The sequence below is a fragment of the Miscanthus floridulus genome, chromosome 18 (genome assembly GCF_019320115.1).
Source record: "Miscanthus floridulus cultivar M001 chromosome 18, ASM1932011v1, whole genome shotgun sequence".
NCBI lineage: Eukaryota > Viridiplantae > Streptophyta > Magnoliopsida > Poales > Poaceae > Miscanthus > Miscanthus floridulus.
In genome coordinates this window covers 127,423,189-127,563,970 of record NC_089597.1, presented here as the reverse complement: position 1 = coordinate 127,563,970, position 140,782 = coordinate 127,423,189, and the positions used below count along the sequence as shown (strand labels likewise).

Below are 140,782 nucleotides of genomic sequence, written 5' to 3'. Positions count from 1 at the left end.
CAGGCCAAAACCTTACCTACAACATGGTGGGATAAACCCTGAGTACTCGAATGTACTCAGCTAGACTTACCCGTCATAACCAGAAATAAAATTGACTCCAAGGAGTATGCAAGGCTTTATAAGTGGAGGTAGCTTGACAACATTTTGCATAAAAAGCGATTAACTCAAATATACAATTATAATTCTGTTATCAAGTTAATTAGAACTATCCATCTCTAGATTAGCAACTATCCTGTGCCAAACATGTGGTATATCTTTTTGGAGCATACAATAGTAACCATAGCAGGTATAGTAATTCCATGTTTATTCGAACCATCACATTCCATAATCCAATTACTACGATGTTGGGACTAGCCAAGTTTCTCACTATCCGGGAGAGACGGCGATTCGAATCGATTTCAACCAGCTGGAAATTTATTCCTAACACAAACCCAGGCAGACCAGATCAACGGTCACCTTAGGTCACCTTTGGTACAACTCAGGTACACATTTCGTGGGTCCGTACTGCGCCGCACAATCTGGAACACCAGATGCCAGGATGCTCAGGCCAAGCCTGCCCTTGGGCTCAGTCTGATCATTCCCCGGAAGGAGCGCACAACGGAACGGTTCCCGGCCTGAGTTGAATTACTCGGCTTCGCGGTCGGAACGAGTTATCCAGCCAGCTAAGTGAGAGGCATGCGTTCAATCTTGTCAGAAGCGCCAACAATGGTACGGTCCTTAATCGACACAGACGGGGATAAATCCACACCCAAGACCTCCATGTCTTGTTGCTTCTCTATCGACTTCCCGTCCGGTCTCGATTTACTTTTACTTCATGGTTCTGTTCCACGATAGCAGATATAGCCAACCGTACTCCGGTATCCACCTACATCTCGCAGGTGACAGGACATCACCCGACTTCTACCGGTCTAAGCAGGGCTAAGCATATATTCGATCCTGGACCTATACCGGTTAAAGGGTTAATATCTGGACAAGGAATTTACATGCATCAAGTGGTTTCATTCAACTCTTATAACCTAATGCATCAATCATAAGTACGTAAGTAAACATTTGTAAATTACTGGGAGACTTATAATGCTCCGGGGCTTGCCTAGGATCCGACACAAGTCAGTTCAGTTAGCTTGCACCGACTTGGTGACATCTCCACTCTAGGCATGCACTCCAGGGCCCTTCCATCCTCGGGATGGATCCACCAACACCATCTTCGGGTTTGGCTCCAACATCTCGTCCTTCACATGGTGCATCTAGCGTACCTAGATGAGATGCAAGATGCAAGTGCATGAATATGAAGAATAGTACCATGAGACGCATCACAAATAGCAAGCAAGACAAGCATCGTTTACACTAAACACACTTAAGTACTTTGCGATGCTTAACTTAACATCACACAATCTATCATGCTAAGATAACAAAGAATAGTATACATGGCACATAAGTCTGACAAGATCTCAGGTGTATCTAACTTAATTACCAAGGACGTGAACCACACCTAGCAACATGCAAAGCAAGTCAAGGTGAAGCAACAACTATAACCGGAATATGCCAATTTCTGAACTTGCAAACAGCAGCTACAAGATTTAGCTATAACTGGAGTTACACAAATCCAAATGACTTGCAAGAAGACATTCTGGAAAGCTTATGAAATTATCTACATTTCATCTATAACCATCATATCATGATTCACAAGTTAAGTAGGTCGAAATTATACATTTACCGAAACTAGTCTAAACAAGACAGAGAGCAATCAATTGTATAACCCAACTTTAAACAACTGTAACTCTTAAACTACTTGGCCAAATGACACCAAATTTTAATAGATGCTAGATACATGAATTATCTACAACTTTTGTATAAACAAGTTTCACAACAAAGCACATTATCATGAAGAAATTTGCTAAGTTCCCAGATCTGTCCATAAACCACATCGGCAAGAAAATAATTATTAACTTATGTTGCAAACACATAATTGGGCAAAACCAACTTTACCAACATTTCACACATGACTAAAGAACCCCAGAAAACCTAGTGTCCATGACCAAATAAATTCTTTTAATACATTTCTTAATTTATTTTAGATAACAAGGTGACTTAATGAACATATACCAAAAGTATACAATAAATTCTACAAAAATTACAGTGGCTCACATATCCTCTCAATAGTCTACTGAACAAATTTCACTCCATTTGAATATGTATAGCAACCTCTATGAAAAAGACAAGCTGCTAAAGCAAGAAATCATGTGAGAGCAAGATAAACTAATAACTCATTCATGCAGCAACCAATGACCATGAAATTTTTACCACACATCAAACATCACATGAGTAGCATGCCACAAAAATTTCACTTCATTTGGAGCCCTAGATCTACAGTTATGAAAAAGACAAATACCACTAGCATTATAAACCTAGCTGCATAAATATATTTTTACAGCTAAAACTTTAAAGTAAAACATGTAATATTATAGATCTAGTGCATAGAGAATTTCACAAGGATTCCAAAAAGTCCTCATTTACTATTTTACGAATTTCCTATGAATTACTATGAATTTCCAAAGATTCAGCAAATTTACTGCAAATGGGTCCTTATCGGCACTATTCAACTGAGTCACTGACTTCGCAGTTAGAACCTTCCCTTTCATCTAATTGCTGTACACAGTCCCTCGCGCGAATCAGAGCAGGGGAGGCCGTCGGAGCTCGCGGCTCCGGCCGTTGGGGCCATGCCGTCGGCGGCTGAGGGGCGGGGGAGCACCAGGGGGCCCTCACGCACCTGATGGTTGTCTCGGATGACCGGGAGGCGGCCCGAGGTGGCCCGGCCACGCACGCATGCTGTAGCCACGATGGCTGCGCCGGTGGCGACGAGCTGTAGCGACGAGCCCACCGGAGTTGGCCACGACGGTGCGGTGAGACATCGGTGGAGCTTCGACATCCTAATGCGCACACAGAGAAAGCACAAGGAAGAAGAGAGACGACCCGAGGCGGCACGGCCACGCCGAGCACATGCTAGGCAGCGGCAATGGCGGCCATGGCTGCAGCCTCGGCTCTGGGGGCCTCACCTTCATTCGAACAGCGTCGCAGCTAGTTCTAGGACATGGCTAGGGCCGTGGTGGTGCTGTTGGTGCGGTGGATTAGAGCGAGGAGCGGCAGCAGCGATGCGGCGGCGCTCGGCGTGGTGCTCCCAGCGGTCGCCTGCGCTTGAACTGGGAATGGGGTGGACAAGGAAGGCTGAGCGAGGAACTGAGGGAGATGGAGGGCGAGACGGCGCTGGCTCGGCCTTATGCAGCTGGGTGCGGTGGCGTGCACGCGAGCGAGCGCGAGGCCACGCGGCGCTTGGCTCCTGCCGGTGGTCGGCCAGTGATGCTGCTGCGTATCAATTCAAATTTCTGAAAAGCTAATACTACCTCAAATGTACAACTGAACATCGTTTTTCTCCCCTTCATAACTAATAAACGGAGTGACGAAAAACCAAACCAATTGCACGGTGTCGTAGAGCTACATGAGGACGACAACTTTGCTTAAATAAGTTTGGCCAAGTTTGACACGGTTTGCAAACTAAAAATCACCAAAGGCAGGTACATGGAAACGGAATCGAGAATTCAGTCATTCCAGACTTAGCCGATTTTCGAACCCTGAAAACAGCACTGGATTCGATCTTGCGAGCGACATTTGACTAGGCTAGGCACTAATTTAGCTCTTGATCCTTAAACAAAATTTGTTCTACATAATATGAACTCCAACTTCTATTTAGGGCCCACCACCATGCAAGCACTCCAAACAGTTGGTCAACGTAGGTCAAAATCCTATCATGAAAAAGACAATTTTAGCTATTCCCACACTTAGAAACATTTTCTGGACATTTGCTCAATATGAACCTTTCACGACTTTTGTTGTAGAGTTCAATTAGAGTCTTTTGAGCAAGGTTGCAAGGTTTGGCTAATGACTTATATTTCCATTCACTTAATAGTGCAATTCCAACACTTAGTAAAGCCATTCCAACAAGGATATAACTTATTATTTCATGTGATTTCTTGATTCCAAACTTTATGAAACTTTTCCATGGATCAATATAGATGGATATTGATGCGAGACACATGAAACAAGTACATCCAGCATTTCCCAAGCATACTCTTTAGAAAGGGCAGCATGTAAGCAATGGTGCATGGTCCAAGTTTAAGTGGTGGCTCATTTTCATAGGTTTGACCTAACATCTCCATCACCACTTAACATGCCATGGTTAAGTGTAAACCCATTGCTTAACTAGTGACAACACCTGGGGTGTTACAGCCCTCCCCCCTTAAAAGAATCGTGTCCCGAGATTCAGTGCGTAAGACTTTTAAGGGAAGAGAAACTTGTCATCCAGTTTCCAACATCAGTGATAGCATTAGGCTACTTAACTTCAAAGTATCAGAGAGGCTAATTTGGTCATGACACTTTCTGATACTTGCTCTTCGTCGTAAGCTGTTGTCTGAAGAATTTTCTTCGTTGGCGTCCATAAAGCATTGTTACATTGGGAGGAATCCAAGATAGCATGGTCCTGCGTACTTCATCCTCGATGTACGAAGAGTGATACAAGCGTAGACCAAATACTTGTAACATCTACTTCCCTAGTGGATATAGCACAGACCATATGGACTTTGCACTAGATCATAATCTCCTGAAGGATACTCGTTGCAATGGTTCCATGTGTGCAGTTCTCTTTTTCTGATAACCACACCGTATTATCTGAGTCCGTTGAGTGAGCGGTGAATGTGATAGCTGACTCTGTTGGCCCAATGTTCTCGATGATCATTCCTTAGGGAGACTTTGGATCCAAGTTGCAACAGTGATCTAGATTGAATCTGATGCAACCTCTTGGGTAAAAATACCTGGAAGGTACCCAAAAAAAACAAGTCCGTCTTATAAATCCTTGCTGAAGAAGGATGACAGCGAGGTCTGGAAGGCAACAAAGGTTGTAGTTATTCACTATCCGGAGAAATAGTACACTACTAAGCAGGTTGAGCACAATTTGACTTTATGGTGCAGTGGCGCAGTAAGTTGATTTGACTAACACTATAGCAAAACTAGCTTCGTTGAACTACATTGGACATTGAAGCCTCCTTTTCCAATCCGACGAGAATGACATAAGTTGCTCACTAGATGATCGACGTCATTACAGGGACCGTCAAGTAGAGTCACTTGTCTACCGTCTCTTGCAGTCTGTTAATGTTCCTGTTAGTAACCTGTTCTTCAAAGGTTAACCGTTGGACGACTCCAAAAGGGAGTTCCATTGCATCTAGTTCAACATATAGATCTCTTGGCATGATAAGGAGAGATAACCAAGGAAGAGCTCACATGAAAATAACACATCGGTGCAGTTTTGCAATGGATCATGACTAGAAACCTCGATACCAGCGCGTGCCGAACAGCACAACCTTGTGGCTGCAGTCCACAGGATGCCCTCGGTTTCGTCGCGGCACCGTAGCTCGCTAATCGTGTCACCATTACTAAACATACAACCCACAAGCATTCTCACGTAGCACAAATTTGGTTGCATAGGTGCAAGCATTATGCGAAGGAGGGATAGCAAACAAAGGTAGTCACAAGGTTAGAAGTCAACAAGTAGGGGATCCGAAGATCAAAACACAGCGCAAGAGAGCATAGCCTAATTGCCGAAGACAACTGAGCAGGGGATTCTTGCAAAATTTCCATATACGCCTTGTGTCCACCAAAGTGATTACCATATAGTGACGAACATGAGATTTGGTCTTGTCGAGTAGCAACATGAGATCAAGACTGGTAACATCCAGAGACTTGAAAGAATTGGAAACAAAACAAACGAGATTCGGGGGACAGAGACAATGCACTGCCTAGAGATTCAGTTGATAAAGTAATGATAGGATCTGCGAGGAAAAGGTTCCAAGCCAGGGTAGGTAGCGATTAGCATTGCACCAGATCATCTGTAGGAGAAGGAGCAATGAGGCTCGACGATGATTTAGAGCAAGATCCTTCCACACAGGAGTGAGACAACCACGACACATGCAAGCGTTTAAGGGAACTAAACTTGGGCCTAAGGTCAAGCAAAGGCATGGACAAAGGTCTTCGTAGCGCAACGTTCAAGGGCTAACAACCTCGTGTACAGGCTTAGGCTCCTAAGAGAGAACTTAATTGGAGACGACAACCATGAGATTACCAAAACTTGGACGTTGTTCCAGGATAGCGCTCTTCAACACTCATATGCTTTCCGAGGACAAAAGGAGTGACAACTACGGCACTACCTAAATAACGAGCATCCGCACCTACATTCTGGTCTTAAGCAAGCATTTCGAAATACTCAATCTAATTAGCTTAAGCGACTATTACTAAGCACAGAGCTCACCCTAACAAGTAGTCACCTACAACACCACCGCTACACATATCATGCAAAACATGGTGGTAAAGTATTGTTATCTTTTATTTCCTTTTTACAGAGTAGGTGGACATCTCTACAAAACAAGTTTTACCTACATTAAGCAATTTAGTTTTCAAAGAGGTGAACTTTTTGCTAACTATTAATTTGTCATCTATTTCCTTTGGAAGCAAACATACAAGGCAAAGCTAATCACCCACTATCTTCAAGCACAGCTATTCAAGCGGCATGGAACAAGGCACTTTGTCTAGCTTCACACAAGGAAGATAGTAGCATCACATTGATCACAAGTTACTTAGTATTATGACAAGGTGAGGGAAGCATATTTATGCACAAGCACAATCATGATGCATGCTCGTCCTATTCGTCCTCACAAAATTGCCAGCCTGAGGCGGCAATCACGTTCTATGTCGGTGGCATAACACGTACTCTCTCGATATATAGCTAGTCGTTAGCTACATTCAATCTACGCATTCGTGGTTAGCATACCTGCAGGCAAACTCATTACAGCCCATCCCCACAAGAGATAAATAAGCACACAATGAAAGCGGTAAACTAAGATACTCTCCATATACACATCCCCAGATGTATATACTTTGATATCCATAGCTACCCGATAAATATACCCACAATTAAGTACCTTCATATATACATGTGTGTAACATGTAAATATTCCAGTAACCATAGCTAACTCTCCCCTAGACCGATAGTTGGACGGTCATGCTCTCACAACTCACACTTACCTGGGCGTAGAGGCAATTGATCCATACATTACCATTCAAGTGAATGGCATCCATACAATAGCACGCCGTATGGACGACGAAAGAAAAAATGCAATAAAGTACATCCCCCAAAGTTAGTACTTAGATGGCCACCTAATAGTCCTTAACTGGGCATAAAGGAGGATGTCGCTAGCATAGTTTTGCAATTAAGTTTTGACAAATTTGCCTATCGCTAAAGTTTTAGTCAAAATAGGCTTTTTAAAACCAAAACTTTGTTTTTAAAACGACGTACATGACAGTATTATGCTTAATCTCGCTCTGATACTAGCTGTGACAGAACCGGCCAATTTATATAAGATCAAGTACGGCTGTCCCCGCTAACACGTTGACACGCGCATACTTTCACTTATATAAACCCGGTAGTCCGCCGAGTGTCACGCAGGACCTCGGTAAATCAACATCACAACCAAGATCGCGTGATTAAGCAAATACACATCACATACATAGAGTTGCAGCGGAAATAATATTACAATGAGTTCACAATTAATAGTACAAGTTTGGGGTTTCAAAATCGATTGGTGAAAACAAGATAGCTTTCAAATGATTACATTAATATAAGTTCCAAATACATTGCTAGCATAAGTGACATTCTCAGACAAAAGCATGTAGATGAGAAGTGAATATAGAGTCACCGAGCCCACCGGTGGTTAGCCATCATCTTCAGCAGGCCAAAACCTTACCTGCAACATGGTGGGATAAACCCTGAGTACTCGAATGTACTCAGCTAGACTTACCCGTCATAACCAGAAATAAAATTGACTCCAAGGAGTATGCAAGGCTTTATAAGTGGAGGTAGCTTGACAACATTTTGCATAAAAAGCGATTAACTCAAATATACAATTATAATTCTGTTATCAAGTTAATTAGAACTATCCATCTCTAGATTAGCAACTATCCTGTGCCAAACATGTGGTATATCTTTTTGGAGCATACAATAGTAACCATAGCAGGTATAGTAATTCCATGTTTATTCGAACCATCACATTCCATAATCCAATTACTACGATGTTGGGACTAGCCAAGTTTCTCACTATCCGGGAGAGACGGCGATTCGAATCGATTTCAACCAGCTGGGAATTTATTCCTAACACAAACCCAGGCAGACCAGATCAACGGTCACCTTAGGTCACCTTTGGTACAACTCAGGTACACATTTCGCGGGTCCGTACTGCGCCGCACAATCTGGAACACCAGATGCCAGGATGCTCAGGCCAAGCCTGCCCTTGGGCTCAGTCTGATCGTTCCCCGGAAGAAGCGCACAACGGAACGGTTCCCGGCCTGAGTTGAATTACTCGGCTTCGCGGTCGGAACGAGTTATCCAGCCAGCTAAGTGAGAGGCATGCGTTCAATCTTGTCAGAAGCGCCAACAACGGTACGGTCCTTAATCGACACAGACGGGGATAAATCCACACCCAAGACCTCCATGTCTTGTTGCTTCTCTATCGACTTCCCGTCCGGTCTCGATTTACTTTTACTTCATGGTTCTGTTCCACGATAGCAGATATAGCCAACCGTGCTCCGGTATCCACCTACATCTCGCAGGTGACAGGACATCACCCGACTTCTACCGGTCTAAGCAGGGCTAAGCATATATTCGATCCTGGACCTATACCGGTTAAAGGGTTAATATCTGGACAAGGAATTTACATGCATCAAGTGGTTTCATTCAACTCTTATAACCTAATGCATCAATCATAAGTACGTAAGTAAACATTTGTAAATTACTGGGAGACTTATAATTCTCCGGGGCTTGCCTGGGATCCGACACAAGTCAGTTCAGTTAGCTTGCACCGACTTGGTGACATCTCCACTCTAGGCATGCACTCCAGGGCCCTTCCATCCTCGGGATGGATCCACCAACACCATCTTCGGGTTTGGCTCCAACATCTCGTCCTTCACATGGTGCATCTAGCGTACCTAGATGAGATGCAAGATGCAAGTGCATGAATATGAAGAATAGTACCATGAGACGCATCACAAATAGCAAGCAAGACAAGCATCGTTTACACTAAACACACTTAAGTACTTTGCGATGCTTAACTTAACATCACACAATCTATCATGCTAAGATAACAAAGAATAGTATACATGGCACATAAGTCTGACAAGATCTCAGGTGTATCTAACTTAATTACCAAGGACGTGAACCACACCTAGCAACATGCAAAGCAAGTCAAGGTGAAGCAACAACTATAACCGGAATATGCCAATTTCTGAACTTGCAAACAGCAGCTACAAGATTTAGCTATAACTGGAGTTACACAAATCCAAATGACTTGCAAGAAGACATTCTGGAAAGCTTATGAAATTATCTACATTTCATCTATAACCATCATATCATGATTCACAAGTTAAGTAGGTCGAAATTATACATTTACCGAAACTAGTCTAAACAAGACAGAGAGCAATCAATTGTATAACCCAACTTTAAACAACTGTAACTCTTAAACTACTTGGCCAAATGACACCAAATTTTAATAGAAGCTAGATACATGAATTATCTACAACTTTTGTATAAACAAGTTTCACAACAAAGCACATTATCATGAAGAAATTTGCTAAGTTCCCAGATCTGTCCATAAACCACATCGGCAAGAAAATAATTATTAACTTATGTTGCAAACACATAATTGGGCAAAACCAACTTTACCAACATTTCACACATGACTAAAGAACCCCAGAAAACCTAGTGTCCATGACCAAATAAATTCTTTTAATACATTTCTTAATTTATTTTAGATAACAAGGTGACTTAATGAACATATACCAAAAGTATACAATAAATTCTACAAAAATTACAGTGGCTCACATATCCTCTCAATAGTCTACTGAACAAATTTCACTCCATTTGAATATGTATAGCAACCTCTATGAAAAAGACAAGCTGCTAAAGCAAGAAATCATGTGAGAGCAAGATAAACTAATAACTCATTCATGCAGCAACCAATGACCATGAAATTTTTACCACACATCAAACATCACATGAGTAGCATGCCACAAAAATTTCACTTCATTTGGAGCCCTAGATCTACAGTTATGAAAAAGACAAATACCACTAGCATTATAAACCTAGCTGCATAAATATATTTTTACAGCTAAAACTTTAAAGTAAAACATGTAATATTATAGATCTAGTGCATAGAGAATTTCACAAGGATTCCAAAAAGTCCTCATTTACTATTTTACGAATTTCCTATGAATTACTATGAATTTCCAAAGATTCAGCAAATTTACTGCAAATGGGTCCTTATTGGCACTATTCAACTGAGTCACTGACTTCGCAGTTAGAACCTTCCCTTTCATCTAATTGCTGTACGCAGTCCCTCGCGCGAATCAGAGCAGGGGAGGCCGTCGGAGCTCGCGGCTCCGGCCGTTGGGGCCATGCCGTCGGCGGCTGAGGGGCGGGGGAGCACCAGGGGGCCCTCACGCACCTGATGGTTGTCTCGGATGACCGGGAGGCGGCCCGAGGTGGCCCGGCCACGCACGCATGCTGTAGCCACGATGGCTGCGCCAGTGGCGACGAGCTGTAGCGACGAGCCCACCGGAGTTGGCCACGACGGTGCGGTGAGACATCGGTGGAGCTTCGACATCCTAATGCGCACACAGAGAAAGCACAAGGAAGAAGAGAGACGACCCGAGGCGGCACGGCCACGCCGAGCACATGCTAGGCAGCGGCAATGGCGGCCATGGCCGCAGCCTCGGCTTTGGGGGCCTCACCTTCATTCGAACAGCGTCGCAGCTAGTTCTAGGACGTGGCTAGGGCCGTGGTGGTGCTGTTGGTGCGGTGGATTAGAGCGAGGAGCGGCAGCAGCGATGCGGCGGCGCTCGGCGTGGTGCTCCCAGCGGTCGCCTGCGCTTGAACTGGGAATGGGGTGGACAAGGAAGGCTGAGCGAGGAACTGAGGGAGATGGAGGGCGAGACGGCGCTGGCTCGGCCTTATGCAGCTGGGTGCGGTGGCGTGCACGCGAGCGAGCGCGAGGCCACGCGGCGCTTGGCTCCTGCCGGTGGTCGGCCAGTGATGCTGCTGCGTATCAATTCAAATTTCTGAAAAGCTAATACTACCTCAAATGTACAACTGAACATCGTTTTTCTCCCCTTCATAACTAATAAACGGAGTGACGAAAAACCAAACCAATTGCACGGTGTCGTAGAGCTACATGAGGACGACAACTTTGCTTAAATAAGTTTGGCCAAGTTTGACACGGTTTGCAAACTAAAAATCACCAAAGGCAGGTACATGGAAATGGAATCGAGAATTCAGTCATTCCAGACTTAGCCGATTTTCGAACCCTGAAAACAGCACTGGATTCGATCTTGCGAGCGACATTTGACTAGGCTAGGCACTAATTTAGCTCTTGATCCTTAAACAAAATTTGTTCTACATAATATGAACTCCAACTTCTATTTAGGGCCCACCACCATGCAAGCACTCCAAACAGTTGGTCAACGTAGGTCAAAATCCTATCATGAAAAAGACAATTTTAGCTATTCCCACACTTAGAAACATTTTCTGGACATTTGCTCAACATGAACCTTTCACGACTTTTGTTGTAGAGTTCAATTAGAGTCTTTTGAGCAAGGTTGCAAGGTTTGGCTAATGACTTATATTTCCATTCACTTAATAGTGCAATTCCAACACTTAGTAAAGCCATTCCAACAAGGATATAACTTATTATTTCATGTGATTTCTTGATTCCAAACTTTATGAAACTTTTCCATGGATCAATATAGATGGATATTGATGCGAGACACATGAAACAAGTACATCCAGCATTTCCCAAGCATACTCTTTAGAAAGGGCAGCATGTAAGCAATGGTGCATGGTCCAAGTTTAAGTGGTGGCTCATTTTCATAGGTTTGACCTAACATCTCCATCACCACTTAACATGCCATGGTTAAGTGTAAACCCATTGCTTAACTAGTGACAACACCTGGGGTGTTACATCAGCAACTCCGTGGACGAGGACGCACGCTTGGCCGCTGACTAGCTGCTGGCCTGAGGCTAAGACATCGGAGTGGTGGATGATGAAGGCTCTTCTCGCAGGAACAGCCTGACGGCGTGGTACTGTGAAGTATGATCTCCCCTTTTCATAGAGTCCTGGGGGCTCTTTATATAGGCAACAGCTAGGGTAATGCCGGCCCGTTGGGCTGCATGCACGCGCCGCCTTTGTTGGTTGCCACCGAGCGAGATATTTGGAGATTTATATTCCATATACCAAATAAACGTCTCCTTTCTTGGCTGAACAGTGGGCCAGCACTTTATATGGATTAGCTTCTCACATGCAGTCACTGAGGCATGGGCCCAGCTGACTATAGAGCCTACTACGTACGTATATTCGGTCCAGAGAGGCTTGCGGCTGATAAACGTGCATGTACGCTAGCTGGCGATCAATACACGGATCTGCCGGTTGTATATCCCTGAACGTTCTAGAATATTCTGGACCTCGCACCGAGCAGCGCCGCGTCGCATCGGCCCGGCTGGTGTACAATTATGCGGAAAATACATGATATAGACCGGCGTATATACGAGCTCTACGGCCGATTCCGGACGTATATATATAAGCGCACATGCGTATCATGACTGCACCTGTTTAGCTCTCTCCCATTGCCTGTCGCGAGCATACCTACACTACATGCATGGACATGTAGCACGCAGAAGCTCACACGGTGGTTATTAGCCTCCCTGCCTGAATGCACGTGACACAAGCATATATATGTATATGTATGTATTTTCCCTTTTTTTTATATGCTCGGTGGTACACACAAATAAAAGTGCACATATGGATTTTACCTTGACAAAAATCCATTGAACAAATGCCCCCCACCAAGTCGAGTTTGGACGGGCATGTAGCAAGTCCGGACTCGGCTTGGTGAAGAACTGGATGGAGATATGTCCGGGCGCAACAGATTTGCCGCCGTATCTACCAGGGACTCATGAATCTTAGAGTCCGGATCACAAAAGCATATCCCCAGGGCTACTATATATATCAACGTGCTGCAGCACCCCTTTCCATAATCCACGATCTTATTTTCTCGTCGCCCTCTGCCCGGCGCCGTCCAAGGAAATTAGCTTCCATCTCAGTACGAAGGCAAAGGCAAGCGATCACCAGCTACCCACATCCCTGAAGGTGATACCTGCATTGTCTAACTTGCTTTCTTTTCTTTGTTAGCTTCTTTCTCTGAATTCACGACAAGTTGCTGGTCTTTTATACAGATGGGCCGCAATGACGACGATAGCCCGACTTAGACCACGTACGTAGGCCTTCGTTTGTGTTTGTTATGCTCGCCGACGGTATAGTATATACCTAATTTCGCCGTTGTTGACGCTATTGCGGGTAGCGTCGACCCACTGGAGGTAATCTCGTCGTTACCGCCGCCAGTGTTGCAGCAGATGTGTCATGGCCGTCTCACGCGCACACAAGTACATCGGCATCATGCGGCGACATTGAGTTTATTATTATCTCTGTCTTTCTCAACGGTGCTAAGACAAACCATCGAATTGGGAAGGTAGCGCTTAACTTCAGCTCGTATGCTGCCCAATCGATGATGCCTGATCAATCGTACGTGCATACAAGACACGTGCGCATGTGTGTCTTTTCATTCATCAGGTGAGCCAACGTACGTATACTCGCTGCCCTAAACCAGGCTCAAGATTGCCAGTTCAGACACACGAAGGTATAGCTCGTCCTTCCGCGTGGCGACAACTTAGCATCGATCCGCACTATGTTCTCACGCTCGCACGCAGACGTCGCGTACTTCGGTAATTTCCACTGTGAGCGAAAGCAACTTTGCCGCGCTCATGGACGCGCAAGGCTTGCCCATCAACTATATGTACATCGCTCGGGCTCAACCACCGACAATCGTCGCGTTACTTGATAAAGCACGGCACCTGTATCGTGGTCCATGAAGTTGTTCATGTGTGGACACACATCGCAACACATAGGGCGTTAACTTTCTTCCCCTTGACGATGCCATGGTTAGGCTATCAAGCCAAGCAGGCAGCAGCTTACCACGGTTCACGACTTTAGCGATGCTGGATTATTTGCGTGTGCGTATAAGTTTACACACTTCTCGCACAAGACATGCATCTACATACTGCAATCAACTGGTCAACACAAAAGTGCACAACTGAACACGGCATCTTGCCAAATTTTTTTATCACTTCAGAACAGTACACATGATACATCCGAGTACATGTTGTGAGACTCTTTGAAGAGAGTCTCATGGAACTCAGCTTATAGTAATTAATAGATAAGCATACAAGAGGTGGCACGAGCGTAGTCGTGCGCGTGCGCCCTAGCTCCCGTGTGATTTTCACCACAGCTTGGCCGATTGGCAAGTCTTGTTCCACGGCGCCCCCGGCTCTAGCGTGATTTTCACCGTCGCTTGGCCGATCGGCAAGTCTTGTTCCGCGGCGATATGCCCTGGAGCCGTTGTTGTTGGCCATTGGCATGCGCATACAACAATGGCCAAGTCGCTCACATGAGGCCGCCCATGTCTTGGCTGCTTGACATTGCCAACGTCTCTGAGAAACATTGTGTCTGTGCTCGGCATGTCAACCGCACTACTTATAAAAGGGTACCCCATCGTGGGTGCTCCTTTTTTTTATTTATTTTTTTTTATTTATTTTTTTTATTTTTACACAGGTGAAGTAGCAAATGGGAAGTAACAAGACAAACAAAATAGAACCAAGAGGCAGCAAGAAAGCAAAGCCGAGAAAAAAAAACGAGAAAAAGCAAAGAATAATAAAGAAAATAAAATAAATAATAAATAAATAAATACCTTGGTGACGTTGTGCTGACTCCAAGGGATGATATAGAGACTTATGTTGGCGCCAGATCATGGCGTTGGCCAACAGTAAGTCGTGGGGTTCCCTTGGAGCCATGTTGAGGAGGCGTTGACCAGTCAGGGAGTTGTGGCGTTTGGTCGGGGCCGTGCCGCGGCGCTGATCGACAAGCTTGTCGCCGCATTTCGTCGGGCCGTGCTGTGGCGTCGTCCGACAAGCGTGTTGTCGCATTTCGTCGGGCCGTGTCATGGCGCCTTTCGACGAGCATGTAGGGCTTCAATGGGGCCATGTTGCGGCATTGGCCAATGATGTGTCCATCAGGTCCTTATGGTGGCGTTAGCCCACCGAACGCCCTTGAATTATCTTCGACTTGAGGTGTAAATGCCGTGTAACTTGGCGAAGACATTTATCAACCTGACAACCACTTTGAAGTTGTATCGTGGTATGAACAAGTCAGGTTGAAGGGTTTCACAGCTTGACACTGGCCGCACTGGCGCATCGCACTGCTCCCGAATTGTGATTTATCAATCCGACCCCCACTTGTAATGGTGTATCGAGGTGTAATCAGCCGGGTTGAAGGGTTTTACCGCTTGATGCTGGCCGCACTGGCGCGTCTTACGGCTCCCTATTGTAGCGAAACGATGGACCTGCAACACTACAAGAGAAACAACTAGCTTGTCTGAAGCTGACTGACATCGCTAGGGTAATGTGAGTATAATATGAAATCATTGAAGCAGGAGGATTGTTCGTGGTGTATTTTTTTTAAATGTTGGCTCTCCCATTGGCATTAGCTATATGAGCAGTTTGAGATAGGATAGCCAGGGGACATAACCATCAGGCACCGTTGCATAACCATAGCAACACGGCTCCCGTGATTTGCCCCGTTGTGTGCTTGAATGTGTGGACCTCTGCTTCGGTGTCTCCACCAGGGTGTTGGGAATTCTTATTCGAGACTCCCTTGCATTGAGTTAAGCCACAGCCTACTCGCACTCTCTAACATGGAGGCGTAGGTACGGCTGCGTTGGTGTTGTGTTTTGTTGGGTAATGGCTAAGAAATTCGCCATCATTTTTGCCGAGGACGGTGAATGACTACCTCCGCCTTCCATTTAGTGTTGAGCTTGATGTTTGAGCTATTCGGCCACTTCTTTGGCGACCATTTTTCTTTGCTCTTTTTTTTCAATCCGAGGAACTTGGAGTGTAGCCATTCACCTTTGTGTAACTAGGTGAATCCTCACTGGCGTTGTGTGTTTTTCTTGTGGTCCCTTGTTGTCACCTTCCGGGGTGGCAAGAGGCTGCACACTTGGCGAAACTTGTGTTGTACCAGGTAGCCCGTTCTTGCTCTTCTCCTATAGTCTTCCCTGGAGGGTGTGTCGCTTCATGTAAGGAAGCATGAGCGGCGTGGTCGCCTCGCTGCTTAGGAGTGGCCCGAACTATCTTCCCACTGCCCCAGTGAAGACGTGTTCAGCGTTCGTCGTGTGTTGCGTGATGTGGCGGCTTGTCACGAGCTCCATGCGCCTGGTTGTTGCGCCCAGGCTCTCTGGTAAAGCCCCGAGGCCATCGAATCCTCCACTGCAGCTATAGCCGGGTAGGGAGAGCCTTTGTGTGTTTTTTTTGTTTGGTCTCCATGGAGAAACGACCATCCGTGCAATAGATAGTGCACGCTGGCCATCTCAAGGAGAGGAGAAAAAAAGAAAAAAAAATGTTTTTTTTGTGTTTTTTTTATGCAAAATATTTTTTTAAGAACCTCCCATTGATCGGCGGCATTGGTCGAGCTCCCTGTTGGTCAACTAGCTGGTAAGCGCCTCCATCGTAGACTTGTTCGATGACGTACGGACCTTCCCACTTGGGCTCGAATTTTCCCTTCGTCTTGTGTGTGATGACAATGGGACGTCGAAGCACGAGCACTAGCTCGCCCTTCCGGAAGACGCGACGCTTGACGAGCTTGTCGTAGGCCCGCGCCATGTTTTGGCGATAAAGCTCCAGCTCTTGTACAGCGTCAAGACGTCTCTCCTCCAGGGTGTCGAGCTCTTGGAAGCGGAGTCGGACCTGTTCATCTTGAGTTAGTCCATCATGAATAACCACCCGTAGTGATGGTAGCTGGATTTCCAAAGGCAAAACTGCCTCACACCCATACACAAGAGAGTACGGGGTAGCTTGTGTTGGGGTACGAACCGTGACGCGGTACGCCCATAATGCTTCAAAGAGACGATCATGCCAGTCCCTTCTATACTTGTGCACCGTCTTCTTTAGTATCTTGCCGAGCGTCTTGTTGAACGCCTCTATCATCCCGTTTGCCTGGGGATAATAGCCAGTGGAGTAGTTCCACTTTATCTTGTACTTGTCCATGAACCTGTGCATTTTGTCCGACCTGAAAGCTTTAGCATTGTCGGATGTAATACGGTGTGGAATTCCAAAGCGGTATATAATGTGCCGCTCCAGAAAGTTGATGGCGTTAGCGCTTTTCACCTCACGCAGTGGTACTGCCTCTGCCCACTTGGAGAAGTAGTCCGTTGCAGCGAGGATGAAACGATGACCTCTAGAAGAAGGAGGGTCAACGGGGCCGATGACGTCTATGCCCCAAGCGTCGAACGGCCACGAAGGGACCGTTGGTCGTAGAGGGACTGGAGGTAGATGCTTGAAGTCACCATGGATTTGGCAACCATGACATGTCTTCGCCACCTTCAAGCAATCTGCCATGATGCCCGGCCAGTAGTACCTAGCCAAGCGGATGCTATGGTACATCTTTGGCCCGCTTTGGTGTCTGCCACAGATTCCGTGATGCACCTCCTTCAAAATCTCATCAGCTTCGTGATGGCTAACGCATCGGAGGAGCATTTCTTGCCCATAGGCACGCCTATAGAGCACGCCTCCCTTGTAGATATAGGAAGGGAGTCGTCGTTGTAGTTGGCGCCTCTTCACAGCATCGTCGGGGAGAGTGCCATGCTTGAAGTAGTCGATGAAGGGTTTGCGCCAATCGTCGTTTTCGACGGCGCATGCGGTGACGGTGTTAACCTCGTGCTCCTCCGGGATGAGCTCCAGCACCGCGGGAAGCAGCCACCTCTCCTCGACGGTAACTTGCGCGGACTTACCCTCAGGAAGGGCGAGTGCCGCTGCAAGTTTGGCCAACGCATTAGCTGGAGCGTTCCTGCTTCGCGGGACATGAAGAATTTCAATATGTTTGAATTCATTCATGAGCTTCCGGGCTGCCTCACAGTACGACATAAGCTCCGGTTTGCGAACCTCATATACCCCATTGACCTGTCGAACAATCAGTTGAGAGTCCCCATGAACCCATAGGGAACATACCTCCATGGAAAGTGCTAGGAGAAGGCCGAAGATGAGCGCTTCATACTCCGCTTCATTGTTGGAGCACTCCTTGAGAAGGGAGAATGAATGGTACATCACTCCTCCTCGGGGGTTCTTGAACACCAATCCAGCTCCCGCTCTTCGTCTTGGGGCACCGTTTAGGGTGTCTTCTACTCGCGAAGCGCCGTCGAAGTAGAGCTCCCATGGAGCTTCGATCTCGGTGGTGAATACCTCTTGATCGGGCAACTCGGCGATGAGCGGAGAGTCATCGGGTACAGGATGTGCCACGAGGAACTCGGCTAGAGCTTGTCCCTTGACGGCTTTTTGAGGCACGAAGGTGATGTCGAACTCTGTCATGAGTAGCACCCATTTTGCTAGTCGCCCGGTGAGCGTGGGCTGACTAAGCAGGTATTTTATTGGGTCCGCTCTTGCCACCAATTGGATCCCATGCGCCAACATGTAATGCCTTAACTTCTTCAAGGCAAAGATCAGTGCCAAGCACAACTTCTCAATGGGAGAGTAGTTGCATTCGGCACCCACCATGGTGCGGCTTAGGTAGTAGCACGCCACTTCTTTGCCTTCATCGTTGTATTGTGCAAGTAAGGCGCCTAGCGAAGAAGGCTGAGCAGCAATATAAAGAATGAGAGGGCGCCCTTTTACAGGAGCTGCCAACACAGGAGGATTAAGGAGGTACCTTTTGATGCTGTCGAAGCAATTTTGGCACTCCTTGTCCCATACGAATGGTACCCCTTTCTTCATTAGCTTGGAGAAGGGTTGTACACGCCCGGACAGGTTGGAGATGAAGCGTCGAATGTAGGCTAGATGTCCTTGGAGCGTCCTCAACTCCTTCAACTTTTGGGGCGGCGGCATCTAGAGGATGGCGGTGATCTTCTTTGGCTCGATCTCGATGCCACGATGTCGGACGACGAAGCCGAGGAAGACGCCTGACCGAACAGCGAATGCGCACTTGAGGGGGTTCATCTTGAGCTGGTGTTGACGTAAACGCTCGAACACCACCCGCAAGTCATCTTGATGGTCTTTGCGGTCTTTTGTCTTCACCACCATGTCATCGACGTAGCACTCGATGGAGTGGTGGATCAAGTCACCGAGTATGTGCGTCATAGCTCGTTGATAGGTGGCACCAGCGTTCTTCAACCCGAAGGGCATCACCGTGTAATGGAAGTTGCCCTTAGGTGTTCTAAATGCGGTGTCGAGTGCATCGACAGGGTCCATTTTGATTTGGTTGTATCCAGACGACCCATCCATGAAGGACAAGGCGTCGAACCCGGTAGTAGCATCGACCACCATTTCCGTGATCGGAAGAGGGAAGTCATCTTTAGGGAAAGCTCGATTCAAGTCGTGGAAGTCAACGCAGACTCGCACTTTCCCATTCTTCTTCTCCACGGGGACGATGGTGGAGAGCCAGCGTGGGTATTGTATCTCCTTGATGAACCCTACCATGATCATGTTGTCCACCTCTGCTATAACCTGGTCTTGGAACTCGGGTCGGAGGCGTCGAGGTGCTTGCTTCACAGGACGAACTTGTGGGTCAATTGCCAGCTTGTGAGTGGCGACACTAGGATCTAATCCTGGCATTTCTTTATAGCTCCATGCGAAGCAATCTTTGTACTCCATTAAGAACCTTCGATAATCTTCTCGCTCCTCCTCCATGAGTGTAGCGCTCACAAAGGTCGGACGCGGATCATCTTCAGTTCCGAGATTGATTTGTACAAGCTCATCGATGGTGGGCTGCCCTCCATCTTCGAGCTGTTGGGGTGCCGATGTGATATCCGGCTCTCCATCTTCTTCCACCGCTTCTACCTCCAGGGGGTGTTGTTGGCGTCGAGGCTGGTAGGAGCAGCCAACTTCATCTCCCATGGTAGTCGACATGGTGAAGCAGTGGGCGATGTTGGCGTTGACCGAATCTTCTCCTTCGTCGGAGGTGTTGGTGTTGTGGTAACCTAACCCGAACTTGGGCTAAGCTTTGTTCTTCCTCTTGATGAGAATGTCTGCCTGGCTCCACCATTGCTCGCATATGGATGGTGGTCGTGGGACCCTGTTGTTTGGACCGAGCGTGATCCTGGCCTTCTCTAGCAGGCGAACCATTCTAGGCTCGGCCTTCATGGTCGTAAGTGCCTCATCTACATCATGATCAGGGTTAGGGGATTCAAGTACAAAATCACAATGTTGTACTTGTGGTACTTTATAGAAGATGGTGCTAGGTGTAGAGGAGTGCCTGGGAATTGTCCATACTTCCAACTCGGTGGTTGTCGATATGTACAATGATGGAGGTTGCATGCATTCAGCACTCTCCGCTACTCCTTCTATTTCAGCGACCCTCTTCTTTATGATTCCTTCCGACGTTAGTGAGGGTTGGCTTGTAGACACTTGAGGTGTTGGCGTTGATGACGCATCTTCAATTCTTATTGGTAGTTTGGTGCCACCTCCGAGGGTCAGAGCACGAGGCTTTGTATCCTCCTTAGTTGACAGAACCTCCTTAACTTGGGAGACAACCGTCAATAAGGGTCTCCGTGTAGGCCTTAATGTTAGGGGTGTCGATGTGGACACTCCTACTTTCAACGATAGAGGAGTGGCCGTGGATGTCGAGGGAATGCTACCCGCCCCCTGCCTTGTCCTTCTAGACCTTGGGGACATCCTCCTCTTGGAGGGGGAGCATGGCATGATGAGAGCCTTCACCTCAGGTGTTGACAAAGCGCCAGGCTTCAGCACGATGTCAGCTGCAGGAGCGACTCGACCAAGCTGATACTTGTACTCCTCCACCGGAAAGTAATACTTGGCGTCTGTGTGGTACGCCTCTTGCATGGTGTACGGGGACATGTTGCTGATGATGCATTGTTGTGTCTTGCTTCCATCAAGGAACTTTAAGCATTGATGCAGCATAGACGGCACCACCCGATACTTGTGAATCCACGGCCTCCCTAGAAGCGCGGAGTACGACGTGTTGGCGTCGATGATGTAGAACCGCACTTTGAAACTGAACGTGGACATCTGGATCTTAATGGTAAGAGCTCCTAAAGTTGCCTTCCCGGAGTTGTCGAAGCCACAGATGATGACGTCCATAGGCTCCAAGTCAGCCACCGTGTAGCCAGCTCGCGTCAAGCTCCGTAGGGGAAGGATGATCACAGCGGACCCCGGGTCGATGAGGATTCGACGAAGGTGCGCGGCTCCTACGTTCCCTTCAACGTAGAGTGGGCGGTTGTGATCGCCGTCTTCTACCACCTCATCTTCTTCATCGAACGTGATCTCGTTTACAAACAACGGGTTGTTGACAAGGCGGTGTTTGGCCATGATGACTTCATAGAGCTCTGGTTCTTGCAGCGCCTTCACTAGGGCTTCTCGGAGCTCAGGCACAAGCATGAGAGCATCATAGACGCTCAGCAACGCGGGGACCCGCTTTAGGTGAGAGACAACATTGTAGTCGATGTCGTCAACTTTGTTCTTTTTCTTTGATGTTTCGGGCACTCCCGCTAACGGGGTACCTTCATTTGTAGGCTTGTTCCCTTTTGGTTGCTTAACTTGGGGCAGCTCTTGTAAAGCCTTCCCACTTCGTAGGTTCATGTTGACTTCCAGCGGGGCATCTCCTTGCTCAGCACCATCATGGAGCATTTCCTGCTCTCTAGTCGTGAGCAGCTCATTGGAGTTTGCGCTACCGTCGTTGCTGCTAGCGGAAGTGGCGTTACATGTTGCCGCATTTGAGGTTGGCGAAGAGCTTGATTCTTCACTTACCTCTTCAGTCAAAATCTGCCCCCAATCCTTGGGCCAGTATTCTGCCAAGGTAGCTAGGACGCGACCCGTACGAGGGAAGGGCGCATTTCCTTGCTCCCTAGGGACAAACCGAGGTTGCAGGCGCCGCCGGCTTGGGTCTAGCCGCCTTGGTGCTGGTGTCGATGTTGATGTTGCATGTGGAGACATGACCGTGCGAGGATGTCGCGGGGGACGCCCATTTGGTTGTCGTCGACGCTGTACTTCGGTCCACGTCTCCCCTTGAGGGACCCTGGTCGGCTCTGTTGATGTAGTTTGGGGCTGCTTGAGCGTCACAGAGGCAAGTTGCTCCTCGACTTGCGCTAGCGGCACCCATGATCCCTGGTCTCTTTCTCCTTCTTGACTCACCAAAGAACGTGCCCCCATCATCACCATGTTAACAGCATGGTAATCAGGATTAACAGCATCGGGATCCAGGTTGATTCTCCCCTCGATGACGGCTTTTTGGAGCCACTCCTTGAAGGCGATGCAATCCTCGATCAAGTGACCGACGTACCTGTGGTATGGGCAGTACAAAGGATTGTTAGCCATGCTTACCTGGTGTGGTCGACGTGGTTCAGGAAGGCGGAGCGCTTGATTGTCCATCAGCTGCTCGAACATAGCTTTCACCAACTCCTGCCTGAAGATGTATTGCTTCTTGAGGAGGTCTGAGAGACGCGTCCTCCTTCCTTCTTGATCGTTCCTTGCGCCTAGGAAAGGTGCCTGGGCTGGAGGGACGTTGGAGAAAACCCTCGCCGTATTCGCCTCTGCTTGAGCCTTCATCTTGCCCCCAGCGTTGTTGGGCTTTGCTGTCGAGCTGAAGCGCTTAGCAGGGTCGAAGACGCTCGCGTTCTTGTAGAGCTCCATGATTTGAGGCGACTTTTCGAACTCGATCTTGGTGGCGGCCACCGCGGAGCTTAGTTCGCTGAACGTCCTAGGCTCACGACGAGAGACTTCGAGCAACCAGTGTTGTAGCATCCCATGAATGCACATTCCGATCGCATCCTCGAGGTGCATGTCTCTAGCCAGACACACGTAGCTATCTCGAAACCGGATAATGTAGTCGTCGATGGCTTCATCGTGTCGTTGCTTAACTTGCGACAGCTCGACGATGGAGATGTCCCTCTTCATAGCAACAAAGTGCTTTTTGAAGGCGCTCTTCATGTCAGTCCAGCTAGTAATTTTTCTTACCGACAGCCGACTGTACCAATGGAATGCCGTGCCGGTTAGAGATCCTGAGAATTGGTGCAATAGCAGCGACGAGTTGTTGGCTGTGTCGCCGCATGCCGCCTCAAAGTAGGCCAGATGCTCTCTCGCATCCCCAGTCCCATCGAATTGACGGAATTTAGGTGGGCGCCATCCCGCAGGGAAGGGGACAAGATCATGCCATGCTTCATATGGCTTCTCCAAGTCACCCTCTAGTGAGTGCGGCGCCTTCTCGTTCGTGATCTGCCTCAACTTCTTGGTCACCATGTCTTCGACTATGTCATGATAGTCTTTTAGCGCTGATGGTTGTGGTCCTGCACTTGCCGACATAGAGGGATTTCGCAATGGAGGGGGACGAGCACTTGCAATGCCTTCTACCTCCTCAAGTTGCGGATCCTCGGGAGGTTGATGGGCACCACCAGGTTGCATGTTTTGTGTTAGGGTCGTCATTAGTTCAACTAGATTGTCAAACTTTGTTGACAATGCCCTGATCACCTCGCCTTGTGCTTGTACTTGATCTTCTAGGCTTCTTGGGGCGCTGTTCTCTCCCGCCATGCGTGCTGACGCTGTGTTAAGGTCGCCGATATACTCCTCCCCTTCCAAAGGGATGGAGCGAGCGAGGTTGTGGTAGAGTGGCAATGTGGAGTGCACCTCCAATGATGCAGAGGAGTCAGAGTCGGAGTCAGAGTTAGAATCACAGGTGTAAGGGCCCGAAAACTCCTTCTCTTCATCGACCATGGCTTGGTTCACCTTTTGCTCTGCGATGGACTTAAGCCGAGTACTAGCCCCAGCCCGATCAATGAGGTGTTGCAATTCCTGTTGGTCTTGTGGAAGCCGAGACGAGATGTCGGCGTATCGTTTTGGAGATATGTCCGACGTCAATATATCATCACCATCGGACAACGCATTCCTTCTCTCGCTAATGGGGAAGCAAGGAGCTGATGTCCCTACTTTTGGATTCACCGGGATCTCTTCGTCAGAAGGATAAGTGAAGTCATGGGTCACCGGCAGAGGGACCCATGTCTCTTCAGACATGTGCTCTGGATGCGCCGTCAATGCAACGCACATGGCTATGTCCTTCTTGGGTGCTTCAGTCGTTGGAGAGGCTTCCTCATCCATCGCAACCGTATCGTCAACTTGAGCTTGTGGAAGAACCTCACCATCTTGCATGGATGGCGCTTTCTCGACCCCGTCCATTGGTGAAGCCGAGGTCGAGGTGGACTCTCCTAGGCTGTCCGAAGAGGCTATGCTTGGTGTAGCTTCTCGCGATCCTTTTCTTTTCAAGATAATTGGAGGGCGCTCTTGAGTAGGAGCGACCCCTTTCCCTACTGCCTCGCCACCTCGCACCTTGCGAGGTTTTGGAGTTAATCTTTTGAGGAGGTACTTGTACCTCTCATTGCTTTCCAGAGTGGGGGAGATACAGAATATGATTCTCCCATCTTCTTGGCGGATGTCCCCATCAGCACGAACACGCACTTGAGTGTTCGTAAGCACCAACTCCTCAAGCTCATGGTAGAGTGTATGGCGGTTCCTTCGTCGCCTCTCACGCTTGCGCTGGTTCTCCGTTGGCACATGTCGAGCCTGTGACGGCCCTCGTGGTGCAGGAGGAACCACCAGCCCAACTGGTCGAGGAGTTGTGCTTGGGACGTTCTCTTCCCACCGCCTTGATCCCGAGGCTCCGTGCCTTGGAGAAGGCGGAGGTGGAGCAAACCTTCCAATGGATGGAAAGGCAGCGCGTCGTTCTTGCGTTTCACGAGGAGGTGCGGCATAGTCAGTACGCCTCGCCCACGTGTTTCGCCATGGAGGAGGAGCCATGTATCCTCGATGCATGGGTGGTGGAGTTCGGCGACGTGGTGCCAAGGTTTGGCGCTCATGTTGGGGACGGTGGCTCGGCGCACGCCTTTCCGGGCCAGTCCTGAATCGAGCCGAGGAAGATCCCGGCGTAGCCTGAAGCCTTCTCCCAAGCTCGGCCACTTGGTCTTGTAATTGACGGATCTCCTCCTGCACATTCCCATCGTGAGGTGTAGGTTGTTCAGTTTGTAGAGGCGTAAACCTGTTGGCGTTACGAGAGGAGGCGCCGTTAGTCGCCGACGCGTGAAGGCAAGACACCCATCCAGTCGGTTGGATCGGGATGCTATTGTCGACGATGGTGGTTGGTCCGGCGATGTAGGGCTGCCTGTTTGCGCGGCGCATCTTCCAATACTCCCGCATGATCATGCGCCTCACAAGCTCCTTGATCTTGGTAGGTTCATATGCCCACCCATCAGGGAACAAGTTGTATGGAGGATCCACCGTGCTGGGGTAGATGAACACCTTGCGACTTAGGTCTCTCACATCTAGAGACCAGTCCTCCTCTGGAACAGCGCTTCGCGCAATGCGAGCATTGACTTGTTGGTGGAGTTGTTGTACCTTGCGGTACTTCCTCCTGCAGTTGCGTAGCGGGTGTGGGCTCGACGCGTGGCGAGCATGCATCATTTGTCGACGCAGGTCACACGAGACAGCCTCCAAGGCTTCGAGCAACTCCACCTCCGCATATTCCATAGGTGGAATGGGTGCGTCTTTGGCTGGAGTCGACGCGGGAGGTTGGAGAGCCGCACTACTCGCACGCCTGTTGTTTGCCTTGATGCATAGTTGTTGTGCAGCATGGACGTCTCCTTTGACCTCCTCGATGGTGGACTCCTTCAGGAGGGCGTGAGCTTCCAGCATGAGGTTGCGACGCTCCTTCTTAGCCTTAGCAAAGGTTCGCTTCTGCGCCTTTTTGGACTCGACCTTTTGGAACAGGGCCGGGTCTTGTGTTTGGTGGAAGTAGGTCTTCTCGCGATGCTCGAAGACCTCTACCGGGGGGTGCGTGCCGAAGGAGACCAAGAACGGAGTCTCAGCGTTGGCGGTGCCGTGGACTCCTCCCGCTCCTTCTTGGATCGCCGTAGGGCGGACCTTCTCGACCTTCATGGGGAATGCCGGCTTGACGTCAGCAGCTTCCAGTCGTGCTCCCATCGGTCCAGAGATTGGCACTAGGAATTGCCCGATCTGAATCATGGCAGACTCCTTAGTGGTTGCAGCGTCGGATGGTCCTCCTGCAAGAAGGGGACCATTCATTAGGACAGCTCCACCTTGGGTACCGTCATGCAGCATGTTGTGCTTGTTGGAGGAGAGGCGAAGACGAATCCGACGACACACTGCAGCAGAGATGGGAGGAGAACCAGGGTCCCACTGGGCGTGCCAATTTGTTTGGACACCAGAAAACCCGCCTACAGCGGCTTCTCGTGTGGGAAGTGTGCGGGCGTGCCAGTGTACAATAGTACACAAAAATAAAAGACAGGAACATAGTATCTTATTAATCATCACGAGTAACAAGTACAAATTCCTAAGAAAAGAATGCGCATCATGGCCTGCTGATGGCTATCTAACTTGGGTGATGTGGTCTCCATGGTTCCTGGGGCCTCGGAAGGCTCCCAGTTAATTACCCCTGTGAGCTGAATCACAGAGTACCTCCGATTCTGCTGCTGTGGTCGTCGTCTTCAATCTTTGCTTCACTTCTCCATGCAGAGTGTTGGTGTAGATGTGGGTGACGTAGGCGTAAGGGCCTCGTCGGTCCATGAGCCAGTACAACATGGCTGGAACATCAGCCATGCCTGCCCGTGTAGTCCGCCTTGTCAGTGTCGAACGGCACGTGGTGTCATCTTGATCGCACTTGCATGGTTGGTGTAGATCGGATCGGATCGGACTTCCTCGGCCGCGCCGTCGTGGTACGTTGTAGAACTTGTTCACTTGGAGTCGTTGATGTAGTGGAAGGAGACTTGCATCGCAGCGCCGCACTCCTTGAGGCCGGCGTGACGTCCTGGCTTGAGCACATCTGGAGCCTGTACGGTAGATGCATCCATGCATGGTTCTGTACACGCATACATGCACATAGGCTTGCCTTGCTTGCATCTTGGCATTGTTTGTACGTGGGTGCAGGACTTGAATCTTCAAGTTCATGTCGTGGTGGCCTGAGTCCTTGTCTCGGCGGCCTCCAAACGGGCATGTCTGACGGCGACAAGCTGAGGCCAGCCGTCGATGCTCCGTCTTCCCATGACGCGAGAGACCTCACAGTCCGGCGCCGTCTTGATCATTTGGCTGCCATGTCGTCCTCCTGCTGGCCTGGATCATGGCATAGGGCCAACGTGCACATGGACATGCAAGATTGAAAGAAATAATACTAGATTAATCCTCACCCATGGAGAAGGACGTGCACGCCATCTCTTCCTGCTTGTGATCTTTGGCTTCAGCAACTCCCTGGACAAGGACGCATGCTTGGCCGCCGACTAGCTGCTGGCCTGAGGCTAAGACGTCGGAGTGGTGGATGATGAAGGCTCTTCTCGCAGGAACAGCCTGATGGCGTGGTACTGTGAAGTATGATCTCCCCTTTTCATAGAGTCCTGGGGGCTCTTTATATAGGCAACAGCTAGGGTAATGCCGGCCCGTTGGGCTGCATGCACGCGCCGCCTTTGTTGGTTGCCACCGAGCGAGATATTTGGAGATTTATATTCCATATACCAAATAAACGTCTCCTTTCTTGGCTGAACAGTGGGCCAGCACTTTATATGGATTAGCTTCTCACATGCAGTCACTGAGGCATGGGCCCAGCTGACTATAGAGCCTACTACGTACGTATATTCGGTCCAGAGAGGCTTGCGGCTGATAAACGTGCATGTACGCTAGCTGGCGATCAATACACGGATCTGCCGGTTGTATATCCCCGAACGTTCTAGAATATTCTGGACCTCGCACCGAGCAGCGCCGCGTCGCATCGGCCCGGTTGGTGTACAATTATGCGGAAAATACATGATATAGACCGGCGTATATACGAGCTCTACGGCCGATTCCGGACGTATATATACAAGCGCACATGCGTATCATGACTGCACCTGTTTAGCTCTCTCCCATTGCCTGTCGCGAGCATACCTACACTACATGCATGGACCTGTAGCACGCAGAAGCTCACACGGTGGTTATTAGCCTCCCTGCCTGAATGCACGTGACACAAGCATATATATGTATATGTATGTATTTTTCCTTTTTTTATATGCTCGGTGGTACACACAAATAAAAGTGCACATATGGATTTTACCTTGACAAAAATCCATCGAACAGACAATACATGGACTCTAATTTCCCTTATGCAGAATCCTTGCTGATGAAGCTTCCTTGTTTGCTATGTGTCCTTGTTTCTTTCATCCTGATATGCTCCTGGACGTCATGTCTCTTTCATATTTATTAAATAATATTTCCTGGCCAGCTCATAAATATCCCTTAATTAGGAAACTTTCTTGCTTTTGACATCATCAGCCGATCTCTTCCTTTCTAGGATAAGCTTAAAAAATTTTGGTGTAACCAGCTGCGATCGCACCACGGTAATTGTCGCCTCCGGAGAGCTCACAGCCATCAAGAAGGAGGTCACCAAAGAAGCACCCGACCCCAAGCGGTTGGCTGGGTCTTTCGAGCCAGTGGAGGGCGCCAAGGAGGTCCTCATAGACCCCAACAACCCCAAGGGCAAAGTGGTGCACATTGGCACCACGCTTTCCTCCAAATAGGAAAGCGCGCTCGTCGGCTGCCTCCACGCCAACAAAGACATCTTTGTGTGGAAACCATCGGACATGCCAAGCATTTCGAGGGAAGTCACCGAGCATGCCTTGAAGATTTGCCCAGGCTCCAAGCTGGTGAAGCAATGCCTGCATCGCTTCGACGAGGGGAAACGTAGGACCATCGGCGAGGAGATCGTGAAGCTTTTGGTGGCCGAGTTCATCAAGGAAACGTGTATCAACATAGAATTTTCACCTCTGTGCCGAGGACACACGCAGCAAGCCAGAAGGGTCCGCTCAATGGAGCAGATCCGCCTGGCTTTAACGCAAGGGTGGTCGATCCTGCGCAATCCTCCCAAGACGTGCCAGTCAATTTGACCCTGCAATTGACAAGGAGAGAAAGCTTATCAGTAATTAAGGGTGGAACATGCCGATGTTGCCAAATAGTCCCAAAATGTGCGGCTCTTAGAGCCAATATGAGAGGAAATCGACTAAATAGCTGATTCTAGTATATTCACAAGAATGAATCGATTAAAGCTCATGGGGTTGTATAAGAAGGATCAGTTATCATTTAGGATAAATATTATTTAAGCAAATATTAATCAATGGCAATAAGATATCAATGATGATTGGTTTATACTGAGCCAATGATTACAAGTAATCGAACTCCTTTTATTTAAAGAAACAATTCGACACCTCTTAACCATTTAATAAAGATAAATCTAATGAACATGTTAGATCTCATCTATCGCCATGACCAGTGGGGCATGAGGCAGAATCATGCAGGCCGTAGAAACAACAATACACTTGACGACCCTAACTCATTACTAATATCAGTGGGACATGAGGCAGAATCATGCAGGCCGTAGAAACAACAATACACTTGACGACCCTAACTCATTACTAATATCAGTGGGGCATGAGGCAGAATCATACATGCCATAATACAATAACAAGATCATGGGGCTAACGCATCTTTCAACTTATCTCTACTTCAATGATCTCATGATGTGAATTGTTCATGAAAGCATTCGATATCGGCTAAACAGTCGATTCAGGCATAGCGCATAGTTAAGGTCATGCCTTCTTAGGAATGGGTCTACTAACTAACGATCCCCACTCCACGGTGCCAATAGTGGGGTGAGAGACAGAATCCCACAGGCTGTGATGACAGGCCATGGAACGGTTTTCATTAACTAATAGATCTACTCAATATCGGACATGCCTTAACCGCACGCTATGCATGATTAAGATTGACACAAAATAGCTGATAAAAAACATAACTCGTCGCTTAAGATGTAGATTAGATCAGTTTTAGATTAGCAAACGATGAGTTAAACAAGATATAAGGCCGATCCAGATCAATCTCAATCGAGCAGAGTAATATTATTGTAATCAGATAAACAATGAAAGCAATAAGCAATATCGGTAACTTAATGAATCTACCAAAGACTGACATACTAAGGTAGAGCCGATAACTTGACCTTGATCTAATGCAAGCAGTGGGGTGTGAGGCAGAATCACACAGGCCATACTTGAATTAGACAAGAATCTATAACTAGCCTATACCAGAGTCGTAGCGGGGTCGACCGGATCGATACAGCTATACGAACAGAAGTATAAACCATGATGGTACTTATAGACAAGCAGTGGAGGTCGATTGGATTAATGCAGCCATACTCGCTGAAGAACTCACTGAGATCTACTCTACTACTACTCCTAAGGGGTGGCCGGAGCCGAAAAAAGTAATTGACTTTGTATTTGATTGATTGATTGATTTTACAATAGCTGGGGTTTGGTATTTATACCCAGAGTCTAAACATAAATCCTACTCAAGCACGATTTGTTACAACCTTTGGCATAAAAAATAAAAATATTCCTAATTTAAGATAACTTGGTCTCTAATCTTTTCCTTTTTGAGAGTCCATCACATTCTGTCCCGGCGCTGATCATAGCCTTTGTCCTTATCTGTTGGCGCCATCTGAAGAAAGCCGATTCTAGCGCTGCATCTGAATCAGCTGGTTCCGATCCGCACGCAATCGATTCCTTGCTGACATGATTTTAGGAGTTCTCGAGCTCTTGAGATCCTCCTTCCAAATTCTAGTGTAAACACATGCCCCCAATTTCGGGATAAAAGTAATTTTATTCCAAAATTATCCTATCTTCACCCTTAATTGGTCTATAGTCACCGGTAGAGAACCTTGATCTAGGGTCCACCATTTGTCGCTGCTTACATCCATTCATGAGACCATGCCTGAAAACCTTTGCAAGAGCACCACTATTTCACGAGCATTTGGATTCACCTTCCCGGACCGGCTATGAAACACTCGTCTGACCCTGGCGAGAGCAACTCGACACTTCAACCATGTTTTTCTTCCATCTATCTTTTCGAGTGCTCCCAACCCCGCTAGACCCTCCATGGCCTATCTCTTTGCGATAAATATCTTGAGCGGTTAGAAGAATTATTGTGCATAGGGTGATTGTGTCACCCATTCTAGCACCTCATCGAGCAAGAGGATCAGCTGTTGCGGCTAGAAGAAGTCGTGTGATGCACCTGCATCTTCTCACCATGCTCGTAGAGCTGTTCCAGTGTTTGCAAGGGCTAGAATGTGTGGACACTTTTCCCTTGTTCGTTCAATCAAATACCTATCGGGAGAACCATAAGCTTCTTTCCAGCAGCTTCCCTAGTCACCCAGAAACCTATGGGTATCTGCTAGTCAGGCGGCCTTTCCTCTTCTTATCACAATTTTACCAATGAGCCGATGTGACTTGGTTCATGATGACTTTCGACCTTGTGGGGATTCGAACTCCCTTCAATCCAAAGAGGCCTTGGTGTGTTGATCGCTGGTAAATATAAATCTTTTGTATCTATCCCATGGCATTCTGCAACTTGGGAGAGCAATGAGTTTGAATTTGTTATCTCTTCATTTTTTGTTACCTGAATCATCGAAGCGTCGACCCCTTTTCGTATCTGATTTCAAATTCATACCGCTGGCGAGATCCACCCCCACGGGCTATATATGTAAGGCCACGGCTAGGGATCGAAAAATGACTCACTTCAATTGATCGACATGGCTAGAATCTTGCTGAATGTCTCTCCCTTGTAGAATCGGCTCTAGCCATGGTTCGACGTCGATCATTTCTCGAAGCCGATGATATATAATAGCCAAAGTGTTCCCCGGCCCGTAGTCTGTAATATGTGATACTAGCAAACAATTCCTCTGTCTTGGACAATTTCTTCTTTTGTTCCATACTCCATGCTACGTGTATTACTTTGTTCATGTTTGCTTTGCTCTTATGGGCGACACACGTTGTACCAGCTTTTACCCTTCTGGGTTTATTTTTTGCACCGGAAACGATACCCTCATGGTACCGGCTATTAGAGCTGTCAATCGAGCAAATTGGTTGACCAATATTAATCCAAATGTTAGGGTAATATTCCTTCAAATATTCCCCATTTGATCGCTCTATTGAATCCTTCTTCAGTGTTCCTAAAATATAAATATTACCCAGCGCACAACGCTTGATCCGATAAGGTCCTTCTCAATTAGTCAACTATTTTTGCCAGATTTGCTGTCCTTTGACCTGATTGACAATTTTGCTCTCCAAACCAAACCTCTCTCAGAGAATTGCTCATTCCTGACCTCTCAATCATAACATTGCAATCCTTGGTTTGTCGGCTTCAATGCTTTACATAAGCACGTAGCTGAAGGCATCATGAATCTTCCAAGCTATTTATCACAGAATTCTTGTAAACTTCGGCATAACGCACCTCAATCTGGTTTGAACTTCCCAAGGAGAGACTGTACTATGGCTATGCGCGGGATTATAAGGTGACTCTATCAGCCCTTTTGCCCTTGGTTATCAAGGGTAATTCATTCCTAGCCTTCTCGAAAGTTGTCCTTTGTTCCAGATGAAGAACCAATTTTGAAATAGCCGATTCCAGACCCTTGGCTTTAATTCTATCTAGGTCTGAAAACATGGTCTTTATTAAGGGAGCCCTTCGATCTTCCATCCTAAGTCATCTGGCGCCGCATTCTCTTCGACATTGGTGAAGTGACGTTTCGCCTTCTATTAATTGAGGTTGCCTTTTGCGCGCCCCGAGGCGTCCACCACTTTGCTTCATGTCTTCAAATACCAGTCGAGGGCTTCGGCCTTAAACACTTCTCTATTCGCAATTGTTCCTTCGCTCTATTCCATTCGCCAAAACCCTGCAGCAGTTCTCTTCCTCTCTTCTATAGATCCAATCATTTCTCATGGCTGACAAAGGTAATTGAGGTAAGCACGCAGCAGAGGAGATCCCTATGGGAGATATGCTGATGAACCATCATCTCCGGCGCATGAGGTGAGATTGGCAGTCTCTATTTGTGATGATGATTTGTTCTGACTCACCTATAGGTTCATTGTGAATGACAACCTTCATCCTTTCCCTAGGACCAACAAACCCACTGATGCTGCATCTTCCGCACTGGCTTCATCGTTGGGTTCTTCCAACTCATATGACGATGATGATGCTTGGTGTTTCTTCCTAGAATGGAGGGCGGCCGGGGACCGCTATTCTGAGGTGATTCGGAATAATGGCCAACTGGAGATTCGTCTAGGAGTCCTCCAAGTGGCCCTTAATGCGGTTGAGGAGGAGGCCAGTGCCGTTTGAGCATGGCTAGTTGAGTCTGACACCGCGGTAGTAGGTAAGATGAGCTCCATGAATGTTTCCTCTCTGGTTTCTATTGCCTTTGCCTTGATATTCTTCTACAATTGTCAGCTCAAATGGTGCAACTAGAATCTCTCCAATCAGCGGCAAACGTGGCTGCGAACATTGTCAATGCGTGGGGTTCCCCCATTGATGCTCATCTCCAAGATATCCCAGCCCACATCTAGGAGATTGTAGTTTACGGCATTCGTCATGGCGCATTGGTGGCGCTAACTGCGGCATAGGTCCAAACCGGGCATGATCTCCACGCCATGGCGGTTGGCTTCCCGATTGGTGATGGCCCTGAGGGACATGAAGATTTGATAGAAGATTTCACTGCAACGGCGGAGGCCATCATGGACATCACATCCGCTCAGAATGTGGTGAACAAAGTCTTTGACTAGATTGTACTTAGGGGAACCAATGAACAAAGACTTCTTTTTCATGAATGTGCCTTAGTGCAATGCCCTACTATTTTTATCTTTTGTTTTTGCTCTATAGGCGATACATATCGTACTGGCTTTCATCATCTTTCAAGATTCTCGTATTTTGAACTAGAGGCGATACCTTTCTGGTACCGGCTATTAGAACCGAGAACGAATTGGCTATCCAATGTTGACCGGGTGTTAGGATAATGTACCACAGAACTTTTATGTCAAAAGTCGAACGATTAATGAACCCAGGTCGAGCATCCTATTAAGCAAACCAGAACTTCTTAAGAAATCTGTTAATTCTGAATCGCACTCACACTTCGACTCAGCATTCACATACATCGGCCTAAATCCATCTCCAAGACTCAACGCTTGTTTTTCCTTTAATCCAACGGCCGACGTGAAGTCATGATTTTTCTACTAAAACAAGCTTTCAGAGCCGATCGCTTGCATCGGCTGTTGCTTTCATTGCTGATCTTAATGAAGCCTCCTTCCCATGACTTGCTAGAAAAACATTCAAAGTCTCCTAGTTCCTAGAAGACTGGATCGGCTATTGTGATGCTCATTCTCTTCAGCGTGAACGAGTATGACATCATCTCCATGCCATTGAATCAAACACTGATGCATGGTCGATGGTATACAGCAATTCGCATGAATCCAATCACGACCGAGGAGCAAACTATAAGACCCTTTCCCATCGATGATGAAGAATGTAGTGAGCAGAGTCTTGCTTTCGATTGTTAGTTCGACGTTTATTGCCCCCCGAGTCTTAGACGTATTACCTCTAAAATCCTTAAGCATCATGTCAGTCTCCATCAGATCTTCTGGTCCTTTACCAAGTTTACGAAAAGTAGTGTAAGGCATAAGATTGATAGAAGCACCTCCGTCCACTAACATTTTGTCCATCGGCTTCCCATCAACAAAACCTTTCATGTATAAAGCTTTCAAGTGCTGATGTTTGACTGGCTTATCAAATATCGCTTGGTGTGTAACCGTCAACTTGGCAACCATCTCTTCATACTCTGATTCATCGAAGTCTGAGTAAACTTCCTGATCCACCGGAGCTCTGAATTCTGATGGCAACAGAAAAGCTATTTGGATATTAGTTGATGGTTGTTTCTTATCAGCTATTTGCTTGGTATGCCATACTTGAGTTTTACTAGATGCCTGAGTCTATTCCAACTCCTTATTCCTTAGACGTTGCACTCTTCTCTTCTGGCTTCTTGTTAAATTTCTGGGGCACCATTGGCCTTCCTACCAAACATGTTCCCTCTGGTTGTTCCCTTCTTCATGATCAGCCCAGTCTTAGTCAACAACTCTCTTTCCCAACCGATCATGAATACTTTTATTTTTTTAAGCATTGATCCATGTTATTATGATGATATGCATTCTGGGCATGGATAGACCGGCGGTTGATTTGAGATTGCCTAAACTCCCAATATTGATTACTATATTCCGGACAATCATGTCTGGTAGGCAATTTCAAACCTTTGTTCTAGCAGTATCTGAAGAAAGGACAATTCCATTGCAATTTAGCTTGCTTCCTTTCATACATTTCTTCTTCCAGTTGACGCTGGTATTCTTGATCCTCTAACCATTGCTGATGATCTTTTTCCTTCTGTCGCTGCCACTTATTCAATAGGATCCGAGATGTGACTCGTGGCCTCGTCGCTCTATCCTTTGATGTTCCCTCCTGCTCGTATCGGCTCTTTTGCTGATCACGACGTTAACCTTTGTACTCATCAGTCGATATTTGCATCTTGGGATCGACTGTTCCATCTTTTCTTCATTTGGTCGATGTTAGGACCTTAGCTTTTTCCTTTGAATATCCCAACATCAACCATATTTTGATCTACTAGGAAAGGATTATCATCAACTTTCATCTTCCAAGGCGTATCAAACTTGAGTCTCCCTTGCTGAATAGCCCTCTGTATATGCTGCCAAAAAATTCTACACTCATTAGTAAAATGAGAAGTAGTATTATGGAACTTGCAGAACTTCTTATCTTCAACTATTCAGGGGGCAACATAACATGATTGTCCGACAATTTGATCTGGTCTTTCTCAAGTAAAAAGTCAAAGAGCTTGTCCGATTTCATAACATCAAAGTCATAGCTCTCCTCGACTCCTCTTCCCTAAGGATTTGGCACCATTACTGTCTTCTTGCTCCAATTCTATTCAGTCGCAGCAACCTCCTCTTCTTCATCTTCATAGCCGTCATCTGCTGAGTATGGATCATAAACTTCGGCTACGGTGGTATTCTTCTAGAATCGAGTGTCTCTGCGCATACTCTAGAATTGGCTGTTGAGCACTGCTACTCGTTGAGCCAATTGACCCAAGTTGTCAAATTCTTGTCCTAGCAGCTTTTCCTTCCACATTGGTAGCATTCCTTGGACAGCTAAAGCAGCTAGCTGATCATCGGCCAAACTTAATGAGAAGCACAAATTCCTAGTCTCTCGGAATCTCTGAAGAAACTCAGTGCCAATTCATTAGTCCTCTATCTCATGGTCATTAGATCAGTGATCTTCTTTTCTCCAGTCCTAGTGTAAAAATATGTATGAAATTTCTTCTCTAGGTCAGCCCAATTGGCAATGGAGTTGACTGGTAGTGACGAGAACCAAGTGAAGGCTGGCCCCGACAGGGATAAGGAGAAAAAACAAACCCGATGGGCATCCTCAACTGATGCTTCACCCAATTGTGTAAGATACCGACTGACATGTTCTATTATGCTTGTACTATTTTGACCAGTGAACTTGGCGAACTCTGGGAGCCTGTAATTTGTAGGAAGAGCGACTAAATCATACCATTCTGGATATGGACATTTGTATGAAAAGGCCAGCCCTTTTAGCTTCAGACCAAACTAATTCTTCATTATCTCGGTCACCTTTACCAGCAACTCATCAGCTTGTGGATTTGGATTTCTCGGTACTTGCTGACCCATCTGTGGATTGATATCTCGTGTGCCTTGATATCCTAGATTTAGCATCATGTGGAGCATGTTATAATCCATGCCATAGTGATAGCCTTGTGGAATCTCAATCTGTTGGGTCCTTTGCTGGCTTGCTGCTTGAAGTCTCTGATTATAGACATAAGGATCTATATTTCTACAGATCTTTTGAACTGATGGTGCTATTTTTTAAGCCGACAACGGTATGTGGCCTGATGTGCCAAAATTGATCATCTGGTTCTGACTTTGCCCCGTCGGCTGTTGTACATGCTATATTGATGGTCTAGGGTTGTACTGTACCTGATTCGTAGCAGTACCTGGAGTTTGTTCATATGAACCTTGAAGTGTCTGGACATCACCATTACTAGCTGGCACTACTTCTTGATGGCTGGTACTGACTTGATTAGTCCCTTGAGTCGACGGATCTAGAATGTTGTAATAAGTTGATCCAACCTGACCAACTGGAATCCCATGAATCGCCTCTTTCATGGCGTTGTGAAATGCGTCAACGAAAGCTTCATTGCGGCTTGATATGGCATCACGAATAGATTTGTCTATGGCTTCTGTAAAGAAACGCCTATCTTCAGCTTCAACTGTATCTGTTTATCCATGTAGTAGAACTCTTGGTAGTGGAAATTTCTGAATAATTGTGTTGTCATGTGTTTTGGTGTAGGACAACAAACACTAATTCTGAAATTCTTCTGTAGCCTTGACAATGGTATCCTCATCCTCATCAGGTAGGTCTTCATAGTGTACCATAAGGATGTTGTTGTTGTTGTGAGCCGCCATGACGATTGTGGAGTCCCACCAGGCGTGCTAGAAACATGTGTCGACACAGAATTTTCACCTCCATGCCGAGGACACACGCAGCAAGCCAGAAGGGTCCACTCAATGGAGCAGATCCGCCTGGCTTTAGCGCAAGGGTGGTCGATCCTGCGCAATCCTCCCGAGGCATGCCAGTCAATTTGACCCTACAATTGACAAGGAGAGAAAGCTTATCAGTAATTAAGGGCGGAATATGCCGGTGTTGCCAGACAATCCCGAATGTGCGGCTCTTAGAGCCGATATGAGAGAAAATCGACTAAATAGCCGATTCTAGTATATTCACAAGAATGAATCGATTAAAGCTCATGGGGTTGTATAAGAAGGATCGGTTATCATTCAAGATAAATATTATTTAAGCAAATATTAATTAATAGCAATAAGATATCAATGATGATTGGTTTATACTGAGCCAGTGATTACAAGTAACCGAACTTCTTTTATTTAAAGAAACAATTCGATACCTCTTAACCATTTAATAAAGATAAATCTAATGAACATGTTAGATCTCATCTATCACCATGACCAGTGGGGCATGAGGCAGAATCATGTAGGCCATAGAAACAACAATACACTTGATGACCCTAACTCATTACTAATATCAGTGGGACATGAGGCAGAATCATGCAGGCCATAATACAATAACAAGATCATGGGGCTAACACATCTTTCAACTTATCTCTACTTCAATGATCTCATGATGTGAACTATTCGTGAAAGCATTCGATATCGGCTAAACAGTCAATTCAGGCATAGCGCACAGTTAAGGTCATGCCTTCTTAGGAACAGGTCTACTAACTAATGATCCCCACTCCACGGTGCCAACAGTGGGGTGAGAGGCAGAATCCCATAGGCCATGATGATGGGCCATGGAATGGTTTTCATTAACTATTAGATCTACTCAAGATCGGACATGCCTTAACCGCACGCTATGCACGATTAAGATTAACGCGAAAAAGCCGATAAAAAACATAACTCGTCGCTTAAGATATAGATTAGATCAGTTTTAGATTAGCAAATGATGAGTTAAACAAGATATAAGGCCAATCCAGATCAATCTCAATTGGGTAGAGTAATATTGCTGTAATCAGATAAACAATGAAAGCAATAAGCAATATCGGTAACTTAATGAATCTACCAAAGACTGCCATACTAAGGTAGAGCCGATAACTTGACCTTGATCTATTGCAAGCAGTGGGGTGTGAGGCAGAATCACACAGACCATACTTGAATTAGACAAGAATCGATAACTAGCCTATACCAGAGTCATAGTGGGGGTCGACTAGATCGATGCAGCCATACGAACAGAGGTATAAATCATGACGGTACTTACAGACAAGCAGTGGAGGTCGACCGGATCGATGCAGCCGTACTTGCTGAAGAACTCGCCAAGATCTACTCTACTCCTACTCCTAAGGGGTGGCCAGAGCTAAAAAAAGTAATTGACTTTGTATTTGATTGATTGATTGATTTTACAATAGACGGGGTTTGATATTTATACCCGGAGTCTAAACATGAATCCTACTCAAGCATGATTTGTTACAACCTTTGGCATAAAAAATAAAAATATTCCTAATTTAAGATAACTTGGACTCTAATCTTTCCCTTTTTGAGAGTCCATCACATTTCGTCCTGGCACTGATCGTAGCCTTTGTCCTTATCCGCTAGCGTCATCTAAAGAAAGCTGATTCTAGCGCTGCATTCGAATCAGCTGGTTCCGATCCGCACGCAATCAATTCCTTGCTGACATGATTTTGGGAGTTCTTGGGCTCTTGAGATCCTCCTTTCAAATTCTGGTGTAAACACACTCCGAGTGGTTAGCCAATCCCATTCTTGTACGAAAGAAGAGTGGGAAATAGAGCATATGTGTTGACTACACGGGTCTCAACAAAGTGTGCCCAAAGGATCCGTTTCCTTTGCCATGCATAGACCAAATAGTCGACTCTACCTCAGGGTGTGAAACCCTTTGCTTCATTGAGGCGTACTCTGGGTACCATAAAATCGTGATGAAAGAGTTCGACCAGCTCGTGACATCTTTCATCACCCCCTTTGGATCATTCTGCTATGTCACGATGTTGTTTGGTCTAAAGAACATTAGGGCTATGTACTAGCGTTGTATGCTCAAGTGTTTCAGAGACCTCATCGGGTGGACCATTGAGGCCTACGTAGATGACATCGTGGTCAAGTCCAAACGGGCTGACCAGCTCATAGCCGACCTTGAGCAGACCTTCATGAAACTCCAAGAAAATGGCATTAAGCTCAACCCCGAGAAGTGCGCTTTTGGGGTCCCGAGGGACATGCTGCTTGGTTTCATAGTCTTCGAGCGTGGCATCGAGGTCAACCCGAAGAAGATCTCAGACATCACAAGGATGGGCCCGATTCAGAACATAAAGGGGGTACAGCGAGTTATAGGGTGTCTTGCTATGCTCAGCTGCTTCATCTTGCGCCTTGATGAACGAGGTCTCCCCCTTTATCAACTTCTAAAGAAGGCTGACCACTTTGAATGGACATTCGAGGACCAAGAGGCACTTGACATGGTTAAGCAGCTTCTGACGAAGGCCTTGATCCTAGTTCCTCTGACCGATGGAGAACCCCTTCTGCTCAACATTGTGGCCACCACGCAAGTGGTCAGCGCCGCCCTGGTAGTGGAGCAAGAAGAAGAGGGACACACCCTCAAAGTGCAACACCCCATGTACTTCATTAGCAAGGTCCTATCCAATTCTAAGACCCGCTACCCCAAATCTAGAAGCTCCTGTATGCCATCCTCATCACTAAGAGGAAGCTACATCACTACTTCGAGTCACATCTAGCAACGGTTGTGACGTCCTTCCCCTCGGTGAGGTCATCCAAAACCAGGATGCCATAGGAAGAATCATGAAGTGGGCACTTGAGCTAATGGGTTAGGGCATTACATATGCCTCCTAGATGGCCATCAAGTCCTAGGTGTTGGCTAATTTCATTGTAGAGTGGACCGAGGTCTAAATGCCACTAGCGGTCATTGACCAAGAGTACTAGACGATGTACTTCAATGGATCACTGATGAAGAAAGGCATCGGTGTGAGGCTAGTCTTTGTTTTGCCCCTTGGGGTACGCATGAGGTACATGGTCCGCATCCAATTCCCCTCCTCCAACAATGTGGCCAAATATGAGGCGCTCATCAATGGCCTGCGCATCACCATTGAGTTGGGCATCCGATGTCTCGATGTCTAGGGCGACTCTCAGCTAGTCATCGACCAAGTCATGAAGGAGTTGAGCTGCCATAATGCCAAGATGGCTACATATTGCCGAGAAGTCTACCAGCTAGAGGACAAGTTTGCTGGCCTCGAGCTCAACCACATTCTGAGACATCTCAACGAGGTGGCCAACACGTTGGCAAAAGCAGCATCTGGGTGAGAGCCGGTGCCAACAGGCATCTTCACCAGCGATCAGCATAAGCCCTTGGTTCACTACGAGGAGCCAGAACAAACCAGTGATGGGACGTCCACCCCAGGCATGGGGGCTGACCAACCGTCGGCTCCATCCGACCCTAAAGTCATGGAGCTCGAAGAAGACCTAGTGATAGAGCCTGACCCTCTGGTCGACTAGAGAATGCTCTACCTCAACTACCTACTCCATGAGGCACTGCCCATGGATAGGATAGAGGCTCAATGGCTCGTGTGTCATGCCAAGTCCTTTGTCCTTGTTGAGGGTGAACTCTACAAGCAAAGCCATGCTAGGATCCTATAGCGCTGCATCGCCATCGAACAGGGGAAGCATTTGCTAAGCGATATCCATTGTGGGGTCTATGGTCACCATGCCATGCCTAGAACCCTGGCCAGAAACACATTCTGACAAGGCTTCTACTGGCCAACTGTAGTAGCCGACACCGAGCAGATTGTGCGCACCTATGAAGGGTGTCAGTACTATGCTCGGTGGACTCACCTACCGGCCCAAGCGCTACAGACAATCCCCATCACATGGCCATTTGCGGTCTAGGGGCTCGATCTAGGCAAACCTCTCAAAAGGGCACCCGGAGGTTACACACACTTGCTTGTCACCGTAGACAAGTTTACAAAGTGGATAGAGGTTTGATCGATCTCCGCGATCAAGTTCGAGTAAGTCGTGTTGTTTTTCCTCAACATTGTCCATCGCTTTGGAGTCCCAAACTCCATCATAGGCAATGACACGCAATTCACTGCAAAGAAGTTCCTCCAATATTATGATAAATATCACATCCGGGTCGATTAGGCTGCCGTGGCACACCCCCGCATGAATGGGCAGGTCGAACACATGAACGGCATGGTCCTACAGGGCCTCAAGCCTAGGATCTTGAACCGATTGAACAAGTTTAGCGGACGATGGGTCACCGAGCTTCCCACGGTGCTCTAGAGCTTGAGGACGACCCCAGCTGAGCTACCAGCTACACACCATTCTTCATGGTCTATGGTTCCGAGGCTATCCTCCCGACCAACCTCGACTATAGAGCGCCAAGGGTCAGGGCGTACGATGAACATGGAGCCAAGGCATCCCTTGAGGACTCCATGGACTAGCTGGATGAAGCATGCGACGTTGCCCTCCTCCGCTCAGCCAAGTACTAGCAAGCATTGCGCCGGTACCACAGCCGTCGAGTGTGGGGTCGGGCCTTCAACATCAAAGACCTGGTCCTCTACCTTGTCTAGAGCAGCAAGGACCGCCACAAGCTCTCTCCACCATGGGAGGGACCGTATGTCATCGCAGAAGTGCTCCAGCCAGGTGCCTACAACCTCAAGACCATCAACGGCGAGGTCTTCACCAATGCCTAAAACATCGAGCAGCTACGTCGCTTTTACCCTTAATAAACGCATACATTCTCTTATTAGTTTCATTATTGAACTCCCTGATCTTTTGTGACACCTAACCCTAGCAATGGCAAGGGGTCGAGCCTCACTCGGGGGCTAATAAGAGCGTACCTATTTGGTAGATACTCTCTAGGCCCGACCTTCTCTCATGTTAAGACCCAGAAGCGAAGTTTGTGGAAACAAATGCTGAGTAAAATTGGTCGGACTATGAGAAACTTATGCCTCGATGGCTATGGCATCTTTGCTCACCAGCGTGATCAGAGTTTTTTTCCACACCCTAGGCTTTTTGGCCTTAGCCACGAAAAGGGTCGGTACGCGTTTAAGAGTATGTCCGCCTAGCAAACACTTCTCCATGCCAGACCCCCTATCACGTTAAGACCTAGGAACTAGGGTTGCGGGAACAAACTCTAAGTATAACTAGTCGGATTGTGAGAGACCTATGCCTCGACGGCTACGGCGCCTTTTGCTCACCAGCGTAATCAAAATTTGCTCACCCGCCCCTCGAGCTTTACGACCTTAACGGTGGAAAGGGTTGGAATGCACTAACCTTTTTATACAAAAAAGGGGAGACGGACTAAAAAGCTATTTTGTTATAACAAAATTTAAGAGCTTGTTCATTTATTATAAGTTCTTTGCTTGGCTTATCTGCCTAACTAAATTCTTGCGTGAGATGTTCTCATCCTCTATCTCCGTAGGTAAGTCTTGTCTCAGCGGGTAACACAAGTCGATCGGATGGATTGGCCACTGCCGAGAAACGGGTAGGGAGCAGCAGGATGCCCCATGTGGGTTATGCTGACCCCATCACTAATGATGGACCCGGATCCCGCTCAATCATATCCAGTAAGAGCTCCCCGATCCCATCACTATTACCATCAAGGTAAATCCTATGCCCAGGTTGATCGAACGGCTCAAAGACACTGCCGAGAGACAAGCCACCCTTACTTTACATGCATTAATTTTGCTACCGAGCCTTCGACCCTAGTAACAGTAGGGGGTCAGGCATCGCTCGAGGGCTAGCAAGAGTGTCTATTCGAAAGACATTCTCTATGCCTGACCCCTCCTCATGTTAAAAAAACTAGAGGCATGGTGTGCGGAGACAACACTGAGTAAAGCTGGTTGGACTACGAGACACATAAGCCCCAATAGCTATGGCGTCTTTGCTCACCAGCATGATTAGAGTGTTTGTCCCCGCACCTCGAGTTTTAGCCTCCACCTTCTCAAGAAGGGTTTGGAGGGGCTCACCAACAGAATCTCCATCGAGGAGAGACTAGCAAGCCACCTAGGTCAGTCAGACGGCTTAGGCCGCTGCCTAGACACTGGTATGAAAAAGTAGGATGCCATGAAGGTTACGTCGGCTCTATCATGAACGTCAGACCCAGACCCCACACGGACATATCCGGTAAGAGCTCCCCAAACCTGTCACTCGAGCCATCGAGGTAACTTTACCGATTCCCACCTTTTCTTTTCCATTACATGAGCGTTCATTCATCCATTCCCATGCATGCAATCAGACATTCATTCATTTATATATTCATCCCATACATCCAAGCATTGCATATGCAATTGCTGCATCACAACACTTTGTGTCACGTCACGAAGCGGTAGTCATCTCATTCGATATGAGCGGCGACCGACCGAGGTTTGAAGGCTGGCCCACGAAGGGCTCGAGGCCGCCTCATGTCAAACAGAGCTAGGGGAGAAAAACTTAGATGAGCCCTAGCGGCCTTGCTCGACCTCGCTCAGAAGCGGACAGGGACATCTAGACCTTTCTCGTTTGATCCTAACCTTGAGCCATGCCCACAGAATCTCCATCGAGGAGAGGCCAACGGGCCACCCAAGCCCATCGAATGGCTCAGGCATCTACTGGAAGGTGGGTTAAGGAGTAGTAGAATGTTACATGAGGGCTCTGCCGACCCCGTCAGCACATGATGGACCTAGATTCCACTCAAACATGGCCATTAGCGAGGTCATCGAGCGCGACACCCGGGCCATCAAGGCAAGTGTCGTTAGCTCAGTCCCTCTAGTTGTGGAAACCAAGGACAGGGTGACGCATGAAACATGCTCGACCCCTACCAAGCCCCATGTGGCTTAGGGCTCAAGCCGCCTGACCCTAAATCAGGAATCAAACTGACTAGGGTTCAAAGGCCGGCCCATGAAGGTCCTGAGGCTGCCTCACGTTGAACAGAGCCAGGGGAGAAAATGTAGATGAGCCCCAGCAGCCTTCACCCGACCCGCTTAGAAGCGGACAATGTCATCTCAACCTTCTCGTTTGATCCTAACCTCGAGCCGAGCCCACAGAATCCCCATTGAGGGGAGGCCATCGGGCCACCTGAGTCACCTTCCGGAATGACTTAGGCATCTGTTGGAAGACGAGTTAAGAAGTGGAATGCCACATGAGGCCTTTGTCGACCCCGTCACAAACGATGGACCCGGATTCCACTCGAACATGCCCATTAGCGAGCTCACCAAGCGCATCGCTCGAGCCATCGAGGAAAGTGATGTTAGCTCAACCCCTCCAGTTGCGGAAACCACGGACGGAGCAACGATCACAAAGACGAGCAAACCCTCGACTAGACCCCTGCTACGCGTGGGGGCTCAAGGTAAGTTGGACTCGTAAGGAGACCAAATGCGTGGTCGCAGAATGATGGCTCAGATCCTAGGGAGGGGGTACGTGCAAAAATAAGAGATGCTTTCTTCTACTAGTTTCGCTATCCTCTCCTCAATCCTTAGTGACACCTGACCCCAACAATGGTAAAGGGTTAGGTCTCACTCAGAGGCTGATAAGGGTATACATACACCCTTTCTAAAACAGTCATTGTGCCCAACCCCTCCCTCACATTAAAAACCTAGTGGCAAGGTTCGCGGAAACAAACGACTGAGCATGGTTGGTTGGACTACGAGAAACCTACGCCCTAGCGCTACGGCACTCTTGCTTACCAGTGTGATCAGAGTTTCCCTCCTACACCTCGGGCCCTATGATCTTAACAAACGAAAGGGTTAGAATACATGACCCCTTTTCACACATAAAAAGGGAGGAAAAACAAATTTGATCAAACGAACAAAATGATAAGTTTGTTCAGATAGTACAGAGAGGTCAGAGCTTGTCCACTCGTTACATGAATAATTTCCCGACCTATCTGGCTAACTAACCCCTCCGGGGGAGAACTATGCTTTCTATTCTTTCTGCTAGGTCCTGCGAAAGGGGAGCCACTGCCATCTCCATCTCCTCTAGCTCATGGGCTTCATAGCTAGGCATGAAGCCATGGCTCATCATCTCCAGGTCGATGTTGTCCTTGTAATGGGAATGAGCAATCATGAAGGATTGGTTGACTCTGGCACAAAGTGCATTCCTCTCAAGCTAGCACACCCATGCTATGATCTCAATGGCATGGGCCGCCAGTGAGCTAGTACCCTCTGACCGCACCACCTCAAGGTCATCGAAGACCACTCCGAGGGTGGCGCTTAGGATACCGAGCTCATCGCTCTCTGCCTAAAGGTTCCTCCTCACCTTGGTGAGGTCCGCGGCCAGCCTAGTAGAGACACTCTCAGCCTCCAGCTTCTGGGTCGTCATGGTTCTGAGCTTGGCTTGGAGGGAGTCGACCTTCTGCTACATGTCATCGCGCTCTTGGCAGGCCTAGTCACGCTCTCGGATGGCCTGGTCACGCTCCTTGCGAGCCATGCCTCACTCCGAGCGGAGCCTCTCCATGGTTTGGAGCAGCTCATCCCATTCCTTGCGCAGCTGGGCGACCATCGCGGCATCTAGACTTGCCCTCTTCTCTAGGGCCATGAGCTTCTCCTCGGCTCCCAGCTTCAACTCCCGTTCCTTCTCAACCTCAGCTAGAAGGTTGAGGATCCGCCAGCGAGTCTTGGTGTCCTTTTGGAGCAGCTCGTCCTGCTCCTTCCTAACCTTGGTAGCCTCCTCGTTGTCCCTCTACGATCTCACTGATAGGGCCTCGAACGCCCTCTTGGCCTTGTCAGCATGACGATGGGCCTTGGCCACCCGCAACCAAAGACTGTCCGCCTCCTCGGTAAGGGGAGTCAGCTCGGCCACCCTCTGCTAGGCAGCAACAAGCTGAGTGGTCACCTCCCTGTGCAGCCATGCCTCCTCGATGAGGCGGTCCCAGGTTTCCTTCTACTCATGAAGGAACCAAGACTTCCCCCGACTGTGAGCGATAAGGGACTAAAAGGAGAGGATGGTCAAAATACAAAAAATATATAAAGAAAGAAAAGGCAGAGAAGTAGGGTCAAGCGAATACTTGGCCGGAGGGAACGACAACGTCACGCAAGCCACCGTGAGCGTGGTCTAGGGCTTCGAGCATGGATGCGATCCCCACATCGAGGCTCTCCCGCTCCATGCTCTCTGCAGCATCATCAAGAGTGAAGAGCATCGACGTTGGGTCCTCTAGACTCGCCCACCAGAGTAGGGGCTTGCCCCACACAAGCGAGCCATTGCTCACCGATGTTAGGGCCAAGGACGGCTCCTAGTTGGCTCCGATCACTGCCGACCCTCCTCGTTGTGACGTCTCTGTTGGGACACTCCCTCCGACACTAGAAGGGGTCAACAAAACGGGTCACACTGGCGCCGCTCCCTCCCAAAATGGGCTCGACGCTAGCCAACGGCTACCGCCTCGCTTGAAGGGCGATGTTCTTCTTTGGCGCTAGTGCTAAAGGATTACGTTGCCTTTCGACGTTGCAAGAGACAAAAATCATAAGTCATGATAAAATCTGACCAAAATAGGGGAAAACAGAGGAGCTGATGACTCACCTTAGTGCCATCAGATAGTAGATACGTTTGGGGGGGGCGAACCCCCTAACCTCTGCTCTACCTCATCGGGGCAAGGCCATTTCGAGCCCACCCCCTGCTCCTAGGCAGAGGGGCTCGCTCCCCTTGGATCTTGGGGCACAATGGTGGAGTCCTCCACTGGCACCTCGGGTATGGCGGCAGAGCCACCCATCCCTGTTGGCTCTTGGGGTAGGCCGATGGTATAGCCCATCTTCGCCGGCTCCCTAGACGTGCCCTCCCCTCCATGGAACAGGGAGGGTGCCGACCCCTACAAGGACAAACCAATACCTGCCAGCACATCCTTGTTCTCATCCCACTCGATGTTGTCGACTACCTCATCGTCGTCTCCATCATCATCATCGTCATCGTTGTCGGTGTCCTCCCCTTGCTACCGCGCCTACAGCTTCCGTTGCTTCTTCTTCCTCTTGTCCTCCTTCACCTTCCTCAGCCGCTCGCCCTCGGCATGATTCACCACCCTCATGGATGAATCCCTTGGCTATGGAGCTAGGTGATCCATGAGGATGAGGTCCCTTGGCTGGTCCTGCCCCTCTCAAAGTTAGTATCAAGAGGATAGGAAATCAATTGAAGAGGAGGCATGAGGAGTGGAAACTTACGAAGACGACGTGGCCTAGTTTTGGCCGCATCAGAGGATGCCCTGGCACCAGGTAAACAAAATTGAGGGGGGCACCTGTGTAACGTCCCGCCTCTCCGAGGCTAGGCCCGCTTACATCTGGCAGCTTCTCTAGGATATAGACTGCCCTCACAGACCAACACAGGTCTTTTCTGCGCACTTTGTCCTCACTCGTGCGCACCCAGGAAGAACTTCCCGGTCGGTCACCCATCACTCCAGGCCAAGCACGCTTAACCTCAGAGTTATTTGCAGATGGGCTTCCGGAAAAGAAGTTGCAACTTATTGGTATGAGTATCCTATTAATCCTGTTAAGCCCTGGGCCGGGATGTTACAACCTACACCATCCCACGAGGACTGCATTGTCTCCTTGATGTGTTGTGCGATCTCAGAGTTGGGGAGCGCCCCCTCAGTGAGCGTCATTCCGTCGAACGATGCCTCGGGCGCCATCGCGTATAATGGCAGCGCGCGCATCATCAACGGCTCCACCCTCCCTACATGGTAGGCCCCAATGATGCCCGACCCCTTTAGGCCGCTCTCCTTTAGGATGTGGAAGGCGGCGATGTAGTCCTGGATCTTCTTCTTGTCCTTCTTCGGGACACCCCACTTCCTCCATGACTCCAGGGCCTCCGGTAGAGGGGCGACGTCGTCGTTCTTGAGGTAGAACCACTGCGAATGCCACCCCTTGTTGGAGGTTGATAGCCGCATCGGTGGATACTCACTGACCCAGTTGTTCCAAAGTTGGATGCCGACGCACCCCATCAGCATGTGCAGTTCCTGCCGACCGCTCTTCTCCCTCTTCTTCTAGAGGGTGATGGCAAAGAAGTACCTCCACAGATCGAAGTAGGGGCTGATCCCTAGGAATCCCTCACACAGGGTGATGAACGCCACCATGTGTTGTATCCCGTTGGTGTTGAGATGCTGCAGCTCGATCCTATAGTAGTGCAGCAACCCCTAGAGAAATTTGTGGGCAGGTGTCATGAACCCACGCTCATGGAAGTGGGCGAACGACACTATGTAGCCATCGAGCGGTGATGGTAGCTCCTTCTCACTGGGTAGCAACCACTCCTCGGCCAAGGTCCGTGCACGGATAAGACCACGACGGACGAGACCTTCCATGCACTGGAAGGTGATGTCGGAGTGGTACCACGGATCCATTAGAGGTGGGGCGGTTGGATGCAGGCTCGATAGCGGTGGGGATGCGGAGATGGGGAACCCTAGGCGATTGGTGGTGGTAGTCATGGCTATGGAGGCAAGGATGCAAGGTATAGAACCTAAGGGCAAACCCTTTGGTTTTATAGGGGCGACAGATACGAGGAAATCAACCATGCACCTAGATCTCCATGCCTACCATGATCTACCACAACGTCTCGCTGTGGGAAGTGCGCATGCAATCTCTGTCCATCCCCTTGGAAAACGCACCAAACATTTCACCTCTTTGGATGGGCCATGACTCGTCATAAGTAAGAGGAATACGGATCAGAAAACACCTCCACGGCCTGCCTGGGCCTAGGAGTTCGAAGGTTGGCCCATCGACGGGTTCGATAACTGCTCCGGGCACCCTTAGGATAAGGGATGGAAAGGGATGGGCCCGCAAGCGGCCAGTACCCAGGTGCATGAGCGCCATGGACATCATGGCCCACAATCAAGTCTTAGCCAGGTACGATCCATGGTTTTTCTTGAAGAAAGGCAGAGAGCCCTCAGGACTAGTCGAACAGACCCAAGAACTATATGGATTGACCATTGAGAATCTAAAGTTGGTCACCAATATGGCCCTAGCCAGATCCTCATGAATAGGATGCTAGGACCCCACTCAAACTAGCCAGCTAACAGCCCTCCAAATCTTAAGGCCATACCCGTGAAGGGTCCAACCTCAACGAGAGGGAATCAACGTCCCTGAGACATGTTGTGGGCGATAAAAGAAGGCCAGGGCCCTCAGAGTCCTCCCGTTCAAAAAAACCTCCGAAGGAGTATTCTACTCCTCCATAGGCTCGGGGGATACTGTCGGGGACCAATACCAGGGTACCTAAAGAGGAGAAGCTAATAACTATCAACGTTAATTCATCCGAGTGGTCAAGGGCGTGATTACCGCTCTTACCAACCCCTAGGTATGCTAGCTCCACCTCACCCGGCCTCTAAGGGCTAGTTCCCCCTCGCCCAACCTCTGAGGGCTAACTTCGCCTCGCCCGACCTTTGAGGGTAGGGCTCTGCCTCGCCCGACTCTCGGGTCCAAGCTCTGCCTCGCTCGACCCTTGGGTTCGCGCTCTGCCTTGCCCGACCTCCGAGGGCCAATTTCGCCTTGCCCGACCACTAAGGGCTGGCTTTGCCTCAGTCGACCTCTAAGGGCAATGCTCTGCCTTGCCCAACCCTTGGGTCCACGCTCCGCCTCGCTCGACCTTTGAGGGCCGGTTCTGCCTCACCCAACCTCCAAGGGCTGGCTTCACCTCGCTCGACCTCTGAGGGCAGGGCTCCACCTCGCCCAACCCTTGGGTCAGTGCTCTGCCTCGCGTGGCCCTTGGGTCCAAGCTCCACCTCGTCTGACCCTCGGGTCTACACTCCACCATGCCCGACCTCCGAGGGCTAGTTCTGCCTCACCCGACCTCTGAGGGTAGGGCTCCGCCTCGCCCGACCCTTGGGTCCGCGCTCTGCCTCGCCCGACCCTCGGGTCCAAGCTTCGCCTCGCCCAACCCTTGGGTCCAAGCTCTGCCTCGCCCGGCCCTTGAGTCCAAGCTCTGTCTCGCTCGAACCTTGGGATTGTGCTCCACCTCGCCTGGCCTCTGGGGAGGAACTCTGCCTCACCCGACCCCAAGGCTGGAGGCTCTGTCTCGCCCAACGAAGACCCATACCACCGCCAACCACTTTAGGTCCAAGCGTATGGGTCTAGGTCAAAGCTCTGACACTAGGGAAGTGACCGACATGCCCTGATATAACCCGTGGCCGTGATGGGCCATACCTAGGGACTAACATCAGGAACGGTGTCGGGCGTACCAGTACTGTTCTAACTAACCCTCGTACGAACACTAACAGACGTGTCAGTTCACCATGACGTTCGCCAGAACGGAGTGGAGCGCCATGACTGGGAGATGACGCCTATACATGGCGCCAATGACGGATAGGGACGCGACGTGGAGCTATCCCTGTTGATGTCTACAGGGTCGGCAGAACCCACATGAAGGAAAAGAAGGACCCATCGATCCTGAAGGACTTCTTCTCCTTCTCATTCCCCTATTTTTCCTTCGTTGTAACCCATGCTTTCCCTTAGCCAATAAAAGGGAAAGCGGGACGTCCCATTAAGGGTACCGAGCCCAATCCAGCATCCGAACACATCCGAGCTCGACTCAAATCCGAACCGATCGGAACTCAACGCAACACACCACCAGAGACTTGGGACCCATCCCTCTCTCGACCATTTGTAACCCCTACTACGAACTTTCAGTGCTAGTAACATGAGCAGCAGCAACGAACTGGACGTAGGGATATTCTGCCTGAACCAGTATAAACCTTGTGTCCTCTTAGCACACCATCCAGGCCAGACGCGCAATATTAGAAATTTACTTATTGGTGGCAACTCAAAACACCGATAATACTTCTCTCGCCATACCCTGTAGTTGCCCCCTTCAAGAGGCGGTATGTGCGAGATAAAAGCCATTGGATTGAGTCATGAAAAATAGTGTCAGAGAAAGTGAGAAAATAAGACATAAAGATTGCATGCCTTAATTTAACGTTGGTCAAAATTAAACATACAACATTCTTATACACTAATTCTACATCACCGTTGGGCAGAAATAGAATTAATGCATGAAAAAACTTATGAATAATCATTTTAATGTTGCTATTATCAACGTTGGTCAAAAAATAACAATATTATAATTTACTGAATAAAATTCAACTGCTCTTCAAATTAAATTCTCCTGTTGGTTCGAATTTAATTAGAAGATAATAAACTTTAACATTGCAGCAGAAATATAGAAAAATTCTTTATCTATTTTTCAGAAGCATTCATCTACTCTCTGAACAAATTATCCCATTAGTTCAAATTTTGACAGAGATTTAAACTAGTAAAAAACATCAAAATTTGCTTCTGAAAATTAAAAAACAAACAAAAAAAGTTACTGTGCAACTTGGGCCGAAACTGCTTGCGTGCTGCGCACTATCGCGGCCCAACAGCGAATCCAGCCCGGCCTGCTCTGCTTTCGCGTGCGTTGTGCCTTCCCAGGCCACAACCTGGGCCTGGGCCGGCAAAGCCGCCCGCCGCGCGCGCCCGCCTGGGCCAAATGCTGGCCCGACAGCTCTTAGCCGTCGATGCAGATTGAACGACCATGCGTTGATTTTGGCAGATCAAAACCACGTGACGCGGCGCCCTCCCCAAACCCTAGGCTCATTCTGTCTCCCTCCCTTTCCTCTCTCAGCATAGCGCGCAACAGCCACCGAGCGAGAGCAGAGAGGTGATGGCACCGTCGCCGGCCCCCTCGCCGACGCACGCGCTCCCCAGCGGGTGAGCGCGTCACCGTCGAGCGGCCTAGCCGAGGTGCCCTTGACCAGCGCTCGCGCAAAGCCCGACGAGTAGTAGTGGCTCGGCCTTCTTCTCGCGCACCGACGAGACGGCAGCGCGGTGCAGCAGCGAGGTAAGCCGTCTCCCAAGCCCTTCCCCTTTCCCCTTCTTCTCTCTGATTGATCTTGCTCTATTCTTCTCGGATCTTGTCCGATTGGGGTTAGGGTTAGGGTTAGGTCGAGTTAGAGTTAGGGTTTGAGTATTGTTCTTCTTCCCCAAGCTTTCTACGCGGGTTAGGGTTAGGGTTCGAGTTCCTTTTCAAAACCGAGACCCTTTGTTCCTCCTTTTCTTCACCTGATTTGGGTTTTGGGTTCGATGAACCCTCTGCTTAGATCCGAATCGGATTCTCACCTCCTTCTAATTGCTGCTACTCGGTTTTCTACCCCGATAAGCTAGATCTACGCCTAGTTAGGCGACTAATACTATTGATAGAAACGTTACAGGATCACTAGCCATAGATCTAGCATACCTACTGATATTTGATGAAGTGTAAACCCTAGAACATAAACTAAAACGAGAAACGAAGAGAAAGAGGGAGAGGGAGAGAGAGGTTGCGGAGGTGCAAACCATCGGCCGCCTTCGTAGAAGATGAGCTAGCCATGAGGTTGCTCGTCGGTGGCACGGTGAAGACGCTGTCGCGGTGGCAGCGGTGCGGAGGCGGCGGTGGCCGGTGGCGGTCTTCCCGCGCTGACAGCACCCCCTCTTAGATCGGTTAGGGTTTAGGGACTGTCGGTGGGGCGTTTGGCGGCTCAAGTGAACCTCGTGTCTTGTGCCCTGGCCCCCACCTCCCTTTTTATGGCGCTGTGCGATGGGGGGCCACCAACCATGGAACGGTTGGGCACCCCCGATAAGGGCGTGGATCCAAGGGCCCATGGTTGGAGATCATCTAACATCATCAGTTACTAATGAATCATGGTCAACATATTATATTATTCTTTGAGGCTAACTAATACTCCCTCCGTTCCTTAATATAAGCCATATAGATTTCTAAAGAAAATTCCAAAATATAGGTACGTATTAGCTCCCACGCCGATGAGTTTGGAAACCTTCCCACCGTATATAGCACATGCCCCAACCAATCCCTTAGATTTAGGAAGCAATCTGATTGGAAGAGAGAAGATGGCCTGATTTTCCTTTTTTTCCTCGGTCTCATATCCTTCCTCAAGTCGTGCGTTAATATTGATGCTAAAAACTATATGGCTTATATTAAGGAACGGAGGGAGTATGAGGCAACTTTTAAATTCTGACCTTGTTTACATCTGTATTTTATTCGTTTCAGTGTTATTGGGGGACTCTTCATCATTGCTGGTCTTTACCTGGTTATTTGGGCTCGCTACAATGAAGCTCAGAGAGTTCTGGGTGCCCGTTAGTTGCAACCTCATCTTGTGGAGGGTCTACCAACCACCAAGGCAGAAGGGAGCTCCTTCAGGGGCTCCATTGATCCTAAGACCCCAGAGAGGCAGATGGATTGCCTCAATTGTTTTTCTTGGACAGCAACAGCAGATTTATTTCATGTCTTTGTTGTATAATACCAATCTTGCCTAGGGTCATCCTCCACATAATTACTACCAATTTCAAGCATTCAAACAAGGTTCCATTATCAGGAAGAATGGCAGGGTACTGAAAAAGTATCACATCCTGAGCATAATCTTGATATTATGGTATCCGGCGGAATTTTTCTTCTCAGCTTTTGCTCCTGATGCAACTGGTAGAGTCTTACCGCCTGTGACCGGAAGGTTCCGGGTTCGAGTCGTAGTTTCCTTGCATTGCACAGGCAAGGGTAAAGCTTGCCACTGACACCCTTCCCCCCGACCCCGCACAGAGCGTAGAGCTCTCCGTACGTTCTTTTTTTTTTGCAGAAGATACCCTTTTGATTTAGGTGCATTGATCCTTCGACTTTAACAGTTTTGTCTTGTACAGGTCCAAGGCTAACTGCAGTTGTTGGATTAACCTCACCAAGGAAAGGTACTTGCCCTGATTGCTTGACCTATTTGTCTGTCTTCTGAATTTGGGAGCATCCACATTGTATGCCATATATCCCTTCTTTATCATCTGTATATTAACACTCAAAACACAAGTACAGTCTGTTGTTATTGCACAGATTTTTTTTCCTAACTTGAGTTTATCTTTTGCGTTGGCAGAACATCATTTATGCCTAAGAAGTGAAGCTGCAATGCACTAGAGCAAGCATACTCGTGGCAGACAAACTTTTCTTCTGTGATGATGGAATCCAGCCTGTTCTCTGTATTCAAGGGAGAGTCAAAATAATACTCCAAAGTTCACGTATCCGTGTATCAGATTTTGGAACAATTGGACAATGCATACTCGTACTGTGCCTTTTTGTTGTATATGCGTTTATCTTCTCTATTTCCGATGCTGTCTGTACTTCCAGCTATGTATAAAAGTTACCGAAGCTGTCTATGCATCCCCTGTGCAATTTTTTATACGGTCGGAATTGAATAGTACAATCCAAGGTATATTCAGATTGTAGGATTAAATATGTATCCCTGATTGTGCTGCGCGAGCGCTACGCCAGGTAATAGAACCTTTCGTAGCTTTGTAAAACAACATTAAACTTTACCTAATCCTTTTGGATCGATGAGGAAGCCACGATCTTTATTTAGCGCGCTTGCATCGCTAGGGAGGGAGGGGGGCAGGGGGTGTGCGGGGCGAACGGCGGCAAGGTCGTCGCAGTGGACAAGACAACAACAATGCAGATTTAGGGTTAGGGTTTTCAACGAGGGGAAGGGATGGGTCCCCATGGCAGGGGGGTGGGGGAGACGGTACAAGGAGGGGTTCAGCGGTGGTGGTGGTAGCCGGCGGGTTGAGGACCTTGGTGGTGGGCGAGGCAAGTGGCCAGCCGGCGGGTCGAGGACCTTGGTGGTGGGTGAGGCAAGTGGCCATGTGGGGGCAAGCCGAAGGTTGGCCATGAGCGTTGATATTCATACCGCCGTGTGCTAGGCTGTGTCTGGATCCAGTGGCTAAAGTTTAGTCGTGTCACATCGGATGTTCGGATGCTAACTAGGGATGTTCGGATGCTAACTAGGAGGACTAAACATAAGCTAATTATAAAACTAATTGCACATGAGTAAACTAATTAGCAAGATGAATTTATTAAGCCTAATTAATCCATAATTAGCAAATGTTTTACTGTAGCACAACCTTGTCAAATCGTGGACTAATTAGACTTAATAGATTCGTCTCGCAAATTAGCCTCAATATGTGTAATTAGTTTTGTAATTAGCCTATGTTTAATACTCCTAATTGATATCCAAAGAATCGATGTGACAGGGCTAAACTTTTGCTAGCAGGAAACAAGTAAAATAACATATTTATTTAGATTAGATTAGTCATCGGTGACTCCTGTGTTGATTTTTAGCGTCAACACGTACCTAGAAAAACGCCCTAGGTTATCCCTTACGTATGACAACATGTTGTGAGGTGTGTGGGACCGTGGGTTGCGGGTTGTGCTAGGGTGAGGTTGTCTAGTTGGGTATGTTTTGTTTGTGCCGCAATTGGTAAGTCATATTTAATCGGCAGAGGCAAAAAAAAAATGTTAGGTTTACTTTATCTGGAGGTAGCCAAAACTAATCTTGTCACAATTGTTTGTATAACATATCGTCACAATTGTTTGTATAACGTTTAGGATCCACATGTAATCATTTTTTCTTCGTTAGAACCAAATCATGTGGGATCTTATTTTGTAGATTAATCATAAGGAATATTATGGCTGAAAGGATCAAATAGAGCGTAAAGACGGGCGTTGAACGGATTACAATTTGATAGGCCTGCACTTTTATACAAGTAATCAATCACGGAAGCACTAAAGTTACCAAGCAAATGAATAAATGTTCAGTTACATTGAGGGGGTAATAGTAAGCTTGAGGCTTGGAAGACCCTAAAATTTGTACATCGCTGAAACGACATATCCAACTTCAAATGACAGTCTGGTGATGCAATATTGTCAGAAGTGCTGCTTATACTCGTGAGCAAACAATTCTCCCAGGAAGACAACAACAAATAATTAGCATAGTCATTAATATGGCGTCACTCCAGCATTTTAAACAAAAGATACTCCCTCCCGCCTTTTATGTCGGTTAGCGGCGGTTAGCTCAAAATATAAAAGGAGGGTGGGAGTACATGGTTAATTGCTTATCCATTACGTTACTCATCTCTCATGAATGCCTTTCAGCACTTTGGAAGTTGGGATCTAGGAAACTAGTACCCATGCAAAAATAGTAAACTTAGTCTAGCAACGAACTCAAGACATATACTTAACCATGTGAAGAGGAACTGAAATCAGTAACGAACTCCAGCATTTGCATATGACTCAAACTAGACAAATGCCTTTCATTTCTAGTCACAATACATAAACCTAACAACTAGGCCCCTAACAATTGTCCAGTCGTAAACAAAGGCAACCCTCCTCGCTCGTCCAGGGCATAAGCAAAGCAGCTGAAGATTTGGGCTAGCCGAGCTTATCCAACAATACGATTTATTTATACCTACTAATGACAAGATAAGATCTGCATCACGAAAATGAAACCCTTAACTCTAAGCTGACAGTATTCAACAACGAACAAAAGAATTCCCAATTCATTAACTTTACTTGCCATTAGATAGATGAAAGTAAACAAGCAATAGATTTCTGCCATTGTTCAAGGAGACCCGATCAACATCAACAGTACTAGCAGCCGTCGCCGGCATCAGAGCAGCGACACATAGTTAAACATGCCAGAGTTGCCGGCGACGAGATTGATATATAGTTGACACATCTATCACATGACACATGTACCAACAGTATAACAACGAAAAGCAGCAGCAGACTAACAGTACACTGCAGGCCGACTGCGGCAGCCGCCACCGGACCGGAGACCGGTAGTTTGATTCATTATAGATCAGGTTGGTGGATCGGATTGAAATCGAAGGGAATTACCCCAAACAGGCAAGCGACCCAGCCAGGCAGCCAACTGTCTCAGGAAGACTGTCATTAATATGGCGTTACTCCAGCATTTTAAACAAAAGATACTCCCTCCCGCCTTTTATGTCGGTTAGCTCAAAATATAAAAGGAGGGAGGGAGTGCATGGTTAATTGGTTATCCGTTACGTTATTCATCTCTCATGAATGCCTTTCAGCACTTTGGATGTTGGGATCTAGGAAACCAGTACCCATGCAAAAATACTAAACATAGTCTAGCGATGAACTCAAGACATATACTTAACCATGTGAGGAGGAACTGAAATCAATAATGAACTCCAGCATTTGCATATGACTCGAACTAAAAAAACTTGACCTGCGGGGGGTTATGATGGCCCCCGGGTTTCCCTTTGAGAAGAAGATCTTCTCACACAGATCGAGAAAACCCCCGAACCCCCGCCCCCATCCTGACGCAGCGGTATCCGTTGCCCTGTGAGAACCGGGCCGGGCCATAACTGTGCTTTGGCACATGGGGACGGGCGAGGGGATTTTTTTAACCTCGGCCTGAAATTCGCTCCCACGGGGAGTCGAACTCAGGACCTGAGGAGTGCCGCTGGGTCACCTAACCGTTTGAGCTAGGCGTCCTTTGGCATATGACTCAAACTAGACAACTGCCTTTCATTTCTAGCCACAAACCGATAACAACTAGGCCTAACAATTGTCCAGTCGTAAACAAAGGTAACTCTCCTCGCTAGTCCAAGGCATAAGCAAAGCAGGTGAAGATTTGGGCTAGCCAAGCACATCCAACAATACGAATTATTTATACCTATGACAAGATAAGATCCGCCTCATGAAAATGAAACCCGTAACCCTCAGCTGACAGTATTAAACAGCGAACAAAAGAATTCCCAATTCATAAACTTTACTTGCCATTAAAAGAAAGTAAACAAGCAACAGATTTCCGCCATTGTTCAAGGAGACCCGATCGACATTAACATTACTAGCAGCCGTCGCTGGCATCACGGAGCAGCAACACATACTTAAACATGCCAGAGTTGCCGGCGACGAGATATAGTTGACACATCTATCACATAACACATGTACCAGCAGTATGACAACGAAAAGCAGCAGCAGACTAACAGTACACCGCAGGCCGACTGCGGCAGCCACCACCGGACCGGAGTCCAGAGGTCGGTAGTTTGATTGTTTATAGATCGGGTCGGTGGATGGGATTGAAATTGAAGGGAATTACCCCGAGCAGGCAGGCAAGCCAGCCAGCAAGCTACTTCTTGAGGCTGCCGCGGACGCCGGGCTTGGGCTTGGAGGTGGTGGCCTCGGTGGCGGCGGCGGGGGCGGAGGAGTGCAGGTTGACGAGCTTCTCCGGCTCGAAGGGAAGCTTGGGGTGGCGCGCCTCATGGTGGATCTGCATAGACTTGATGTCGGGCGCCGGGATGCGGCAGAGTGGGCACGCCAGCTTCGCGTGCCCGCCCTTGTCCTGCCCCAGCCGGTCCGCCTGCCCAGCCTTGCCACCGCCGCGGTTCGTCGTCGCCGCGGCGATCTTCTCGGCGATCTCCTTCGCCGTGTGCTTCTTCGGCTTCGCCTTCCCCGTCATGGCCGACCCCTCCTCCTCCTCCTCCTCCTCACGCTCTCGCCGCTCGCCGCTCGCCGCCCGCCGCCTCCGCCGCCGCCGCGTCGCCTTCCTAACCCTACTTGTGTTTTGTGTTCTTCGCGGTGATGGGTGAGAGAGGGCGAAACCCGGGCCGCCAATTATTAGCCTCCTGCGGGCTGCGGCCGCACACTGCTTCTCCCCGCGGCGGTAGTCGTCTCGCTTCGGACCGTCGGATCTGGAACGCACGGTCCCGATTGTGTGGGCTCGGATTCCACGGAGCTATTTGGATATTGTCCGGTGTACGAGACACAAATTTTTTCGTTTGTGTGCGGGGCCATACCTGCTCGCCACATTTGATCCTTTTGCATGTCCAATGATATTTAGGTCACGTTTGGACATGACAGTTGATACTCCCTCTGTTCTAAATTATAAGTCACTTTGATTTTTTTGGTACATTCATTTTGCTATGCATCTAGATATAATAATATGTCTAGATGCATAGCAAAATGGATGAATCCCAAAAGTCAAAGCGATTTATAATGTGGAACGGAGGGAGTATCATTTTAGGTTAGAATTGGTAAATTTTGTGCCAAATTTTTACACGAAGATCAGTGAGAAACATTTTAGCCTTTTTGAGCTAGAAGAGAGAAACGATATTTTAGGTGTTTATTTATTGTATGTACAAGGTAAAGGAGGACGTTAAGGCGTGACCTTCGTCTATCTCTCACGGGCGCCCTTCCTCGCCCACCCCCACCTCCTTCCCTGCCGCCGGCTGCCTCGCCGTCGACCTCGCCGTCAAGCACCTCCCGCTCCTCGACCCATCCTCCTCGTCGTGCTCGCCCCCGCCGCTGACCACCGCCCCGCGCGTGGGTGCTAGGGTTCGCCAGAGCTTCGACGAACCCTAGCGCACGCGGTAGCCACCTTCTTCCCCTCCCCCTCCGGCCATGGCGCCCCCGCCCCTCCCTGGCCCGGGCGCCACCGGCGCTACCAGGGGCCCCTAAGCCACCCGACCTCCTTCCCCACCGCCTGGACGGCCTGCCTCCCCCCGGTCGGGCCCTTCTATGCCCGCCAGAGTTGGGAAGGAGAGGGGGAGAGACTGGTGAGGCGCGAGCTCGTTGTCTTCTTCGTCTCCGACGAGGTTGCCGGGACCCTAGCTGCCGGCATCGTCTTCTTCGTCTGCGGCGCAGGCGCGAGAGGGGAGGGGAGGGAGGAGCTCGGGGGGAGGAGGCAAGCGCGAGGAGGGCGACGGGTCGGGCGCTCCCCAATCGCGGGACCCGTCACGTAGTAGAGTTTCCGCAAGGTAAAAGAGGCGTTCAGAAAAAATATTTCATTTCGTGTGTGTCGTATGTTTTTTATATACTCTGGGCATTTGGATGAGAGAATCCATTTCAATTTTGGATAAAATCTATGTCAAATGCGAAACAGTCGGAAAGTTTCCATGGGAATCAGACAAAAAATTTCGAAGTTTTGGCGTTTTAGGTGTTTGTTTATTTTACGAGATAGAGGCATTTAGACAAAGTATTTCATTTCGTGTGTCGTATATGCCTCGCACGCTTTCATTCACGTGTGTCATATATCCCTTGCAAGCATGATATCTCCCATGTCTCTGGAACATTTGGATGACAGAATCACTTCCATTTTTAGATAGAATTTATGTCGAACGCAACACAAAACGATTCTATAGGAATCAGGCAAAAACTTCTAGCGTTTTTGAATTATATATAAAAAAAATGGCAATTTAGGTTTTCGGTGTTTGTTTAGTGCGAGGTAAAGAAGCGTTCGGACAAAATACTTTATTTCGTGTGTGGACCACTTCTAACTCGTGCGTGTGATATTTTTCTGCACTCTCATGTTAGTGCGCAATTGGATTGAGAGGATCAATGCTATTAACGGATAAAATCGATAGAATCCATGCCAAACACAACATGAGTGGATATATCTTCATTAGATTCAAACAAAAAGTTTCATCCTTTGGAACCAGAAGAGAGAGTTTTAGGTGTTTGATAGTGCACACGATAAAGAGGTGGTCTGACAAAAAAAAGTCATGTCGTGTGCGGCTATAGCTACCTCGATTGCCTGATTTTTCTTCTCTCATGTAGTCATGTTAAGACATGTTTGCCTGAGAGGACCATTTCTGTTTTTTGATAGAATCGGCATGGCAATTGAAAAACGTTTCCACAAGAAATAGACAAAAAACACTTCAGCTTCGGTTTGGACCAGCTGAGGTATGACCTCTCCCAGAGTATTGTTTTTAAGATATAAGATCTCAACCACGCTAGCCGACAAAACCCCCTAAATCATGACATTGTCGATGAGAGAGTTTATTTACAACACACAATTTTAAGTATGTTAATGTGAGACACGCAGGGAGTCGAGCTCCTGACCAGCTTTTCTAAAAAATACCTCCCGACCAGCCATGACATTGTCGATGAGAGAGTTTATTTACAACACACAATTTTACGTATGTGAGACACGCAAGGAGTTGAACTCCCGATCAGTTGGTTCACACTAGGGTGAGCCAACCACCGATCCACAAGCTTGTTCACAAAACTAGAAAAGAGAAATGACATTTCAGGTGTTTCACTTTATTCTAGTTCTTCAGTTTTGTGAACTAGAAGAGAGAAATGACATTTTAGTTGATTTGCTATATTCCAATTCATTTGATCTGAATTAGCGACCTGATCTTTAGGTTCCACCAAATAATTCTAATTAAAATATAGTTAAAAAATTCAGATAAAAAATAAAAACAAGAATCGGAACCCTAGCAAACACGTCTACGCTTAAAGTCGAAGGTCTGGTCGCTGCAATGTTCAAGGTCTGATATCTTACGAACACCTTTGAAAAACTGTGTGATTAAAAATTGTGTGCTTTTTTAAAATGGCATTCGAGATGGAGTCTGTGGTGCACCCTCACACGTTCGAGGTTTGTTCATAAAATACATACATCATTGTTAACACCAAAGATAGCAAAGTATTGCTCATGTACTATCAACACTCGCAGATGTATGCTCGTTCTTGATTCCATGGAGCCTCCACCAGACGCATTTCAACTAACCTTATTCAATTCAATATTTAATAGAACATTTTACTTCTAAGATGGCGTAGTAAATAAACAAGCACAAGACTATTCTGGCAGATGAAACTGAAAACGATGCAGAAGTGTGAGACCCATTAGTTCAACCTTTTAAAACTTTCCAACAAAGTACACAAGAAAGTCACTGTAGTAAACAGAACACTAATAACAGTTCTAGAACGACAAACGACCACTAGCAACTTCTTATTATGCTTCAAGATGGAACATCAGTTCAGCTCATCACATCGGCAGCTCGCCGCTATCTGCTATGACAACCTTGCTCTTTGGTTGCCCACTCTGCCGGCCTTCAGCTTCGACCTTGTACACAACATCCATTCCAGACAACACCTTGCCAAACACAACATGCTTCCCGTCCAACCTAACACACACAAAATAAAAGCAGGAGGTAATCAGCATAAATCTTCAACAGATTAAGAAAAACCTTCAGTCAAGATTGGAGGAAAATAAGGTCACTGTTACAAAGACCTGTGAATATTACTTACCAGCTTGTTGTCACAGTGGTGATGAAAAACTGAGATCCATTTGTATTTGACCCGGCATTGGCCATGGACAGAAGGCCTGACGCAAGAATTAGTCACCAACAACATGTTATGAGTTTAACAAACCTAGTAGTAAAAAATCCTAACAAGTAACAAACCACTCAAATAAATTATTTCTATGTAACAGATATGATCCCTTTTCAGGGCCACCTAAAAAATTCTAAGGCATAATTGACGACCTGGTCCAGTGTGCTTGATCTTGAAGTTCTCATCAGCAAACTTCAAGCCATAGATAGATTCACCACCCCTCCCATCCCCAAGAGTGAAGTCACCTCCTTGGAGCATGAAGCTGGGAATAATTCTGTGGAATGTACTTCCCTTGTAGTGGAGGGCTTTGCCACTCTTGCCAACTCCTTTCTCTCCTGTATAACAAGAAAGTTGAGAGCCACATGAAACCAAAACCAAACAAGTGACTTGAGCCTATTTAATAAGACATCACTTAGAAAGATATTTCACAGATGTAAAACTATTCACTATTCGGAATGGGACCTCTTCCATTATATGGCAGGCTAAAATAACATTGTACTTATATATGATGAATGCAATAACACTATTGTAATTGATGATGTTCATTTTTACTTTTCCCACAAAATAAGATTAAGAATGTGCACATCTGTTAGTTTTTTTGTTTGGAGAAGCTGCCCATTTTTTATTGGATGTGACCAAACTATACTATGGTGCATGACAAAACAATTTCAATTAAGACTGCCAACTACCACGACTTTAATCATTAGGAAACTATAACAAGGGTAATAATAACATTCTTAACATATAACATACCTGTGCAAAGAGCTCGGAAGTTCTCTGTAGGAAAACAAGAAGGTCCATTAGTTTTCTCTTATCCCATGTGAAAATAGTATCGAATTGTTAATAATAACTTGATAATACCTGCTGTCTTAGGAACAGTTTTCCCAAAAAGCCCCATGACAATCCGACCTATGACAGTTCAGAAGCAAGTAAGCACCGATGAGTCAATCAGTTAGTAAGTGGAGGAACGACATTCATACACAAACACCATGTTGACATTTCTCCTTCATACAAATAACTTATAAGACCAAAGAAAACAAGGCATAGGCATATACCCAATATAAAATCGGATAAACCTAGCAGCAGCAATCACTCCACATGGCATGCTGCATGCAACAGAAACAAATGACTTTATACTGTAAGGCTTTAAGCACTGGTGGTTGAGCAGAGACACCAATCTAATGTGAGTAGAGTGCAACATAAACTAGTGGAATCAAATAGCTAGACATCTGAAGTCGTCCTATTGCTCCACTTTGGTACGACGCAGCGTGCTGATCTGAGTATCTGACATTGCAGAAAGTGAGAGGGTACCGCCACAAACCTGCGGGCTTGCCGTCGATCTCGATGTCGAAGTAGACCTTGTGGGTAACCTCCGTCAGGTCCTTCTTAGCCTAACAAATCAGCAGCCAAACACAACGGTTAGCTGCTTGGATCCCGATCCAACAGATTCAGTCATTCAGAAACTAGCGCAAGCGTCAGTAATAGTCATATCGACGAGCAATCCTGCGCAGTCTCTAATCAGATCGGGAAAAAAACACAGGGAGAGAGGTTGGAGGAGCAAATCATGGGCTTGTGGGCAAGGGACGGACGAGGTTGACGAGCACCTGGGCGAGCGTCAGGGCGGCGGCGGCGAGCGCGAGCCACAGGCACACCGTGGCGGGTCGCCAGGCGGCCCGCGCCGCCGCGCTCCTCCTCCACCCGCTCGGCGCCATCTCCGATCCGCACGCTCCTCCGCCGCCGCCGATGAGGTCGAGAGAATTCTGCTAGATCAGATCGTTTTGCCGCACTTCTGCAGTCTTCCCCTCGTCCACGAGAGAAACCACCAAATAAGGAGAGCAGCAGAGGAAGCCCCTTGCTGGCTGACATGTGGGGCAGGCACGATCCCTGGGTCCTACATGTCAGTGTGACGGCTCTGTTTGCTCCGCCCCGGACGGCAGAGGCAGAGGCAGAGGCAGTGGGCACTCACTTGAGTGGTTATGCTTGTGAAATTTATATACGATTTCTATAAAAATCATGTATTTAAAACGGCTCTCGGTGCATGTACATGTTAACATAATCTATACAAGCAAAGCAAGTGGCCTTTGCTAGTCTTCATCATATAAAATTTTCAGTGAAATTAGATAAGCAAAGTTGTTCTGGTTTTCCTAGATTCATAAGCTTTACTAAAGCTAAGCCAAAACGACTTACAATTTAGAAAATGAGAGAGTAGTATATAAGAACTCCAACCAAACAAATGGAGTGCCACTGTGACAACAACATTTTTTTTTTGCATGTGTTTCGTTAAGAGAGAAGTGAGAGCTGCGATACAATGGCGTCTAGCCTCCGCACCGTAACAACAACATGGGACGGCACACTGAAAAACACAACCATATTTGGTTTCTTAACAAGATGGATGGATCATGAGTTCATCATCAGATCAGAGATCATGATGGGCAGCATCAGGTGAGCTGCCCGCTGTTGACTATGGCGACCTTGGCCTTGGGCACGCCGGTCGCTTGGCCTTCAGCTTCGATCTTGCGGACGACGTCCATCCCTTCCACCACCTTGCCAAACACAACATGTTTCCCGTCCAGCTTCTTCGGCAACCTTCAATTTGCACGCACAAAATGAACCAAGTAGCAGGTAGTAGGCACCATATATCAGCGACAATAAACAATCTCAAAAGTCAAAACGAAATGCATGTAAACTCATCACAGCTGTGCTCAAGAACATTCAAGGGATTGATTTTTTTTTTTTGAGCAAGAGATCTGTAGGGGGTAAGGGATTGATTATTACTTGTTTTCTTCTACAGTGGTGATGAAGAACTGGGAGCCGTTGGAGTCTGGCCCGTAGTTGGCCATGGACAGCATGCCTGCAGACCGATCAGATCCCACACAGTTCAGTTCTTGTTCATCAGAGGTTTCAGGTTTCAGCTCAGCGTTTTGGTAGTCAGTATGTAAGTACCGGCTTCAGTGTGGTTGAGCTTGAAGTTCTCGTCAGGGAAGATCGTGCTGCCATAGATGGATTCAGTCCCCGTCCCGTTGCCGTTTGTGAAATCTCCTCCTTGGATCATGAATCCTGGGATGATCCTGTGGAATGTCGATCCCTTGTACCACAGAGGCTTGCCGGACTTGGCCATTCCTTTCTCCCCTGTGCAAAGTGCTCGGAAATTCTCTGTAAGAAAACGGAAAGGTACACATGGACAGTAGTTAGCGTTCCTACCAACAACTCACAAGAAAAACAGTAACACAACATTTGTTCATCTGTGAACTAGTATTATTAGCAAATTGAGATGATATATATGCATATAGTACCTGCTGTTTTAGGAACAGTGTCCCCAAACAGTCCTAGCACGATCCGGCCTGTGTGCATGTGAAATTAAGTTGTGATTAGGAGCGGCATCGAGCATCAGTAATTCAGTATGACCATGCAACATGCAGGGAGAGGGAGAGCAATATATCATCTCAAGATAATCAAGCCGGCAAATCTCAGCCCCGAAAATTCTGAATTTCTGATAGCATGTTCAGGTGCATGAAATGGTAACCATGCATGCACGGAGAAACCTGCAGGCTTGCCGTCGATCTGGATATCGAAGAAGGTCTTGGCCGTAACCTTCTCCAGGTCCGCCGCTGATCCTCCCTGCGCCTGAACAGCGACAATGGCATGGCATGCATCAGAGGAGCTGCTAGCCGGAGACTTTCAGCGAATGATCAATCGAGCACCTGGGCCAGCGCCAGGGTGGCCGCGGCGAGAGCGAGCCACAGGCACGTCGCCGCCGATCTGCGCGGAGCCATCGCGGCCGGGTCTCCTGGGCGCCTCTGATTCGTTCCTCCTCGTCGCCGGCTAACCTGCGGCTCTCTCTTCTAGCTTCCTGCAGCTAGCGTCGCGTCCTCGATCCTTTCTTTATAAGGAACAGGGATGGCGCTGGCTGACAGGTGGGCCAGGCAGAAATAGCGATGGCCCTCCAAATTATAGACGTCACGTTGGATTCATGCAACTGCCTGTGTGTTGCACTCTGTCGGCTACAAATAGACGCTGCCACGGCTTGCCGGTAATAGAAGCAAGAGCATCAACGACTGCAAAATTCGCTGGCACATAGTAGGCAGCCGCAGTGACAGGGAAATATTTGAATGGTTATACAACGAGTAAAATTCCCCATCGGTCCCTAAACTTAAACTAGTCGTGTTATCCTGGTCCCGAACTTCCAAAGTGATTTGTGTAGATCTCTAAACTCGGCCAACGATGTCATCACAGTCATAAACTTCCAATGTGATCACCGTCGGTCTCTAAACTTGACCAATGGTATCATTCTAGACCCTAAACTTAGTTTTCAGTCTCATTTGGTCGAAACGGGGCCTAATGCACTCTATACGCTGACAGTGCGACCCAACACGTGGGGTCCACCTCTCCTCTGTATTCCTTATCTTTGACAAGTGGACCTCGTGGACCGTGATGACACTGCCTGCTAAGTTTAGGGATCAATGGTGCATTTTAAAACTCTAAACAGTTAAAATATAGATATATTCCACATGCATGTCGGGTCTACATCAAACGTCAACTTACTATATTAGCATATAGAGTGGGTTATTAGGCCCCGTTTGAACCCATATGAGACTCAAAACTAAGTTCAGAAACCAGAATGACACCACCGGTCAAGCTTAGGAACCGGCAGTGATCACCTTGGAAGTTCATGGAGTGGGAAGACAAGTTTAGAGATCCACAGATATCACTTTGTGAAAGTGCAATCAATCTCTAATTGTGGGTTTTGGTGATAATGATCGTGCAATTAGAGGACTAATGAGATTTATCGAGATGACAAGCACGAAATTTACAATCAAGGATATTATACAAAATGGAGGAGCCCCCAATTACAAATAGTGACGACATCAAACTCAAAGGAGGTTTAAATTCTTTTATATTTCGAATTTGAGTATAGGAATGTCGTACTATAAAGGGGACATAATAAACTTGCTAAAGTGTACAATCAAGTGCTCAATCTTATGCACATACTTCCTCCGTTGCTCAGCTAAGACGGCCTAACTTTCACTATTTTCACCATTGTTGTCTTGTCTGGTGCGGCAGTGCGGCACCTAAAAAGAGGCACTGCCGCAGTGCGGCACCTGAAGAGAGGCACTGCCGCAGTGCGGCACTACCGCAGTTGAGCCGCGGCACTGCCGCGACTTAACTGACCGTTGGGGTTAGGGGTATTTATGCCTCTCACACACCCCTTCAACGGCTCTTCTTCCACCTCTGCCCAGCCCCAGTTGCTCAGTTCTTGTTCTCTATCTTCTCCATTGGTGACTTTGAGCTCCCAAGCATTCCTTTGTGATTTTCCCATTAATCCTTGAGAGAAAAGGCTCCAAAACTCGATTAGAAAGCAGATCCATTGATTCCCAAAGCCTAAGAGCAGTTGGTTCGTGTTTTAGCCGATGGATTGTGTTTGTTACTCTTAGAGCTTGCTCGTCGGCTAGAGCGTCGTCCGTGGCGTTTGTCAACTTATGTGGTAGCCCCGGGAGGTTTGTAACAATCTCTTGAAACTAGTAAACTCACCCCCCATCTCAAGAGTTAACTCTTTTGACTTGAGATCGAGGAAGGGTTGCAAAGCCCTAAGCCTTAGTGGCTAATCTCTACAACGTGGACTTAGGTAAGCCTTGGTGACGAACTGAACCACGGGATAAATGCTTGTGCCACCTTGTGCTTGATTTACTTTCATTGCATTTCATATTGTTGTTGAGGTGATTTTTAGGGTTTGAGGTCAATCTACTTGCATACATTTGTGCTACCACTTTGTGCTGTCAATATGTGATCTACTACCCTGTAGAAAGCTCAGTAATTTCTTCGATCTAAGTTTCCATCCATAGATTTTGAACTGTATCACAAAATTGTCTGCAGGTGCGGTAGTGCCGCTGTTATGGCCCGGCAGTGCCGCAGGACGGCAGTGCCACGGGCTCAGAGCAGCAGTGCCGTGGGTTGAATTTGACATTTGGTTAAGTTTTGTTTTAACAGGCCTATTTATCCTCTCTAGGCTAACCAGAGATCCTACACTTTCAAAGTTCGGGGACTGAGATGACACCGTCGGTCAAGTTTAAGTACCGGTGGTGAAATTGAAGAAAATTCATCCGAGTTGAGGTGAAAAATAATTAGTGATGTTCCACCAACATGAGCGGTTGAGTGCCTACGCGCCTGCGCCCTCACTTTTGTTAGCCTCATATTTGATACCATTGTTTTTCCAGTTTATAGACAAATTTATTTAAGGGTAGTCTATTTATACAATTTTCCAATGGTAGCACGTAATAATCTACTACAACCACAAGATTTCATAACCAATAATAAACCACATTTCATGTTTGCATAAACCTCAACCCTATGTCATCCATGACATCTCATTTACAACAGTTTGACGATAAGCTTTCCAATAGATCCACAGGTGATAGTAAAACCATCAAGCAGTGACGGGTGGTGGCACTCTCCCTCTCCCTCTCGTGGAAATTCCTGCAGAATGCATGCAGGATGGCTCTTGGCTACCATGTTGTATATATAGGATGATAAGTTGGTTGTTTCTCTTTTATTTTTTTTGGTTGTTTCTAATAGATCCATAGCTATGGAGAACCCCTCGCCCTCTCCCTCTTGTGGAAATTCCTACAGCACCGGCCTCCCAGCACACACCCCTCAGCAAACCACCGACCTCGGACGGGACCGCACAGGGAGGCGTGGGGGGTGCCGACGGCAACCGTCGACGTCAGAGATGATGTCAGTGGCGCAGGGGCAAGCCAGCGACGGACATCCGCATGGGCACGCCTGCCGACACCAACGACGCCTCTCCTTCGACTGCCACACGCCGCTTCCTCGAGCCAGATCCGCTGGCGGAGACGCTGTGCGTGGGCGCAGGCCCTCCCACTTGGCTTGTCTAGGTCGACCCGATGCTGGACGAGCTTTAGCGACTGGGTGCCTACATGCTATGGCATCCATCCCACAGGAAGTTCAAGCTTCGTTGGTGGACACCAGTTCTCCGGTGATGGCTACTCAGTGCGCGACGGACCCGCCTCAATCGTCGCTTGTGCAGGACACACCTTCATTGATGGGACAACCCATTGTCGTGGGTGTTGTGGCGCCTGGGGAGGATGGTGAGGCCTGGCCACCTAGGTTCGAGACAACCAATCACATGGCGGGTTCTACGCTGACGCAGGATGGCCACTCGGTCGACCAAGCCACACCTGACCCTTCTACGCTGACGAAGGACGGAGCCACGCCCGACCCCAGTGATGCGACGCCCACGCCGCGTGAGGCCGCTCAGCGTCTCGCATGGTTTACCGAGGAGGTGCAGCTCAAGCGAGGGTAGCCCTTAATCGCCACTCCACCGCGGCAAAAGGCAGCAACCAGAAGGCCCCTGCCAATCATGAAATCAGGAGCAGACGGATTGCTGCGCAGCCGCTGGCGCACATACCGACTTCCAAGCGGGGTGAGGTACTCCTCATGCATAGGATGGGCATTGTGCCGCCGGCAGCTCCAGTGGCGTCTGCGTCCAAGGGAGCATACGACGCCATATTCGCAGGGAACTTGACGCCGAGCCACGTGGCAACCCTGGATGAGCTATTCCCAGCGACCAACAGCAGGGCAGGTAGAAGAGCGTTCTTCTTGGATGGCGGAGGAGGATCACGCAACCAGCAGTGGGGCTACCTAGCTCCTTAGGTTGCAACGGTGCTTTTAGTTCGGTTGTTTACTATTTATGTAATATCGAAGTTTGTAATAGTCTGCTAGGTAGGTCCAGTAATAGCTGTAAGACCACCTAGCACACTCATTGTAACATCCCAGGTGTTTGTCACCAGTTAAGCAATGGATTTGAGCTCAAACATGACATGTTAAGTGGTGTTGAAGGTGAAAGATCAAATCTACAAGAGTGAGCTCCCACTTAAACTTGGACAACGCACCTTTGCTTACATGTGGACCCTTGTTAAGATTATGCAAGAGTAGTGTTAAACATGCTTATTTCATGTACATTACATCAACATACATCCATCTTGACCTGTGGAAAAGTTTCATGAAGTTTAGAATTAAAAAGTCACATGAAATGATGAGTTACATTCTTGCTTGAATTGCGCTATGAAGTGAATGTAATTATAGGTCATCAACCAAACCTTACTACCTTGCCCAAATGACTCTAATTGAACTCTACAACAAAAGTCATAAAGGGTTAGTGTTGAGCAGAAGTCAAGAAAATGCCTAAAACGGTCTAAAACTCTAATTTAAGCTTTACCGTGATGCTACTTTGACTTGGTTTGAACTATGGCTTACAGTGCTTACTCCCTCCGTATAAAAAAAATACTTGTAATAAATCTCACCTTGAATCTGAGTCCAAAAATATTCTAAGTCTAAGTTAACTGAAACCTGAATTTTCAGTTTCATGAGCCCTACTTTGTAGCTCTCTGTCTTCCAATATAATCCGAGTTAGACCTAAAACCTTTAAGAAAAGTTGTAGTCCTCATATAGCTCTACAACATTTGTTACTACCGTTTGTGCCAAAACTAAACATATTAGGAGACATGAAAGGATAAAGATGGATGTTCAGTCGCATTTTTAAGGTAGAATTGGAGATTTGAATTTGATGAACAGAACCGACGCGTGCCCCGTGCGTGGCGGCCATGCACGAGCAGCGCCCCTACCTCCATGCCGTGTGCCCCCTGTGTCCGATGCGGATGGGGAGAGCCTCGGCCGAGCTCTCCGCTTCCTCCCTTACTCGCTCCCTCGACCTCTGCTCTCTCCTCTCTCCGCTCCACATCGGGACGCGCGACCGCCATGGCCGCCAATGCCGAGCGTCGTGAGCGCGCGTGAACAGAGAGCCATGAGCCTCCTCTGCCCTTGCCGCTAGCCCCAATGCCTTCCCCTGCCAGCGCTGTCCCTCCCGCGCCACTTCTTCAGCCGGAACCGCCACCGCAGCGCTGCCGTCGTTGGAGCCATGGCCGCCGTGCCACCTGCTCACTTGGCCAGCGGGCCTCGAGCCTCTGTGGGGCAAGACGATGGCACCTGCGGGTGTGCGCGGGTCCCTCGGTGCTTCCCCGGCCTCGCCGCCGCCGGTGAGCCCTCCTCGGTCGCCCCCCAAGCTTCCTCTGCTCCAAAATCCTGCCAAGGACTGCGCCTAGGAATTTGACGAAAGGGAGGGGTCGATCTGCGAAGTTATGACTCATGTAAATAGTGCCAGAAAGGATCCATTTGTTCATGTTTAATTTATGGAAACTGCAGGGTCCTCGATGCAAGATTTACATTCCTTTTCTTTTGATTTTGGTAGATTTGGATGATCAAGTTTGAAAATTCATAGTAATTAGTAGAAATATCATAAAATAGTAAATGAGTACTTTTTGGAATCCTTGTGAAATTGTCTATGCAGTAGATCTATAATATGATATGTTTTAGTTTAAATATTTTACTGTAACAATAGATTTATGCAGTTAGGTTCTTAATACTAGTCATGTCTTGTCTTTTTCATAACTGAAGTTGTGGTGAAATTTTTATGGAGTTTTACTCAGGTGATGTTTGATGTTTGGTAAAAATTTTAGGAGTTTAGGCTTGATAGTTTAAGATCTATAAAAATAACAAATGCTCTGTGTTGCTTTGCTCCTATTCTGAATAGGCCTGCATGTTTGAATTAATTGGCTTAGTTAAGTTATGAATCATGACTTGATGATAATACATGAGTTTTAGTAATTTTCGTAAGCTTTTCAAAAAGCTAAATAGCATGATTTTTTGTTAAGTAGACCTTAAGTTATAGTTGCTTAAATCTCTGTGGCTGTTTCTGCCCAAATCCAGACAGGGTTGCCTTGTTGGTATTGTGGGGCCTTCTTAATAGTATAATTAGCTTTAGGTGTTTATAACAAAGTTGTTTAGAATTTTCTAAGATTTCTAAAAAGTCTATAACCACATTTATTGGACATGTTGAACAACAGTTATAGCTGTTTAAAGTGGCATGTCAGTTTCAGTCCATGTTTTAGATAGAGATGCATTCATTGGATTAATTGACCTTGTTATCTATAGAATCATCTTAAGATAATAATAAGAAAGTTGTAGATAACTCACCTAACTATCTTGTGTTAAATTTTCATGGCATTTGGCCAAATAGTTTGTGAGTTATGACTGTTCTAAGTTGGTCTTCACAAATTGTAGTTCTTTGGAATTTCTGGACCAGATTTGATAAATGTGACTGTTTGACCCTTTTAACTTGGGAATCATGCTGGGATGATTAAATATGAATTGTAGACAATTTCATAATATTTCCATATTGTCTTGTTGCATGTCTTTTAGATTAGTACAACTCCAGTTATAAGCTTATGAAGTGGCATGGCAGAATCTGTCCAAGTCTGGACAGAGGTGCTCAATTGTGCTTGATTGACCTTGTTAATGGCAGAATCACCTTGTGATGTTAATAAACATATTTTATATAATTTAATAAGCTTTCTAGAAAGTTAAGGTTCATGCTTGTTTGATGTCTGTAACTCCAGTTATGCCATTTTCAAACTACTACTACTTTTCTGTCCTAGTTCTGTGCAGATCTGAAATATTGGTATGTTTGACCTAGGTAGATCTGGAATAAGCTGTTGGTGATAATAACAATGTTGTAGAAAATTTCATTAGCTTTCCATAAAGTCTAGGATCACCTTCTTTGGATGTTTGGATCTCCAGTTATGGGTAAAACAAGTGTTATCTGTGCTGCTGTCCAAATTCTATGTTGTGCTTACAAGGTGATTGCTTTAACTGCTCTTGTTTTGGCTAAACATGTTGGTTAGTTCTTGATCAATGCATGGGTGCAATAACTGAACTTAAGTTCACTTGTGTGCCATGCCTAATATGCTTGCTCTTCTCCTATAATAGGTTGTGTGATGTTTAGTTAAATAACTCTAGGTGCCTATGTCTTGCATGATCTTATGTTTGCCTTGAATGCTATTATGTGATGCATCTCATATTACCATTCTTCATATTCATGCACTTGCATCTTGCATCTCATCTAAGTACGCTAGATGAACCATGTGAAGGACATGATGTTGGAGCCGAACCCGAAGATGGTGTATGGTGGACCTTTCCCGAAGATGGAAGGACCCCTGGAGTACATGCCTAAATGGGAGATGATCGCCAAGCGAGTGTCGTCTAACAAACACTAACCTAGTGTTGGATCCCAGGCAAGCCCCGGAGCATTCTAAGCCTCCTACATTTTTGCAAATATCACTTGAGTTATTTATGTTTGATGCATTAGGTTATAAGAGTTGATTGGAACCATTTGATGCATAGAACTACCTTGTCCAGAAATATACCTTGAACCATATGTAGGTCCAGGATTGAATGTATGCTTAGCAATGCTTAGACCGGTAGAAGTCGGGTGATTTCCTGTCACCTGCGAGATATAGGTGGATACCAAAGCACGGTTGGCTATATTTGCTATCGCGGAAATAACCATATGTTAATAATAAATGGAGACCGGACGGGATATCGATAGAGAAGCAATAAGACATGGGGGTCTTGGGTGTGGATCTATCCCCGTCTGTGTCATTTAAGGACCGATTCGTTGTACGTCCTCATGTCATGTTGAACACATGCCTATCACTTAATTGGCCGGATAACTTGTTCCGACCGCGAAGCTGAGTAGCTCAACTCAGGCCGGGAATCGAAAAGTGAAAGTGCGTACTCTGGAGGTAGTAAGAATGTGCGGGGAGCTATTGGCGTAAGTCCAAAGGTGAGATTGACCACCTGGCAGAGTGGACTCCCTGAGAGTGCGGCACTGGGCGGACCCACGAATTTGTTCCTGAGTTGTACCAAAGGTGGCCCGAGGTAAACACTGATCAGGTTGATTGGGTGAGTGTTAGGAATAAATCCCCAGCTGGGTAGGAATCGATTGGAATCGCCGTCTCTCCCGGATAGTGAGAACTTGACTGAGCAGCGGCAACGTAGAGTAACTTAATTGAACTTGATGGTTATAATGATGATGATGATGTTACAATATTATACCGGCTATGGTTACTATTGCCTGTTACTAAATGATATCCCACATGTTTGGCACAGGTTAGTTGCTAGTCTAGAGATGAATAGCGATAATTAACTTGGTTACTGAAGTGTAAAAATGTATAGCTCAACTCTTGGCTTTTATGCAAAATGTTGTCAAGCTAGCTCCACATATAAAGCCTTGCATACTCTTTGGTGTCACTTTATTTCTGGTTTATGACGGGTAAGTCTAGCTGAGTACATTCGAGTACTCAGGGTTTATCCCACCATGTTGCAGGTGAAGTCCTCGGCCTGCTGAAGATGGTGGCTAACCGCCGGTGGGCTCGGTGACTCTATATTTACTTCTCATCTATATGCTTTTATCTAAGGATGTCACTTATGCTAGCAATGTATTTGTAACTTATATTAATGTAATCATTTGAAAGCTATGTTGTTTTCACTAATCGGTTTTGAAACCCAAACTTGTACTATTATTTGTGAACTCATTTGTAATATTATTTTCGCTGCAACTCTGCGTATGTGATGTGTATTTGCTTAATCACGCGATCTTGGTTGTGATGTTGATTTACCGAGGTCCTTCGTGACACTCGGCGGACTACCGGGTTTATATAAGTGAAAGTATGTGTATGTCAACGTGTTAGCGGGGACAGCCGTACTTGATCTTGTATAAATTGGGCGGTTCTGTCACACTCATCAGAAGCGTGTCGTTTGTACGGTCAAACTCTTCTTCTTAATTACAATGGTTTGTACGGTCAAACTCTTCTTCTTAATTACAATGATACGCAAATCTTTTGCGTATTCGAGAAAAAAAAAGAAATTCCTGCAGCATGCATGCAGGATGGCTCTTGGCTACCATGCTGTATAGGATGAATGGATGATAAGTTGGTTGTTTCTCTTTTAGTTTTTTGGTGACGGTTGTGGTGTTGGTTCGTAATCATGTGGATAATGTTTGTTTAGTTTCATGTCAACTCCTTCGCTGTTAGAACATAGTATAAACCAGCAGTTTAACCTGCATCTTCTCTTGAACAAGGGAGTTATCAACGTATAAATTAAATAAAGAAGAGATCACTACGCTTTTGTTTGTTCACCATTCTAATTCCCCAATAATAAGCACATATATGAACTAGACATTGTAGTCATCAACATAAAATGGCTCCAACCAAATCAAACAAGTCCACGGTGGTCACAATTCCACGCTGAAAAACAACTCGTTTGCGGGCAGCTCTTAGTTTCCATCGAAATGGATGGTTACAGCTCATCAGATCCGGGCAGCTCTCCGCTGTCAGCTATGAGGACTTTGGCCTTGGGCACACCACTCGGCTGGCCTTGAGCTTCAATCTTCTTGACCACATCCATTCCACTCACCACCTTGCCGAACACAACATGTACCCCATCCAATTTCTTCGGTAACCTTTGCACGAAGAAGTAAAGCACGATCAGTGACAAGCATTAATTCTCAAGAGAGAGCAAAGAAAATCTTTCTTTTGTAGAAGTTAAAATGGTGCTGCGGCGATTACAAAATAAAGACTAGTGATGATGCTCAAGAACCATTGAAGAAGAAGGGAAGATTACCGGCTTCCTTCTACAGTGGTGATGGCAAACTGGCCTGCGTTTGTATCTTTCCCGTAATTGGCCATGGATACGGTACCTGCAATGCAGTTGATCAGACATGAGCACTGACGACCAGTGTTTCAAGAAGGTTAATTTCACGTTAGCACAGTTAACCACCAGCTTCGGCGTGGTTGAGCTTGAAGTTCTCGTCAGGCCAGACGTCTTTGCCATAGATGGAATCAACGCCCGTTCCGTTGTGGTTTACGAAATCGCCTCCTTGAATCATGAAGCCTGGGATGATCCTGTGGAATGTGGATCCCTTGTACCACAGAGGTTCGCCATAAGCACCAATTCCTTTCTCCCCTGTGTAACATGGAAGTTGAGGGTGCTTTACAATACATGACAGGAATCAGAGAGAGCGGTGTACTGCCAAACTGTTATTATGGAGGGATCTCTCTCTCCAGTAAGAAATTTCGTAAAAGAAATGACTGGAACCTAATGTTTACCATTCCCATTTTGACATCATAAGTAGCCTGCCATTTCTAGACTGGGTAGGAATATGTTTCAGTACTGCATGGTAAGTAAGGGGCTGGGACATGATAGTGGTAGTTAGGAATCATACCTGTGCTAAGTGCTCTGAAGTTCTCTGAAAAGAAAAATACACAAATACAGTTAACATTTGAGACCCAACATTTGTTCACACGAAAAACAATACCACATTTGCTGAACCGAACAGCAATTAAGTTGATGATATACCTGCTGTCTTGGGAACAGTCTTCCCAAAGAGTCCAATGACAATCCGGCCTATGAAAATCCATGATCACTCCAATGTTAGTCAGCTTGGAGCATCAACAGATTCAGGAATCAACACGCACGGCTAATGATACAACTAGGGCTGTCAAATCTCAGCCTCAGAAGGGCCGCCACGTATTTGCATGCACAAACAAACCTTCGGGCTTGCCGTCGATCTGGATGTCGAAGAAGACCTTGCTGGTGATCTTGGTGAGGTCCGCGTCTGCCTCTGCTGCATGTGCCTGTGAACAGCCAATGCATAAACGATGAGCAATGCCAGTGACGGTGGTGGTGGCAACAGCAATAGGATGCACAGCATAGACGAAGGGATCTCAGGACAACAATGCCACTATGCCAGTGATGAGCAGTGGCAAATGGGAGGCATATGCAAACAGATGGAGATGGAGGCGCACCTGGGGCAGCGTTAGGGTGGCCACGCCGAGCGCGAGCCACAGGCACAGCGGGACAGCCCTCACCGCCGTGCTCCTCGTCGCCATTGCAGCTTGCCTCTTGCCCCCGGTTCCTCCTCCTCGTCGGTCACTGGGTGCCGATGAGCCTGAGCTTTTCTTGGTCCAAATTCTGCAGCGTCCACGGTCCTTACAAGGAGGGCTGGCTGGCGAGCCACTGTCAAAACTGAGGGTTTGTGAGAGCTGATCGTCCTGGTCCGCACTGTCAAAACTGAGGGTCTGTGAGAGCTGATCGTCGTGGACCGCACGTTGGGCTCCAGCAACTGCCTGTTAGCTACAAATAGACAATGGCTAAAACGTTTGTTAGTAATCACAGCAAGGAAGAGCAGGTCATGCGGTTAAGATCGGTGGCTGGGGGGGTTTGCCACGAGAAGTGCAACAGGAGCTACAAATCGCTGGTACTGGTACACAGGCAACGGCGGCGGCTACACGCAGCAAACCGAGTGGTTGATCCAGGCACGGTAAATCGCTTGCGAGATCCAAGTAACAATGTTGGAAAGATCATTAAAAAATAACAGCTATGTTTCACTGCCATGTGGCCCCAGGCACCACAATTCCATTTTGTCCTCTCGGTCTCTGCTTGTATTGCGTTTGCAAAGATTCAACAGGTCCACAACTTGTCCACAAAAGCACAGTACAACAGAGGAACTGGAAAATTTGATCTACTAGCTATGTTCCATGTCATTGTACATAAACTACTGATGTGAAACAGGAATCATCAACCAATGCAAAAGTCTGGTTAGCTTCTCTGCGGTCTCCACCAGCGAATATATGGTGTACATTCCCTATCAGTAGCTGGTACTCAAAATACCACCATGCCAGCAGGATGCCTCACAGATAAACGGGCATTTGTTCTCGAGGTCCCACACCGTCTTTAGTCTTTAGATGCACTGGCTGCAGGGCCTTTCTTTCCGCCATACCTCTGCATTGGAATTGCAAGCAGAGTTTAGTAAACGACGTATGATGACCCAATTGCAGATGCAGGTCAACACTTCCAAATTTCAGTAAATTCTAGGGAGAATGTATTGTCAATGGTGATGTAAAATATTTTCGATAAAAATAAAATATTTTCGAAGCTCCTATACAAGTTCCTATATTTCGATACCAATAACTCAGAAACACACTAAGGATGAAATGCAAAGGCTCTAACTCAGTTATGAATTCTGATTGCTTACTAGGAATCATGCTACCAAGCAGCAATGCAGGATCTTGAACTAGTTATTATTGACTAGACGTAGACAGTAGACACAATTCGCAGTAGAAACCACATGGCATAAAACCATTTGTTATTAACTTTTGAGAAACTCTGTCACAAAGCATGATCTGTGTAACTTTCAAGAAGTAAAAGGAAACATAACAGCTCAGAAAAATAGAGGTCTCACCTGCTTTCCAATGCTGAACGGGACATACTTGTACTTGATCATATGGACAATCTGTCGCTTCATTGTCAGGACAAAGAGCACAATCCAATAGCAGAGAAGTATTGGCCAGAAGACAGGAACATCGAATACAGAGAAGAAGGTCATGACAAAAGCAATGCAGAAGGCTTTTGTGATGGCATACCTGAAACAAGAAGCAGTTGGTTAATATACTTTCAGCTGTACACTTAAAAAAAAGGGCGTATCCAGTGCAGAGAGCTCCCGCTCTGTGCGGGGTCTGTGCGGGGTCTGGGGAAGGGTGTCAGTGGCAAGCCTTACCCTCGCCTGTGCAATGCGAGGAGACTGCGACTCGAACCCGGGACCTTCCGGTCACAGGCGATAAGACTCTACCGCTTGCACCAGGCCCGCCCTTCAGCTGTACACTTCCACTGAAGAAAAAAAGACAGAAAACTACAAGCCACTGAAACACCAAAGCTTGATTGAGACATTGAGTAGGCTAGTAACATGATGTTCCTAATATAGTAAAGATAACAAATTGTTCACATGAAACAGCAAATGCCTTTCTAAATTGAGCTTGCCAGATCCCAGGGGAAAGCAGTGCCACAAAGGCATTCATTGGTGATAGATTGTTCAATTCCATCATTCCATGCGAATCATACAGAAAGTAGATGACTGCTGGCCAAAAGAACGAACATCACAATATAACTTCAAAGGGGTGAAAATGTATTGCACTATAAAACTAGAACATCAAAAGGTGAATTAATATTCAATATGAAAGTAAAAACAATTCTAATGAAACTTGCACAAAAGTACATCAGTTCCACAAGGAAATGCAGCCTATATTTCTCAGAAAATGCATTACAATGTACAGCAGTAACTACTAAGAATTCTGGAGTGATAAAAAGAATGTACTATGTTGTTTTCGAAGGAATAAACTGTGCATAGGCATTCACTAGGATATATTTCTCAGTAGCACACACATAACATCAGTTAACGAAAAGCTCTAAGCCTAAAACTATACAAAATACTACCACTAAAGATGAGGGATGCCCGTGACTGTTTTCCAGCAGCTGAACAATTACTGATAAACAAATACATAACAGGAAACAATGATTTCAGATGCGATGCAGATCATGAGACAAACTTAGCTGGTTGGTTAGTGAAGGACGAGCTAATTAAGCACCAACAGTCCAAGCCAAGTATAGTTGGTCACCCGGTCCAACGGAAAACTGACACAAACTCAGCGTATCTTATAATCACTGGTAAAATTGCACCTAAATTGGATAGTATCAAGCACTGCTATGGAATACTATCATATCAGACGGACAGACAATTGATGAGGTGGACCGTACAATCTGTGAGAAACATTGGCTATCTGGTTGGTTGGTGAATGCCTGAATGGCGAAGATTAGCTAGCCAGCATAGCTGGTTCAATCGAAATCTAGCACAAAAGCAGCAAATTGCTACGGTTGCCTTATAGAATTGGATCCCTAGTTAGTACGTAGTTACTAGCAATCAGCTCGGCCAGTGCGGTGCCTTTGGACTAAGCATGGTCCAAAATGAGGTAAGGGCAGAAACGCAGCGGCATACCAGAACTTGAACTCGGGGAGGCGGCGGATGAAGGGCTTAAACTCGTCGGAGCCGCGGGTGGGGAGCCCGGGCCCGGCCTCGAGCGCCTCGAGCTCCGGGTCGACCATGGGGGAGAGGAAGCCGATGAGGAGGTTGAGCAGGTAGATGCCCAGCCCGTAGGTGACGACGTAGAAGCCCCGCACGCAGTAGACCCGCAGGGCGTACACCGCCGCGGCCACGAGCGTGCCCGCCCACCGCCCCGCCGTGTGCGGCGCCGCGCGGTCCAGGTAGTGCTGGAACGCCCGCGCCGCCTCCGCGCGCCACCGCTCCGCCGAGCCGCCGTCGCCGACGGGGGAGGGCTCCATGGCCGCCGCTTTGGGATCCCAAGCTGGGTGGGTTAGGTTTCGTGTCTGGGACTGGGGTACTGGTGGGAATCGCAATCGCGAGCGAGCAGACTGCAGAGCAAGAGGGTTTTCACATGCCAGACAGTTCCGGAGCTCACGTGCTATAAAAGAGTATATCACACAAAGAAAAACTCATATACAACATTTTGTCTATTCCTCAACAACAAACATCTTTTATAGGAGTATTTATAAAGTGTTATAGAATTATTTTTCCCCATTTCACGAAAACCACACTTTTGCTTTTCACAAACAAATAAAAAAAAGAAAACCGCACTAGTCTGATAAAAATGGGTTTGTGAAAAGATATTACAAGATAACGAAATAATATGCTTACTCAAAACATAAAGATCTCTACTAGTGAAAATATGAGTAGCTTACAAAAATTTTACTCAGGCCGTGATCTCTACTTACCTAAAAATTCTCGAAATGCTGCAATTATAGTCCGTTTAATTATCCAATTTCTGCAATTACACTTTCTAAATATTTTTTTATGTTTACATTTTCTAAATATTGACATAGCAGCCACGCTAACTCCTACTTAAACAGCCTCTAGTTCAGCGAGCGGATTTACTAGAGTGTGGGCTACTACTGAAACAGTGCTAGAAATCGAAAGCCATGTTTTCATCTCCATCTTCGTCCAGCTCGCTATCTTCATCCAGCTTCTCGCACTCGAACAGATACGGCACGTTGTCCTCTGCATTCTCCTTGGTGTCATTCATCTCTATGATACGGATCATCTTCTCAGAGATCGACGATTGAACTGCTCCTTCCGAGATGTCCTGTTCCGAGCCTAGCCCAAGAAGCGCAATGCATTCATCTTGGAACTCTTCATCGGTGGACGACAAGATCAGCCCAGCGATTGATTCTGCAAGGTCAGGAACATATTCACGAACCTGAAATGACATAATGAACAGGATGCGTTAGTTGCCATCATAAGAATAGGATCAACAAGAAAAAAATGCACCTAACAATCCCATATAGTGCCCTAAACAGCTACAAACATTGAGCTCAATAGACATGTTTAAGATCATGAGTCATGACCAGTTGAAAACCAACCAGAAATTCATGTGACCTAGCGATAGAGAATACTCCAAGAGTGTAGTTTGAGCCTAGGAAGCTGCAGCTCTATAATAATACAGGGCTCAAGCAGCCCAAAATGCACAGAACTGGAATTCACGCTTGGCAGTTTTGAATGAAAGTGTCTGACAGAATTCACAACAAAGTTAGGAATTAATGGGGTGCAAGTGTCGGCTGAGACATTTGAAAGCTTAAAACCTCTTATTAAAGACTATGATATGCAAAGTTGCAAACGTGGAAAGGTGTAGGAAAACTGCTGAAGTTGTACATCTGAACATGTACTACACCTTATGGTACTCTTTTAATGATAGAACATATGGTGCTTAATATCATGTCATGCTTAGCTTATTTTTCTATCTACTAACTCTAATAAATAGGAGTCCATTTGCAGCGTAGTTGATAGAATAAGACAAATTGTCCTGAGTTAATAAATAGTAGGCATTTTAGCCTTAGCTTCTACCCAAATAGCAACGCAATTTCTTCAGTCCAAAAGAAAAACATACTGAATAAGTTAGTTAATAGTACTGAAAAACTAAAACGTATGTAGAAGGCTCATACCCTCTGGCCATGGCAACTAAGAAAATCTCCTGCATGATCTGCTTTCAAGTGAGATAGAGCAGATTTGAGTGCCTTCCTCACAAGGTATCTGTCTTGTTGAGATCCCTGCCGTTCTTGCATAGCAGTGGCTAGAGAAAGTCAAGGATAGACAGAAAATCCACCTTCTATATATACATTGAGGCTTTCATTGAAACAAAAAAAAGAAGCTTGTGAATGTCCAAAAACAAAAAGAGTATGCAGTGCACAGTGTGGAAACTGGATATCATTCATGGTAAGTGTGAATGGCAATATCAATACGAGCAAATGTCATGTTATCCCACTCAAGAACAGCATTTCCTTCATCACCCATCAAACCTCCTTTTAACTTGAAACCATAGCTTTGCCAATCTGTGCTCATCAACACATCAAAAGAGGACTGCGATATCTGACAAGGTACAAAATCTTCAAAGTACAAAACCTGCAATTGTTGCACCCAACAATGGCATAAACTATCAGCTCAGTAGAATCGTGCTTAACTCCTCTAATATCACTGGACACGAGAAAGAATGTGTCTCATGAGTTCTTATATTGTTAGTAAGCAAGTTATAAGTCAAATGAACAAGTCATTTTCCATTGTCAAAGCATAATAAAATTGTCTTGGCATGGGGAATGTGCCGCCTTCAACCTGAATTTGGTACCCAGCCATGCGCTAGGCCCTAGAAGAACAACTATTCAGGAAATGAAAATGTATAGCTGAAAACTTTGTGGTTCAAACCTGTGTGGATGGGCAATTTACCATACAACAAGTCGAATCAGATGCCGTGTGTGCAATCACTATGACTACTTCAACATGCAGTCCTTTAGATTTTCTTCTGTCTACATGGTTTGCTGCTCCAGTTCCAATCTTTAGAAGATCTCTGAAGTAAGAAGGAAGAAAAAGTAAAACTTACTAATCATGTTATGGCAGCACAACATCCTGTCGTGAGGATGCATAGGACAATAATTAGATGATACACAAGTGTTTATTAGCATGCCAATGGGCGAATATAGCGACAACAGACCACACTACATAAAAGTTTGGACATAAGAGCTTAGCACACACATGCCAGAAAGGCCGAGAGAGAATGGAGTTGGGCGATTAGGATGAATATTTCGGAGCATATATTAGCAATTTCAGTAAAATTATCTTAGCAGCGTAGTAGTATGATAAAAAAAATGTAAGACAGCCATGATGGAAACGTTATTTTACCTATTCAATGAGCACGCACCACACTTGTCGCAAGTGTTTCCATGGAAGAGTGTGTAGTCTTTAAGACCAGAAACTAGCTGGTCAATACTTGATGCCGTAACAGAATGATGCACATCATCAGAATCTTGTGTTAGACAGACATTTCTGGAATCAGCATTGCCTGTTTGCTCAACAAAGAGCTCACATGCTAAATTCTAAGTACAAAATAAACAGCCAAACAGGAACTTAAGTTGTCAGCCTAAGAAAAAAAAGGAGGCAAAACAGAGATTATCAAGTTACATGCGTCCTTGATACTCAACAAGCAAAACTGAAAATATGCCACAACCAATTCAAGTTAAATGTCATACTCACACTAAACGTAATGTGATCGACTGCTGAAAAATGATAATCACTTTTAGACCTGTTATGTTTTTTGTTTCAGTTAATCAGCTCAAGGACATATATACACCTATTAGTCTATTACTAACCTTTTTTTCCAAGACACTTGTTACTAATATATCCATGGCCAATGAACTTCTGATCAACTATCTCCAGCCATCGACAATATCAAACATATGTTGTAGTCTAAATGTATTCATGTTCTTTCATATGTAGGAGGTTTCAACTTCTAGGATCGTGTTGTTTTGCCATTGCAGCATAAACACTGACTACCAAAAAATAATAAGTAAAATCTGAGATCACATTAGAGTAGACAATGACATACCCGTACAAATACCATATCCTACTTACTACCAAAAAATAATGAACCATACCTAAAAGTACAAACGCATAAAGAACTGTAATAAAACTAAGCCTCACAAAGTGAATAGGTATAAGGAAATCTGTGCGTTTGATATTTTTAAGGTCTGGATGGCATTAAATTTACTATTGTTTGATCAACCAATACAAAGGCAAAGTAAGATGAATATGCTAGAAGGCAACTAAACTAACTTAGCCCTTTGAATAAGAAAGAAAAACATAAGATAATACACATCCATAAAACAGCACTGTTAATGCTAATGTATTAGTCTTTTTTTAGCAGAAAAGTATGTGAGTCAAAGATGCAACAACTAAAGACTGAAGGGATTAAGAATAAGAAAAATCTGAGATCACATTAGAGTAGACAATGAGCCATTTAAGCTGCAAAGGAGCATTGAAAATGAAAGAATGCAAAATACTACACTTCCAACTTGAGGAAAGATAACAGTTCAGATATACTTACTGCTGCTCTTATCACTTGTATCTGCATAGGTTAAGAAAGAAAAAAAAAATCAACTCAGACAATATTGGAGCCAACAACACAAAAGGGACATGCTTAACTGTGCGAAATTGACACTTAATTCTACCGTATTTGCCAATAAATGCCACAGATCTCTACCATAAGATCATTAATAGGATTCTAATACTGATATGTTGAGACACATGTTGATATAGTTTTCATTGATTCCCCGTGTCTGGAGACAGCTGCTCATTGATTAAAGGTTAAAAACTAAATTAGTTCATATAAAGCATTGTTCCTGGGTAGATGGAATGAAGGATAAGGATATGTAAGAAGAGTTATTAACTAGGATTTAACATGGGTTTAAAAAAAACTGTTGGATATTGCTTCTGCTGGGTTTCAACTCTAGCCTACCCCAACTTGTTTGGGACTTAAAGGCTTTGTTGTTGTTGTTGTTGTTGTTGTTGTTAAAAAACTGTTGGATGATCTATTTGGAAGAAGGGGGATAGCACTGATGGTGTCAGTTGATCTTGATGGTATCATCACACATTTTTAATCAACTTAAAATTCTCTAGATTCACCATTTATTTTTGTAGTGCCCAATTTAGAAACAATAAGTACCTTTTTTCTAGGTGAAAGGTGATGCAAACAGATTATTTTGCAGTGGAAAACTAACATCTCATAATTTGAAAACAGGCATCAAACTATTTTCCCTCTTTCAGTCAATGTTAACAGATGATTTTGTAATGAACAAACTTTACTTAGCCTCTAGACATGCACTTTCTAGTCTAAGTATTAGCACATCAAAAAGATGAAACAATGTGATACTTCCAGATGTTTGGCAAACAAATCCTGATGGAAGATGACACAAGTCGTAGAAAAGCTGGTTTCAATAGCTAACATTAGAAATTCTGACCATGCTTTTGGCCTTTTTGCTAAGGTTAAGCAGGTAAATAGATATGGCAAAATGAAACCTTTCTGAAGAAGCCAACCAACCATAATATAAGATCATCAACGTCAGCATCATTTGAGAGACATAGGCAGACTTCAGTTCCACTGTGTTGAGAAACATATCCATGATTTAATCAATCAAGGTATTCATTTGGTGAAATCAAACTAACAGACAGGTACCTAAGGCTTTGTTGTTGTTGTAAACTAACAGACAGGTACCTGAATCGTGCATGATTTTTGTATGTGGTAGCCAGCTTGCTGAATCTTGCACTTGATATCTCTTCTTGAAGATTAATTCGATAACGATAAATGGCTTCATCATTGATTCCTACAGAATAGTATATAGGCAAGAAATTATCATTGACTGTATTCATAATATCACAAATGAAATAAAAACAACCTTCTCAGATATATTTTGCCTTTTGCATGCATTGTATTTGCAATTGATAGAGATTATGGTACCAACTTGTACACCCAAGAAAAGCGTGCTAAACTGCTAATAGCTCAGTCATCTAAATAGATATAAGAAGGTAGCAGAAAACTTTGATGTACTCCTCTACTGTATAATTCTTTGTTTTGGGGTTTAGCACTCGCAAATTAAGAGAAACTGTAAAGGAAACTACATCGCAAAGGAAGAAAACAGATTAAGAGAAAAAGGAAGCATGAATAACAAATGAAAGTAGTGAGAAAATCAAGGTAAGAGCGAATTTCAGAGAATAATGATGAGAGTCTGATCATAGAATGCTCCCATCTTTGTAGGATTCGCATTTATGTGTTTGTTACCATTGCTATCAAGTTCCACAGTTTTCACAACCAACCAAGCAATTTAGAATAGCTAAAATTAACAAACTCCTAGTACAGTTCTTCACATCAACTGATATTCATAACACAAACAGAACACTAAACTATATCATGCAGTGAAACAGAGAACATACCAGTAGTTGTGATTAAGAGTGTGCCATCTGCAAGCAGATAGAAACCACATAAGACAGAGGAAGATGAACAAAAAACAAGAACTATTCCATTTCTGTTTCCCAAGTGATTGTCACACCAAAGTTGGTACTCCATCTGAAGACTCACTTAAAACTATGACCGTGAAGGAAAGTGTCAGTGAAGAACATTTGACCACCTTACCATCGGACAATATTTACTTCCAGATGTATTAACGTTATTACAAACAAATGCCAATGACATAATCACTAATCACATCCACGTCTCTTAGGCGGTCTCCATTCTCTAGCATACTGTAACAGAGATGTTGATTGTGGAGAAAACTTAATGGTGACATTACTTATTCATTTAAAAAAATATAAAAAAAAACTAGACCAATCTAAGAGGAACTAGGTGTCTTTATATTAAGAAGAAAACGGGGCGACCAAATTTGCCTCGACAAGGACTTAACCTGGGTGGTTTGGACATACATCCACACCACAAACCCAACTTCCTACTAGTAACTAGAGACTATTCCAAACATCGGAACAACTTTTTAAGGCATCACATTGATCATACATTCATACCCCATTTCTCCACGGGAGTCTCACGCGCCAGGGCGTCTAGCTCCAGGAACTCCTCCAGTTTGCTCCCCACCCCAGTGTCCGAAACTGCAACAGTTCACCAAATATTTAAGCGGTAAACTAATTCTTGAGGGCGCGACGCTCCTCGGGACGTAATAATCGGAATTAAGGATGGAGCGCCGCCGCAGGCTACGTTACCGGAGACGCGCAGCGGCGAGGAGCTGGCGGTGGCGGGTTCGGCAGGACGCTTGAGGGAGACCGTGAGCCGGCACGGCGACTCCGACATCCGGCAGCGCTGCACCGCCCAGTACACCAGCTGAAACAGAGGCGCGGAAAAAATTGTTAGGAGGTGTAATCTGGAATTGGGATCGGAAATGGGAGGGGTTTAGCGGGGCAGAGAGAGGTTTACGGAGTGGAGCAACTTCCGGTGGGGAGAGGAGGTGTACGCCATGGTGAGGTTGAGGGAGAACCCCGGGTGCTTCGGCTGGCGGAGCAGTTTCCGAAGAGAAAGCTGCGGATCGTTAAGCCGGTCGCCGGAATTCCGCCGTCTCGGCGCGCCCCAACCTCGCCGCTCCTTCCGAGGGGAGGGGACGGACAACCAAGATGGGCCGTGAACGTCTGAACGAATTTCGGCCGAGAGTAAAGCCCAATGCATGGAAGGTCGGCCCAGTCCATTTGGCGCTGGCGAGCTCGGCGGCTGGATCTTCTGCTCCAATCCAACCGAGAGGTACGTTTAGCCCAGTGGCCCAAGTCCCCCAATGCAATTTTCCCCTCCCTCTGGAACCCTAGATTCGCTCCAAGTGAACGCGACGGGGTTGCTGGAGCCTGCAGGCGGCGCTCCACGCTGTCGGGCCGTCGCGCATCCTTCTTCCGTGGCGGCGTTCGTTTCTTGGTGAGCCAGGCGGATTGGACTGGCAAAAGGAAGACGAGCTGGTGAACAACAGGTACGTCTGCCTCCAGGAGGCAGGAGCAAATGTAGTCATTAGTCGATGCGATCGGGGAGAATTCTGCTGCTACCTCACATGGATGGTGTGCTACTTTTGTGCGACCATTTTTCTGTACTGTCTCAGGTTTCAGAACTGTTTTCCTTCGATCATAGAAGACACTTGAAAGATTGTGTATGCCACTTTAAGATTTTATACCAGTGTATGTACAATATGAGGATTGTTGTGTTCTTGTTAGGTAATTTACTGGCATAATAAAAGAAAAACGATTGACATAATTGTTTTCAGCTCTATAATGGATCCCAATATTAAGCAGCTTCAAGAGGCTCTGGTTGATATTGAGACTGATGCAGAAAAGGTCCTTCTGGCTAGGCATCAGGTTCATATATGTTAATTTGCTATTGGCTTGCCTTGTTCATACCAGACGACAGTCTCAGTATCACTCTTCTGATTTGTTAATCTCTGTTACTATCAGTTGGTGGAAAATGATAAGATAAGAAATGGTAACAGGGAGGCGCTGACGGCCCTCCGGAAACAAGCTAGGACAACCAAGACTAGCGTGCCATCTCCCTTTGAGGTCATAATGAAAGAGATGGAAGGAAGTTCTGGCAAGCAGCTGATAAAGGAGATATGCCCAACGTGTGGAGATCATGACCCCAAGGAACATACTTGGCTAATGTTTCCTGGATCAGATATTTTTGCCCGTGTTCCATTTCATGTCGCACACACTGTTGTGGAAAAAGGTATGCTCCAGAACCTTGCCCGTAATAATCAGTGCATTTCAAATTATTAGTGATGTTTTTTTCAAAAAAAAAATATTAATGATGTAGAGTCCTTCATTTTTGTAAGATTCCAACAAAAATCTGTTGAAACCTCTGTTTTCCTTTCTCGGCAAAAGGAAGCTTGTGTAGCAATTTCGCCCAACTATTTATATTAAGGCAGTTCCTTGAGATAATACAGATGACGAGCTAACAATTGCTTATTTCATTTTGTGATTGGTGTAGACCAAGAACGCCTGGATTTGGATACCAAGAAACTGCAAAGCTTTGTCAAGGAGAAATCGCTTGTGATTGCCGAGAAAGGCGCCCTAGCAGGCAAATTCGGTGTTGACACTGTGAAATCTTTGGTCAGCCTTACGGACACAACTAAATCGACACGGGAGGGAGGGGAGGTGAAGTACCAGTTGGGTTGAGTCGTCAACTGTTCAGCCGTAGTATATCTTTCTTGGATATCCGGTGTTTGTTCAATTAGGATTGACCTGCCTGTTCGTTTGGCTGTAGCTTGTCGTAAACGATCGTAAATTTCCAGCCGGAACAGTATTTTTCTCTCACGCAAACCAGCCAGCAGTACTTCTTCACGAACCAGCAACGATACGAACCAGCCAACCGTACCTTCAATCCACACCAAACTGAACAAGGCTGTATGTATAGATTTTCTTTGCTTTTGTGTGAAACAAAACTTTGCACGGTTGTTAACACTAGTGGAAATTTGCTCTGAATTGATGTTGGGTTGTGTATTCTTATTTGCCATGAGACTGTGGCGCAGTCTGTGTAGTTCGTGTTGGCGAATCCTTGATGATGGGCTGGGTGTGGGCAAAGGTTCTCGATTCTGTAGCGGTCATTTTTCAAACTGAAATGAAGGTGGGTGGCAAGACTTCAATGTCTATCTGATAAAAAAAAAACACTTGCAATTTGAGTCTCACTCTCAGTGGGTGCAAATTTATCCATTCAGCTACTGAAAATCGTAGAAATGCAGCTGACATGTCTCCGCGGGAGTGTTCGTTTAGGCCGAACATAGTAATTTTACAGGAATCATTGTATGGAAAATTCGCAGGAATTGAAAAAAAAAATCATGTTTCAAAGTAGATATGGAATAGCAGGCCCAGCAGTAATTTTACAGGAGCCGTATAGAATTTTCACAAACAGGAGCCGTATAGAATTTTCACAAGCAAAACACAGGAATTTGAAAACAAAATTACAGAGATGCCATAGCAGGTCCAACTCCCCAAATAGTGCATGGATGCAAGGCCGAATAGACGTGACCGGACGTCATATGGGCCGGGCCGGGCCGGTGAATCTAAAAGTACCGACCAGGTCGACTTACTGGGAGGTATCTTTTGGGAAATTTTATCTCCCTGACATGTGGGGTGGGACATGCAGGGCCCACGTGTCAGCGTTCTGGTCGCAGAATCGCCTCTTCCTGTCCGCCGTCCGCCGGAGCACCGCCGCACCGCCGCACCGGAACCGTCATACGCCTCTGTGCCCTCGCTCGCGGAGGCGTTGCCGCGGGCCGCAGCGCGGTTCCACCTCGGTGGCCGGCGGAGCTGCTGCCTGGCCACAAGAAGCCGTCGCTCTCCCAGCTTTGTACCGGTTCCGATCAGAATATCCGCATCACGGAGAAGCCCCGCCTCGGGAGTCTCTCGTCACCGCGATGAAGGTGGAGCTCGCCGCGCGGACCTCCCATACGAGCAAGGCGGGGGAGGAAACCCCGCCGCCGTCCCCGTCATCCGCTGCTGCGTCACCCCCGGCGGAGGATGCGCCGCTCCTCCCCGATGCGGGCGTGCGGCGCCGGCCGGCGTGCGGGCGGTTCGCGCAGCGCAGCGGCTCCTTCCGCCGCGAAGTCGGCCGGGCCGCCGCCGAGACCTTCCTCCTCACAAGGCTCACTCTGATCCTCCTCCGCTACCTCGGGTACGCATAAACTCCGCTTCTTTGGCTGCTAATTGCGCTCAACTCCGCTTCTCTGGCTGCTAATTGCGCTTTGCTTTGTTGTGCGATGTGCTATTTGCTTGTTTATTGCGACCTCTACAACTTGCACAATTTCACTTGTGCTTTGCTCTCTCCTGGAGTCCTGGTACACCTACGTGCTCGATGATATTTGCAAATTTGTCTGCGCGGAAAGAATGTTGGAAAAATGGACAATTTGTGTGACATGCCATATTTAGCATCAAATCTGATATTTCCTAGATAATTTTGATTGGAAGTGTGTTCAGACGGCCTTTTATGAGAGAGACTACATGCTTTTTTCGGTTAATAACATGTTAAATTTATGCAGGATAGGCTACAGATGGATCCGGCAGTTCCTAGCCCTCTGCTGTTATACCCTCTTGCTGATGCCAGGTTTTATTCAAGGTTGGTGTTGCTCGAGGTTTGTCATTGTTTTATTATCTGTGTATTTGGTTCATTTTTGTTCTTGAAAAAGCGTGGGTGATATAGCTTGTTCAATTGAACTCATACAATGCAACTGACTGTGCTACTATCTTAATGGATTTTGCTCTACTCCAGTTGTATATTATTATTTCTTCTCTAGCCAAGTTCATAGAAGTGTTGTATATGGAGATCAGCCAAGAAACAGGTACTTCATTTGATTCTACTACCATGTAATTAATATTTCTACTTGATAAATCATTTGGTAAGTTTTATTGCAGACTGGACCTGTATATGCCCACTAGTACGACAGGGTTAAAGCCAGTTGTGGCATTTGTGACTGGTGGAGCGTGGATCATAGGGTGAGTGGAAGTATGTACTATCTTGAACCCCCCAACCATTTTTTGATATTCTTGCTATTGCAAAGTTTGATTCTGTCTTGATTCAATGACTCTGCATATCAAATTATATATTTCTCAGGTACAAAGGGTGGGGAGCCCTTTTAGGCAGACGCTTAGCAGAAAGAGGCATCATAGTTGCATGCATTGATTACAGGTACTCTGAATGTATTTCCTATGCAAAGCAGCATAATCATTCAGGCCATAGTCACTGAGGATGTAAATGCTTTGTTTTCAGAAACTTTCCTCAGGGGACTATTGGTGACATGGTAGAAGATGCTTCTCAAGGAATAGCTTTTGTCTGCAAGAATATAGCAAGTTATGGAGGTGATCCTAGCAGGTTTATAACCTACCCTTGTGTACATATTTGGTTACTATCACAAAACTGAAATAGTTCGTTCTTGTTTTTTCCAAAATATTTATCTTCCTCAAAGAAATGTGCAGTGTATAAAAAAAACTGAATGAAAAAGTATAGACCTCTGTCCTGAGATAACATATTTAAAGTACTTCTGTTCTTACATATTCAGGATATATCTTGTTGGACAATCAGCTGGTGCACATATTGCTGCATGTGCTCTCTTAAATCAGGCCATTAGAGAATGTGGTGAAGGAGATACTTCCTCTTGGAGTGTATCACAGCTAAAAGCTTACTTTGGTATTTCTGGCGGGTAAAACATTCATGTCTCTTTGAATAGTATATAGATTACAGAAAAAAAACTATATGGTTTTTTCTATTTGAATTTATGCATAGTATCACTACTTTTTTTCTCTAATATTCGCAGCTCTGCCAATTAGAGTAGGTTTCTGGCTGCAATATATATGTCGTTGCCGAGTGGAGAGATTATTTGACTACTCTAGATTCAGTTGATGAATTTAGCCTTTGCAGTAGTGAGTGGGATGACAACTTATAAGAACCTTCTATACTGTGTTTAGGTATCAATCAAGTTTCGAAAGACAGCATAAATTATGGACCCTTTTACACCCTTTGTCCCTTTTTAAGTGTCGCTATGGTATTCGTGCTGATCAAACTTTCTTAAGTTTGACTAGGTTGGTAGAAAAATTAAGCAACATTTGTATCTCTAAATAAGTTTATTATGAAAATATATTCAACGATCTATCTAATGATACTCATTATGTACCGTAAATATTAATATTTTATTGTGTATATTTGGTCAAAGTTGAGTATGTTTGACTTCTCGGGAAATGAGAACGACAGTTAAAAAGGGATGGAGGGAGTAGCACTGTACTTAAGCATTTATTTGTGGGGGAAATGGATCAATTGGAACGGGCTTGAACTTTTGTGTATGATCTCTACAGGTACAACCTCCTTAATTTGGTTGATCATTTCCATAGACGTGGCCTTTACCGGTCCATCTTTCTCAGGTTCACTGCTAGTATTTGTTCATGTCTTCTATATAAAATTGTGATCCTGTGAGTGTATTGTGACTTTATTTTGATCATATTTTTCCAGTATTATGGAAGGTGAAGAATCACTCCAGAAATTCTCTCCACAAGTGATGATTATGCAATCATCTGCTAGGTCTGCAGTTTCTTTATTGCCTCGTATCATCCTTTTCCATGGGACAAGTGATTATTCAATACCTTCAGTTGAAAGGTGTGTCACAAATTTTATATTTAACATAGGGTGCATGGTAAATCCATATTCTTGCTGTTTTATATGATTCCCGGTACTGTTAGGATATTAAAGAAAATAAAAAAGACAATATCTGTGTGCTCAAGCAGTAGATACAGAGGACAATTTATTGGTTACCTCTTATTTCTTATGTTTGGCCCACTTTAATGTGCTTTTCAGTTTATTGTTTGGAATTACTTTAATATGTAAACCTTCTTCACAAGGTTGTAGAAACACTATACTTATTTGATGACTAATCCAAAAATGCAGCCAAGCGTTCATTGATGCTTTACAACAGCAAGGTGCAAAAGCAGATTTATTTCTGTACGAAGGGAAGACACATACTGATTTGTTCCTTCAGGTAGTCATTGTACCAAAAGTGCTATTTGGGTTTTCTTTATTTTCTGACTCAATAATAATTTTGAACAAAGCTCAGTCTTGTGGAAGACCCTCCTTTTTCTTGTCCCAAGTGATATATCAATTCATCAAACATAAAATTGTTTTTCAGTAATTAATTAATGTTATGCACAGGATCCTCTTCGGGGTGGCAGAGATAAAATGCTCGAAGAGATCGCCGGTGTGATACACAGTGAAGATCCAGACGTGTCTGCCCAGCACCTCGTCGTGCCTGTTGCAAGGCGTCTTGTTCCTGAGTTCATGCTGAAGCTTGCTGGGAAAGTAAGCCCTTTCTGAAGCCGCTAGTTTGATTGCGATAGTAACCAGATGGAACTGTAAGATTATGTACATTAGGGGAATGCAATCTGACGCGAAATGGATCCTGCGATCGGGAATATTCTTTCTTCTGAGAAAAGGGTCATGAAAATTGTGTCGCTCCCTGATTAGCTACTCAGGTCATGAAATGGATCCTGCGATCGTTCACTTGTCTACAGGTTTTAAACACCTTGTGACCCTTGTTTACTCACTCACTGCTTTCAAAAACCGTCGTCCAAAATAATATAGCTTATGACATCTATGCACTAACACCTTTGATTGCAAGTATATAATATCCATGTTATTGCAGGTTTATTAAATTATTCGGTCATCTTTCTATCTACCCAAATGCTTGTTTCCGCACACACGTGCGGACATGCTTCGGTGTGCACACACTAGAAGCAAAAAAAAAAAAAATGCAGACGAACTCACCTGCTATCGCCGCCGCCAGAGAAGAAGGCTGCACCGTTAGGGTTTGGGGTTTTGGAGATTTACCATGCTGTCTAGGCTTAGAAGGAAGCTTTTGGAGAGGACGCCGGACCGGTGGCGGTGGTGGTCGAGACGAAGGCGGAGGGTGGGGCTGCAGGGGCGCCACCCGCCGGGCGGTGGTGGAGGCTAAAGTGGAGGGCAGTTGGGTGGTGCTGGCGACGGGGGCGTCCATTGGAGAAGAAAGGGAGAAGCTTGTGATTAGCGTGGCAGTCGTGGAGGCGGTGGCGTGCATTGATTTCTAAAAAAAATGATCTGACCGTGGTAATACTCTGTTAAAATGTTCAGATTAAACCTACAGATTACAGTACTGCAAGAAAGTGAACCATGGGTAGCATCAGGGAAACATTGGCCGCGGGGTGAATCGAATGGAGTCGGGTACACGATATCACTCCGGATGTTTTTTTTTTTACAAAATATCACTCCGTATGTTTTTGTTGTAGGGAGAGAGAGAGTAGAGAAGCGAAGAGAAGAGGAGAGAGATTTTTGTGGGATTCCAAAAAAAAAAATCTTTTAAACCTCTGTTTTCCTTTGTGTGCAAAAGGAATGTTTACCGATCATTCAAAATGTGTGGGATTCCAAAAAAAAAATTTGAACATATGTTCCTCGAGATAATACAGATGACTAGCCAAAGGTTCCGGAGCTCACGTGGTACGATTAATACGTGTCGAACTGAGTAACGAGAGGGCTATTCGCAGTTCATTTCATAAAAATATGCCTGTGTATAAATGCATCAAGGGGTCATTGTTTCGACTTCCGATAGTTAATCGTTACCTTCGCCTGGAAGTGTATAAGGTGTTACCCAAGGAAGTTCAGAACCCGAAGGTTGGTTATTCAGGACAAACCACGACTGACTAGTATTTGTAATTTTTTAACTAAGAAGACAAATATGGATGTACATGTACGGATTCCTTATGACCTATGACTGGAGAAATTACTCATATTTTTCTTGACAGGCAAAATGTGCACTGTAGTGATATCCCCTCAAAATGGAAAAAGGGGATGATACACTGCTGACACTTCGTACGGCAGAAGCCGTTGTAATAAAACTCAAACATAGGTCCAGACTCCATTGCAAGAAAGCATCCCATGGTCGACAGGCTGACCATACTTCATTGTTCATTCTGTTTCCTCCATGGACTAACTAGTGCTACATCTCAGGAATTCTTCATGAATCCATGCAGGGCTTCTAGAGACGCCACGCCATGCTGGCATGACACGGTGGAAATACAGATGATGAAGGAAGGACCATCAGACGGTGGCATATTCCTCTTCTACCCAAGTAAAGTCGAACTAGCTGTGGGTGTACACAAAATTCAAACTTGCAATGCAGTGTACCATAGAGTGTTTCGTTTTCCCAGGCTGTCCTCTATATCATCGGCGTACAGTGTACCAGGTAGAAACCTTATGCCAAAATTGCTGTTGCCTGGACAGTCCTGCCTAGGAGTGCATCCTGGAGACCTGTTCAGACAATCCATCGACGGCGTCTTCCATTTCCTCAGGGATTTCATCATCCTAACAGAGAAACCAAACATGAGTGGCGGAAGCACTACCTAATCTCTAAAGCTAACAAAGTAAAAGGTACAGCTTGCATGCAACAAATCAATCAAAGATGTCCTTTTGCACATCCTTTCTTGATATTGACAGTGTGCATGCCATTAAAAAAAAAAGACATTGATAGTGCACAAGTTTGCCACCCTGCCTACTTGCCACCAGTTGAATTCAGGCAGTTCAGCATTACCTCTGGGTGTTTATTTGTGACAACGACACACTTGGAAGCACTTATGCTTGCACTCTTCAGGTAGCTCCGAGAGCTTAAGCTTGTGGATTTCACATCATTCATGCCAGCCTCTTCTGACCTTGGAGGGCTCACAGTAGTGCGGGCTACAGAATCTGCACTTATCTCCTGATCATTAATATGTTGCTCAGTATTACCATCCTTCGATACAACCACTCTTTCCCTGTCATACACAAAGACATGCAGGATTTAGCACGACTGAGAAGTGCAGTGGAGAACCTCTTTCTCCTGAATCATGTACCTTGGTAAAGAAGCATGCTTTCTTTGCAGTGGAGAACCTCTTTCTCCTTTGCTATAATGCTCCTCAAGATGTGCAAACTGCCGTTTGAACCGATCAACTCCACTGCAACAAGATAGTAGTATTAACAACCATACCAATCCTATTAGATAAAAGAATAATGCTAGATACATGCTTTATCAAATCCAGCAACTCCTTGCAATAGATATAAAAACAGCATTTCACCCTTATAATGTTATAAAATGGATGATTATTGTTTCCTATAAACAATCCTTGTACTTTTTTTGTGTGTGTGTGTGGGAAAATAGGTTCCTGGCAAAAAGTGAGGAAGTGTAAAGTAGGTAAGATTTGAGTGAACGATCATACTGAAAGACAAGCAACTTGACAAAGAATGAGTAGGATCTAGGATGCAAGTAAAACACAAAGTATATAGTGAACTTTGTTTGATGTTGAACTATTCCTATTGTATGGTAGTACAACCTTAGAAGGAAAAACTAATGTAGTACTGCACCTTGGATAGAGGAAGCTAATCTGTTCTCCACCTTTCATGTACTCCTCCAGCATCTGTGGATGATACTCCAAAATCTGCTTGCATATTATATATAAAAAAAAATTCTCAAGCACGGTGACTATACTTGTTTACACAAACAGGAAAATATATTAAAAGCTATTGCTCCCTACCTCTCGATAGATCAATTCTCTAACATCATCTTTGGCCAGCTTCCTTCTTTCAAATTGAAATTCAAGTTTAGAAATAGGGTGTCTTGATGGCTCACGTTCCACATTAGCAAGGGATGCAAAGTATGGATCAGCTAGAGCCTGAAATAAGATAAAATAATATATTGTATCAAAAATCAAAATATACATATGACATCTTTTTATGGAAACTGTTAAAGCAAATCTAATGAAGGAAAAGAAAGCGTGATCTGATTGAGTTTACCTCTTCTGCAGTCGACCGATCTTTAGGATCAAATGCAAGTAAACGCTCTAGAAGACGAAGAGCCAAAGGATCAGCATTTCGAAATTTATGAGTAAAGGGCACGGGATATTTTTTCCGCATGCAGCTCAAGTATCTCCTGGCCTTCTCATTTCGAATCTGCAAAGATCGTAGACAACATTATGGATGTTTTCTCCGCATGTGAAATCTCTAGAAGGAGCAGACATCACAAAATAAACAAAGAAATGGAGCCTGAAGGAAATATTTCAGTGGCTTGCAATGGACTTTGTTGATAAAATGGTGCTTTAATATTATATTCGCATAGATCCTTTGTTTAGGGTCTGTTTGGATACACATGGCTAGTTACTAGTTGGGGCTAAAAATTAGCTCAAATTAGCTATGGTTGGATAGCTAGTTGGCTAACAACTAGTTGAAGACTTGGCTAAAAAATTAGCCCATCTATTAGCTCTTTTGTTTGGATGCACTAGAGCTAATTTTTAGCAAGCTAGTAATTAGCTCTTGTATCCAAACAAGCCCTTAGTCTTGTTAGACAACACATTAGCTACTATAATGATATAATAGGAGGTTTGGGCAAAAATGAAACAGAAAGAATTGAGATGTAGTACCCGAGATAAGGTCTCAGATGATGGAGTTCCAAGAAGATCTGTTATAAGATCTAATTGGTGTACAACATTCTTCCCAGGAAATAATGGCCTTCCAGTGAGAAGTTCAGCAAATATGCACCCAATGCTCCAAATATCAATTGCAGGAGTGTACTGCATATAAATTAAAACGTGTCAGAATTCGGATAGCTGTAACATAAGGATTTTTGCAACATAATCCTGTCTAAACAAACTTTACACCTCAGTTTTCAGCACAGTTTACTACAAGAATATAAAGAATACATAATTGCAGGAGTATACTACAAGAATATTCACTAAAAGGGAAATATGATGCACTACACAATTGACCACTTCATGCATTAGAAACTTCAAGATGCACATGCATACATAGTGGTCTAACAATATTAATTTCGATTGCATTCAAGAGCTCAAGACATTACTTTGGAGAAAAAGGAACCACATAGTTCAGGTGCCCGGTACCACCTTGTTGCCACATAATCCTTCAAATAGAAAAGCAGAAGCACATTAAAAATAGGAAAGTGGAACATGAATGCTTCCATAAAACGTCAAGACTCTTACTGTCCAAAATATAGCTGAAGGGGCATCATTAAATGATGCACGGGCAAGTCCAAAGTCACATATTTTCAGTTTGCAGTCCGAGTTAGCCAGTATATTCTTGGGCTTTAGGTCGCGATGAAATACATTAGCTGCACCAATATAGACCATAAAGAGCACATTATCATAACAATAACCTGGATAATTTTCCTAAAAAAAACAATAAACTGGATAACCGTGAGCGGATTAGCCCACGACAGTGTGACAAATATAAAAACTGTGTTGGTAGATGGGATAGGTACAGTGTGGTTGGTACTAACTAATATACTTACCAGCATGTATGTACTTGAGAGCACGAAGAAGTTGGTACAGGAAAAACTGGTGATGTTCAGGGGTGAGGTCATCATTCGCCTTGATCACTTGATGGAGATCTGACTCCATAAGCTCAAAAACAACATAGATATCCTGGAACTCCCTCCGAGAAGGAGGGAGCATGATGTGCTTAATCTCAACTATGTCTGGGTGACGAAGCAACCGAAGGAGCTTGATCTCCCGCAGTATGCGTGTGGCATCCGAGACGTGCTCAAACACATCATTGATCTTCTTGATAGCAACCCGCTCACCGGTGCGGGTATCTACGGCTGCAGCAACTACTCCATAGCTTCCTTTGCCAATGACTTCTTGGATCTGGTACTGGCTTGCCTCTCCGTACTCGGTGAAGAACTCCATTTCCACTGAGTTCTGTAAGATCACGATTCAAGTACAGATTGAAGTTAGCCAGAGATATACAGAATATTAGGCATCCAAGTAATGACTGGTTACAAAATACCTGTACTGAAACAACCTATGGTTAACTGAACAGTAGCGTATCGTCGACACTATTCATCAGCAAAGCAAATGACATGGCCGCATAACATGCATCCACAGGTTTATAAAGCTAGGATCTTTTACCTGGGCCATGACCAACCTACTAAAAATTGACCTTTTCACTAAAGACTCGGTCAGGTAAATTCAGTAGGAACGCACGCAAGGGCAAGACCTTTTCTCATTGAGCTAGTCGAGTCCCTTAACAGCAACAGGCAAAGGGAAACTGGAGCTAGAGGTGCAGATCAAGTCTACCTTATTAGAAGCCCGGTGCCCTGGTCGGCTGGTCAGATCATCAAAAACACAAGTGGACAACTTGGAAAAGAGTTCCTCAGGATCAGTATAACGCGGGATGATGCCAGCAATTGCCGAGATATATATAGCTAACTGAAGGTTGACGACGCAAGACGAGAGCACCGTACTACTACTACAGTATAGGAGCATATATATAGGGACCAAACGAATTCACGCAAGTGCTTGAATTGAACATTTCATATAAGTTGAGAAATCGGAATAAAAGCAGCCCCGATCAAAATGATAAGCACGGATCAGATCGAAAATACAAAAGCATTATCCTTACAGCTCCCCAATGCATAATAAGCGGAAGGAAACGAGGCGCTCACTCCTACACGGCAAGAAATTGCACAGCACGGAAGCAACCAAATCCCAAAAAAAAAAAATCCGATCTTGGCAAGAAATTCCCCGTGTCCACGGATCAAGGAGCACGAGGAAGAAGGCAAGAGACGTCTGCCCGCCCTCCACCCAGCCCCACCCACGGAAGCAAGCAAGGCAAGGCAACGGAAGCGGGTCCACTCAGTCGCTCACCTTCCTGTGGCTCTCGACGGGCAGCGGCATCTTGCGCTTGGGCACGCGGATGGCGCGGAGGCTGACGAGATCCGGGTCCTCGATGACCTCGAGATCGGACGAGCCGTCGTCCCCCTCGCCGGCGGCGGACGACTGGTTGGAGCCGGAGGTGGAGCCGTTCCGGCGGTGGAACCAGCGGCGGAAGCCGTGGACGATCGCGCCCCCTCCACCCATGCTCCTAGCCCTGCGCGCCCGACGGCATTGGCTGCCCGCCCGCCCACCCGCTCGCCTAGCTATATACCACCCCCAGTCCACCGGCTCCAAGTAAGCTGCTCCTCTCCTCCTCCCGTGTCCCGTCCCTCCTCTACTCTCTTGCTGCCGTCAGTTACTGTTCCTACTCGCGGACGCTTGCTTCCCTTCCCCGACCGACGTGCTGTTCCCGTCCAAGCCCAAGGAGGGGATCCCCGAGCCGGGAGCCCGAGTCGTCGGCGCCGTGGGGACCGGGGAGTGGATTGACGGATGCAGAACGGAATGGTCGAATGGAGAGCGGAAAACGATGGACGTGATGGGAAGGAACGGGATCTTATTATACCAGTTAGGATTGGATGGACGATTTCTTTTTCTCTCCTTTTCCTGCCCTTTTCTCTATCGTCTCCTGATAATGCGCTGAATGAGCGTTCAGACTGATGGAGGAGGAGGAGCACACGCAGCAAACAGTGGAGTGCAAATCTGGAGCTGGAAAAGGCTGTGCCGAATTGCCATTACCGAATTACTAGCTGCTAGAAAAAGAAAAAAAATCCTAGCAGTGGCAATACACCTGCACCACTCGGCTGCTAGCCCGATGCTGGACCAGATCTTCCGCAGGTACATCCGTACATGTGCTGGGCACGCATTGCTCGCAAGAGGCAAGCTAGCATCGCGTACTCCACACCAGTTGTGCATGTGCTCACGCTGGGTCCTGCACCTGCTGCGGTGCTGCCTACAACCGGCAACCGCGTCGTCATGGGATCTGTCAACTTGCATGGATGAATGACACAGAGTGGAGCACGTGTAGAAAACACTCGCTCTCAACCACTTGCGCAGTCGAGGTCTTTGACCTGAACTGTCAGTTCCTGAAAACTGAATTGCATGAACCATTCCAAAAAAAAAAATTGCGTTGCATGCAAAGGCTCCGTTCGGCTTGCTGAATTTTAGCTGAAACTGACTAAAAACACTGTTCTGACTAAATTATTGTGAAAGAAAAATATTGTTTTGGCTAAAAAAAGAAACCGAACAAAATAGCTTCTGGGTAAGCGGCCAAAAGTAGAGGCAGGAGTAGGTAGGCTAGCGGGCGGTGGATTCAGTCGCCTGCTCTGAAGAAGTGAAGGGTGCCTGTCGTAGAAATGGGCAACGAACGTAGAAACCGTACCGGAGCACCATGACCGCGCGGGGGTCATCTCGGCTTTGGGAGCATGCGTGCGTGACAGCGAGAGACGAAGCTGCTGCTGTGCTAATCACCCGGCCCGGTCAACGGCCACCGTGATTAGCAGCGCATGACTGTGTGCATACTATCTGGTTCCAGATGGGTGATGGATCTGACATGGCAGTCAAAGGCCGGGCGACGGCCGGGATCAAAACGGCGAGTTATTATTAGCACTAATACTGATCAGACAAGGCAGGCAGGCTGGCAGCATGATTAGGCTTGTGCGGCGTCCATGACTGTTTCATGGTTGCACATCAAGCATGTACTCCGTACTCCGTATTCGGTGTAGGGAGAAACACTGTTGCCTCGTTGTGTTGTTCCACTGTAGCGGCTTTGGATCTAGCAAAAATACGGGATATGAGGAGCCGGTGAAACCACTTTGGGCCTTTTGCTTATCTGAAAATGGCTCTGGCTTTGACTCCTCTGAAGGAGTAGCTCATCTGGAGGAGCTGAAACCATTCTAGAAAACGTTTGGCAAAACGGCTCCTTCGTACTAGACGACGTGAACCCACAGCAAGGAGCCACGCGAAGCTCGTTTTTTAGGCTTCTCCTGCGTAGGCAAAAAATAACTCCGGCTCTTGACCGACTTCTCATGCGGAGCCCTTTACAAAACAGACGTTTGGCACAGCTCCGGCAGGAGCTGGAGGTGAAGCCCCTGCAGGAGCCCTGCCAAAGAGGCTCTCTGTAAGGCGTTGTTTGGTATGACTTTTTTTTGCACTTGAAGACTTCGGCTCCTCCTTCTATTCACTGTAGAGCTAATGTATCAAGGAATCGTTTTATTTCCTGAGACGAAAAATGAACTCGGAAGATGAGATGCCGGCGGAGACATGATTTGTAGCTCCACTGGCTTCTTGCTACAGCATCGCTACGACGTTCTATATATATGATGGCAGAGCCAAAGCCACAAGAAGTTGCATCAAACAGTTCCTAAATCTTAGAGCAACTCGAACCAAACTCCTACTCGAGTTCTCATCCCACTTTAGGAGATCAAACACATGAAAAAGCTCTCCATGAGGCATGTTCGCTTGAACTTATCAGCCGGCTTATCAGCTAGAATCTACAGTATTTTTCTCTCATAACAAAACAGCTTTAGCCAACTTATCAGCTAACTTTAATACCAGCCGAACAGGCCCTTGCCCCTATTTCTGCCTCCTGATGGATGAGGCCCTCTCATGAACCCTCAAATGTAGGAGCCCCTCATTCTTCCTCTTGTTCCTCATTTTTCTCTTTCCATAAAGCTGACAAGCGGGACCAATGACCCATAACAATACAATGTGAAAATTTAGAAGATCGATAGGAATGCGGTGAAAAATAGGAGATGAAATATTGATGAACGATTTCTATCTAAAGGAATATGGGGTGTAAAATTTGAGAGCTTGGTTGGAGTTGCTAAAGGCACGAGTGAACAATGGATAAACACAGTATTGTTGTGCTTCGCTATTTGTGATTTCTCTGCACCTTTCATACTCCCTCCGTCCCAAAAAGAAGGATGTTATGAGATACGTGTAAGTCAAACTTTCTCAACTTTGACTAGATTGTAGAAAATGTATGCAACATTTATATCTCCAAATAAGTTTATTATGAAAGTATATTCAACGATCCATCTAAATGATACTAATTATGTATTATAAATATTAATATTCTTTTATATATAATTGGTTAAAGTTAAAAAAAATTGACTTCTCGGAAAACGAAAATGACTTCTATTTTGGGATAGAGGGAGTACAGTGTAAGGTTAAATAGATTAGAACAGTTCTTTAGGGAGAAAAAAAGGCCATATCAGCAAAAAGCGACGTCCCTTCCAATTTTTTTTTTGAGCCGTATGCAAATCAAAATTACTGTCTGAAACGTCAACCTTTCAGAGATACTAGTATATTTTACTGCTATGTAAGGTTTCTTTTAAAAGGATTATGTAAAGGTTATTAGCTGACTCTGTGGGTACGTTCTTTTTCCTGACGGTAGCAAATGTAAATTAAATTTAAATACATTTGTGGAACGACGTGCTAAGTGCTATGCGGTATAGGGCCAGATGAATTGATGCATCAGTGCTTTTGCCTTACGTGACATGTTTCGTGGTTGCACTTTTGCAGTACGTCAAAGGTCAAGTATGGCCTACTACGAAGAGTATGGACTCTACGTGATAGCTAGGTAGCTCCTATAGTTTAACAATAAGGTCATCATCAACATTCACCAACATGTGCATCAAGAATCACGAGGCATGTATGCTTATACTGTTTCTGAATGAATTGAGAAATAATCTAAAAAGAGAGAAAAAAAACAAACATATGTTTCAAAGAGTATAGTATAATAAGAATAACAAACTAATATTAGCTGACCAACGACTCAACTTCGTGAAAAATTGGTAACGTGACTACTGAGACCTTTCATCAAACTCAAACTAAAAAGACTGGTGTCCTCAAATCCAACCACTCCCTCGGGTGACTAAAATAAATCACATCACAGCCAACGAAAATAAAACCACGTATGTGAATTGTTGGGCATAGCTCAACTGATTAGATAGCCGTTTGTAGATCTTAGCTACCTAGGTTTTCGACTCGGCATCGGTACCACGGCGGCGTACTTACATTTTCTTAAATTTATTCTATGATTTAACAAAATAACTATGTTAATGGTAGACGAGGTGTCTATTAGTATCGAGACGCGTGTGGTGATCCCAACCTGCTCGCTTAGTCTCTCAAAGCTGATTACAAGAATAAGGTTTTTGCATGTGCACAATCGAGGTAAGGTAGGCATGCATAGGTGTTTGTGGGCACTTATGTTTGCATTTGTACCGTGTAACTTAGAAATAAGAACGAACCTTATGCAACCCCAAAATCTTATCTAACCAGAGATGGTATGTATAATTTCTTAGTAGGTGCTCACTGAGGCACTGATCCCTGGTACACTTTGCATTTGAATTAAATTAACTTTTAGAATGGTGTTAAATCAGATTATATATCAAGCTTGATTAAATTTATAGAAAAGATCTCTAATATTTATTACATTAAATTAGCACTAATCATTAGAGATATTATAAAATATATTTCTATAATGTATTAATTTAATGTTATGGATGTCGCTATCATTTTACTTTTAAATTCGTTAAATATAAAATAGTTAGACTTAAGACGATTCTACGAATTGATTGATTTATTCTAGAACAGATAGAGTATATGTTTTTAATATATTAATTTAATGTTATGGATACCACTATTATTTTACTTTTAAATTGGTTAAATAAATATAAAATAGTTTGACTTGATTTGTTTATTCTAGAACAGATAGAGTATACATTTTTATAATATATTAATTTAATGCTATGGATGTCGCTATCATTTTACTTTGATATTGGTTAAATATAAAATAGTTTAACTTAAGATGATTCTACGAATTGATTTTTTTATTCTAGAGCAGATAGACGGCATGTTCGCTGGTTGGTTTCTAGGCTGGTTTGGATCGGCTAATGCTGATTTATTGTGAGAGAAAAACACTGTTGGCTGGCTGGTTTGGGCTGACAACAAGCGAACACAGTGGCGGAGCCAGGATTCCAAACTTGGGTATTCCTACTTCCACGTCAATAAAAAAAATCATTTGTTTTTAACTGCAATGAGTGAAAATACTACAAAATATGAGCCAATTTGAGAGGCTGTTTTTTACTGTTTTGGGCTTCAATGAGTGAAAATACTACAAAATATGGCATTATACATATACATATACATATACATATACATATACAAGTATATACACATATATACATAGAAGTGTGCTAAAATAGTTGGGTATTCCTGGAAATACGGGGAATACCCTCTGTATCCGCCCATGAGCGAACAGGCTGAGAGTATTGTCCGGTGGCGAAGGCACTAACGCAATGTGGAGCGTGTGCTGTGCGGCGCGGGCCAGCCGAATGAATCCATGGGTGCTTTTGCGTGGCGTGACATAAATTTTTCTAAAAAGTGCTACAGTAACTATTTTATCGAATTTTGCGATAGTGCAGTGAGCATTAAATGTATACGAAAAAAAACTAATTACACAGTTTGATTGAAAATCGCGAGACGAACGTTTTGAATCTAATTAGTTCATAATTAAATACTAATTGCTAAATAAAAATAAAAGTGCTGTAGTAGCTAAATTTCTGAATTTCACGAACTAAACGAAGCCGTAATGCAGCCCTCATCCATCAGCAGCAGCCGCGTAACGTCCACCGCCGCACTCCCTCTCCTCTCCTTCTCCTGGCGGGCTGAGTGGCGTCATGGTGTGGCGACGCAGGCCCGATCGACCACACCGCCACGCGGCTGGTCACCCGACGAGGCCTGTGGCTGGGGCTAGGTCCACGCGCCGTCCACCGCCCCGTTCCCCGCGTCGTGACGCGCGCCGCCCGACCCACCACCGTGCATGTCTCGAAAAAGAAAGAAAAAAACACCACCACCATGCCGACATCTGGCGGTACTCTGGGCCCCACCTCCTAAGCCCACTCCCCTGGCCTTCCTTTGCTTCCTTCCCACGGCCCACAGCGCGATCCACCGGGTCTTGGCCCATCCCGAGCTCTCCGTTCGCGCCTGTCGACGGATGGCGGGGGCGCCGTGGCGAGAGACGGCGCAGCCCGCGCCGCCGTGGATGCGGACAGGCCTCCCGCGGTGCCTCCGGCCCGGCCGCAGGCAGGCCTCGCGGTCTCAGGGTCGCGTCAGCGGGGCCGCCGCCGTCCGTCTGTCGGTTTGTGCGCTGCCGGCCTGCTCGTTTTTTGTTTGAGTTCCATTCCAACCAGCGAGTGTCTGCGGTGGACAAACCCTTAGTTTGTAATTAAGCGGCGCCGCATATTAGCATAGCGGTTTTTGTGGTACTTTCTACCGTGTGCGTTTCCAGTTTCGTACGCCGGTCGGTAATTAGTCGTGGAATACTTAGTACATATAGCATTGAGATATTTTACTTTCATGGTTTCTTCTTCTTGTTTTGGCGCCCCAGGCTTGCCTGTTACTAGGATTGATGAATGCAGGTTTCGTCCTAGTATGTTATGGTATGATATATGCAATCAGAGAACAGGCTTGGATATTGCATCGGTACACCATAGGGGACCGGCTGCAAAATATTACTGTGGCAAGATTTGCTGAAATGCACGGAATAGAACAGTCTTTTCAGAGTTAGTTTTTATATAATGTCATCGAGGAACTCTTATCCGAATGGAACTGGGAATTGCAGATTGGTTGTGGTGTTTTGGGCGTATATCTTTCTAGGACTAGTAAATATTTCTCTCTCAACGACTGGCATTTTACTTTCTCTCATGGTTTCGTAGAGATGTAAACAGGGCGGTTTGGGAGGAAAAAGAAGATTGAAATTAATATGGTGTGCCATTTTGGACTGCCCACAGATATGGTATGCCATATATTTGTGTCCCAGGGGACTACTGTATTATTATTATTATACTAACTAATGCCACCGTATCCGCCGAGGCTTCATTTAATGTGATTTTATTGTCCTTTGCCTTCATTTTCTGCATGTCCATTTGTCAACAGATGCCCAAGGACATTCCAAAACCAGGTGCTGTGGCAATTACTGCCATCACAGTTTGATACTCAGTGGTTCCTGAAATTGCATCCATATTTACCATGTCAAATTTGATGCTACAAATTGGAAACAAAGAGGAAGAAATAAAATAGTAGAGGTTTGCATGTATCTGTTAGTATGTTTTACCCAGTTTCATACTAGGTTTTTCTTGAAAACTAATACCTCATTACCTCAAAGAGTGTGACGCCCTGAAAGCAACATGGTTACAGGCTTTTGCATAGAAAAATATAGTCTTGACTTTGGGTTCTCATGTATTGCTTAAGTCACCATATCTCTTGTATCTATGTACTAACTTTTGTTGTGCACCAGTCCAAATACAGGTCAACTTACCATTGAAATAAAGCAATTTCACAGATTTTGAAGCTTCGTCTTTTTTTAATTTTATTATTATATAAAGACTGCCTACCCCTGACCCACTACGAAGGTATCACTCTCACACCAGAAAGCTCAAAGTTGCCTTCAAAATCCCTTTGGTGACAGAATGATGGAAAGGCTTTCAGCGCTGGTTCTGGATAGTGACCCAGCATCCTTGTCGACCATCTCTGAGACGCTCGCAAAGTTTAACTTCAAAGGTGCATGTGGATCTTGATTCTTGAAGCATTCCATTTTGGAACCCCTTTTCCTTTTCTGCATTTTTGTTCTAAAAAAATGAAGTGTGTTCTAGAGGGAAAAGGGAAGTCAATAGGCACAGTATTCATTTCCAGAAATCTGAAATCTTTTATAAAACTGAGGAACCTGTATATCGAACTAACTCTTATTATTTTCCCTGAAAAAAGAATTCCTATATATGTTAGCTGTGGTATCATATTTGTAGTCTGTATGATTCCTGAAGGTGATGGGGGAGAAACATGTTGACCTAGATCTTTTTTTGGCAATATTGAAAGGATTCCTTCTCTTGACAAAGAAGTAGAGGAACTCAGATCCTCCGCCCTAAAAATCAATCTACACCTACTATATGTTATTCAAGGGGCTTCTGTAGCATATTATGTTTCAAGGATGTTTGGTGTCTTTTCCTATTTGTGAGTGCTTGCTTGGATTCCAATCTACGGTTATCAGAATATTCCATTTGTTGCATATCATAAATTTAGGTATATGATATGATGCTTTAGGTTCCAATCTCTGAATATTCCATTTTGTTGTGTATCGCAAGTTTGGGTGTACTACGTGACGCTTTAGATTCTGATTTCTGAATATTCCATTCTGTCGTATATAGTAAGTTCGGACGTACAGTAGGATGCATTGGATTCCAATTTCAGAGGATTCCATTTTGTCGTATATCATAAGTTTGGGCGTACAGTATGACGCTTTGGATTACAATTTCTGAGTATTCCATTTTGTCGTATATCATAAGTTTGGGTTTATGGTATGGTGCTTTAGATTCCAATCTCAGAATATTCCATTTTGTCGTGTATCATATGCTTGATTGTATAGTATAACGCTTTAAATTCAATTACTGAATGTATCATTTTGTCACGTATCATATGTTTTGGTGTATGGTATGACGCTTTATATTCCAATTTTGGAATATTTCATTTTGTCGTGTAGCTTAAGATTGGGTGTACGGTAGAGGATTATGTGGACTCAAATGTGGAGGTGTGAATACATTTTTTAGTTGGACTTTTACTAGCTTTACTAATTTGGATAGGCTCCCAACAAAGAACATTAAAAAAACATGCTGGAATAGATCCATCATTTGGAACACTGAGAGGAGCTCCTGTTTGTTTATAGTTGTTTATTGGTTCCTTCTGCCTCGCTGAAATCAATCTACACTGAGAGAAGTTTTGCTTAGGAGTCTAATTAAAAATTATTTGTTGGGCCTATTTGTCAAGTGCAGGGTCCATTAATTGTAGAACAGTGCTAAATACACTGTGGTATGAATTTTCCAAATTTTTAATCTTATTACCTTTATCGTTGCATAGTTTTCCCCTTCCAAACAGCAGAAGCGGCCCTGGATTTCGTTGAAGGCGGGGCTGCTAACGAAGCGGAGCTTGATTTGGTATTGGTGGATGTTAATCTTAACAATATGGCACCAGGCACTTCCGCAAACTCTGATCTGCTCCATTATTACATGCTGAATGAACTTAAAGTCCCTCTTACCGGTAAGAGTTTATATTCAGAGCTCTATTATTTTAAGAATTTCTCACCTATCCCAAACTCACTGTTCCAGGGTTATTCCTCCTTGTTGACAGCAATGTGTTCTTGTGACGATGAAGAGGGACTTTCCAAATGTATGAACCTGGGTGCATGCTTCCATGTGCTGAAGCCTCTGGACAGAAGAAGCTTCAGCATTCTGTGGCACCAAGCACTGGAACACAAGTTTAAAAAGGCAGCACCTCAAGGACCAACTCTTAATAGTACCAGAAATGGAATGGTTTCATCGTCTACTGAAAAGCCCAAGGAAGTGCTTATCCTAGAGAGAAATAATTTATCCGATCCTGAAAGCAATGGATATGAAGAGCCAAAGAAGCGGAATCGGATCACATGGACCATTGAGCTCCATGAAAAGTTCTTGGGGGCTGTCGAAGCTCTTGGGGGGAACGAGTGTAAGTATAGCTCATACGTACACATGGCTTGAAATCTAAATTAGTTATTTGTTATTTTATTAGCTAAAACATGACCATGTCCTGTTTATTTTCTTTGGGTGGCTAACAGATGCTACACCTGACGGGATCCTCCACCTGATGAATATAAAGGGTTTGACTGCGAAGCATATAGGGAGCCATCTCCAGGTGGGTGATTAATTGATCATTAGTTTGACCTTTAATACTGTGACCTAACTTTGTCCCTTGCTTGACAATTTTCTCCTCAAATGTAATATAGAAACATCGATTGCGCCACCGGAATACAAAGCAAGGAGGACAGCGCCAAGAGAATGCCAGCAGAAAACCAATGGGGCATGATGAAGGCACTTCTGAATCCATCACACCCAGAGTTGAGACAGACGAGGAAGTGTACCCCTTAAGGCTGTGGACAGAGGTGAAGAAAAGGTCAGCGGACACAGTGGCTCTGAAGACTAAGGACACAGAGTCTGTGTGTATGTGGGATAAGTATGAAAATAACCTGCATAGAGTGTTCTCTGAGAAAAAGAAACGTTGGCAGTTTGTGAGCGAACATCGGTGGCCTGTGAAGAACAATATTGTTATCACAGATGCAGGGGATCCAAATGAAGCCCCCGAAACTGCTGGTGGTGCTAATACCTTATTTACCTTTTCTACTCCTCCTTTATTAATATATAGAACTGCAGTTTAATCTGCTGGCTTCTCTTTAAAAAGAACTTATTTACCTATTTATCCTCCTTTTCTTACTAATACCTTTCTAATACCTTTCTATCTTTTATTTATTGACTCGTGACGTTTCATTCCTAGCCTGCAATAACTTGCTTGGGACTAAAATTCTTTCTTGTTGTTGAAGGTATTGTGGACCCGGAGTACAATGCATCAATGGATTTTTCGGTTGCTTGGGCGCACCTAGATAGCAATGATCTGGACCTGACAGGCCCTTCTGATGGCCGGGAGGAAGCAGATTCATTTCGGATGAGTCAGCTGGAAAGCCTTGGCCTAGAGGATCTCCGCGACAACGCATGTAATGATGCTCTGAGATCGGTTGGTCTGATTAACATAGATGAACCAGTAACTCAAGGATCGCAAGAGCAGCAAAGCCTTGCCATGGAGGATCTCCAGCATGTAGATGACATTCCATGGGATGATGCTCTGATATCTGTGGGGCTTATCAACTTATTAGATGAACCAATGACTGAAGAAGCCGCCATTGGAGGATCACAAGATCAGCAAAGCCTTGCCCCAGGGGTCCTGCAAGCAGGTAACAATGCATGGGATGATGATCTTAGGTCGGCGGGGATGGTCAACTTATTAGATGAACCAATATCTCAAGAAGCCGCTATTGGCGATGCTCTGATGGATGACCCTGTGAGCCCGATTGCCCAAGACGATGTGTTATGGGCTTGGAGTCCTGCAATGCCAGCGGTTGACTATGGCATGCTCCTCTGAATCAGGCTGAACAAGTGATAGTAACAGATAATATGGATGTTAGAAATAAGAACCCATTGCCAGAAATAAGCAACTCAATTGTGCTCGAGAGCACATAAGACCGTGTAGAAGTTATTAATCGTTATATACTCTACTGTTTGGTTTCATATGATTACTGTGTTATGTTGAACCTGCCCAGGTTGGAGAAAAACTGGTATGTCTGTGCCGTGAGCTCCATGATTCGATGGGCAGTTTGTGTGCTACAGGCTACAGCCATTACCATGGAACATCGCTGGATGCCTTCTCCCTATGTGATCGAGTGCTAGTTACTGCCTTTTCACATCCTGATCGATTTTCTTCCTTTTTTTGAACGCAAAACCCTGATAGATTTTCACATCGCTTGTAACTTTTTTTGTGGTACCATTTGTAACTTATTTTACACCCTAGCCTCGAATTAATGTGGAGAACCTCACCGGATATGATTTCTTCCTTGAAAATCTTTGTGATATGAAGAGATCATTAATTAATCCAAATTATTTGTATGGCGCATGTGCAGATACGCAAGGCATAATTAAAATGGAATAATGAGAGATCGGATATCATATTTTTGCTTGCAACTCTTTGTAGCAGTAATAACACAGTAAACATGCAAGCCTCGTTGAGGCATTGACTTAGTAGTTGGTATAAGTTTGGTAGGTACAAACTACACCGCATGAATGGCACATTAGGCTGTGTTTAGTTCGCGAAGTGAAAATTTTTGGATGTCACATCGGATGTTTCGGGGATGTCGGAAGGGGTTTTCGGATACTAATAAAAAAACTAATTACATAGCTCGCCTGGAAACTACGAGACGAATTTATTAAGCCTGATTAATCCATCATTAGCGCATGTTAGTTACTGTAGCACTTATGGCTAATCATGGACTAATTAGTCTTAAAATATTCGTCTCACGATTTTCAACCAAACTGTGCAATTAGTTTTTTTCGTCTATATTTAATACTCAATGCATGTGCCGCAAGATTCGATGTGATAGTTTGGGGTGAAAATTTTTGGAAACTAAACTAGGCCTTACTCTCCCTGAAATTTCCTATACAGGTGTGTCTCCGCTGCAGGTGACTGCAGTTTTGCATTTTCATCAGGCGACGATGGCAGCTGTTGGATCCTAATCCTACAGCGCAGGAGTCATCTTCAACCTCCTTTCGTCCCTCTTCTTCCTCCGCCCCCTTCTCGTGCGGTGGGGGCGAGGACGAGGAGGAGTGCGGAGGAAGACAACGCGCCCCGCGACGGCGACCTTCTTTCCCTTCCTCCTTCTCCTTCCACGACGAGCTCCGACCATGGACGCCCCTGCCCTGACTTGGCATGGCCGCCTTCGCTAGTGCTAGGACCATAAGCCATCCTCCTGCCGTCCCCACCGCTTGACCGCCCTGCCTCCAGCAAGTGGATGACATTTCATGGGATGATGCTCTGATACCTGTGGGGCTTATCAACTTATTAAATGAACCAATGACTCAAGAAGCCGCTGTTGGAAGATCACAAGATCATCAAAAGCCTTGCCCCCAGTGGTCCTACAAGCAGGTAACAATGCATAGGATGATGGTCTTAGGTCGGCAAGGATGATCAACTTATTAGATGAACCAATAGCTCAAGAAGCTGCTATTGGCGATGCTCTCATGGATGACCCTATGAGCCCGATTGCCCAAGACAATGTGTTATGGAACCCTAACGCCTTCTTTATCTTTATCTTGTCTCTAGCGCGGGCACGGCGCGTGGGAGGAAGAGCGTTGGGAGACGAGTGACCGATGGAAAAGCAAGATTTCATGAGATTGCAAAGGAGCAATTCTTGTGTAAAAGTAAAAACACAAGATATAACAAACTATTTTTCTTTTTAAAGCGAAGATAAAAAAAACTTTTTTAAATTAAAAATTTGTAAACAGAGTTTGGCATATTTTACTATTTTTACTGTCTCCTCGCTTAGTACTAAACGATCATAAATTTTCAATTAGAACCGTATTTTTCTCTAGCAGCCAACCCGCCAGCGCTAATGATCGACGATCGAGAGCCCCAGCCGGCCAGCCGAGCTGTCGGTTCCGACTTCCGAGCCCGCGAGGCCATCGCGAAATTGCGGCGCTAGCGCCGGCGGGGCGGCGGAGGTGAGCGCGGCTGCGTCCTCGCCTCTCCTCCTGCCCCGCTCCGCTCCACGCGCCGCGGTGGGTGCGGAGGTGCGGCGGCAGGTGGGGCTCGCGGCGCCGCTGGTGGCGTGCAGCCTGCTGCAGTACAACCTGCAGGTGGTCTCCGTCATGTTCGCCGGACACCCAGGGGAGCTCTCCCTCTCCGGGGCCTCCGTCGCGGCCTCCTTCGCCAACGTCACCGGCTTCAGCGTCCTGGTAAGTGCGGTAGTAACCTCGCTTCACTAAACCATTTGTGCAACTCGGTATATGCTACTGCCTGTGCATCAAGTCTGAAGAGCATGGGGAAATGTGAATCGGAACATGTACACTGTAGAACCTAGTTATTTAAGGAATTTGTAACCAAAAGTATTACGGATTCTGTAAATACTTTCGCATTACTCCAATTAGTTTTCCACATGCTCCATAATTGTACTTACTAGAAGTAACAAGTAAGGGGCGTATGAGTTTGACTTATTGCGCAGTGGCCAGTGCTATACTGCGTGATGCCTACTGTGCTACCAGTAAATTAATTAATAAGTGGAATTCGTGCTCCTCTTTTCCATGTCAAGCTGGGTATGGGAAGCGCATTGGATACCTTTTGTGGACAATCATACGGAGCAAGACAATATGACATGCTGGGGACACACACGTAAAGGGCTATAATTGTTCTTATGCTTACGGGTGTTCCTCTGGCCTTTGTTTTGGGCTTCGCTGGTCGCTCTCGGTCAAAATCCTGAGATATCATTCGAAGCTGGACTGTATGCTCAGTGGTTGATTCCTGGTCTTTTCGTGTATGGTTTTCTTCAGTGCCTTACCAGATTCCTGCAGACCCAAAATATTGTCCAGATATTGGTAGCTTGCTCTGGACTTACTTTGCTACTTCACGTTATGCTATGCTGGTTGCTGGTTTGAAGTTTTGGCCTTGGCCACAAAGGCGCAGGCGCAGCTCTGGCAACCTCAGTATCTTACTGGTTCAATGTGGCATTGCTAGCTGTGTATGTGAAAGTCTCTGAAGCTGGCTGAAGAAGTTGGCATGGATGGTCAAGGGAGGCACTAAAGTTAAAGGATGCCAAAGTGTATCTAAAGCTAGCAATTCCATCTACCTTTATGACCTGGTAAGCCTGATGTGGGGCACCATGTGAAAAACATGTGTTTCAATAAATCTTCGATGTTAAATTTATGATCTGGCAAAGAAGTAATGTGTACCTTTACCTACTTTCTGCATGGAACTGGTTATTTGACTTGCAAGATAGCTCAGCTTGGAGTATTGGGCATTTGAGATGGTGGTTCTCTTTAGCGGGATTTCTTCCAGATCCAACACTGGAAACTTCAATTTTGTCAGTCAGGTAAGCAAATGAAACTTGAAATACCTCCTCCCTTTCAGTAATCGGAAATTCTATTAAACTGATCAATCTTTTAGATCCGATGTTGTTCAGTAATGATGCTTTCAGTGCTTGATGTAATGTAACTTTGACTCTTGCAGCCTAAACACAATGTGGATGGTCTATACAATTCCAAGTGGCCTCAGCAGCGCAATAAGGTCAGAGGAGCATAAATTCGTAGTGCCCACTCCTTTTTGTTCTGTGGTAAAAGAAACTTGTGGTTAACTAGTTTTGGCCCATGGTTCTTTGTTTATTTGCAGTATTAGAGTGTCCAATGAACTAGGTGCTGGGAATTCACATGCAGCACGCCTATCAGTTTATGTTTCAGGAATCATTTTTTCCTAGCTGAGGGCCTTTTTGTAACTATCATCACAGTATTAGTGCAAGATTTCTGGGGTTATTTGTACAGCAATAAAGAAGAGATAGTAAAGTATGTATCGATTATGATGCCAATTCTTGCTACTTCTGACTTCATGGATGGAATACAATGCACGCTATCAGGTTTGGGATAATTGCATTGTCTAGTATGCAGCATTTGTATCACATCGTACTTCTGCTCCCTGTTGGGAAATTCATATACAGATACTGTAATCAGAATATCATTATTGTAAAGTTGCTTAGCTTTTATTTTGTTTGACCACTTGGCCAGTTGGTCTTGGTGTTGGTTTGCTTGCCTCATTATGATGCCGTCAATTCATGTAGATTAATTGTCTTTGCTATGCCGCCTGAGCAGGTTAATGTAAAAAATGATCACATATCCAACATGCTCAGTGCTCTCATAAGTCATAAGAGAAAAAGAAAAGATCCAATTTGTTTGGTATTGCATGCTACAAGTAAGAGGGTTTCACCAGTAAGCCATACAGTCCAAATTAGGATTATTGTTATTTTGCTTTTTCTAGGTATCATTTATTCCTTTACCAAAGAAGAGCGGCACAAGTGTTATGTACAAGAGTGGTAGTTCCTGAATCAGACTTCTCAGTGATTTTAACGTGACACTCCATAATCATAATATCAGTAATCCTTTGTCTAACTACTCCTGGATGACATATGTTCATTATCTGCATGTTGCTTTTAAGGCGCTGCTCGAGGATGTGGCTGGCAGAAAGTATGCTCGGTTATCAACCTGTTTGCTTACTATGCTATTGGTCTCCCTTCAGCTGTTACTTTTGCATTTATTCTGAAGATTGGTGGTATGGTAGGTTGGACTATGTTTTACTTTTATGTAATTATGACAAGATATATATTGATATGTGTTTCCTTCATGTGCCAGGGCCTTTGGTTGGGAATCATATGTGCTATGGCAGTGCAGATATTTGCTTTGGTCGTGATGATGCTTCGAACCAGCTGGAATGAAGAGGTACACCCTTAACCTCTTATGCAACAATCAACGGAATGCATGCTCTCTCGTTTCTACTGATGGAATTGGATCGTAGTTGTGAGAGGGGACAGCCCTTTTTTTTGTGACTGTGAGAGGGGACAGCCTGGGCAAAGGACTGTACACATGGAGCAGGTTTGCATCAATGGGAAAAGAATGCAGAATTAATTGCTATAGATTGCTGGGATCTCTTCTCTAAGAAATAATATTGCAATTATTTCTTTCTCTAACTTACTTTCAAAAACTAATCCATGGCAATCAGTAGTCATCTGTATATCACCTTGGCATGATAAGGAGGCCTATTTAGAACAAATTTGTTGAATGTATATTGCAATATGTATGTGGCACCTCAGTTTTAACATTTGCTTGAAGCATTGCCCTCACTCCACTAACGATAGGCACAGGCCTACACGTGCATAGCACCTTGCTTCATTTTTCATCATCACTAGTTTAACCTGGAGTTAACTATATTTGTCCAAGAGACATATACTAGTATGATTCACTTTACGATGTTTGGATCCCCTCCTCTAAACTTTAGAGCTCTAATAAGAGCACCTTAGCTCACTTTTGAGCTCTAAAGCTCTAATGTGAGGTGGGCTAAAATTTAGAGCTAACTTTAGACCACTTGTTTAGAACTTTAGCTCTAAAGTTTAGAGCTCTAAAATTTCGAGGGGAAATTCAAACAGGCCCTAGCTACCACTACTACACATGTGCGGTCACCTCTAATCAAAGTGGGTATTATAATACCCTATGAGATTCTTTCCTGTGCCGTGTTGATGTGAAAGCTGAATCTCACTATGTTCCCTAATTGCTATAACTAACCACTCTTTCACATATTTCACTGTTCTATCTATAGGCTGTGGCTGGGGCTGGGCCCACGCGCATCCACCGTCCCGTGTGACGCGCGCCGCTGACCCATCTGGCGGTGCTCTAGGCCCTACCGTCCAGGCCCACGCCCGTGGCCTTTCTTCCTTGATTCCCACGGCCCATGGCCCACGGCGCGATCTTACGCAGTAACGGGTTTCGGCCCATCCCAAGCTCTCTCCGTCCGCCTGTCGACAGGCGGGGACGGTGTGCCAAGAGACGGCGCAGCGCGCGTGCATGCAGCCTGCGCCGCCGCGGATGCGGACGCGGACACGCCTCCGGCGGGGGTGGTGCCTCCGCCCCGTCCGTCCGTCGGTTTGTGCGCCGCGGGCCTGCTCGATTTTTTAGTTCCAATTCTAAGCAGGGAGCGTCTGCAGGTGGATAAACCCCTTAGTTTGTAATTACGCGGCGCCGCAGTATTAGATTAGCGGATTTTGTGGTACTTTCTACCATGTGCGTTTCCAGATCGTACGCCGGTTGGTAATTAGTCGTGGAATACTGAGTACATATAGCAGTGATATATTGTACTTTCATGGGTTCTTCTTCTTTTGGCAATCCAGGCTTGCCATTTGCTAGGATTGATGAATACAGGTTGTTCCTAGTATGATATGGTATATACAATCAGAAAACATGCTTGGAGATTGCATTACACCATAGGGGGACTGGTTCCACAATATTAGCTGTAGCAAGATTTGCTGAAATGCACGAAATAGAACAGAATCTTTCCAGAGTTAGTTTAAGCATATATGTTATCGCGAAACTCTTATCCAAATGGAACTGGGAATTGCAGATTGGTTGTGTTGTTTCGGGCGTATATCTTTATAGAGTAAATATTTCTCTCTCAAGGACTGCCATTTTACTTTCTCTCATGGTTTCATAGAAATGTAAACAGGGCAGTTTTGTGTGTGTGTGTGTGTGTGTGGGGGGGGGGGGGGGGGGGGGGTAAAGTAGATTGCAATTAATATGGTGTGCCATTTTGGACTGCCCACAAATATGGTATGACATATATTCGTGTCCGAGGGGACTGCTATATTATTATGTTATGATACTAACTAAGGGCGGGCCTGGTGCAAGCGGTAGAGTCTTACCGCCTGTGACCGGAAGGTCCAGGTTCGAGTCGCGGTCTCCTCGCATTGCACAGGCGAGGGTAAGGCTTGCCACTGACACCCTTCCCCAGACCCCGCACAGAGCGGGAGCTCTCTGCACTGGGTATGCCCTTTATGATACTAACTAATGGCACCGAATCCGCCAGGGCTTCATTTAATGCGATTTTGTTGTCCTTTGCCCTCATTTTCTGCATGTTCTTTTGTCAACAGATACCCATGGACATTCCAAAACCAGGTGCTGTGGCAATTACTGCCATCATAGTTTGATACTCAGTGGTTCCTGAAATTGCATCCATACTTAGCATGTCAAATTTGACGCTACAAATCCGAAACAAAGAGGAGGAAATAGAACAGTAGAGGTTTGCATGTATCTGTTAGTATGTTTTACCCAGTTTCATACTAGGTTTTTCTTTAAAACTAATTCCTCGTACCTCAAAGAGTGTGACACCCTGAAAGCAACGTGGTTACAAGCTTTTGCATAGAAAAATATAGTCTTGACTTTGGGTTCTCATGTATTGCTTAAGTCACCATATCTCCTGTATCTCTCTACTAACTTTTGTTGTGCACCAGTCCAAATACAGGTCAACTTACCATTGAAATAAAGTGATTTCACACTGTCCCAGTCCAACCCGGGGTAGGGGGTGGGGGCTAGGGCAGAGGTGGGCAGCGGCGCAGGAAGGGGGAGGGCGACGGCGAGGAGAGAGGGAGATAGGGGAAGGAGCTATAGCTCTAAGATTAGAATGATTACATCTCCCCTATATTTATAGTCCCTATAGACTTGTGTTCCAAGCAAGCTATGGGAGAAGTCCTTACAGATTGAACTCTCCCTTCCTAAACAAACCAATCTCCTATCTTACAAACCTAATCTTATTCCTGAATCCAAGATCCTAATTTAATTTCCTGTTTATTCTTAATTCTACCAATTATTCTGGATTCCTTCTGGGTGAAGGAAACCGAGGGGGCTCCGAGATCGCCCCTCCTGGCGCGCGCCCTCCTTGCGACGCGGTGGAACCGGCCGAGGCTGGCCATAGCCCTCCTCTGGGCCTCGCTTGGCCCACTGATCCCGGTGTGCGAGCCCATAATCAGGCGTGTGACACACACATCTTGAAGCCTCGTCTTTTTCTAAATTTTTTATATATAAAGAGTGCCTACCTCTGACCAACTACGAAGGTCTCACACCAGAAAGCAGACTGTACATCCTTAACAAATACTCAAAGTCTGCCTTCAAAATCCCATGGTGGCACAATGATGGAAAGGCTTGGTGACCCAGCGTCCTTGTCGACCATCTCTGAGACGCTTGCAAAGTTTAACTTCAAAGGTGCATGTGGATCTTGAACCATTCCATTTTGGAACCCCTTATCCTTTTCTGCATTTTTTTAGAAAAAAAATGAAGTGTGTTCTAGAAGAAAAAGGAAGTCAATAGGCACAGTATTCATTTCAAGAAATCAGAAATCCTTTATAAAACTGAGGAACCTGTATATCGAACTAACTCTTATTATTTTCCCTGAAAAAAGGAATTCCTATATATGTTGGCTGTGGTATCATATTTGCAGTCTGTATGATTCCTGAAGGTGATGGGGGAGAAGCATGTTGACCTAGATCTATTTTTGGCAATATTTAAAGGATTCGTTCTCTTGACAAAGAAGTAGAGGAACTCAGATCCTCCGCCCTAAAAATCAATCTACACCTACTATATGATATTCAAGGGGCTTCTGTAGCATATTATGTTTCAAGGATGTTTGGTGTCTTTTCCTATTTGTGAGTGCTTGCTTGGATTCCGATCTACGGTTATCAGAATATTCCATTTGTTGCATATCATAAATTTAGGTATATGATATGACACTTTTGGTTCCAATCTCTGAATATTCCATTTTGTCATGTATCGTAAGTTTGGGTGTACTATGTGACGCTTTAGATTATGATTTCTGAATATTCCATTATGTTGTATATAATAAGTTTGGACGTACAATAGGATGCATTGGATTCCAATTTCTGAGGATTCCATTTTGCCGTATATCATAAGTTTGGGCGTACAGTATGACACTTTGATTCCAATTTCTGAGTATTACATTTCATCGTATATCATAAGTTTGGGTTTATGGTATGGTGCTTTAGATTCCAATCTCTGAATATTCCATTTTGCCGTGTATCATATGCTTGATTGTATAGTATGACGCTTTAAATTCAATTTCTGAATGTATCATATGCTTAGGAGTCTAATTAAAATTATGTGTGGGCCTATTTGTCAAGTGCAGTGTCCATTAATTCTAGAACAGTGCTACATACACTGTGGTATGAATTTTCCAAATATTTTAATTTTATTATCTTTATCGGTGCATAGTTTTCCCCTTCCAAACAGCAGGAGCGGCCCTGGATTTCGTTGAACGCAGGGCTGCTAAAGAAGCGGAGCTTGATTTGGTATTCGTTGAGGTTAATCTTAACAATATGGTACCAGGCACTTCGGCAAACTCTGATCTGCTCCATTATTACATACTGAATGAACTTCAAGTCCCTCTTACCGGTAAGAGTTTATATTCGGAGCTCTATTTTTTTAAGAATTTCTCACCTATCCCAAACTCACCGTCCAAGGGTTATTCCTCCTTGTTGACAGCAATGTGTTCTTGTGACGATGAAGAGGCACTTTCCAAATGTATGAACCTGGGTGCATGCTTCCATGTGCTGAAGCCACTGGACAGAAGAAGCTTCAGCATTCTGTGGCACCAAGCACTGGAACACAAGTCTAAAAAGGCAGCACCTCAAGGACCAACTCCTAATAGTACAAAAAATTGAATGGTTTCATCATCTACTGAAAAGCCCAAGGAAGTGCTTATCCTAGAGAGAAACGATTTATCCGATCCTGAAAGCAATGGATATGAAGAACCAAAGAAGCGAAATCGGATCACATGGACCATTGAGCTCCATGAAAAGTTCTTGGAGGCTGTCGAAGCTCTTGGGGGGACGAGTGTAAGTATAGCTCATACCTACACATGGCTTGAAATCTGAATTAGCTATTTGTTATTTTATTGGCTAAAACATGACCATGTGCTGTTTATTTTCTTTGGGTGGCTAACAGATGCTACACCTGAGGGGATCCTCCACCTGATGAATATAAAGGGTTTAACTGCGAAGCGTATAGGCAGCCATCTCCAGGTGGGTGATTAATTGATTATTTGTACCAAAGGCCCCATCCACTAAAGCTTCCTTATAAGCTTGATTTTCTAATATTGGAGCTTTCAAGGGAAGCACTAATTTTGTTACCTTGAACATTCAATACATTGAAGAGAAAGACATTGTTTAGGATAGTTGTGATTAAGCAGCACAAGTTGACAACTTGTTCGCTCGCTTGTATCTTTTCTATTGGCAATAAAAGTCTTCTCCACCCTTCTGTTCGGCGTATTTCTGTCTCACACTTCCGTGGTCTTTAGTATCCATTAGTTCAAAGCATTTTTGTTGGCATGTGTGTGTGTGTGTGTCACACTTCCATGGTCTTTAGTATCCATTAGTTCAAAGCATTTTTGTTGGCATGTGTGTGTGTGTGTGTGTGTGTTTTGCCCTTGTGGGATCTATATGCGTTCTGGTAATTTATTGTGGAATCTGACAAATCGGCACCCGCCCTTCCTGTTTCTAGCTTCATCTGGCTGATAACATGCCTTAAACTTTTTATGTGTGTGTGTGGGTGGGGGATGGTCTTAACCTTATGTTACCCTTCCCTTGGTACCCCAAGGACCTTAAACTATTCACCTCCTTGAATTCCATTCAGCTCTTGACACCTATGGCTGAACTGATCTCATACGGTGTTCTTTAAAAAAGATTTGACCAAGGGGAGGGACGTCCCCCTGATTTTCATCTTAAGAAGTTGGTGCCGTGACTCGAACCCGGGCTGGCTCAACCAACCGCTTCTTTGGCGAGTTGTGCTGACCAGTTGCACCGTGAGAGTGTTGGCCATACGGTGTTCTTTAGCTAAAGTGCCACTTTAAATTGCTGTATTAGTTTGACCTTAAATACTGTGACCTAACTTTGTCCCTTGCTTGACAATTTTCTCCTCAAATGTGATATAGAAACATCGATTGCGCCACCGGAATGCAAAGCAAGGAGGACAGCGCCAAGAGAATGCCAGCAGAAAACCAATTCCTGAGCTGATAATATCAGCGCATGATGAAGCCACTTCTGAATCCATCACACCCAGAGTTGAGACAGACGGGGAAGTGTACCCCTTAAGGTTGTGGACAAAGATGAAGAAAAGGTCAGTGGACACAGCGGCGCTGAAGACTGACATGTACACATGCACATCTGGAAACTACAGAGAGGACACAGAGTCTATGTGTGTGTGGGATACATATGAAAATAACCTGCAGAGAATATTCCTTGAGAAAAAGAAACGTTGGCAGTTCATGAGCGAACATCAGTGGCCTGGGAAGAACAATATTGTTATCACAGATGAAGGGATCCAAATGAAGCCCCTGAAACTCCTGGTGGTGCATCCATAGAAATCTCTGGTTCAAGCAGCTTTACAAGTGATCAAGTGGGAGAGAATAATCTTGCTGAAACTGACAGAGACAATAACACCGTGGGAGCATTGATTTCCTTGAAGGTATCATGAGCATTGGTCTGCATGAATAATTGAAGATTAAGTGTCCTGTTAACTTGTTTGCCGTGCTACTTATTTACCATTTTATCCTCCTTGTGTGCTGGTGAACTAGGTTATGGTGCATCCATAGAAAGCTCTGGTTCAAGCAGCCTGTTAGCAAGTGGTCAAGTAGGAGAGAACAATCATTCTGAAGCTGCCAGAGCCAATGACAATGTGGGGAACATTAATTTGCTTGAAGGTATTATCGATGTTGATTTGCTTGAAGATTAAGTGCTCTGTTAAGTAGTCTGCCTTGCTGATACCGTACCTTTTTGTCGTTTATTTTGTGTGCTGGTGAGATAGCTTACCGTGCATACTTAGGAACCTCTGGTTCAGGCAGCCTGTTAACAAGTGATCAAGTCAGGCAGAACGGTTGTGCTGAAGCTACCAGGGACAATAACAACTTGGGGAGCATTAATTTGCCTTAAGGTATCATGAACATTGATCTGCTTGAAAATTAAGTGTCCTGTTAACTAGTTTGCCTTGCTAATACCTTATTTACCATTTTTACTCCTTTATTAATATAAAGAACTGCAGTTTAATCTGCTGGCTTCTCTTTAAAAAGAACTTATTTACCTATTTATCCTCCTTTTCTGTGTGTTGGTGAAATAGGTTATGATGCATTCGCAGAAATCTCTGGTTCAAGCAGCATGTTAACGAGTAATCAAGTGGGAGAGTGTGAGATAATCTGCTGCACTCTCCAGCCTTTTGTAGCAGCTGCACACTCCACTGTACACTTAAAAATGGGCCTGCTGCATAGCAACTTTAGCAACCTTTTAAGTGTACAGTTCACTCTGTAGCAGTAGCAAGTGTAGCTGTAATTTATTAGAGTTGTGTATATATCAGCTTGTTTAGTAATGGAAAGAGCAGTTCAGTTTGCTGCATATTCAGAGCTGCATAGCTGCTGCTCAGGGTGTGTGTGTGCACTCTGTTCTCACCCTTTCTTCAACCTCCAGCTGTGAGTGTGTGTGTGGGTGCTAGTGAGTTGATTGCGCACACGCCTCCACCACTGTCCCCTGCTGCGGCAGGACAGGGGATGCCTCCAGCGACGCCGGTCGAGCTCGCCTCTCCTCCGAGCAACATCGACGAGTACGTGGACGCCTTCCACGACGGTGAGGAGGTGCGCTTCCGCACCATGGACAACCTCGTCGGCGACTCGGCTGCACCGGGCTTGGCAAGCCAACTACTCGGCGATTAGGAGCTGCTCCTTGTCAGCGCAGAGGAGCCACCCACATTTGCGCAGGCCGAGCAAGATGCCAATTGGAGGCGGGCGATGTTGGAGGAGATGAAGGCCATTGAAGACAATGAGACGTGGGAGCTCATTGATCCACCTCCAAGCTACCGGCTGATTGGGCTGAAGTGGGTCTACAAGGTGAAGCGGGACGAGCGCGGCGCCATCGTCAAGCACAAGGCGCGTCTCGTTGCCCTCGGCTTCATCCAACGTGAGGGCATCGACTTCGAGGAAGTCTTTACGCCGGTGGCGCGCATGGAGTCCGTCCGCCTGTTGCTGGCTCTGCCAGCGGCCAAGGACTGGCGCGTTCACCACCTGGACATGAAATCGGTGTTCCTTAACAGTGAGCTGGTGAAGACGATTTTCGTCAAGCAAGCTCCGGGCTTCGCCGTCAAGGGAGCGGAACACAAGGTGCTGTGGCTGCGCAAGGCGCTTTACAGGCTGCGGCAAGCCCCGTGGGCGTGGAACGCCAAGCTCGACGCCACGCTGCGCCCGCTTGGGTCCGCATGCTGCGCAACAGAGCACGCGCTCTATACGCGGCTACGGGAAAGGAGGAGCTCGTCGTCGGCGTGTATGTGGACGACATGATCATCACTAGAGCGCGCGCGGAGGACATCGACGGCCTTCAAGCGTGAGATGGCGGCTCGGTTCCACATGAGCGACCTCGGCCAACTCTTCTACTACCTCGGCATCGAGGTGAAGCAGGGGAGCGATTCCATCTCCCTAGGCCAGCATGCCTACGCGAAGAAGCTACTAGAGCGTGGCAGCATGGCAGACTGCAAGCTGTGCGCGAATCCAATGGAGGAAAGGCTGAAGCTGTCAAAGAACAGCACCGCGGTGAAGGTGGACGCGACGCGTTACCGGAGCATCGTCGGTGGGCTGCGGTATCTGACTCATACCCGGCCGGACACGTCGGCGGGCTGCGGTATCTGAGTCATACCCGGCCGGACATCACATTTACGGTCAAGTATGTCAGTTGGTTCATGGAGGATCCCCGCGAGGATCATTGGATTGCAGTGAAATGGCTACTGTGCTGCGTCAAGGGGACGGTGGATCAGGGGATGTCTTTCCCAAGACCGGCGGCGAAGGTGGGTTGTGGCTCACAGTCTTCAGCGATGCACTCCCCAAGACCGACGACGGAGGTGGGCTGCGGTTCACAGTCTCTAGCGATGCTGACATGGCGGGCGACATTGATGGGTGGCGGAGCATCTTTGGTGTGCTCGTCTTCCTTGGTTCAGCCCTGATTTCGTGGCAGCCATTGAAGCAGAAGGTGGTGGCGCTGTCTACGTGCGAAGTGGAGTACATCGCGGTAGCCATAGCAGCGTGCCAAGCGGTCTAGCTGCGCCGGCTGCTGTGCGAGCGGACCGGCCAGGAAGCTCGTCTGCCAGCTCTGATGGTGGACAATGAGCCCGCCCTCGCCCTCGCCAAGAACAATGTCCTTCACGACCAGAGCAAGCACATCGACATCAAGTTTCATTTCCTTCGGGATTGCGTTGATGGAGGACAGATCATCCTCGAGTTTGTCAAGACTGACCGATAGCTCGCGGACATCCTCACCAAGCCACTTGGGCGCCTTCGGTTCTCAGAACTGAAGAACAAGATTGGCATGGTGGAGCTCAAGACCAAGGAGTAGAGGCAGCAGGATTAGGGGAAGATTTGTGAGATAATCTGCTGCACTCTCCAGCCTTTTGCAGCAGCTTCACACTCCACTGTACACTTAAAAAGGGGGCCTGCTGCATAGCAACTTTTTAAGTGTACAGTCCACTTTGTGCAGCAGCAACTTTAGCAACCTTTTAAGTGCACAGTTCACTCTGTAGCAGTAGCAGGTGTAGCTGTAATTAATTAGAGTTTTTTTGTGACTTGTAATTGATTAGAGTTGTGTATATATCAGCTTGTTTAGTAATGGAAAGAGTAGTTTAGTTTGCTGCATATTCAGAGCTGCATAGCTGCTGCTCGGGGTGTGTGTGTGCACTCTGTTCTCACCCTTTCTTCAACCTCCGGCCGTGAGTGTGTGTGGGTGCTAGTGAGCTGATTGCTCACCTATGCAGGGAGATCGAGGACCAACAGAGAGAACAATCATACTGAATTTGCCAGAGACAATGACCACATGGAGAACATTAATTTGCTTGAAGGTATCGTGGACATTGATTTGCTTGAAGATTAAGCATCCTGTTAACTAGTTTTCTTTGCTAATACCTTACCTTATTATCTTCTAATTTTGTATGCTGGTGAGACAGTTTATGGTGCATCCTTAGAAAACGGCGGTTCAAGCCGCCTGTTAACAAGTGATCAAGTCAGACAAAACAATCTTACTGAAGCTGCCAGAAACAATGACACCATGGGGAACAATAATTTCCGTGAAGGTACCATGAACACTGATATGCTTGAAGATGTCCTGTTAACTTTCCTTGCTAATACCTTTCTATCTTTTATTTATTGACTCTCTTGAGGTTTCATTCCTAGCCTGCGATAACTTGCTTGGGACTAAAAGTCTTTCTTGTTGTCAAAGGTATCGTGGACCCGGAGTACAATGCATCAATGGATTTTTTTGTTGTTTGGGTGCACCTAGAGAGCAATGATCTGGACCTGACAGGCCCTTCTGATGACTGGGAGGAAGCAGATTCATTTTGGATGAGTCCGCTGGAAAGCCTTGGCCTGGAGGATCTCCCTGACAACACATGTAATGATGATCTGAGATCGGTTGGTCTGATTAACGTAGATGAACCAGTGACTCAAGGATCGCAAGAGCAGCAAAGCCTTGGCATGGAGGATGTAACACCCTTAGTGTTACACCCTAAATCGTTTACTAAAACATGTCATGAGCATCATGTTTATGTGTTAGTGCATGTGATAGAATGTGTAGATAAATTTCTTGTAACTTAAAATGATCAATAAAAATGCTAAATGAAAGTTTATTCAATAGCTCATGTATATCAAGTAGGGTTGAAAACCAATTTTTATTAAACAAAAATACTATAGAACATGTGTGTGATACTTAAATAAAGTTTGAAGTACAAACTTTGTAGATGACAGTGAAATACTTGCTGTTGAAAAATGATATTACTAGCTAATATTTCTACTAGCCTAGAAATTATAAATTGAAATCAAGTTCAGCTCAAAAACTTAGAAAATTTTCAAGTTTGTCAACAACTAGACATTACTATGTTTAGCAAATTATTTTGAGAGATTGGGTTAAAGGGTGATGTAGTGTTATAGCTCGATTTGGTAGTCTCATATGCCATCTTGAGTATGGTGAAGATGGTTTAGCTCCTGAAGCAACCATTTAGTCGTTTTGGGCACTTTAAAATTCGTGAACGACATAGCCTCGGGATGGTTGGCGCCGTGCGTGCGGTCACCGCGCGGCAACCCCGCGTCGCGCACATGGCCGCGTCTCGCGCGGTCACCCTGTGCTGCCACGTTTGGTCGGCCGAGCCGCCTGGGCTTGGCCGAGGCTAGCTGCAGCGAGCCGCTGGCCCCGCGCCCTGCTGCCCTGACTTGCGTTGCCGCCATTGGTGCCACCGTGGCCGTGCTGCGCTGCCGTCGCCTCCCCCTACGACTCTGCACCGCTATTTGCCTTGCCAGTGCCCTTCCGCTGTTGTGTGCTGAAAGCTCTAGTTTGGTTTTGGTGAATTGATGAAACCCTAAGTGCTAACCTAGTTTATAAAGTGATCATGAGATAGGTAGCGCACTCTAAGTGATGAAGCAAATGAAGATCATAGCATGATGATGATAATACCATGATGATGATCAAATACTTGGACTTTGAAAGAAGAAAGAGAAAAACAAAAAGCTCAAGGCAAAGGTATAAACCATAGGAGCTATTTTGTTTTGGTGATCAAGACACTTAGAGAGTGTGATCACATTTAGGATTGATAGCCGTACTATTAAGAGAGGTGAAACTCGTATCGGAATGCGGTTATCAAAGTGCCACTAGATGCCCTAACTCATTGCATATGCATTTAGGATCTAGTGGAGTGCTAACACCTTTAAAAATGTTTGTGAAAATATGCTAACACATGTGCACAAGGTGATACACTTGGTGGTTGGCACATTTGATCAAGGGTGGTGAAGTTTGGGAGCAAGGGTAAGAAACTCCACCGGCAGAGTGTCCGTCCGTAGAGTGCGGACAGTCCGACGATACCACCGGCACCCTAGACAGAAAAGACGGAGGTCACTGTGAGTGACCGGACGCTGGCCACGGTTGGACCGGCGTGTCCGGTCAGGTGTAACAGCGAAGACGCTGGTGTCGGTCAAATGACCGGACGCTGGGTCGCTCTGCGACCGGACGCTGGCAGGGTGCCTCCGGTCAGTGCTGACGTACGCTGACGTGAGGCGCATAGAGGAGACATTGAATGACCGGATGCTGGGTGAGTCCGATCGGGCATGACCGGACGCGTCCGGTCGTGAAAATTCGTGTTTGGAACCTTACTGGAAACAACCGGACGCTGAGGTCTAGCGTCCGGTCACTTTCTAACTGGCGCGTCCGGTCAACTAATGACCGTTGAAATCTGACGAACAATATTTGAAGCAGGGGACACGTGACGTGGATCACATGACCGGACGCTGAGGGCCAGCGTCCAGTCAATTGGACCGGAGCGTCTAGTCACCCCGTGTTGTGCCCAGTGAAGGGGTACAATGGCTCTATTTCGTGGGGGTTCTATTTAAGCCCTATAGCCAGCTCAAGCTCACTCTCTTGGCCATTTGCATTGACATAGCAACCTTATGAGCTTAGCCAAAGCCCTCTCACTCATCTCCATCATTGATTCATCATCTTTGTGAGTTTAGGAGAGAATCCAAGTGCATTACTTGAGTGTTTGCATCTAGAGGCAATTGTTGTTCGGGTTTCGCTACGGGTTTCGCTTGTTACTCTTGATGGTTGCCGCCACCTAGACGGCTTGGAGCAGCGAGGATTGTTGAGCGGAGGGTGGTGATTGTCTTCGGCTCCGATCGTGCTGATTGTGAGGGGTTCTTGACCTTTCCCCGGCGGAGAGCCAAAAGGTACTCTATTGGATTGCTCGTGGCTTGTGTGATCCTCATCTTGTGTTGGTTGTGTGGCACCCTATTGAGGGTTTGGCGTGTGAAGCCAATTAGCGCGTGAACCTCCAAGTGAGTGAATCGCCACAACAAGGACTAGCTTGTCGGCAAGCAAGTGAACCTCGGTAAAAAATCATTGTGTTCATCATTGATTCCGAGGTGATTGGTCTTTATTGTTATTCATCCTTGTGATTGATTGGTTCCTTCATCTACGCGGCGGTATAATCTTCTTGATCACTCTCTTTATATTACCGCAAACTAGTTGTCAAGCTCTTTAGTGTAGCTAGTTGTAAGAGCTTGCATGCTTGGTTGGTGTGGCTCTTTAGTTAGCCTTTGAGAGCACACTAACATAGAGGAGTGTCATAGTTATTGTGTGAATAGACACTATCTAAACTAGAATTATGATAGGTGGCTTGCCTTTTGAGTATGCTAGCGCAATACTTGCTTCGCCTCATAATTGTTTAACATTTTTGTTAAGTGTTGTAGAAATTTTTAATAGGCTATTCATCCACCCTCTAGCCATTAGGACCTTTCAAGTGGTATCAGAGCCGAGGTCACCGTGATTTGAGGCTTAACAACCTTCGGTGTAAAAATGGCTCAAATCAACAACACCAAGAAGCCATCCCAATTTGATGGCTCAAATTATCCTTATTGGAAGGCTAAGATGACAACATATATCAAGCCAATCAATAGGAAGATTGGGAAGATGGTAGAAACAAAAATTGAGATTGAAGATGAAGATGCTCCCACCGTCGTCGAAAAAATACTTCTCCAAAACAATGACATTGCTCTTAGTGCCATCCATGATGCTTTGGATGAGAGAACCTTTGAGCAAATCAAGAACATTGAGAGAGCTCATGAGGCTTGGAAGAAATTAGAGGAATCATTTGAGGGCACTCAAGCCGTGAAGGGTGCAAAGGCATATATTCTCAAAGAGAAGTTTGCAAGCTTCAAGATGAAGGAGGATGAAAGTGTGCCGGACATGTTCCATCGGATGGAGGTGATTGTCGATGATCTCAAAGCACTTAGTGAGAAGATAGAGGACAAGGATTTTTCTAATAAGTTCTTGAGATATTTACCCGCAAGATTTGGCATGTTGGTCACCTTGCTAGTAAGGACCGGGTTGGACACAATGACACCAAACCAAATCTTGAGAGATACTATGACCGATGATGCTTATAGAGATGATGATGAGAAGGAAGAAAAGAGGGAGAAGAAATATGAGAAGTAAGATGACAAGAAGAAGAGCGTGGCATTCAAGGCCACATCATCCAAGGGCAAAGCCAAGCAAGAAACATCAAGTGAAGAAGATGATTCATGGGATGATGATGATGAGAAGAAGATGACTCTCTTTGTCAAGAGATTTAGCAAGTTCATGATGAAAAAGGGCTACCGAGCTAGAAAAAAGAAGTCTTCATCCAAGAACAAAGAAGAGTCAAGAAGGGCTACCGAGCTAGAAGCAAAGATCATCTTGTTGCTCAGTGTCCATACAATAGCGACAATGATGATGATAAGAAGAAGAACAAGAAGAAGGACAGGAAGGAAAAGAAAGAGAAGGACAAGATGACCTTCAAGAAGAAGAATGGTGGCTCATATGTGGTCACTTGGGATAGTGATGCTTCCTCAAGTGATGATGATGATGATAGTGATGATAACAAGACCACCAAGAAGGTTCTTGCAAGCATTGCTATCAATGAGAAGCCTTCTCTCTTCGACTCTTCATCATGCTTCATGGCTAAGGCCACTAAGGTACAAACTTGTGATGATGAAAGTGATAAAGAACATGATGATGATAATGAAAATGAAAATGAAAATGATAGTGATAGTGATGATGATGAACCTACTAAGAATGAATTAATTGACATACTAGAAGATGCTAGAGAACACTTTGACATCAAGAGAAGGGAATGTAAAAGCTTGCGTAAGGATCTAAAAGCCCTTAAGCAAGTCTTTGATGAGCTCAATGCATCTCATGAGAGGCTAGCGGAAGCCAATGAAAAGCTTGGCAAAGCTCACAAAAAGCTTGAAAAGGCCCATTCCTCCTTGCTTGATGAGCAAAATAAAAGGAAGCATGTTGAAACTTGCAATGTAGGTTTAACTTGTGATATAATTGATGAATCACTATCTATGCCTATCATTGTTCCTTCTACTAACCCTTCTTGTAGTACCTCCACTTCCACCTCATCTAGTGGTGATGGTCTCACTTGTGATGCCTCACTAGTGGTTGAGAATGAGAATCTCAAGAAGGAGGTTAACAAGCTCACTCACACTTTGGCTGAGGCCTATGGTGGTGAGGACCGCTTGCTTATGTGCTTGGGTAGCCAAAGAGCTTCTTTCTATAAAGAGGGATTGGGCTATACCCCCAAGAAAGGCAAGGTGACCTTTGCTCCTCACAAAACTAGTTTTGTGAAGAACAATGGTCAGTTTTGCACTAGTTGCAAGCAAGTTGGTCATAAAGAGCAAGAGTGCAAAAACAAGAGTAAAAATGCTAATGTATCCTCCCTTAAGCTTGATTCATGCTATATGCTTACTAAGGGTACAAATGGTGTGAAGGCTAAGTTCATTGGTAAACTATGGATGGGCTCAAAGAAGAAAGTCATTTGGGTACCAAAGAGCTTAGTGACTAACCTTTAAGGACCCAAGCAAGTTTAGGTACCTAAAAAGAATTGATCTTCTTTTGTAGGTCAATTATAAAGTCGGAGGAAGGCATTGGGTTCTTGATAGTGGATGCACTCAACACATGACCGGTGATGCAAGAATGTTCAACTCAATCAACACCAATAGCAATGATGGTTATGATAGTATCACATTCGATGACAATGGCAAAGGCAAGGTTAAGGGGCTTGGTAAGATTGCAATATTCAATGACATGAGCATATCCAATATGTTGCTAGTAGAGAGCTTGAACTTCAATTTGCTATCCGTGGCTCAATTATGTGATCTTGGATTCAAATGCATATTTGGGGTAGATGATGTAGAGATCCTAAGTGTAGATGGCTCTAACTTGATCTTCAAAGGCTTTAGATATGAGAATCTATACTTGGTTGATTTTAATGCTAGTGAAGCTAGATTATCTACATGCTTGTTCACTAAGTCTAGTATGGGTTGGTTATGGCATAGAAGGCTTGGTCATGTTGGAATGAAACAATTGAATAGATTGGTTAAGCATGACTTGGTTAGAGGCTTGAAAGATGTTGTGTTTGAAAATGATAAGCTTTGTAGCTCTTGTTAAGCCGGCAAATAAGTTGGAAACACCCATCCTAAGAAAAGCATGATGAACACTAGTAAATCATTTGAGTTATTGCACATGGATTTGTTTGGACCAACATAATACACTAGCATCGGTGGTAACAAATATGGCTTTGTGATAGTGGATGATTACACTAGATACACATGGGTATTCTTTTTAGTGGACAAAAGTGATGTGTTTGCAACATTCAAATCATTTGTCAAGGGCATTTACAATGAGTTTGAAACAACCATCAAGAGAGTTAGAAGTGACAATGGTAGTGAGTTCAAGAATACTATAATTGATGAGTTGTGTGATGAATTTAGAATTAGACATCAATTCTCGGTCAAGTACACCCCACAATCAAATGGCCTTGTTGAGAGGAAGAATAGAACACTCATTGATATGGCAAGGTCTATGCTTAGTGAGTACAATGTAAGTCAATCTTTTTGGGCCGAAGCTATCAACACGGCATGCTATTGTAGCAACCGCCTCTATTGTCACCCATTGAAAGAGAAGACACCATATGAGCTCTTGAATGGTAGAAAGCCCAACATTGCATATTTTCAGATCTTTGGTTACAAATGCTATATCTTGAAGAAAGGCATTAGATTGGACAAGTTTGATAAGAAATATGATGAAGGATTCCTACTTGGTTACTCCACTACAAGCAAAGCATATAGAGTTTGGAATTTGGATAGTGGTACTCTTGAGGAAGTTCATGATGTTGAATTTGATGAAACCAAGGGTTCACAAGTAGAGAATGAGAACTTAGAAGATGTTAGAGGCATTCAACTTTCAAATGCCATAAAGAACATGGATGTTGGTGAATTGAGGCCTAGGCAAGTGAATGATGATGATGATGATCAAGTGCAAGTGCTTTCTAACTCAAATATGCAAGATGATACAAATCAAGCTAGTACAAGTGGATCTCATGACAATTAACAAGATCAAGTGGCTAATACATCATCTCAACCCAATGATCAAGCAAGTGCAAGCAATCAAGTTCCAATACTCCAATAAACCAATGTTGCAAGGGATCATCCATTGGACACTATCATTGGCGATATTTCAAGAGGTGTGCAAACTAGATCAAGATTGGCATCATTTTGTGAGCATTTCTCATTTATGTCATCCATTGAATCAAAGAAGATAGATGAAGCATTGAAGGATGTTGATTGAGTGAATGCTATGCATGAAGAATTGAATAACTTCACAAGAAATCAAGTATGGGAATTAGTAGAGACCAAAGGGACATAATGTGATTGGAACCAAATAGGTCTTTAGAAACAAGCAAGATCAAGATGGGATAGTAGTAAGGAACAAAGCAAGATTGGTAGCACAAGGCTATACACAAGTTGAAGGTCTTGACTTTGGAGAAACATATGCCCTGGTTGCAAGATTGGAAGCAATTAGGATCTTGCTAGCCTATGCTTGTGCCCACAACATCAAGTTATACCAAATGGATGTGAAAAGTACATTTCTAAATGGGTACATCAATGAGCTTGTGTATGTTGAGCAACCTCCTGGTTTTGAGGATGAAAAGAAACCCAACCATGTGTATAAGTTGAGAAAGGCTTTGTATGGATTAAAACAAGCACCTAGAGCATGGTATGAGAGATTGATGAACTTCCTACTCTCTAAGGGATTCAAGATGGGAAATGTTGACACCACTCTCTTCACCAAGAAGCTTGGAAATGACTTGTTTGTGGTGCAAATCTATGTTGATGACATCATATTTGGATCAACAAATCAAGACTTTTGGGATGAGTTTGGAAAGATGATGGCTAAAGAGTTTGAGATGTCCATGATTAGAGAGTTAAGTTACTTCCTTGTCTTCAAATCAAGCAATTGAAAAATGATACATTTCTGAGTCAAGGCAAGTACATCAAGGACATGATCAAGAAGTTTGGCATGAGTGATAGCAAAGTCATTAGCACACCAATGGAAACAAATGACAACTTAGATAGTGATGCAAGTGGAAACATGGTGGATCAAAAATTGTATCGGTCTATGATTGGAAGTCTACTCTATGTGACCGCATCAAGGCCGGATGTCATGTGTTAGTGTATGCATGTGTGCAAGATTTCAAGCCTCACCAAGAGAAAGTCATTTGAAGGCTACAAAGAGAATATTGAGGTACTTGAAGCATACAACAAATGTTGGTTTGTGGTACTGTAACACCCTAAAATTAGCTACTTTCTAAAAAGAGTAAAATGATTTCTATTAATTGTTTTGTGCTCATAAAAACATAGGTAAAAGAAATTTTTCTTTAAATTAAAATCCAACGTAAGGCTAACAACATGTTTGCGCATACATGCCGTTGCATTGATACTTTTGTGATGAGTGGTTTAAAAAATAAATTCAAATCTCAATCTTTAAAATATTGCTTTCAAGTAGTGGTTTAAAAAGAATTTGAAAATTTGCAAAAACAAAAGTTAGATAAGATGCCTTGTTTTTAAAATCTAAAGGCTTGGAAAAGGTTTAAAGACACGTTAGGACGATGCCTCTCTTTCCGGGAATCTTTCCGACCTTTTTCGGGATTAAATTCATATTTCTTGGAGCTTTATCTTTTTCCTCGATCAATGCAAAAGTCTTTTTCGGGAGCTAAACCACTTTGGTTGTGTTCCTTATTCTTCCATCTATCCCTAGGAATTTTCTAGTATTTTTCAGAGCTCAAAGATATTTTTCGGAGCCTAAATAGTAATTCCTGATTTTCTGTAATTATTTTAATTCCGAAAATCAATATTTACTAAAATACTCGGATTTCCAAAATATCCAAACCCTACACTATATATATGCTGGTGTTCCTCTCGACGCGAGCTTTCTAGAAGTACAGCCCATTTTTCGAGCCGCCACTCGTAGCCCCACAGATCGGACGCCGAAGTTCTCCATAGCTAGGTTTCCGGCGAACCTTCGGCGAGCTTTTTCGGCTACCTCGGACGTCTCCGGTGAAAACCACCACCACCACGAGGTTGCTCTCTTCGACCTCTACGCCGTCATCTCTTTGTTTTCACGAATCCGTGATTCTTTGATTGTTTCCCTAACGGTTCTCTCTCCTTCCCGACGAGGACATCCATGGCCGGCATCTTTCCTTCTCCGTTCCGGCCAGAGCTGGTCCCGTGCGCCGCCACCAGGAGGTCGATGGCACAGCTGCCTGATGCCCCAGCCCTGCGCGTTCACCCCTCCCACCCCCCGCGCTTCGACCCCTGGTCACGCGCGCCCTGCTTGGCAGGGCAAGGCCGCCGACGCACCTTGCACGGTGGTGCGGGTCAGTCCGGCTTTGCGGGCCATGTGGCCTGGCGTCACGCCGCCGCTGGCCGCGACCGGTCGGTCCTCCCTCCTTGCTGGTCGAGGCCCCCTCCTCTCCCTGCATGGTGGAACAAAGCAGCAACAGCAGTTTCCCCATGTTCTGTACGTGAAGATCACAAGGAAGAAGATGACCATATTTACGGTATTGCCACCGGTTCGTTTAATCTGCGTCGTTTCTTCGTTTTAAGTCCGATTCGAGTCGTTCCGGTTGCGTTGGTTTCGTAACGTCGAGCTCTACACAGTAGTACCAATGTTTTTCATGTTACTTGTTTTCCATATATAGTTAATATTAATTTGATTAATCAGTAACTTCAGTATAGTCTTAGATTATAATTAGTTGAATGTTGCATATATGTTAAGTATGAACAGATGCTCTCACATGATTTATGTTTTTAATTTATAGATGTTTAAATGACTAAAAGTATATATATAATCTTTTATAATTATAAAATATGACGTATGCCAACATTAATGCCTTTTTAATTATGACTTGCTTAGATCAATTATGAGACATAATATAATTGTTCTATTAGTTGCTCTCACATGTTCTATATTTCTAAAGTAAAGTTTAAATACTTTATATAATATGAGATATGTTGATTAATAAAATATGATTAATTAGTGACATAAACATGTATGTCTTTAAATTGTAATTTGTCAAGTTTAAATGTGACATATATACTTTGAATATATATACTCTCATTTGTTATTATATTTCAATTTAATTTGCATAAATGATATCAAAATATTTATAATTAAGATATGATTAATTTATCTTAGTTTTCTAAATCTAATAACTCAAGTATAAAATGACTTAACTCAATTTTAGATATTCCCCTGAGATATCTTATACATGTTTTATGATCATTAAAATAGATAAAGCATATAGTTTTCTTTCCAACGTAAATTCTTCGATAGATGTTTCTGTTTTACCGTAGCTCCGATTAGTGTGCCTTTCACGTGTGTGTGATCGTAGCAATGTGTAGATTAGATTTTGAATCTTTTCATTGATTGGTGTATTGTTCTAATCTAGTATGTTTGCTATGCATGCTTGTTCGGGTGCTTGTGTGGTGCTTTTCGGTCTTGTCCAGTCGGTGAGTTTTGCGTTGGTGATCTATAAGAAGTTGGAGATCAAGAAGAAGAAGAAGAAAACGTTGAAGATTAAAGCTTACCAAAGGATCGGTGTTTAAGGCAATTATAGTTTGGGTTTTCTTTCTGTGACCATGATCTTGAAACTTGATTAATGAATATGCTATAAATATAAAAGATGACTTGTTAGCAACAACAGGAGGGTTAAATTCCCTCTCCACAAGGTCTCATTTGTAAGTGATCATCCGAAACTTACAGTACAGCTGTGAGGGCTATATGGCTCTGACTTTAGCTCAGTATGAGGTCTTTTTCTAGCCGGCTTAGAGGATACTGTGAGTTGGGTATAGGACAGCCTCTGTCCTGTTGAGCCTAGCTATGGTAGCGGCCTTTTTTTGGAAGGGGGGTTCCTATATCCGATGACCCTGCGGCCCTTCCCGGTTAGACGGAACCTTTGAAAGGCTTCATAGTGAACCCTGCTGGCCTTCCTTTGTAGAGGGTTAAGAGGCTCGCGACCTCGGGCGAAAGGGCAATTCACGACTCACAGTGAAAGTGTACACCTCTGCGCAGAGTTTAATAAACTGGTATACTAGCCGTGCTCACGGTCACGAGCGGCCAAGGGATTCTTACGCTAAAGATGAGCACTTGTTTAATTATGCTTAACTGAGTTATTTTGAGCTATTTATTATTCAATTATACTTGATCATGTGGCTATGGAATACACTACCTTGTTGCTATATTTGCGGAGTTCGACATGGACTCACTCTTGCAATTTCCCCCACACCTCAGGCCGGATAACGGTTTATCAGAGACTTGAGAAGATAGGCTTGTGATCAACCTGTCAGTTGGATCCAGTGGAGTGAAATCTACACCCGGAGATCAGAGTTGTCTATCCATTGATTGTTTTCTAAGGTTATCTCTTTTGCTAAGTTCGCTATATATTAAGCATTGTGAATTGATACTGCCCCTTCATTTGTAGCTATATGTGAGGTTTGATTTCCAGGGCTCACATATGGTGTGCATTTGGCTTTGTCCTTAAAACCGGGTGTTACAAGTGGTATCAGAGAAATGCTGACTGTAGGACGCAAGCTTAGTAGAAACTGGTCGTTATAAGGTTTACAAGTTACAGCAAAAATCCTTGTTCTATAAATCTTGATATTTTCTTCTCTACTACATTCTTACCCTTGATATTCATCCCCTCCTTGATGCTTCTTTAAAAGCTTTTTGTTCCCATCTACTCCTTGCTTTGATATGCTTTTAGAATCTTGTCTTACCACATTCTCGCGCAATTTGAAGTTAAGCTATAGGAACTTTACCCATAATATGAAGAAGACGATAGTATCGCAAGTGTAAGTCAATGATTGAATTGTGCACCTTAATTGCTTGTTGGCTTGTCATTATGATTATGTTTTATTTTGAATCTTTGTAATGAGTGCAATGATTTTGTGGGATTTTCCACAAATTCATTTAGTTTATAAGCATAAGACAAGGATTAATGAATAGATAGTTGGGTTTTGGTTTTCTCCTGTTTTCCTATCCTATCTTTCTGGAGCAACCTGTCATCTTTGGTTTATATCTCTGTTTTCGGGCAATCAAAAATCATGGTAAACTTTTAGAGAATACTAGACTTCAACATGTTTCTCTGACCTCAAGAATCACCCTGATAGCTATTATGGTTATGAAGTTATGAAAATCATAAGAGGATGTATCTGTGCTGTCAGAAATCTAGAGCAGTCTGTGGTATTCTAGTCATAACGCAATTTTGGTTGGTGCAAAGTTTGTGGAATTTTTCTGGATACAACTAGACCTCTGTATCTTTCATATGCCTCTAGAATCACTATCATAGCTAATATACTTTGGGAGATATAAACATCACAAGCCGAAGTTTCTGTGCAGTCTGTAATCTAGGACAGTTTCTGTTGTGTGCTGTGGTTGACCAACTGAACTGTCGAATCTGGAAAAGTGTTCTAAAATAAAGTTGTAGAAGATTTCATAAGCTTTCCAATGGTATAAAGTACAACTTCATTGGATTTACATAACAGAAGTTATACTAGTTTTACTACGCTGTTGTTTTTATGCTCGCGAGGAACTGCAGGTTCTGGTTTTTGCCAATGCACATGAGTCACTTTGGGATAATAGGACGACATCATGATAACTATCTCATTTATAAGAAGATGCAAGCTATTCTTTGGTGCTCCTGGTTGATGTGTTCTTAAGGGGGGTAGCCAAGGCATAAAGGAATCGCAAGATGGAGGTCTCATACAATCTAGAGCTTCACTTGGAAGTATCGGTTATTCCTACGGTTGAGGAATCACTATCAGACACAAGGATCTTTGTTCAAGATTGTTAACAGGTTGGATCATCTACAAGGAGCTCAAATATTTTGTCAGGATTGGTCTTCGCTTCAAGCTATCATCACTTGGGAGTTCAACCTTCAACTCAGGACAAGTTGGCACTGATGGCATACGAAAATATGATGATTGGACTCCTCTATAGTTGGTTCTTTGACAACTTAAGTGAGTTTAGTTTGGATGGAGTTCTCTTTTTGGTTGTGGGATGTCTCTAATGATAGAATTATACGGACAATCGCTCAAGAGAGATGTGTTGAGCTGGAACCCGCTTAAGTATGCAAGAGGGATTCAGAGTTCCCCGAAATGGTAAGATTCTATCACATGTTCATTAGAGGTATTATAGTGTTGAACACAAGAGTTTCTTTTATAAAGCGGTTGGCAAGGATATGGATGTGCTCTATGTAAGAAAAGCAGTGAATTATGCATCAAGACAACTATGGAGGCTTGAGATGGGCTATTTGACATATGAGATCTGGAGTTATCCATTGTGGAGCATAGTGGTATTATCTACTTAGACATGAAGAGTGATATCTATGTGAATCATAAGAATCTAAGGGACATTTTCAGTAAGTTGGTTTGAGATTGTGACATCAGTGTTGGGTTCAATTAACCAAATGTTTTTGGTTTAGAAGTATGTGTTATCTTTAGAAGAAATAAAAGTCGTTGCCAATGCCGTTAGCAAATTGGAAGAGCTATGCTAAGAAGATTGGACAACACCATGGATTAAGTTTTGTGTTTAAGAGTCACAATTCAACCTGAGCATATATATAGTTAATAGTGTTTTGAAGTTGGAATCTATTTTGGACCAAAAGAGAGTAATACATGAGGATCAATTGGAATATGGATGTATGAAGTAGTCGATTTGATATCTTGGACTAAAAAAAATCTAGCAAGACATGTTGAGAAGTATTGTGTTACATTTTGGAATTAGTGAGGACAAGAGTTTATCACCCAATGGATTCCAAAGTGGTCTTTGTGAGAAGCATATGGAGTGTCAGTGTGAAGAATAAGCTAGCACCCAGCTGCAACAGTTCATTGAGGTTGTTAAAAAGGAAAAGAGAAGAGGCCTAACAATTGGAAGAGTACCAGAAAGTTGGTTTGTGGATACTTGAGAGTTAATTAGAGGGCCTATCAACACCTTGGGATCAGCGAGTATGCTATTTGGAGTAAAAGTTAACAGGTGTGCAAAGTCAAGAGGAATCTTTGTCAAGATGGTGGAACTACTCGAGAAAGTGAAGAAGATCCAATGGCAGTGTGTATTCTAGTGTCTTTGATCACCATCTTCCGAATCTCAAGGACAAGATTCATCTTAAGGGGGGTAGAATTATAACACCCTAAAATTAGCTACTTTCTAAAAAGAGTAAAATGATTTCTGTTAATTGTTTTGCGCTCATAAAAACATAGGTAAAAGAAATTTTTCTTTAAATTAAAATCCAACGTAAGGGTAACAACATGTTTGCGCATACATGCCGTTGCATTGATACTTTTGTGATGAGTGGTTTGAAAAATAAATTCAAATCTCAATCTTTAAAATATTGCTTTCAAGTAGTGGTTTAAAAAGAATTTGAAAATTTGCAAAAACAAAAG

General features: G+C 45.3%; 10 protein-coding genes and 3 pseudogenes across 18 annotated transcripts; 6 read left to right on the top strand and 7 right to left on the bottom strand.

Annotated features, from left to right (window-relative positions):
• Nucleotides 1–58,257: 58,257 nt before the first annotated feature.
• LOC136521345 (protein METHYLENE BLUE SENSITIVITY 1-like) lies at nt 58,258–59,120 on the bottom strand. The gene has a single exon (XM_066515072.1). The coding sequence runs from the start codon at nt 58,982–58,984 to the stop codon at nt 58,655–58,657; it is 330 nt and encodes a 109-aa protein (XP_066371169.1). The 5' UTR covers nt 58,985–59,120; the 3' UTR covers nt 58,258–58,654.
• A 3,031-nt stretch (nt 59,121–62,151) lies between these two features.
• LOC136519777 (peptidyl-prolyl cis-trans isomerase CYP19-4-like) lies at nt 62,152–64,443 on the bottom strand. 2 transcript variants are annotated; one of them, XM_066513145.1, is made up of 7 exons: nt 64,230–64,443; nt 63,962–64,031; nt 63,502–63,549; nt 63,394–63,417; nt 62,793–62,975; nt 62,557–62,632; nt 62,152–62,432 (listed from the first exon to the last, which is right to left on the bottom strand). In XM_066513145.1, the coding sequence occupies exons 1-7, from the start codon at nt 64,350–64,352 to the stop codon at nt 62,294–62,296; spliced, it is 663 nt and encodes a 220-aa protein (XP_066369242.1). In that variant the 5' UTR covers nt 64,353–64,443; the 3' UTR covers nt 62,152–62,293. The 2 variants fall into 2 exon arrangements, with proteins under 2 accessions (XP_066369242.1, XP_066369243.1); XM_066513146.1 differs by having other exon boundaries at nt 64,245–64,443.
• A 460-nt stretch (nt 64,444–64,903) lies between these two features.
• Nucleotides 64,904–66,470, bottom strand: LOC136519778 (uncharacterized). Its single transcript, XM_066513147.1, has 6 exons — nt 66,342–66,470; nt 66,183–66,264; nt 65,934–65,981; nt 65,584–65,793; nt 65,416–65,491; nt 64,904–65,226 (listed from the first exon to the last, which is right to left on the bottom strand). The coding sequence occupies exons 1-6, from the start codon at nt 66,411–66,413 to the stop codon at nt 65,079–65,081; spliced, it is 636 nt and encodes a 211-aa protein (XP_066369244.1). The 5' UTR covers nt 66,414–66,470; the 3' UTR covers nt 64,904–65,078.
• Nucleotides 66,471–75,626: 9,156 nt separating this feature from the next.
• On the bottom strand, nt 75,627–77,917 carry LOC136521965 (peptidyl-prolyl cis-trans isomerase CYP19-4-like). Its single transcript, XM_066515754.1, has 7 exons — nt 77,358–77,917; nt 77,102–77,186; nt 76,909–76,956; nt 76,775–76,798; nt 76,330–76,515; nt 76,174–76,249; nt 75,627–76,012 (listed from the first exon to the last, which is right to left on the bottom strand). Exons 1-7 carry the CDS (start codon nt 77,439–77,441, stop codon nt 75,850–75,852), a joined length of 666 nt encoding a protein of 221 aa, XP_066371851.1. The 5' UTR covers nt 77,442–77,917; the 3' UTR covers nt 75,627–75,849.
• A 48-nt stretch (nt 77,918–77,965) lies between these two features.
• On the bottom strand, nt 77,966–80,848 carry LOC136521966 (protein RER1A-like). The gene is made up of 3 exons (XM_066515755.1): nt 80,381–80,848; nt 78,794–78,974; nt 77,966–78,333 (listed from the first exon to the last, which is right to left on the bottom strand). Exons 1-3 carry the CDS (start codon nt 80,722–80,724, stop codon nt 78,286–78,288), a joined length of 573 nt encoding a protein of 190 aa, XP_066371852.1. The 5' UTR covers nt 80,725–80,848; the 3' UTR covers nt 77,966–78,285.
• A 140-nt stretch (nt 80,849–80,988) lies between these two features.
• Nucleotides 80,989–87,947, bottom strand: LOC136521964 (type 2 DNA topoisomerase 6 subunit B-like). Of its 2 annotated transcripts, none has more exons than XM_066515752.1 (12): nt 87,699–87,947; nt 87,488–87,605; nt 87,293–87,376; nt 86,711–86,737; nt 85,995–86,103; nt 85,799–85,880; nt 84,828–84,848; nt 83,627–83,820; nt 83,153–83,294; nt 82,662–82,855; nt 82,399–82,522; nt 80,989–81,656 (listed from the first exon to the last, which is right to left on the bottom strand). In XM_066515752.1, the coding sequence occupies exons 1-12, from the start codon at nt 87,942–87,944 to the stop codon at nt 81,363–81,365; spliced, it is 1,635 nt and encodes a 544-aa protein (XP_066371849.1). In that variant the 5' UTR covers nt 87,945–87,947; the 3' UTR covers nt 80,989–81,362. The 2 variants fall into 2 exon arrangements, with proteins under 2 accessions (XP_066371849.1, XP_066371850.1); XM_066515753.1 differs by having other exon boundaries at nt 83,174–83,294.
• A 153-nt stretch (nt 87,948–88,100) lies between these two features.
• Nucleotides 88,101–89,735, top strand: LOC136521967 (uncharacterized). Of its 2 annotated transcripts, XM_066515757.1 has the most exons (5): nt 88,107–88,233; nt 88,360–88,435; nt 88,522–88,612; nt 88,709–88,976; nt 89,238–89,735. In XM_066515757.1, exons 3-5 carry the CDS (start codon nt 88,529–88,531, stop codon nt 89,423–89,425), a joined length of 540 nt encoding a protein of 179 aa, XP_066371854.1. In that variant the 5' UTR covers nt 88,107–88,233; nt 88,360–88,435; nt 88,522–88,528; the 3' UTR covers nt 89,426–89,735. The 2 variants fall into 2 exon arrangements, with proteins under 2 accessions (XP_066371853.1, XP_066371854.1); XM_066515756.1 differs by lacking the exon at nt 88,360–88,435 and having other exon boundaries at nt 88,101–88,233.
• A 445-nt stretch (nt 89,736–90,180) lies between these two features.
• Nucleotides 90,181–94,292, top strand: LOC136522610 (probable isoprenylcysteine alpha-carbonyl methylesterase ICMEL1; annotated as a pseudogene).
• Nucleotides 94,293–95,648: 1,356 nt separating this feature from the next.
• LOC136522609 (mitogen-activated protein kinase 12-like) lies at nt 95,649–101,150 on the bottom strand. 2 transcript variants are annotated; one of them, XM_066516417.1, is made up of 11 exons: nt 100,445–101,150; nt 99,088–99,496; nt 98,780–98,907; nt 98,641–98,700; nt 98,204–98,353; nt 97,581–97,736; nt 97,322–97,459; nt 97,152–97,225; nt 96,644–96,745; nt 96,346–96,565; nt 95,649–96,119 (listed from the first exon to the last, which is right to left on the bottom strand). In XM_066516417.1, the coding sequence occupies exons 1-11, from the start codon at nt 100,655–100,657 to the stop codon at nt 96,045–96,047; spliced, it is 1,725 nt and encodes a 574-aa protein (XP_066372514.1). In that variant the 5' UTR covers nt 100,658–101,150; the 3' UTR covers nt 95,649–96,044. The 2 variants fall into 2 exon arrangements, with proteins under 2 accessions (XP_066372514.1, XP_066372515.1); XM_066516418.1 differs by lacking the exon at nt 100,445–101,150 and adding an exon at nt 99,875–100,383.
• A 4,986-nt stretch (nt 101,151–106,136) lies between these two features.
• LOC136522607 (uncharacterized) lies at nt 106,137–111,892 on the top strand. 5 transcript variants are annotated; one of them, XM_066516414.1, is made up of 8 exons: nt 106,137–106,595; nt 107,173–107,252; nt 107,925–108,016; nt 109,364–109,543; nt 109,634–109,987; nt 110,097–110,173; nt 110,265–110,631; nt 110,856–111,890. In XM_066516414.1, exons 3-8 carry the CDS (start codon nt 107,926–107,928, stop codon nt 111,449–111,451), a joined length of 1,665 nt encoding a protein of 554 aa, XP_066372511.1. In that variant the 5' UTR covers nt 106,137–106,595; nt 107,173–107,252; nt 107,925; the 3' UTR covers nt 111,452–111,890. The 5 variants fall into 5 exon arrangements, with proteins under 5 accessions (XP_066372511.1, XP_066372510.1, XP_066372509.1 ...); XM_066516413.1 differs by having other exon boundaries at nt 107,393–108,016; XM_066516412.1 differs by having other exon boundaries at nt 106,137–107,019; nt 107,393–108,016.
• Nucleotides 111,893–113,475: 1,583 nt separating this feature from the next.
• LOC136524636 (protein DETOXIFICATION 16-like) lies at nt 113,476–118,942 on the top strand (annotated as a pseudogene).
• Nucleotides 118,943–120,653: 1,711 nt separating this feature from the next.
• On the top strand, nt 120,654–123,932 carry LOC136524635 (putative two-component response regulator ARR19; annotated as a pseudogene).
• An 887-nt stretch (nt 123,933–124,819) lies between these two features.
• Nucleotides 124,820–125,522, top strand: LOC136524634 (uncharacterized mitochondrial protein AtMg00810-like). The gene is made up of 2 exons (XM_066517923.1): nt 124,820–125,108; nt 125,227–125,522. Exons 1-2 carry the CDS (start codon nt 124,820–124,822, stop codon nt 125,520–125,522), a joined length of 585 nt encoding a protein of 194 aa, XP_066374020.1.
• The last annotated feature ends 15,260 nt before the right edge of the window (nt 125,523–140,782 follow it).

Bases quoted from the DNA above. Each gene is read 5' to 3' on its own strand.
- LOC136521964 (XM_066515752.1), bottom strand. From the start codon at position 87,944: ATGCATTGGGCTTTACTCTCGGCCGAAATTCGTTCAGACGTTCACGGC. The intron at 83,295-83,626 runs GTAAAATAACGT...TTCTTACTTCAG, and splicing joins GGTGCGTGCTCATTGAATAG to AGATCTTCTAAAGATTGGAA. The intron at 82,523-82,661 runs ATATCCAGTTTC...TTCTCTAGCCAC, and splicing joins ATTCACACTTACCATGAATG to TGCTATGCAAGAACGGCAGG.
- LOC136521965 (XM_066515754.1), bottom strand. From the start codon at position 77,441: ATGGCGACGAGGAGCACGGCGGTGAGGGCTGTCCCGCTGTGCCTGTGG. The intron at 76,957-77,101 runs GTTTGTTTGTGC...GGATTTTCATAG, and splicing joins GATCGACGGCAAGCCCGAAG to GCCGGATTGTCATTGGACTC. The intron at 76,013-76,173 runs GTAATCTTCCCT...CTTCGTGCAAAG, and splicing joins ACCACTGTAGAAGGAAGCCG to GTTACCGAAGAAATTGGATG.
- LOC136519778 (XM_066513147.1), bottom strand. From the start codon at position 66,413: ATGGCTCCGCGCAGATCGGCGGCGACGTGCCTGTGGCTCGCTCTCGCC. The intron at 65,982-66,182 runs GTTTCTCCGTGC...ACATGCACACAG, and splicing joins GATCGACGGCAAGCCTGCAG to GCCGGATCGTGCTAGGACTG. The intron at 65,227-65,415 runs GTAATAATCAAT...TGCAAATTGAAG, and splicing joins ACCACTGTAGAAGAAAACAA to GTTGCCGAAGAAGCTGGACG.
- LOC136521966 (XM_066515755.1), bottom strand. From the start codon at position 80,724: ATGGAGCCCTCCCCCGTCGGCGACGGCGGCTCGGCGGAGCGGTGGCGC. The intron at 78,975-80,380 runs GTATGCCGCTGC...TTCTTGTTTCAG, and splicing joins CTCCCCGAGTTCAAGTTCTG to GTATGCCATCACAAAAGCCT. The intron at 78,334-78,793 runs GTGAGACCTCTA...ATTCCAATGCAG, and splicing joins CGTTCAGCATTGGAAAGCAG to AGGTATGGCGGAAAGAAAGG.
- LOC136524634 (XM_066517923.1), top strand. From the start codon at position 124,820: ATGGCGGCTCGGTTCCACATGAGCGACCTCGGCCAACTCTTCTACTAC. The intron at 125,109-125,226 runs GTATCTGAGTCA...TGCTGCGTCAAG, and splicing joins GGACACGTCGGCGGGCTGCG to GGGACGGTGGATCAGGGGAT.
- LOC136521345 (XM_066515072.1), bottom strand. From the start codon at position 58,984: ATGACGGGGAAGGCGAAGCCGAAGAAGCACACGGCGAAGGAGATCGCC.
- LOC136522609 (XM_066516417.1), bottom strand. From the start codon at position 100,657: ATGGGTGGAGGGGGCGCGATCGTCCACGGCTTCCGCCGCTGGTTCCAC. The intron at 99,497-100,444 runs GTGAGCGACTGA...GTGATCTTACAG, and splicing joins CCGTCGAGAGCCACAGGAAG to AACTCAGTGGAAATGGAGTT. The intron at 98,354-98,640 runs GTAATGTCTTGA...ATTTATATGCAG, and splicing joins GTGGTTCCTTTTTCTCCAAA to TACACTCCTGCAATTGATAT.
- LOC136521967 (XM_066515756.1), top strand. From the start codon at position 88,529: ATGGATCCCAATATTAAGCAGCTTCAAGAGGCTCTGGTTGATATTGAG. The intron at 88,613-88,708 runs GTTCATATATGT...TGTTACTATCAG, and splicing joins TCCTTCTGGCTAGGCATCAG to TTGGTGGAAAATGATAAGAT. The intron at 88,977-89,237 runs GTATGCTCCAGA...TGATTGGTGTAG, and splicing joins ACACACTGTTGTGGAAAAAG to ACCAAGAACGCCTGGATTTG.
- LOC136522607 (XM_066516414.1), top strand. From the start codon at position 107,926: ATGATGGAAAGGCTTTCAGCGCTGGTTCTGGATAGTGACCCAGCATCC. The intron at 109,988-110,096 runs GTAAGTATAGCT...GGTGGCTAACAG, and splicing joins AGCTCTTGGGGGGAACGAGT to ATGCTACACCTGACGGGATC. The intron at 110,174-110,264 runs GTGGGTGATTAA...AATGTAATATAG, and splicing joins ATATAGGGAGCCATCTCCAG to AAACATCGATTGCGCCACCG.
- LOC136519777 (XM_066513145.1), bottom strand. From the start codon at position 64,352: ATGGCGCCGAGCGGGTGGAGGAGGAGCGCGGCGGCGCGGGCCGCCTGG. The intron at 63,418-63,501 runs GTATTATCAAGT...GTTTTCCTACAG, and splicing joins AACTGTTCCTAAGACAGCAG to AGAACTTCCGAGCTCTTTGC. The intron at 62,633-62,792 runs GTCGTCAATTAT...TTCTTGCGTCAG, and splicing joins GATCAAGCACACTGGACCAG to GCCTTCTGTCCATGGCCAAT.